The 144,179-nt window shown below is 36.5% G+C and overlaps 9 protein-coding genes across 13 annotated transcripts; 7 read left to right on the top strand and 2 right to left on the bottom strand.

Annotated features, from left to right (window-relative positions):
• The first annotated feature begins 36,491 nt into the window (after nt 1-36,491).
• Nucleotides 36,492-41,107, top strand: LOC128229143 (protein sll1483-like). Its single transcript, XM_052940858.1, has 7 exons — nt 36,492-36,649; nt 37,049-37,260; nt 37,524-37,605; nt 38,677-38,793; nt 39,881-39,985; nt 40,354-40,467; nt 40,883-41,107. The coding sequence occupies exons 1-7, from the start codon at nt 36,496-36,498 to the stop codon at nt 41,005-41,007; spliced, it is 909 nt and encodes a 302-aa protein (XP_052796818.1). The 5' UTR covers nt 36,492-36,495; the 3' UTR covers nt 41,008-41,107.
• An 11,653-nt stretch (nt 41,108-52,760) lies between these two features.
• On the bottom strand, nt 52,761-67,241 carry LOC128228240 (CCR4-NOT transcription complex subunit 7-like). Of its 2 annotated transcripts, none has more exons than XM_052939417.1 (7): nt 67,117-67,241; nt 65,503-65,678; nt 61,384-61,577; nt 58,797-58,958; nt 57,998-58,175; nt 57,352-57,429; nt 52,761-56,447 (listed from the first exon to the last, which is right to left on the bottom strand). In XM_052939417.1, the coding sequence occupies exons 2-7, from the start codon at nt 65,614-65,616 to the stop codon at nt 56,253-56,255; spliced, it is 921 nt and encodes a 306-aa protein (XP_052795377.1). In that variant the 5' UTR covers nt 65,617-65,678; nt 67,117-67,241; the 3' UTR covers nt 52,761-56,252. The 2 variants fall into 2 exon arrangements, with proteins under 2 accessions (XP_052795377.1, XP_052795376.1); XM_052939416.1 differs by having other exon boundaries at nt 67,048-67,202.
• Nucleotides 67,242-67,794: 553 nt separating this feature from the next.
• Nucleotides 67,795-68,948, bottom strand: LOC128228633 (uncharacterized). The gene is made up of 4 exons (XM_052940053.1): nt 68,805-68,948; nt 68,622-68,682; nt 68,164-68,508; nt 67,795-68,048 (listed from the first exon to the last, which is right to left on the bottom strand). Exons 1-4 carry the CDS (start codon nt 68,946-68,948, stop codon nt 67,795-67,797), a joined length of 804 nt encoding a protein of 267 aa, XP_052796013.1.
• A 2,777-nt stretch (nt 68,949-71,725) lies between these two features.
• On the top strand, nt 71,726-76,840 carry LOC128226852 (uncharacterized). Of its 2 annotated transcripts, none has more exons than XM_052936932.1 (9): nt 71,726-72,099; nt 72,332-72,367; nt 73,072-73,428; nt 73,651-73,756; nt 73,915-74,037; nt 74,386-74,712; nt 74,993-75,100; nt 75,364-75,672; nt 75,861-76,840. In XM_052936932.1, exons 1-9 carry the CDS (start codon nt 72,028-72,030, stop codon nt 76,436-76,438), a joined length of 2,016 nt encoding a protein of 671 aa, XP_052792892.1. In that variant the 5' UTR covers nt 71,726-72,027; the 3' UTR covers nt 76,439-76,840. The 2 variants fall into 2 exon arrangements, with proteins under 2 accessions (XP_052792892.1, XP_052792891.1); XM_052936931.1 differs by having other exon boundaries at nt 71,727-72,099; nt 74,386-74,715.
• A 2,161-nt stretch (nt 76,841-79,001) lies between these two features.
• LOC128228095 (uncharacterized) lies at nt 79,002-87,134 on the top strand. 2 transcript variants are annotated; one of them, XM_052939202.1, is made up of 11 exons: nt 79,002-79,119; nt 80,341-80,385; nt 80,643-80,714; nt 81,098-81,206; nt 81,604-81,726; nt 82,521-82,865; nt 83,041-83,118; nt 83,261-83,323; nt 83,522-83,629; nt 84,557-84,706; nt 85,343-87,134. In XM_052939202.1, exons 1-11 carry the CDS (start codon nt 79,093-79,095, stop codon nt 85,861-85,863), a joined length of 1,641 nt encoding a protein of 546 aa, XP_052795162.1. In that variant the 5' UTR covers nt 79,002-79,092; the 3' UTR covers nt 85,864-87,134. The 2 variants fall into 2 exon arrangements, with proteins under 2 accessions (XP_052795162.1, XP_052795161.1); XM_052939201.1 differs by having other exon boundaries at nt 80,643-80,750.
• Nucleotides 87,135-87,268: 134 nt separating this feature from the next.
• LOC128228096 (S-acyl fatty acid synthase thioesterase, medium chain-like) lies at nt 87,269-95,221 on the top strand. Of its 2 annotated transcripts, none has more exons than XM_052939203.1 (8): nt 87,269-88,026; nt 89,905-90,071; nt 90,459-90,597; nt 91,988-92,087; nt 93,942-94,020; nt 94,214-94,307; nt 94,518-94,603; nt 94,954-95,221. In XM_052939203.1, exons 2-8 carry the CDS (start codon nt 89,939-89,941, stop codon nt 95,082-95,084), a joined length of 762 nt encoding a protein of 253 aa, XP_052795163.1. In that variant the 5' UTR covers nt 87,269-88,026; nt 89,905-89,938; the 3' UTR covers nt 95,085-95,221. The 2 variants fall into 2 exon arrangements, with proteins under 2 accessions (XP_052795163.1, XP_052795164.1); XM_052939204.1 differs by lacking the exon at nt 87,269-88,026 and adding an exon at nt 88,039-88,108.
• A 2,185-nt stretch (nt 95,222-97,406) lies between these two features.
• LOC128229238 (nucleoside diphosphate-linked moiety X motif 6-like) lies at nt 97,407-116,369 on the top strand. The gene is made up of 7 exons (XM_052941005.1): nt 97,407-97,497; nt 99,566-99,794; nt 100,051-100,254; nt 102,322-102,380; nt 105,758-105,812; nt 110,047-110,094; nt 115,900-116,369. Exons 2-7 carry the CDS (start codon nt 99,611-99,613, stop codon nt 116,223-116,225), a joined length of 876 nt encoding a protein of 291 aa, XP_052796965.1. The 5' UTR covers nt 97,407-97,497; nt 99,566-99,610; the 3' UTR covers nt 116,226-116,369.
• A 15,998-nt stretch (nt 116,370-132,367) lies between these two features.
• Nucleotides 132,368-134,504, top strand: LOC128229176 (uncharacterized). The gene is made up of 2 exons (XM_052940902.1): nt 132,368-132,655; nt 132,964-134,504. Exons 1-2 carry the CDS (start codon nt 132,440-132,442, stop codon nt 134,149-134,151), a joined length of 1,404 nt encoding a protein of 467 aa, XP_052796862.1. The 5' UTR covers nt 132,368-132,439; the 3' UTR covers nt 134,152-134,504.
• An 842-nt stretch (nt 134,505-135,346) lies between these two features.
• Nucleotides 135,347-137,374, top strand: LOC128229290 (uncharacterized). The gene is made up of 2 exons (XM_052941124.1): nt 135,347-135,681; nt 135,942-137,374. The coding sequence occupies exons 1-2, from the start codon at nt 135,403-135,405 to the stop codon at nt 137,148-137,150; spliced, it is 1,488 nt and encodes a 495-aa protein (XP_052797084.1). The 5' UTR covers nt 135,347-135,402; the 3' UTR covers nt 137,151-137,374.
• The last annotated feature ends 6,805 nt before the right edge of the window (nt 137,375-144,179 follow it).

The raw sequence follows: 144,179 nt of genomic DNA, 5'->3' as shown, positions 1-144,179 counted from the left end.
ATATATCTATGTTGAATGTTGCTTGTCCTAGAGGTTATAGATTATTGATATTTTAAATACATTTTTAAAGAAAATATACAGGGGTTAAATATTATGTTTGTATCATCAATTCATTACTGAATTCAAAATAGTTTCATAATAGTTTCTTTGTTAAAAGCAAAAACCTATTGCTGCTATATACTACAATATGGTACAGTCCAACATCTGTTCAAATTATGCGGCCAGGGCCAATATTTCCCGTCACATTTCTCATTTGTCGGCATGTGTAAATTATTTGGGCATGCATTTCAAAATGGTCTTGCTTACAACCCCATGACAAAGCTCATTATTATAAGAGGTTTTGTGAACGCACCGTTTATCTGTTCATGTAAGCGCAACTACACGTATATCAAACAAGTTGCAGTAGATTTCTGAAAGTCTTCTGAAAACAAACACTTGCAGGCTCGCTGACTCGCCGAAAATTCTTTACCCATGATTACGTAAATGCCATATTAAACATGTACGATATACCGCTACCTGGATGGCGTATGGCACAAACGATAGTCCACACTTCAACGTACCCGTAAATGATAGTTCACTCAGTCTATTTTTCCACCAATGCTTACTTATTAATTTAGCGTCAATAGTAAAAGGTAGCACATGCTTGGTGTTAACATTCTTGATTCGGCCGATGACAATCGAGAGTTTTTCAAAATGTTCATTAATTTTATGTAGATTTATAATAACAAATACAGTAAAAATGCCAATTTTGACGATCTGTAGAAAATAGAGCGGACTACCTCGGCCTAGGGTCGAGATACCTAGGCTCGCAAATCGCCAAAATTGAGCTCTAACATACACCTGTGTTTTTTTTAGGCAAAAATAGTTTTCAAAAAATTCATAAAAAAATTGTTGTTTAAGGGATATTAATATTTTTTAAGTTTAGTTTATATAAAAAAAATCAAGCCGTAAATGTCTCACATGGCCAGACAAAATATTGATATAAAACACTCCGAGAGATTGTGAAATTGTGAATTCTAGAAAGACTATAGAAACAATCAAAAATTAAATATATATATTTATTACCAGGTCAAAAATGCTTATACATCAACGTTTTGGTCCTATTACATCGAGATATATTCTGTTTTTTAAATAAGAAAATTAATCGATTTTTCTTCATTCATTGCTCAAGACAAAACGGATCTATAACAACAATGAGTAAATTATATATAATATAAACGAAGTGTTAGTTAGTAGGTTAGATTATATAGATACGAAAGTTTATCCACATTTCCATTACAATAGTTCCTTACAGACTCACTTAACAGGGCACACAATGTAAGTAAGGCTAGGCCATACATTGTATGTTTTATTTCTCATGTTTAATAATAGGAATTTAAGGATGTAAATCGAAAAATAATTATTTTTATAAAAATAGAATATCACATTTGTGGTATTTTCGTGTTGATTTCTCTTTAAATAGCAACTGATCGCTAAACACGCGTAGTACAGTCTTTTTTCCCTACAGCTTCATGTTAGTAATTGACAATGGGCATTCAATGACTGTGAACCATTTTTACCATTAATACGGACAGACTGCAAAATATGACTGACGTTCAAGTTAGGGTCATAATTGCAATGAACGTCATATCATCAAATGGCCCCGTCAACAACGACAACTGTTCTTTATTTATATGAATGCCTCGGTTTATATCGTTACTTTATATTCCAGTAACGATGTCTTGTTTTGTTACATTGACATTCATCTTGGAAATGATTCATTAACTAGCCTGGGTGTTTTTGTTGAACCAATTTACATTTACCATTAGGTCATGATTCATTGTCAATATCCATGATTATAGTGTTTTTAGTTTTCATTACTTTCAAATTATGTATGACTTTCTTGAGATGCAGGTGCAATACGAGTATTATTTAATAAGTAATTAAGGACCGTTTAGCACCCATCTGGAAGATATTGACAATAATTCGTGTTTTCTGTTTATTTGTTTCATTAATTGGGGAGAGATTAATTCCGATCACAAGCAGTAATATGAATATGCAGTAATGAATGCTTTGGGGTTACTGGATAAAATAGTGTTATATTCAAATGGCGGTTTGATGTTCTATGATTTTTTAATGTGAACTTATTAGTGAAAATGCAAAAAAGCATACACTATAAAAAGTTTCGGTTATTCTTAAAACCATATTGGGGTCGAATTTACATAAAGATATGCAACGGTCACATGATGCTTCACGTAAGGCTGGGTGACCCCGTGATACAAAAGACCCTATATATGTGAAATAAAACTGATAAAGCGTTGTTTAGAAAGAGACACCGATTGTATGTGGAATAAGATTAACATTGTTTAAACAATAAACTAGAACATCCAGCTGTGACATACTATGTTAAGTTTTGAAGAACTGTAAACGCAAGAAACAGTCGAACTGAAGTTATGGGATGAACTAAAATACATGTTGTGTGTAGAAAGCGGGAGATAATAGTCGAACAGTGGGGATACTGATTAAATTCCTTCTGAACACGATAACTTTTCGGGAAGAGGACAAACTCAGCGTAATAACGTTGGCTCTTAATAATTTTCTAGATTTGTAAAACTGTTCGGCTCCAGTTTACATTGTTATTTTTACTAATCATTTAGAGCTAATTAAGTTTGCTGTTTAGTAAAATGTAGCGGAAAGATGGAAGTCAGCGTTTTAAATTTAAAGAAAGTGTAACCGGTCGTTAACCTATGAAGTGGTATTACATCATTATTGTCAGATACCGTAGTGTATAGAATGGAGGAATTCAGGACACAAGGTCATAAGGTCTTTAAAAAAGTTAATTGGGGGGTACATTGATTGGATTATCAGAAAATTGACAGTCTCGATGGACTCAAGAACTGTACCTGTCTGTAAACCAAGGGTCAACATTGGAACAAGCCTTGGAGAGAATCACTGGATAAAGTTAAGTACCAAATGTGTTTACCCTATCCATTGCAGTTCGTGAGCTGACGAGTTTCTAAGCTATTCCTATATATTTGTGTATGCAGGTGGCGCCAGTTTGGGTAAATTAGTATTATTCTGCGAGGGATACCATGGTTGTTGAGCGATGATAACATTCTGCTTACTGCTCATTACCAGTCTTCGAACCCTTGAAAAGATTTTTAGCAATGGTGTGTTAGTTTCTCCTATAAAAAAACCCTTTTCCATTAAATTTCTTGTTTCTAATATGCATTGCTTTACATTTTTCAAATGCAAAAATGGAGTAACAATTTCAGAGAATTTAATCTAATCTGAACTCTATTGGTCTGTAAAATGATGAACAATAAAGGCCCCAGTACGGAACCTTGGGGAAAGTCAGACGTTATACTTTGCGCACTTGATTCATCCCCCTTTACTTGTGTTAACTTCATGTGTTCTATTATAGAAAAAATATTCAATTCATTGCCACAGTTTGCATTTGATGTCATATGACTTCGACTTGAGTAGCAGCCTTCTATGTGTGATTTGATAAAAAGCTTTCTTTGTGTCGAGATATATAACATCCGCTTGTAGATTTTAATGGTTTTTGTTTAGCTTTTAAGAACATCCAGTAACTGTATGATACAGTGTCTTTTATTTCTAAATCCATATTGACAAGAATTGAGAATAGGGCATTAGTAATGGTTAAGTTAGTTCATGTGCTCATTCTTTAAGCAACTTGGGGTGTATATTTTCTCTTCCCATTACCATATAAACATTTAGATCCTTCAAATAGTGTTCAATTGAACTTAGATCTATTTACATTTGTGATAATGGAAGTCCTTGATATTTACCGTCAAAGATTAGTAATGGTCCAAGTGGTTCGTCCACAAAAAAATGATGAAAAAAGTGTTATTCAGTACATTTGCCTTCTCACCGTTCTTCGATACATTTTCCCATCAGACTTTTTCAAATCACTGCAATTCATGATTCACACAATTTCATTCTCGAAATGAATTTTGGCTTATAATATTTAAGAACATTTGTTTATAATAAATTTAAATGTTTTACAACTTTGTTTGTGTTTTAAAGTTTATATGATTTCCAAGCTCAGTGCTTTTTCTTGATCATAGATAAACAATTTCTATCAATCCACTTCTTTCTTATCTCAGGGTTCTAAGAGCTTTTCACATGAATTTGTTGTTTCTTGAATTTTGTAAATGTATCCATTCAGTTTTCTTTAGATCATCTTTAATCTGGTCAAAATAAGAAAATAAGGATTTTTTTCGTGCGAGCTTATGGTGTATTCACCTTGAGATACTTCAAGAGCTACATATAATGCACAATGGTCACTAGCTCCAAGGTTACTATTTAAGGGATTTTTTACAATATCTTGACTGTTTACAATAACCAAATCAAGAATATTTGCAGAGTGACTGTCTCTTTGTCTTGTAGATTAATCAACACTTTGGAAAAGTTATCCCTTTTACATTGCACGAATTAAAATCCATATGCTGAGTGCTGTGTGGGGTTGACCAGTCCTTCAAATTAATAGAAGGGAAATTAAACTATCCAATTAATATAGTGTGGTCAGCCATAGCCTTATTTATAGTTTCAACTAGTATTTTCGAGTTTGCGCTGGAACTAGATGGTCTGTGTTAAATCGCATCAATTAAATGTCTTCAGGATGAGTTAACATAAACAATGCATCAACATCGTTCTTTATTCTTCAATCATGTTCAATGAAGTTGTTACAAAACTGCACACGCAAACGAAATCTGTAATGTATGAAAACCCCATGACTTTAACTTTTGATATTCGAGTGGACACATTCAAAACCATCAACCTTAAAGGAGGCGAAGCCTATATCAAGAGAGCTCCCCATGCTTAAGAAAAATCTTAGTTACAACTGGAATATCAGAATTTCACCTTGACTGGTCAATATCTAAATAATTCAGTAACATATAAGCTTTAGTATAGTATATTTTGATATTGTTGTTTATAGAACCACTCTCATTGTTACTATAAGATGAAATATCTTCAATATTTTCACTATTTCCACTCACACTTGAAGCTACATTTTCACAGATTTACAGTTTTGACAACTTTAAAAAAAATATTGGCTTGGAATGAGCCAATTTCTGCGTAAATATCTGCAAACCAGTGATATAAGCCTGCTGACAAAAGATCAGATCGCAGATTTTTTCATATTTCCGTTAGAAAATTATTGCTTTATGGCTAAAGGCTTTACTTATGGTTCCAAAAAATGCATAAAACATCATTATTTTAACTTGAAAATCTGCGATATATCAATCGTTTTCTTGAACTTTCGCATAAATTGGCTCGTTCGAAGACAACAAATAAAACAGTTGTCTAAACGTTTAATCTGTGAGAGTGCACCTTTAAAGTGTCAGAACTACAATATTGTAATAGCCAAAGAGTGACATGTTGAATGTTACTTATTGTCCGATATACCACTTGTTGAATTATTATTGTCACATATAGTCCTAGTTTAAGACTGCTCAACTTGCAGTTAACTACATGCATTTTTGTTATTTACGATAATCCTATGGTATTAATAGGGATAATTCAGAAACTTTTTATCTGGCAACTTTAAACAGGAAACTGTTAACTTTTTTACAGGACAGCTTGTCAGGGGATTACTGGCGAAAAGTACCCCCTCCCCCATTAGTAGACTAAATGGCAAGGGGTTTATTTCCACGTATTGTAATGTTCTTAGCAGAGTTTTTTCGTACAACTTTCCGCAGATAGGGCCCCTTCCTTTGCTGTGGTGTTAAATCACTTCGTAGGAAGAAGTTCCTGCAGTTGCTAACGTACTGTTTCTGATGATGACTCTGGTTCTTTCAATAATGTTTTTCTTGATTTTAATTGACTCGACAGTATCCTCACAGGCCTTCGCCTACAAAATCAGAGTTGTATGCCCCCAGCCTTATAGTGCTTTCTAAATCCGTTATGTTAAGAATTTCTGTCACAATATTTTTCATTTTAGAGTTATCATCCACGGCTCTTTCATCTTGATAGTTTTTTCACTTTCTTTCAACCCAAATCTACTACATTCAATTTGCAAACTTCTCTTTCATGCTGCTCTGAAATGACGTCACTCACTTTGCTCGAAACGATAGATATAAAGACATCTTTCATAATACTTTTACCTGGAAAATGCGAGGTTATGTAAGCCATTTTTCGTGAAACCAACTTAAATTTTATACCAATGAATTTAAAGGAATGAATTGCGGGGTTGACCAACCCCAATTGCGTTCATATCCCCGATAATGAAATCAACCCCGCAATTCATTCCTTATATTTACACCAATAGTTCATTATTTCATTCAAGAATTGTTAAAAAAATACTTCATTTCATTTAAGAAAACCTTTCAGTAATCCGTTCTTACCCATTCTGTAAATAGAACGACCCGACTATAACCGGATACATTTTTTCAAATGACGTCACAATAACGCGGGAAAAGATCAACCACTTAAAATCACATTAAAACGTAAAATTGAAACACTTCTGGTACCAATATATTTAAAATATAATAAACTAACACTTTCAAAAATGTTGATCTATATTTTACGGGACCTGCAGATACAATACAACCAATAACAAGATCAATAGCTTTCATGTATATTGTTATGCAATGAATTACGATCCGAACATATCCGAAGATGTTGCGTTCATCGATTGATGAACGCAATTGCCGAAAGGCAGTTTATTTAAGGAATGGAAGTTGAGGTGTAAATATTTGACCATATGTCGGAACGCATTCACATAATATTCGTTACATTGATATGTAATTTCAAAGCAATTTCTTGTATCGTCACTATCAGGTCATCATGTTATTTGTCACGGCACGTTTCCGGGCATTGTGTAGTATGTCATTTCGGATATCATTTATACTAAGCAATAGAAATCGATACCCACAACCCTACTATGACCTTGTAAAGTGACGCAGGTATCAACAACATAATGACAAACAAACAAACACACAAACAAGTGCTGTAAACGGACTTGTGGTCAATTTGGTGACTTTTAAACCATGACCTGCAATTGAGCATATCAAAAACCGCCCTCGGAAAAAGTTTTAATTGTGCTAGTGTTACAACAACCATAGGAAAAACCCGATTTTATGTGTCTATGAATTCTTAATAATTGCTGTAGGCATTGTTCATGACGCATTTGGCTTCATCTTAAGAGTTAGTGCTAACATGGTTACCAGAGATGAAGCTTTTACCATAATTGTATTTGCAACAGACAACACGATCCAATATGATATGTATGCAGGCAAATTATAAAAAAAAAAAAAAAAAAAATAATCCAATAATTCATTATATTGACGTGACATTACAGTAATATATTCACATGTTTTAGTCACGAAGCAATCTGTAATGCAGCTGGTATAATTTCGCTTCTGCATGTACGCACGAACAATAAGTATCAACCCTTATATTTACATTTACCCATTTCATAACTATATTTTTTGTGATAAAAAGGATTTTGGGTTAATGATTTTTGCCAAAATTATCGAGTTCATGCAAAATGAACGATAGTTTTATCGTAAAGCAAATCAACTGCGAATGTAAATATTTAATTCTCCCCCCCCTCCTCCCACCTCTTGCTTTGCCTCTAAATATGTTATCTTTTATATTTTCGACTACTGGACGTATCCGTGTGGTTTTCATTGTATTATTGGTCAAAATATGCATGAACGCATTTCCTGAATGGCGTTACGTCATCAAGAATTAAGCTCGCTTTTTGTGAAACAACAGCAGAATTTGACGCTCACGTACAAAATATTATTTTATAAAATTCAATAAAAAAACATCAATCGAAGTTTGTTTAGAACTGAATGAATATGATAGAATTTAATTCTATTTTGCAAACAAGTATTCCCGAGAATATCTTCACAGCATATATTTTTGGACATTAACTATGAAACACATCGATAAGCAATAATGAATAATCTCATGGAGATGGTGGGGGATTTCTGGTTCAAGGCCAGGGTGTGGTAATATTGCAAAATATTAGGTGTAAGTATATTTTAAGCTGAAATGTCTATTAAATTCCTTTTACGAAGGGAGGAGCCCAAACTTTAAAAGTGGAATTGGCAAGAGAGTTCTTACAAAGTAATAATTTACATACCTTTACCTTGTTCTTATCGTACACACGTTTTCCAGCATGCGTATTAGCTGTGCATGCAGTTGGCTTATAAAACACTAATATGAATGACTTTGAAATGCAACCATGATATTTGAATTGCAATCATGACTAATCTTTCAAACTGACATGAATATGCACTATTGGTGCACTATCAGTACTTCGGTATGCCTAATGATCACGAAATACTTCTTCTTAGGAATAGATTACGCAATGAACTTAAATCAAATACAAAGTCCTTAAGTACGTACGTAATTGATTTCAGGGTAATAGACTGGTCTTTTTCCGGAGTATTAAGTACAATGCACGAGTAACTAAATGTAGGTTTTTTGAATGTAGGGAACTAGGGCACAGTAAGCTGCATTAATTGATGCACTTTGCATCTAAATGCAGATGTAATAAACATTATCCTTGCATAATCTATATATAATAAAATTCACTTTTGATATAAGATTAAAACACAAGAAATCGCAACTGTTTCAACAATCAATTTCCTGGACGTAGCTGTTATCTGTAATTGTTTCTTCTTAATTATTAGCGCCCAAAGTGTGACTAAATGGAGCCTTAATTATCTCTTTTACCAGGAAAAGACCTTCCAGCATTTACAGTGAAGTTCATTTAAACAAATACATAATTGCTGCCTTGTTTTGCCGGATATTTCATTCCACGTTTATAATCTAAATGTTACACCAGGGTAAAATTAATGGGAATTTTCTTCTCGCATACAAAATGGTGCAAAATGTTGTAATGTTGCGTTTTCTTTGGTCTTGTGTGGGGTATCCCTGCATGTTATGTGGGATATGTTCTGAGTATTTGGGGTAGCCTTAGCAAATATACCAGCCACCTACCTTCAAGGTCAATGTAACATTGAGGGACCAAAGATCGGATTAATACTTAATTCTTGTCCGCTCCGTAACTCCTCAACTAAACATATACTTAAAACGCATGGTAAGAAAGTTCACCAGATTGAGCCGACAAACAGAGCAAAGGTCCAGCCTCTTGTAGGTCAAGGTCAACTTCATGGGTCAAAGGTAAGACTGGGACCCGCTCCATGACTACTTAAAATTTCGTGTGAAATAATATCAAAATAACATAACACGAATGTATACCTCATCAAGCTCACGTGCTGGGTGTCCGAGTATATTTTAGACGTTTTGTTTATTAATATATGCATTCTTAAAATATTCGAGTTTAATGAATTGCTGGTGTCAAAGTATCATCTAAAGCGTATTATCTAATACGATAATATCAATGAAGGTCACTTCTGGGTTTAGTATATTTGCCCTGGTTCACCCTTAACCAATGGTGTCCATAAACAGGATATTGAGTCACTACTGATGTTCCCTATTTCCTTCCTTATTGCTTGCTTTAATTATTCAAGGGATTGTTGTGCAGATTTATAATTATTTGTTGAAATATCCCGAACGATAATAGCTCAATGGAGAATGAGGTGGCCATTCGTATTCCGTTATGTAGGAAATGATTTCCGAATGTTTGTTGTTGTAATCTTGCTATCACCTCCCTAGAAGTATGGGCATCTTATTAATACCCTAGAAGTATGGGCATCTTGTTAATACCATATATTATTAATGTGTTGGCATTTTCGCTAAACTGCTGACTTAAATTATTCTTCAAACTGTTCAATTACTGCTCGCTTTTGAAATTTATTTTGTCTAGTTTCGTCCTCAAACAAGAAAGGGCCTATTATTCCCAGCGACGTCACAGTTGCCAGTACCGTTAGTGGGAGTGAAGTGGGGAGTTTTCAATATTTACCATGTAACATCATCTTTGTCAGACGTTTCTTAGATATAGCGTGCATTCTTCTAAAGATATTTTAAAAGCCAGTTTTTTTTCCCGGACGTATAGACATAGGCTAAAAATTTAGTTCACTACGGTGAAACCGTTAGAGGCCCAAACATGCTTATTTTCGAAAGCTGTTCATGTGTTTGTTAAATGTTTAGGTAAAAGACCACTAATCCACGTTTCCATAACCTCCGATCTTACCTCAGAATCATGACAGGCAGTAAGTATATGTGTTATAAGGTAATAATGTTCATAAAAAGACTACAACCAACAATGTCAGAAAGAAATTATTTTACCGTGCGTATGCAAACCGGCTGATGTTCCATTTTTACAGTGTGTGGTGCAAAACCTTTCCCACACTTTTCTCAATATTTCACCGACTTATTCATCACATGACTTTGGTATGACATATATTTTTAACACATCTATTTTGCAGCAAAACAATATGTTTTATCAACAAAACAGAATGTAATTTTAAGTTAAATCATCCGGTCTGGATTTCTCTGCCCTTTTAGAAGCCCTATCAATTTATGGTTTGATGGAATTCGTTCTGTACATTTCCAAATCATTTCCAAATAAAACCCAGTTCGATTTATAGTTTTATGATCTTAATTGATGATTTTACAGCATTTTGAAAATCAGCCAAAATGACATTTTATGCAAAAAAGCGTATGAAAATGTAATAAAAATAAATAAGAACCTCTTCTTAATTCAGATAAGCGGTCAAGTAAAAATCTATTAGTATTGGTACAAAAAGATAATATTCTACATTGTGATGAACCAATGTGAATAGCTTTTACCGATGAATATAAATTTCTCTCATGTTTAAGGCCAAACGTTTAAAACGGTTAAGAATGCCATCATATAAGTCTCCATATAAAAGTATAAACGTGGCCACATATGACACAATTGATAATTTCTGGTAGTCCGCACAAACCGTTAAAGGCTTTAAGACCACTAATTCACGTTTCAATAGCCTCGAACACTAACCATAGAATGTTAACATGCTATTTCCAAGCTGACTAATTGCCAATAAAAATCATACCATGCTTTTACATCAAGCCTTTTTACAGCTGGCAAAACTATTTCTAGAAAAAGCATCGTATGTGATGTTAAAGAGTAATTTGTTTGTAACTTGCATGAACAGCCTGCAGCGTTGAATACTAAAAAAAAATAGCATATACATGCGCATGCAAACCGGCTGGTGTCCCCCGGACTTGCAATAGATAGCGCCGTGTAAAACATTCCAAAGCCTTTTCACAGTTCTCTCAATATTTCAGCTATTTATGCACCTCATGACATTTATATGACATCTGCCTTTGCAGCAAGACGTAGTGTTCAAAAATACAAAGTGTAACTTTGAATAATAGCATCCTACTTGGAGTACTCTGGTCTTATAACAAAAAATGCTTAAAGCCTCAGTGCCGCTCATGATTAACTAATGACAGAGAGAAAAAAATGTGAGTATATAACTATGATATAGTCTCAATTAATATCTGTTTACTTCCAAAGGTCCACAAAATGCTTTATTAAAAAGAAATGTATGGGAAAAAACAACGAAATTCCAAACTGGTCCACTCACTAAGTATATGATAATGAGGCGAATAAGTGGGCAGAGCATAGTATCAATGTTGTTTGGTGAAAAACGCAGATAGGTACTCGCTGATGTTTTAGTAAAATGCATTTGTGCGCATGCTAAAGAAAAGTGTGGTAAATCATAAGGTCTGTAAAAACTAATATACTAAAAGCTGGAACTTTTCAGCATTGGTTGATAACTGCTTGTTGATTTACATTATCACGTGATGTTATGACGGTATGCGCAAGATGTAAAAATAGCGCCAACATGTATATAAGTCCCCGCGCTCTAATTGATTAGGTGATTGAACAAGTGTTGTTGTTGTTGTTTTTGTACTTTACCGGCGTGGGTTCGCACCCTATTAAAACCAAAATAGTGTTTTTTACTATAACTGCATTTTTCTGCAAGTTCCATTTCATGGAGTAAAATAAGGAAACAATACGTGTTATTACGTTATATAACCGGGAAAACTCTTTCAACCAAACACTTCTAAATAACGCAGATCATTGGTATTTAAATGTACATAAAATTTGAGGTTGTCAGAAATTCACGTGATATGCAGTTTTGGTAATGACGTTGTGGGCGCAAAATCTAAATAATTATTGAGTTATACTTTCGGTTTTATTGATATCATTGTGGAGATTAAAATGTCAAAAAAGGGAAGAGAAGCCATTTGGATATACAAACATTAAATAGTTTACATCACTAAAACATAGTCGGACTTTTACATTCGAAATGTCGTAGTACTACGCTATACGTATACTGTATATATACTGGGAAAACGTAATGTCACCCTTCAAGAATTTCGAGCAGTGAACTTTACCGGTAATACTCATACGCGGTGGTTAGCAGCGTACATTACCAGCGATAAACTGTATAAATTACCGATAGTAAGAAGTGTACATTAACATTATTAGTTAGCTGTGCACAATACCGGTGGTTAGCACTGTACATACCCGTTGGTTAGCTGTGTACATTACCGGTGCTTGGCAGGGTAAATAACCGATTGTAGGCAGTGAACATTGCCGGTGGTAAGCTTTATTTAGGGTGGTAAGCAGTTAACATTACCGGTTGTCAGCAGTGAACATATCAGGTTGTTAGCTCTGTACATTACCGGTTGAACGTATTGTTCATTACTAGTGGTTAGCTGTGAACATTACCGGTGGTTAGCAGTGTACATTTTCGGTAGTATGCAGTGTAAATGACCGGTTAAAAGTGTAGATTAACAGGAGATAAGCAGTGTAGATTAACAGGAGATAAGCAGTGTAGATTACCGGTGGTTAGCTGTGTATATTACCGGTGGTTAGCTGTTTATATTACCGATGAAAAGAAGTGTATATTACCGGTGGTTAGCTGTGTATATTACCGGTGGTTAGCTGTGTGTATTACCGGTGGTTAGCTGTATATACTACCGTTGGTTAGCTGTGTATATTACCGGTGGTTAGCTGTGTATATTACCGGTGATAAGCAGTGTAGATTACCGGTGATAAGCTGTGTAGATTACCGGTGGTTAGCTGGGAAGATTTCCGGTGGTTAGCTGTGTATATTACCGGTTGTAAGCAGTGAACATATCAGGTTGTTAGCTCTGCAAACTACCGGTTGAAAGTATTGTTCATTACTAGTGGTTAGCTGTGAACATTACCGGTGGTTAGCAGTGTACATTTTCGGTAGTATGCAGGGTAAATGACCGGTTATGACGGTATGCGCAAGATGTAAAAATAGCGCCAACATGTATATAAGTCCCCGCGCTCTAATTGATTAGGTGATTGAACAAGTGTTGTTGTTGTTGTTGTTGTTGTTTTTGTACTTTACCGGCGTGGGTTCGCACCCTATTAAAACCAAAATAGTGTTTTTTACTATAACTGCATTTTTCTGCAAGATCCATTTCATGGAGTAAAATAAGGATACAATACGTGTTATTACGTTATATAACCGGGAAAACTCTTTCAACCAAACACTTCTAAATAACGCAGATCATTGGTATTTAAATGTACATAAAATTTGAGGTTGTCAGAAATTCACGTGATATGCAGTTTTGGTAATGACGTTGTGGGCGCAAAATCTAAATAATTATTGAGTTATACTTTCGGTTTTATTGATATCATTGTGGAGATTAAAATGTCAAAAAAGGGAAGAGAAGCCATTTGGATATACAAACATTAAATAGTTTACATCACTAAAACATAGTCGGACTTTTACATTCGAAATGTCGTAGTACTACGCTATACGTATACTGTATATATACTGGGAAAACGTAATGTCACCCTTCAAGAATTTCGAGCAGTGAACTTTACCGGTAATACTCATACGCGGTGGTTAGCAGCGTACATTACCAGCGATAAACTGTATAAATTACCGATAGTAAGAAGTGTACATTAACATTATTAGTTAGCTGTGCACAATACCGGTGGTTAGCACTGTACATACCCGTTGGTTAGCTGTGTACATTACCGGTGCTTGGCAGGGTAAATAACCGATTGTAGGCAGTGTACATTGCCGGTGGTAAGCTTTATTTAGGGTGGTAAGCAGTTAACATTACCGGTTGTCAGCAGTGAACATATCAGGTTGTTAGCTCTGTACATTACCGGTTGAACGTATTGTTCATTACTAGTGGTTAGCTGTGAACATTACCGGTGGTTAGCAGTGTAAATTTTCGGTAGTATGCAGTGTAAATGACCGGTTAAAAGTGTAGATTAACAGGAGATAAGCAGTGTAGATTAACAGGAGATAAGCAGTGTAGAATACCGGTGGTTAGCTGTGTATATTACCGGTGGTTAGCTGATTATATTACCGATGAAAAGAAGTGTATATTACCGGTGGTTAGCTGTGTATATTACCGGTGGTTAGCTGTGTGTATTACCGGTGGTTAGCTGTATATACTACCGTTGGTTAGCTGTGTATATTACCGGTGATTAGCTGTGTATATTACCGGTGATAAGCAGTGTAGATTACCGGTGATAAGCTGTGTAGATTACCGGTGGTTAGCTGGGAAGATTTCCGGTGGTTAGCTGTGTATATTACCGGTTGTAAGCAGTGAACATATCAGGTTGTTAGCTCTGCACACTACCGGTTGAAAGTATTGTTCATTACTAGTGGTAAGCTGTGAACATTACCGGTGGTTAGCAGTGTACATTTTCGGTAGTATGCAGGGTAAATGACCGGTTAAAAGTGTAGATTAACAGGGGATAACCAGTGTAAATTACCGGTGGTTAGCTGTGTATATTACCGGTGGTTAGCTGTGTATATTACCGGTAAAAAGAAGTGTAGATTAACGGTGGTTAGCTGTGTATATTATCGGTGGCTAGCTGTGTGTATTACCGGTGGTTAGCTGTGTATACTACCGTTGGTTAGCTGTGTATATTACCGGTGGTTAGCTGTGTAAATTTTTGGAGATAAGCAGTGTAGATTACCGGTGAACAAAAGTGTAGATTACCGGTGGTTAGCTGTGAAGATTTCCGGTGGTTAGCTGTGTATATTACCGGTTGAAAGCAGTGAACATATCAGGTTGTTAGCCCTGTACATTACCGGTTGAAAGTATTGTTCATTACTAGTGGTTAGCTGTGAACATTACCGGTGGTTAGCAGTGTACATTTTCGGTAGTATGCAGAGTAAATGACCGGTTAAAAGTGTAGATTAACAGGGGATAAGCAGTGTAGATTACCGGTGGTTAGCTGTGCAGATTACCGGTGGTTAGCTGTGTGTATTACTGGTGGATAGCTGTGTTTATTACCGGTGAAAAAAGTGTAGATTACCGGTGATAAGCTGTGTAGATTACCGGTGGTTAGCTGTGTGTATTACCGGTGGTTAGATGTGTATATTACCGGTGAAAAGAAGTGTAGATTACCGGTGGTTAGCTGTGTATATTACCGGTTGTTAGCTGTAATTATTACCGGTGGTTAGCTGTGTATATTTCCGGTGGTAAGCTGTGTGCATTACCGGTGATAAGCAGAGTAGATTACCGGTGATAAGCAGTGTCGATTACCGGTGGTTAGCTGTGTATATTACCGGTGGTAAGCAGTGAACAATACCGGTGGCTAGCAGTGTACATCACTACAATTCAAATGTGTACAAACTTTAAAGATATATTCACAAAAAATATGCATGTTAAGCTAAGTAAGCGTTATTTTTATACAGTCTATACATACTTAATATCAATAATAGCCATCTTAAAAGATGGTGAAAGATCACAAAGTTTTATCATTAATACCTTGGTAAGATAACGAGATATCGTTTGTTGTCAAGATGTGAAGAATATGTTTTATAAGATTCCCTTTACAGTTTTCCCAATATGCTTTTACGAGTGCATGCTTTTCATATCTTTTCTACAAAAGTACAAAAAAATCATACATGAAAAGCTTAACAAACTATTTTTGATCACTTTGATCTCCTCATTATTTCAAATAATTGCTTAAAAAACAATAAAGTGTACACTCACCTAACATAACATACCTATGCTAAACTACATCACGAAATATACGTTTGATTTTATAATGAAAGGCTTTATATCAATCTATTTTGGTTTACTTTGATATATGAATCATTGCAAATATAATTTGCTTTGAAAAATATCGCTTTTACACCCAAAGTACTGACTCAAAACGATTTTAAAATTGAACGCAACGCGATTCTTATATGTTCAAACATAGATAATGTAACAGTAAGTTATGGAATTAAGAAAAAAATACTATTGCCCTACAGACTGAAAATCAAATATAATAATATGCGTGTGTGTCTTCATTTCGAATCATTTTAGATAACTCAAATGGTTTCGTACTGTATCTTTTTTTACATATATAAGACGGGAGAGCGACAATAGGTTCCCGCTGAACCTTTTCTATCAAAAATTCAATTGGAATCTCAAGCTAAGTCCATGTTACAACAAAATATACGCCAATATATCAATATCAATATATATATATATAACAAAATAATAAAGTTCCATCCGACATGTCAATATATTTTTTTTTCGATGTGAGATCTTAATACATTTTAAATACAAGTTAGCAAATTAGCATCTGAAAATTACTTGTGCACATTTTTGGAAAAAAGAGGAGGGAGCGCAGATTTGTTTTTCAACCAAATATAAAAAAACTGTCATCTCCATAAGATTAAATGATAATAGCGTTTAAAATGGTAAAAAACACTAAATATCTCAGTTAAAATATCTGAACCGCTTGTCTTAGAACTAAATTGATCATCGTTGCAGGAAGATTTTTACAGTTGCTTACAAATGTACTTCAGAAAAAGGTTTTCGGCTAAAAGACAGTACAAATAAATGAAAATATATGAGAAGCGCTTAACTTCCATGACTCAAACCACTCGGTGGTGTCTTCGCATGCATCCATGATAGTGGCAATTCAACGAATTATGTATAAACCTATATGCACTGTACACTCTAAGGAATCTTTTTTGTATTTATTTAGGTAATCCATGATATTTGCATTTTGATTTTTATGAATAACCATTACTTTTACTAAATGTCAACGTGATTCAGCACTAAGTTACGTCGATGTTTCTCATTTAACTGTAGAACTAGATATGAAGGACATTAACTGTGTTCTTACATTCCTGCTAGCTTTTAGGTTTAGCTGAATGGCTCAATTATAAGTCCAAGTTTATAAAAGAAAACCTTGTTTGTTACAACATTATCTTAAAATCGTATCGTTTGCAAATCCAAAAGAGTAATTTTATGACAAAAGAAGTAACTATCGTTTGAGATAACACAGATATAGTTATTGGTATGTTTATTAGTTTGTTATATCATTCCAAATTATCGGTGAATATCGTTGGCACATATTTAATAAGGGCATTTTTACAAAGTCATTATTTGTCAGAATTTTCATACTTGCCTTTATAACAAGTAGATGTGCATTTTTATAAGGCTTTAATGTCTACCTTTTATAATATACTTTGTCACAGGATTTCATTAGCCCTATCCCAAGGTCTAGCACTTCTGATAAGAGGGATGCTCTACACTATCGTAGAATACGTTATTCTATCATGAATTAACCTTTTGCTGGTGTTTTGAACAATGGACTATCACGATGGCCAGATAGTGAATGGACAAAATGGGTTTCGTAAAATGGGCAGTACTTAAGATCACATTTCTACATTAACTTACATTAAAGATGTTTTTTCGTAAGAAATTACGAAAATCGACGATTTATTGATTTTGAATATGCGTACGATGGCATTGATAGGAGTTTACAATGGGACAGATTGAGAAGTCAAAACTGTTGGCTAAAATAAAATCGTCGTATGCCTCTGTTATATCATGCGTTCGTATAAATAGTCATTGTTCAGACTGGTTCTATGTAAGTTCTGGCTAACGCCAAAGTTGTACGCTTTCTTCTCTGTTGTTCAATATATTTCTGAACGACTTAGTTCTGCAAATTAAAGCTAAGTCCAAAACATGCAATTATGATAGATGTACTTATCCAGTGGTGTACCCTGTATAGTATGGTGGTAAATGTTAATAAATGTAGTGTTGTTCATATTAGACCTAACTCTGTGCATAAATCTGATAATATATCTGAGTGTGGAAAAACTTTTATCTTGAATTGTTACTCATCGAACATTGTAGATTTTAATATTTCTGTAAAGGCGGTCGTTAATAGAGTCTTTTGCTTGCTTATTGCTAGATATACGAGTATGGGGATATGGCCTTTTCTGTGTTTAGTATATGTTTAACTCCGAGGTGTGGCCAGTCATCTCGTATACATCAGCTATCTTTGAAAGCTCCTCTCAGTTTTAAGTCAATGTTTCTAGATGCCTTAACAAAAGCGTTATTGAATGTATAAGCTAAACGATTATTTGTTTACAAAATAAAAATATATAATTGCGTGACTTAAAACTGTGTTTTTAGTAAAAATATACCGTTCTTGTACCTAGTTTAGCTAAATACTGAGTTTTTGCATCTATTTCTATACGACGGCTTATGCACTTAATATGGGTACTTTATGGCCAGTTTTATGTTTAAACACATTTTATGTTTGCCTTGGAAGTTTTATGCAGTTTCTGTTTGATGCAGAATCAGAAAAAGTCTGGGTTAATATAAGTGAAATGAATCCATTAGCTGTAACACATGTAAATAAGTATAACAAAATGTTCACAACAAAATCCCAAAATAACTTTTTTGTTCAGGCCTCTATAAACATAGTTTAATAAATCGATAGGAGTATTCAATCCTGGCCGCCGAGGAGGCGTATTTAAATTGCAATTCAAATGGTATAAACTTACTTGCTCGGTCAAAATATCCTTTGAACACACCACATTACTCAAATAATCGGTCATTTTGTTCCGCATTGAACATGTCCCTCACTTTAACTTCCGCAAAAAATAATTTACGTTGGACCCCCTGTATCTGGGGCTTCATGTCTTATGCTTGTATAAATGCAGTAGAGAATAGAGCTCTTCGCTTCTTTCTGGGTGTTGGAAAATATACACCATTTGCCGCAGTAGCAGGTGCTACGTGTTGGCTACCACCTCATGTCAAAATCTATTAAACTGTTTGTTACAAGTGGTACAGATATGGTAAAATGAATCTGAACCGTAAAAAATGATATTCTTTCATTGAACTGTTGCTACTGCGGGTGTTATTGTAAAACGGTGTGTACACTGTCAAAGAAAAGTTTAAGAACTTCGAACTTGAAGAATTTTATAACTATCAAGCTAATATATCTAAGATTACGTTGTTTTATATGCTAACAGCGTTTTTCTAAGTAAATTTGTAAACGATTGGAAAGAAACTATGTCAAGACCGAATGCTGCAAGACATACTGGTAGTAACAAAGTAAGGTTGTCCGGTTAGCGCAGTGGTTAGCGCACTCGCTTCTCACCTAGGCGACCCGGGTTCGATTCCCGGCTTGGGCGCATGTGAGTTTGGTTTGTGGTCACCAAGCCGGACAAGTGGGTTTTCTCCGGGTTCTCCTGTTTCCCCCACAACACAAGACCACACTCTCGCGTAAAATCGTGCCAACGAGAGTGATTAATATAATGTTGTAATAACTTGTTTCACAATCGTTGTAAAATGAATATGTTTAATAAACAAAGTAAGAACCTAAGTAGTTAAACATGGTACTGTAATGGCATTTTAAGCTACCTTACTTTGAGGTTTTCGATTATTCTTCTAGTGTATTAATACAACCTCGATAAAAAGAGATTTGCTTTTAATGTTATTTTGGATGTTAAATTATAATAAGCCTTATATATTCCACTGGTGTACCCCTGTTTAAATCCTTTTTTATAAATTTAATCTGTAAATTATTAAAAATATTATTTATGCCTGTTCTTGAAATATCTCATATTTTAGCGATACATGAACTTTAATTGTAGTTCGTTTATAACTGATGTATAAATTTGTTTTTATATGATTTTCTTAAATATGTTTTTAAATGTATAAGGGGTTGACCTGGGCCGTCGTTTGATAGTACCAAGTAAGTTATGAGTTTATTGAAAGGCTTGTCCTTCGATAATTTTCATTCAAGTCGTTGGGGTTTCCTATACTCAGGTGATTGACTGTTCCATCTATTCTCAGTTTTTCCGATTGAAAACTGCCGATAACGGTAATGAAGCCATGGATGCTTCACGCTATGGCATTTTGACCATATAGTAACTAAATAGAAATGATCACCTTAAATGACGTAAATACATTAATTTTGGCGAGGGCCATTGTTCAACATGTATGTCATTTATCGCGCAAATGTTTTCTAATGAAACAAATCCCTAATGATTTCAATTCTGAGATACATTTCTGCGGAAACTGGCGGTGAAGCTTACGTTCTTATTTCCTCTTGCTCTCAGAGCCACCATCGGACATGTGTAGATGCTCGGGGCATGGTACGAATGATACGAGAGTCAATCAACCTTTTCTATAGTCTCCTATCATTTGCTTCCATCTCTCTCTCTCTCTCTCTCTCTCTCTCTCTCTCTCTCTCTCTCTCTCTCTCTCTCTCTCTCATAACGCTCAATCTTAACTCTTTTTTTAAATCCGTAGTATGATCTGTTTCTGATTTTGCATATTATTTTTTTTATTATTAAATAATTACAATAACAGTTTTGAACACTATGTGAACTTTTACTGTAGACATTTTTTTTACTTTTGAAATCGGTGACATTGAAGTATTTTTATTTTTATTTATTGAATAAAGTCTCCAGTAACTCCAATTTGAGTAGTGATGTACTCATTCTGTGTATTACTAATGTTAAATATGCACTCTTACTCCCAAATACGATTTACAACAATTAAAACAATTGTTTTAATTTATCAAAAAGGATGAATAAATGTCGAAAACAATGGTTCTTATGAAGGATACCGAGTTTTATTTCAAAGACAGGTGCAGAAAACATGGTATTTCTACCTTATGATATGATAGAAGATCACAGTAAATCTTTAAGCATTCACCAATCATTTAATATTTTTGCATTTTCAGCTATTAAATACAGTTACAATCTTGTTATCAGTACTTTACATTTTCCATAAATGCATTATTTAGTAAGTAGTTTAAGGTTTATCACTCAAATTTTATGTTTGTTATACATGTGTGTGTATTGATTTTGTGTCACTTTAAGTGTATGGTGGATTGAGACTGAAATGAACTATAAACTATCATCTCTTTTCTAGCAACACCCTCCACATCCAATGCTCTTAGCCCCAGTGTTCACTTCTCTACCATGCTCCCTTTCTAATTCCTCCAGTAAAAATACTCTCACTCACATTCATATTTCGCCATTCATTTTTTCGAAAACTAGTTATCCCAGTTGTTATCCCAACTCTCTGTATTGCATTAAAAAAATGTCTCTTCCTGATTAGATGTACTGCTGATCAACGAAAAGTGTCTATGATGCCCCGATATTTCCAAACCTTGGGTGTGATTGAGTAGATTTGTTGTCGACAATGTCATACAATTCCTAGAGCAATCGGAAACGTTTCCTGTGAAATGCGACACTCCTGAAGCGAGAGTACAATACTTTGTATGATGAAATGATAACTAGTGTTATAAGTCAATCAGCAATAATGATACGGTGCGTCACGAGAGTATGATTCGCGTTTGACATCTGCTTTGATACAAATGTCATTTGGATATAATTGACAGCACCAATTTTTGCTAATGATACATATCAATAATTTCTAAACGGCGTATGAGATGACTTTTCTCTGAAGTCTAATTAGGAAATGGATAAGCCTAGAAGCCAGAGAATGTCATTTCCAGTCTGGAAATGTTTAATACAATACATTAAATGGTTCCCAAAACCAGAAGCTAATGTTGTAATTAAAAAATAGAAAATGAAAAAACCGCATCACAATTTTCATAAAGATATTATATAACGTGCGACGTCATCAAGGCCAACAGATCCCTTCAGAGAAATTTAAGCATGCTCGACCCTGAAGGGGTCCGCTTGTCTTTATATACAGTAAATCTCAACACACACAGAGCCCGGGCCTTGCTAATTTGCATATTACCAACCAAGTAAACATACGTCCTATGAACGTACTTCCGTCTATAGAATGTTATACTATGAACGCACATCCACCTCCTACAGCGGACCGTTACATTTGCTTTGAAATATATTATATAATGATATTGAAGTTAAATATCATAATATCAACTTGCATTCGCTAAATTTAACACTTATTTTCTGAGTTTCATTTTAAGATCATCTTCAGTTAGTTTTATTTTATAGCGGAGGTCTTCTTTGTTTAAACTAATAATTAACTTTAATTTAAAGGATCCTAGGTGCAAACAATCTTGCCATTTCATCCAGCCATGGACAACATTGTTAATGTTTGATGACTGGCGACCTTATTTTTTTTTAGGACATTGACGGCTGGTTGCTGGCTTTAAAACAAAAAGAAGTATGTTTTAGACATAGTTATCACAATTTGTATTTTTGTCATTTATTTCAACTGAAATCGGACGAGTCAAGACTTCATTGCAATCGTTCACCGTCCAAAACATACTTGTTTGTAATATTGTTTACGGTATAATTTGACATGTTCCTATTTATGCGCATAAAACTTTCAAATGATACCAAAATAACATGGGCTCACAAGACATCCACAACTAAGTGCTCACTGGATACCTTCCACGGTTCACTGGATACCTTCCATTGATCACTGGATACCTTCCATTGTTCACTGGATACCTTCCATTGTTCACTGGATACCATTAATTGTTCACTGGATACCATTAATTGTTCACTACCTTCCATTGTCCACTGGATACCTTCCATTGTTCACTGGATACCTTCCATTGTTCACTGGATACCATTAATTGTTCACTGGATACCTTCCATTGTTCACTGGATACCTTCCATTGTTCACTGAATACCATTAATTGTTCACTGGATACCTTCCATTGAAAAATATAGCAGTTTTACTTTCTTAATAATTGTCACTTATGTCGCTTCAATCACCACCAGAGCTCCAAATGAAACTATCATATTATAATAAAATATTCAAAAGGCACTAACTAACCATTTCTGCATGTTCACATTAAATACAAAGTGTACAAATGTATGTGGTTGACATTGTAACATATAAAAACATTACTTATTCGAATACCAGTAAAAGCTAAACACATTGATCAGTGTCTACAATTATAGTTACCAAAGAGTGTATTTTACTGTTTGAAGCTTCAAACTTAAATCCATGTATCAAGTAACCTATTATGAAGTTATAAATTTATAAGTTTGTCCTAAAGTTGGTGCTCATCAAATTTTAAGTCAATATGTATCAAATGTGTTTAAGTGTCAAAGTTAAATAAGTTGCAAACATACGTTCACGTTTGTAAAATCTTTCTTTGTTGGTATTTTTTCAATGCAATATACTAAACTCAAATAATTATAGTTGTTTAAGCCAGGTTTTGACCAAAAATAAAACTGATGATTAGAATGATGAGCATTGTTGTTTTGGGAGGGTGGTGTTAATATCACCATCTATGGATACAGTTGACACATTATATCGAAACTTGGTGTGTAGTTGGGATTGTTTTGGTCTTCTGGATTCACTTGTATCTTTAGCCTGAATTTGAGACTCAGACCCAGAAAAGCAACATTTTAAATTGGTTGTAAAAATGCTGTTTAAGAAGCAAATACGGAGAAATCACCTTATCTGTTGTAATAAATAAATTGTATAGCAATCAGGCACAGATCGTTCATTTAGTTTAAAATGAATTGTATTAAAGGTATATGATTTTATAATGATAAGATTTAAAATTGAAACTTTCTGAGCCTCTTTCTCAAACTTATCACATTCACATTAGTATATATGGGCCACAGGATAAAGGTAACAGTTGATAAATAAGAAAAATATTAATGATAGTTGAACCAAACCCAGTTTCATTTTAACTTTATATATGCTAACACAATCTGAATAACCTGCGTCTAATCTTAAGGGGATCAATTTTTCGAAAAATAGCTTAATAGGCATACCTTCCTTTGTTAGAAAATTTTCTTAAATATACTGAATTCCATAAAATAAAATCAAGCTTATCGTTTTTATCAGACATATAAATACATACAAATAAAAATCATGAAAGGAAAAAGAATGTTTTGTAACACAATGGGTGTACTCACCAAGCTTTTTCTTATATCCCTATCAAACTATGTTCAAAGTGCGTTGACCATGCCTGCACTACATAAAGTCAAAGTTATATAAGCCAATGGTAATAATAATAATACAGGAAATGTTGGTGTCTTCATGAAAATTGTAGCGCCAACCTTATATATCATACAAATGATTAATCTCTGCCCATTAAGTATAACATGAGCAAACACAGACTGTCATATCCCCCGCCAAATTAAGAACAGTATCAAATTCGCCAAGACAAAGGATAACATTGAAAATTAACAAAGGGCAATTACTAAAAAAATGCAGGACCAAGAGTTATGGTTCTTGTGTTCTGCACTTCTCCTAAATAAGATATTTCTGGTGATGAAGTTTGAAGTATGACCGTAAATGACTTTGAGTTATACTCAGGACCAAAAAAAAGTATGATAAATTTAAATTAACTAAAAATATACTGCACTCATCGCTATGGTTCTTGTGCATTTGTATATGAAGTTTGAAGTCAATACCTCCAATGTTTTTAGGACGTGCTCAGGTTGTACATTGAAGTTGTGCTCCGGAAAGTATAAGTATGAGAGTGACGGTGTTTTTTAAATCGCTGCAATCAGTTGCATCTAGCTGATATTCAATTGTGAAGTACCAGTGATGAGTTGTAATGGTAATAAAAAACTTAGGAACTTGGTAGTAATGTGTATATTTCAACACTTCAAACTTTAAGCATATGTTCAATGTTATGGTTGGTTTGCCTGGGTCTTTTCATTATTAGTGGATTTAAGAAGAGCAAAATATATACAGTCAAACTTAATACCTAACTTTTCATATATTTCAATGTAAATTTTGAAAATGTTATAAGTCATTTAATGCACAAATTGATTCACCGAATTCAGGAAAAATGCTAGTAAGCGAGCCATTGGCGAGGTTACTAACATATTTGCTGGACCAGTTGACTAGTTAAGTGTATCAGATTCTTTTTATCGCATGCTTTTGTCAATTTAAAAATAACAAAAATTACCTACCTGGTTCACCTGCACCGATGATAGGCCAAATACCACAAACTTACAAACGATTGTCATTTCCCACAGAAATATAGTAACCGGAAGAATTTTAACCAAAATATAATAAACCTGTAAGGTAAATACTGAGATGATGTCAAGTAAAAAAATACAACAGAAATACTAAACTTTTCATGAATTTAGCTTTCTTTGGAAAATGTGACGTGACAACCGGTTGTATGACATAATAATTGTGTTATATGTTCATGACGTCATTTTCTGTTTAAATTAAGAAAGTGAAAAACGTTTTAAGAATATTTCTTTTATTAAGTCAAGAGTAAATATGACGTTTTTTTCTGATGATTTAGATTGAAAATGAACTACTTTATTCAAAAAGATAAATGTGTGGCTTGCCTCCGCATTTTGAGATTGAGGCAGATAATACTAAATGGTCGCATTTAGTCTTAAAATGTGGAATTGCACAGCTTGTTTAATGCTTACTATGATAACAAACTTCGATAATTGATTATATTTATTCAAGTTGTTGTGGTAACGAGAAGAATGTGCATGTACCATCCCTATCATTGAGTGATCACTACCCAATATGATTCACTCGACGCATACGCATATACAATTCCCTTTATGTATAGATGAAACAATGATAAGAAAGATTTATTTATTGAAGCATTGCTATGTGAAGAAACTGTTGAGGAATTAGATAGATTATGTAATAATATAAACATGTCAACTTGTCAGGCAGATTTAGATGATAATTTACAACAATTTTCAAATGTAGTGGATGGTGTTTGTAAACCATTGTTTAAAAAGAATATCCCAAACAGATACAATAAGCTGGATTTTAAAGATAATAAAGATAGTGAATATTTTGATGATGAATGTTATAGGTATAAACAACAGTATTAAAGATGTTTAAATGTATATAGAAACTATCCATGTGACCAAACAAGAATTGATATGGTACATGCTAGAAGGGATTATAAAAATACTATCAGGAAAAAGAAATTTTCATATGATAAAAATAAAACCAAAATGTTAGAAACAGCTAGACTCAAAAATGCAAAGATGTATTGGAGATTGCTTAAAGGCTCTGTGGTAAAGAAATCATGTTCATTGACATCAGATGAATTTTTAGATTACTTTAAGTCAATAAATGATCCAAATTCACAATATTTTCAACCAGATGAAGACCTTATATATTTCAATGAAAGGTACTTGAATGGTGAAATAGATGTTATGCTTAATGAATTGAATGTTCCAATACAAGTAGATGAAATAAAAAAGCATGTAGAAAACTAAATAATGGAAAGGCTGCTGGACCTGATTATCTTCTGAATGAATTTTTCAAATATGGTTCAATGAATGAACAATTTACAAATGTTATATGTAATTTATTCAATAAATTGTTTAATTTGAGTTATTTCCCAGAAAAGTGGTCTGAGGGATATATTATACCCCTTCATAAAAAGGGTGATGTCAACAATAATAGTAATTATAGAGGGATAACATTGTTAAGTACCTTTGGAAAATTGTTTACAAAAGTTTTAAATGAGAGATTAAATGAGTGGGCTGAAAAATACCATGTATACATAGAAGCACAAGCTGGATCTAGAAAGAATATGGGCACGGTTGATAATATGTTTGTCCTACACGGTATTATTTCACAATTGTTGAGCAATAACAAAAAATTATATACAGCGTTTATTGACTTTACTAAAGCATTTGATTATGTTGTGAGAGACATCATGTGGTTTAAACTTATAAAGCTTGGAATAAGAGGCAAAAAGTTAGATATAGTAAGATCTATGTATACAAGTGTTTAATCACGTGTTAAGTGTGATAACGTTATCAGTGAGGATTTTGATAATTTTCTTGGTGTACGTCAATGGGAATCGTTATCTCCTTTCTTATTTTCCATGTATTTAAATGATATTGAAGAATACTTGATTACAAATGATTTTAGTGGCGTTAATATGGGTGTTCTTGTTATTGTATGCTGATGATATTGTTATTTTTTCTGAGTCAGAGGTAGGACTACAGAAAGGGTTAGCATTATTAGAAGCTTATTGTGATAGATGGAAGTTAAGTGTAAATTCTGTGAAAACAAAAGTTTTAATTTTTAAAAAAGGAGGAAGACTGAGAAGAAATTTAAGATTTTTGTATAATGGACAGGAGTTGGAGATAGTGAATACTTATATTCACTTATTACACAGATTTACTTATCTGGGTATTGTTTTTACACCTGGAGGGTCATTTTCTACCACGTTTGAGATACTTTATCAGGACAGGCTCTTAAAGCGATTTTTAAAAAAGTAATAATTTTTAAACAATGCAACAAGTACTTATGGTATAAGGGTGACTTCAACCTCGAAATTATAACGTTCATTTAACACTATAAATGATGACCCTAAAAGATAATTGCTTCAGTGTTAAGATCGTTATTTTAAAAGAGCAACAGTGTTCCTTTCAAATAGGAAGTAAAAAAACCTTTGAATTACTTATATTATTATCGGGTGCATATCATTTCCAATATAATTCAATGGGAGCTTTCGAGACACCAATTTTCCGAAAAGGTGACGTTGACGGTGTCATTTGAAAATCGAGAAATATATTTTGTGTCTATGAAAGATTGCAAAACATAACCGTCTAATGAACACCGATAGTTTGAGACTATATTATACTAAATCAATACAATTTTCTGTGCTTTTATCCTCACTTTCGAAGAATTATCTTAACAAAAAGATTGGTTAAATGTTCATACCTCTAGGGGCCGTCCACCCAAACCTGTATCGATCAAGATGAACACCTAACTAGCACCTGCCAAAAAGGTTTCCCAAACAGTTCGCTTGGTTTTTGACGATGATGTGGTCGAGATTTTTTATTTATGTGAATATACCGGTAAGTTCGTGTTACGAAGTCCTACAGCCTGAGCATATATAAAAAAGAAGATGAAACATTGAATTGAAGTTCGAGTATTTGTTGAGTGGTTTGTTATAATTGTGTACTTGGTCCGATAGAGATCAAGTGTTCAAACACATTCAGCTTCGAAAAAAATAATTGAATAATGGGATAACCATTTCAATGATCAACGGTAAGTTTTGTGTATTTACAAAAACAATCGGATAAAAACATATTCAAACCTTTGGAATGCAATTGGTGTCTGCGAGCCGAGCAAAGGCCACGATCAACCAATGCTCCTAAACCTTTAAATCTTAGTTCATTTGCAAATAGCAACACTAGGTGTAAAAGACACGCAAACATATATGCCTAAACGTGTGTTTAAAAAGATTGCTATTTTTTATTTCATATTGTCAGATAAAGAAATAACTTTAACTGTACAGTTTTTTAAAGCTGCACTCTCACAGATTGAACGTTTTGACAACTTTTTATTTTATTTTTTGTCTTGGAACGAGCCATTTTCTCGTAAAAAATCATGGAGACCAGTTATATTAGATTGCTGACAAAAAATAGACCGCATTTATATTTAAGTTCAAAAATTAATGTTTTATGCATTTTTTTCTTAAACCGTTAATAACTGTTAAAGCCATAAAACATTTATTTTCGAACGGAAATATGAACATATGCGATCTTATTTTTGTCAGCCAACTTTTATCATTGGTTTGCAGATATTTATGCAAAAATTTGCTCTTTCCAAGAGAAAAATAAAAAAGTTGTTAAAACTTTCAAACTGTGAGAGTGCAGCTTTAAATGTCTGATGCACAAGAGGGGAGTAATTTGCAGACGACATGTTATATGAGTAGTTCGACTTCCTTAAGAGTTGTATTAACCTCTGAAATGTTATCTCCTCGTCTGTTGGATTGGGACATTATGAATATATTTATTGCCAATTCTCTTTTTGTTCTATACAGCTTCAGGAGGTAATTTCAGAAACATTTTCACATATAACAATTCCATAGATTACTTCCGGACAGATGGCAAATACTGATTTGTAAAGTCAATAATAACCAATTGCAATGTGTACGTCAAATGCCAAAGGGGATTTTTCACGAAGCAGTCGATTAATCCGGCAGTCATTTTCATTGTCGCTGCAAATTGGAATCGCTTTTGATTTATTGTTATGCATTTATCACATTTGAATGACAAACCATTCATTATCCTTCGGGAATATAATTAGTATTCGTGTTTCATTATATAATTTTTTTTATACATTTGAAATATATACATCGGTTTTTGTGAATTTTAGACAATGTGTGTCTCTTTAAAAACATCCCTACTGCCTTGAACTGTGTTTCCCTAAACAAGCGTCTCTACTGCCTTGAGTCCTGTGACCCTAAACAAGTGTCTATACTGCCTTGAGCCCTGTGACTCTAAACAAGCGTCTCTACTGCCCTGAGCCCGGTGACCCTAAACAAGTGTCTATACTGCCTTGAGCCATGTGACCCTAAACAAGTGTCTCTACTGCCTTGAGTCCTATGACCCTAAACAAGTGTCTATACTGCCTTGAGCCCTGTGACCCTAAACAAGCGTCTCTACTGCCCTGAGCCCGGTGACCCTAAACAAGTGTCTATATTGCCTTGAGTCCTGTATCCCTAAACAAGTGTCTCTACTGCCCTGAGCCCGGTGACCCTAAACAAGTGTCTATACTGCCTTGAGTCCTGTATCCCTAAACAAGTGTCTCTACTGCCCTGAGCCCGGTGACCCTAAACAAGTGTCTCTACTGCCTTGAGTCCTGTGACCCTAAACAAGTGTCTCTACTGCCTTGAGCCCGGTGACCCTAAACAAGTGTCTCTACTGCCTTGAGTCCTGTGACCCTAAACAAGTGTCTCTTCTGCCTTGAGTCCTGTGACCCTAAACAAGTGTCTCTACTGCCTTGAGTCCTGTGACCCTAAACAAGTGTCTCTACTGCCTTGAACTGTGTTCCCCTAAACAAGCGTCTCTACTGCCTTGAGTCCTGTGACCCTAAACAAGTGTCTCTACTGCCTTGAGTCCTGTGACCCTAAACAAGTGTCTCTACTGCCTTGAGCCCGGTGACCCTAAACAAGCGTCTCTACTGCCTTGAGTCCTGTGACCCTAAACAAGTGTCTCTACTGCCTTGAGTCCTGTGACCCTAAACAAGTGTCTCTACTGCCTTGAGTCCTGTGACCCTAAACAAGTGTCTCTACTGCCTTGAACTGTGTTCCCCTAAACAAGCGTCTCTACTGCCTTGAGTCCTGTGACCCTAAACAAGTGTCTCTACTGCCTTGAGCCCGGTGACCCTAAACAAGCGTCTCTACTGCCTTGAGTCCGGTGACCCTAAACAAGTGTCTCTACTGCCTTGAACTGTGTTCCCCTAAACAGGCGTCTCTACTGCCTTGAGCCCTGTGACCCTAAACAAGTGTCTCTACTTCCTTGAGTCCTGTGACCCTAAAAAAGCGTCTCTACTGCCTTGAGTCCGGTGACCCTAAACAAGTGTCTCTACTGCCTTGAACTGTGTTCCCCTAAACAAGCGTCTCTACTGCCTTGAGTCCTGTGACCCTAAACAAGTGTCTCTACTGCCTTGAACTGTGTTCCCCTAAACAAGCGTCTCTACTGCCTTGAGTCCTGTGACCCTAAACAAGTGTCTCTACTGCCTTGAGCCCGGTGACCCTAAACAAGCGTCTCTTCTGTATTGAGTCCTGTGACCCTAAACAAGCGTCTCTACTGCCTTGAACTGTGTTCCCCTAAACAAGCGTCTCTACTGCCTTGAGTCCTGTGACCCTAAACAAGTGTCTCTACTGCCTTGAGTCCTGTGACCCTAAACAAGTGTCTCTACTGCCTTGAGCCCGGTGACCCTAAACAAGCGTCTCTACTGCCTTGAGTCCGGTGACCCTAAACAAGTGTATCTACTGCCTTGAACTGTGTTCCCCTAAACAAGCGTCTCTACTGCCTTGAGCCCTGTGACCCTAAACAAGTGTCTCTACTGCCTTGAGTCCTGTGACCCTAAAAAAGCGTCTCTACTGCCTTGAGTCCTGTGACCCTAAACAAGTGTCTCTACTGCCTTGAACTGTGTTCCCCTAAACAAGCGTCTCTACTGCCTTGAGTCCTGTGACCCTAAACAAGTGTCTCTACTGCCTTGAACTGTGTTCCCCTAAACAAGCGTCTCTACTGCCTTGAGTCCTGTGACCCTAAACAAGTGTCTCTACTGCCTTGAGCCCGGTGACCCTAAACAAGCGTCTCTACTGCCTTGAGTCCTGTGACCCTAAACAAGTGTCTCTACTGCCTTGAACTGTGTTCCCCTAAACAAGCGTCTCTACTGCCTTGAGCCCTGTGACCCTAAACAAGTGTCTAGACTGCCTTGAGTCCTGTGACCCTAAACAAGTGTCTTTACTGCCTTGAGCCCTGTGACCCTAATCAAGTGTCTATACTGCCTTGGGCCCTGTGACCCTAAACAAGTGTCTCTACTGCCTTGAGCCCTATGACCTTAATCAAGTGTCTCTACTGCCATGAGCCCTGTGACCCTAAACAAGCGTATCTACTGCCTTGAACTTTGTTCCCCTAAACAAGTGTCTCTACTGCCTTGAACTGTGTTCCCCTAAACAAGCGTCTCTACTGCCTTGAGTCCTGTGACCCTAAACAAGTGTCTCTACTGCCTTGAGCCCGGTGACCCTAAACAAGCGTCTCTACTGCCTTGAGTCCGGTGACCCTAAACAAGTGTCTCTACTGCCTTGAACTGTGTTCCCCTAAACAAGCGTCTCTACTGCCTTGAGCCCTGTGACCCTAAACAAGTGTCTCTACTTCCTTGAGTCCTGTGACCCTAAAAAAGCGTCTCTACTGCCTTGAGTCCGGTGACCCTAAACAAGTGTCTCTACTGCCTTGAACTGTGTTCCCCTAAACAAGCGTCTCTACTGCCTTGAGTCCTGCGACCCTAAACAAGTGTCTCTACTGCCTTGAACTGTGTTCCCCTAAACAAGCGTCTCTACTGCCTTGAGTCCTGTGACCCTAAACAAGTGTCTCTACTGCCTTGAGCCCGGTGACCCTAAACAAGCGTCTCTTCTGCATTGAGTCCTGTGACCCTAAACAAGCGTCTCTACTGCCTTGAACTGTGTTCCCCTAAACAAGCCTCTCTACTGCCTTGAGTCCTGTGACCCTAAACAAGTGTCTCTACTGCCTTGAGTCCTGTGACCCTAAACAAGTGTCTCTACTGCCTTGAGCCCGGTGACCCTAAACAAGCGTCTCTACTGCCTTGAGTCCGGTGACCCTAAACAAGTGTATCTACTGCCTTGAACTGTGTTCCCCTAAACAAGCGTCTCTACTGCCTTGAGCCCTGTGACCCTAAACAAGTGTCTCTACTGCCTTGAGTCCTGTGACCCTAAAAAAGCGTCTCTACTGCCTTGAGTCCTGTGACCCTAAACAAGTGTCTCTACTGCCTTGAACTGTGTTCCCCTAAACAAGCGTCTCTACTGCCTTGAGTCCTGTGACCCTAAACAAGTGTCTCTACTGCCTTGAACTGTGTTCCCCTAAACAAGCGTCTCTACTGCCTTGAGTCCTGTGACCCTAAACAAGTGTCTCTACTGCCTTGAGCCCGGTGACCCTAAACAAGCGTCTCTACTGCATTGAGTCCTGTGACCCTAAACAAGTGTCTCTACTGCCTTGAACTGTGTTCCCCTAAACAAGCGTCTCTACTGCCTTGAGCCCTGTGACCCTAAACAAGTGTCTAGACTGCCTTGAGTCCTGTGACCCTAAACAAGTGTCTTTACTGCCTTGAGCCCTGTGACCCTAATCAAGTGTCTATACTGCCTTGGGCCCTGTGACCCTAAACAAGTGTCTCTACTGCCTTGAGCCCTATGACCTTAATCAAGTGTCTCTACTGCCATGAGCCCTGTGACCCTAAACAAGCGTATCTACTGCCTTGAACTTTGTTCCCCTAAACAAGCGCCTCTCGTGCCTTGAGTCCTGTTCCCTAAACAAGTGTCTCTACTGCCTTGAGCCCTGTGACCCTAAACAAGTGTCTCTACTGCCTTGAGCCCTGTGACCCTAAACAAGTGTCTCTACTGCCTTGAGCCCTGTGACCCTAAACAAGTGTCTCTACTGCATTGAGCCATGTGACCCTAAACAAGTGTCTTTACTGCCTTGAGCCCTGTGACCCTAAACAAGTGTCTCTACTGCCTTGAGCCATGTGACCCTAAACAAGTGTCTCTACTGCCTTGAGCCCTGTGACCCTAAACAAGTGTCTCTACTGCCTTGAGCCCTGTGACCCTAAACAAGTGTCTCTACTGCATTGAGCCATGTGACCCTAAACAAGTGTCTCTACTGCATTGAACCCTGTGACCCTGATCAAGCGTCTTTGAAGGGTTATTTTGTTTTGAAGATATTTTTTGTAAAGTTAATGTTTATGGAGCTTTTCTATTGAAACCTCATAATTATGGTTACATAAAGTGTATAATAAGAGAAAGAAAAAGTATTACGTTACAGCGCGTGACTCATCTGGCATGGGGGTGCCAGGTGAAATTTTCCAGCAGAGCTGAATTCACCGAAAATGCCTATCCGGTGTGCTAGATTAAGCTTGTCCGTCCGTTGTTAAACACAATAATGTGCATGCGTTTTCTTCATTCTCTTCACTTCAAGTGTTTGGTACCTAGTCGTGTTAAGCTTTTGCTCGAGTATTTTTAGAGAGTTATGGCCGTTTGTTTCCCCAGTACAGTGTACATAAAGATTATTGTGCGCGCTTCAGCTCCAAAACCCAGACCGGATCAGGCCCCGATTTCTCGAAACTTCGTAAGTAAGCCCTTATAACAGGATTAAAGTGACACTCTTATTCAAAATCAATTCATACACATGTATAACATAGATTTGGGGTGATGAACTTTTAATTAATTACTAAATAATGCATTTATGGAAAATATTAAATACTGAAAACAAGATTGTAACCGTGTATTTAATAGCTGAAAACGCAAAAATATTAAATGATTGGTGAATGCTAAAAGATTTACTGCGATCTTCTATAATCTCATATTGTAGAAGTAACATTTGTTTGCACATTTCTTTCAATTTTAACCTTGTATCCTTCGTAAGAGCCATTCCTTTTGACATTTATTCATAACATGAAAAAGTCAGCAGGAATGTTTATGTTGCGTTGATTATTTACCGCTTGTAACTTAACTTGCTGAAATAAACCCAAATCTTCACGAGGTTGGTTATTATTTTATACAAAAATACAATTCAAGAGGTAGTGTGTATGGTGATACCGGAAAGAGGTAAAAGATAAAACACATTGCCCGAACTTGTTATAATTAATGGCGTATCTAGGGTATATATTGTACATGATACATCCAGGTTTATGCCCAAATTCAATAAGGGAACGCTCAATACGTGGCAAAAGCTAAATATTTACTGCTGTAAATGTGAACGCAAAAACGAATATAGCTCGGTAAACTTTAATGCTTTACAGTTAAAATAACGAAATGGCAAACAATATTTCGTTTATTTTAGGATATGTTCTGGTACAATCCCAATTGTTATGTTCCCGTTATATGGTCCCTTTGATTGGCCCTTTCAAAAATAGCTTTCGTCTTTTTATTCACACCCAAACAAGAACATACAACAGGACGAACTGTACCTTTGACTTATGGGTGAAAGGTATTGATCATTCAGAACATCACAAATAAGGTCTATTGTCTTTATCGTGGAAGAGCCCAATGTATTGAAGGTTAATAGCTGATGATTGAATCACGGATAGTACGCACGTAACGTGGTGTAGAGGCGATCTACGAAGTAATGGTGAATGTAACAATAAGAATAACGTCCTGTTCCTATAACTATATACAGTATATAGTGATAGGTGGCTCGTGCAAAGTGTAACAAATTTAGTTAATTAAAAAATAATCACTCCATTATAGTTTGTGCTTATTCGCTTTTTGACTTTCATATTTGTATATTTATGTTTAAAAATAAGTATGCCTTTGTTTGCCCTCCACTTACCGATACAAAACTTTCCCATATAACATGTACTCAGTTTTTTATACATATTTTAATTTTCATACCGGGGTTTTGGGATTGACGTAAGTTGTTCAATCGCTATTGCCTGGTGCCAATGTTTGATTCCATTAATCATAGTAATATGAATATGATTGAAATTAAGTACGAATCCCGGACTGATCGTTTTGAATGACAACATAAAGTCCAATCTAATTACGTTATTTCTGAGAAAAATAGCCAAATATCGATTGGCTTCGACGTAGGCGTAATAAACCTGATGATTTTTGCAAACAAATATAGTTGATAGCAATTTAATCATTTTGTTTGTGTTCATGCTAATAACGTGAAATTGAAAGATCATCTCCGCACACAAAACCAATCATAATTTTAACTTCTTTATCTTCGTTTTCATGTTGCTATGTGTGTTATCAAAGAAGGAAATAATGTTTTGTTGGGAGCAATGAACCAAACGACAATAGCTCACGATAACCATGGTGAAAGTACACAACAATGACATCGTGTGTATACCACATGATAAATTAAGTCGTATATGCTACGTCGGATGGCAACATTTTGCTTAAAATGAAGAATTAAAACAAAGATAACTTTTCTTTACTAAACCATTTTAAATTAAACAAATGGCAGTCCATGCCGCTTAAAGAGCCCCGCTTTCGTGTTATTACCTGAGTTTAATAAGGCGGTTAATTTCATCAAACGCTTCGACAAACCTGTTTCCAAAAATATTGTTTTGAGAGTGCTCCGTCAGACGGCCACTTTGTGAAAAGGGTTGTCGAAGTGTTTCTAGAAACTAAACCCCCAATCAAACTCTTGTAAAAGACCGAAGGCGGGGCTCCGTCATCGGTATGTACTGTGCTATGTTTCATTTTAAATGGTGAAGAGATGGTGAAGTTATCTTTGTTTAATGTCTTCATTCGAACCAAAATGTTGCCTTCCGACGTAGCATTTATGACGCAGTTAACATTGTGGTATACACACACTGAATGATGTGTATACACTTATACACGTTTTATCTTCTGTGATACAGAAGTGAGTCTATTTTTTCGAAATTGACTGTGTATCGAACATTACATTAGAGAAAACTACACTCGCAGACTATATTTATTCTTAACATATTTACACAACTGTGGTTTGGACAAATATAATTAAACTTGTTGAGTGTCGAGTGACTTTTACAAAAATATTTTCATTAGTATATAACACAAAATAGCCAAAACAAATGTGTTAATAATATATGCGAACAAATAACGGCATAATATTAAAGTATAAAGTTCATCATGTCGTTACAAAAGAAAGATTTGCTCTCGAAGCTTGACCTTTCACATTTAATGTAAATGTTATATATGTCACATTTAATGTAAATGTTATATATGCGGCAAATACTAAAAGCCCATACTTGATTTCTTATCTTGAACCATGAAACATATGCCTATTCCCATCGAATGAGTTTATATAAACTAGATAATTTATATATCTATAACAAACACTCTTATTGTGAAGAATAACTTATAAGATGAAGACGTTTTTCTTAACTTTCACAACGCTATTGTTCGTTACCGTCTGTTATGGCGCGGATGACTTGTATTCGATGTTAACGTCGTTGAACGCGACGACGTTCAAAGGTTTAGTGGACCAGGCAGGACTGGCGAGCGTGCTGCAAGGCCCAGGTGCGTTTCATTGAATAATCAACCATCATACACATAATCCTCAAATATTTCAAATATGAATATATATACATGTAAATATCAAAACTTGCATTAAAAAGATAATTTATCACCGATACGTATAATATTATAGGAAGCAAAATATTTAATAAAATGTTCGCTATTCAAAAGATAATGACTCCAAACATCAGTTCGATACGTTAGTAGCGTTATTAAAGGCGCTGTTTCAATAATATAAAGCCACATATACGTTTAAAACTAGTGTTTGTTATTTCTAAACACATTGTTATAGTTTCAACTAGACTACAATTATGAATCAAAGATAAACAAGTAACATTACGTTTCCAGATTTATCTGTCTCAAGACAGTTACATCATGAAAATTCAACTGAATTTATTTCAGGCCCATTTACATTACTGGTGCCAACCAATGCAGCCATTGCTAAAATACCCAACGCCGACCTTGCCTCCGTGACAGCAAACGCGCATTACCTTAATGAGATTATCCGATACCACGTGATCAGTGACGTTCATGAGAGCCATTCCTTCCCCTTCGGCCGCCATCTCTTTCTGAACAGCACTAATGGACATGTGATAAGAGTCTACCGCAGTGCCGTAGGTTTTTATTTTAAATTGTTTCAGACACATCATTGAAGTATTGTTAGGTGCATGATGAAATTTTTCATATGCACGCTTGTTAAGGTAAATGGTGTCAATGCATAAACTTAAGACGTATTCTAAAAGCGTTTAAAAAAAACTATAAAACTTATTTATACCCTTTGAGTTATTCTAATCAAGGAAATATGTTGATATAGTTCTGCTAGTTATGTAAGCTGGTTCTTCATTGTTAATTACGTATACATGTGTCTTTGTTTTAGACAGGAACCCATTTTAATCAAGCCACAGCTGTGAAGACCGACATTAATGCAACCAATGGCATTATTTACCTGCTAAACTCTGGTATGTTATATATAAGTAGTTAACGAAAAAAGAAACGATATGATATAGTATTATATCTCAACTCGTACAGAAATGACGATACTCATCATATATAATCTATACACCTTACGCAATTTTCAGTACACCAGAAAATAGCCGGAATTCATTTTCCTTGCGAACTACATGGAAATATTGTTTTACCATCAAACAGATAGTATGTCTGTATTGCTTCTAAACATGGCACGCAATAACAACGAAAACATGAAATTTATATATATATATTTGATAGTTGATAGAGACTATAGCACACACAAAAACATAAAACTATACATTACTTATTTAACATCTAAAATCGATATATACAAAAGTAAGAAACTAGAAACCAATGCTAATCTTGTTTTAATACTTAGTTAAATCAAACAAAATAAAATACTGAAAACATGAACGCGCACAAGCGTGCATACTTACGAAATGGGTGTAAAAAGTCGAATATCACCCCGGTCAGACCGTAGATGAACTGATTAAGTAACATTTTCATGTTACTGGTTATTAATCAGTATTATCAACATTATAAACACCAAACATATTAATAAACATAAACACCGCCTTCTAAATAATAATCAGCATCATAAACACAGTGGCCCAGATGTTATTTTGAAAATAAATTCCTATCCTCCAATTTCTATGATCTTCGAAAAGCAACTGGTTAACAAGAGATATATGATTGTATAACACTGTTTCATTCGTGCTTCACTGACCGTTCCAAGGCGGTGTTCCAATGATCTATTGATGAAGCTATTGTGATGCTCGTGTTGTCTGTGTGTGGTATGTGTACGTTTTTGTCTCTGGTTCTGTGTCTTTTTGGCCCTTACATGTTATAGATTTAAATTGTTGATTATTGGACTTGTTCCTGTAGTTTTCACTGTAGGGTTTAAAACTAAGAAGAACTTCTTAAATATTATTTCCCTTAAATGGATTATTGAAGTTCCACATCATTCGTACGTGGTCTCACCCGAAATCATTTCAATATAAGTATACTGTGTAATCCTGTCGTATGATTATGCGTACCTAATGTACCCTTATCGTCCCCAGCGTTGAACGTACCAGAAGGCACGGTGATTGACATTCTTGGTAACCCTGACTACCAGACCTCCAAGTTTCTGGAGCTAGTTCGCCAGGCAAAACTTGACACCAACTATGCAAACCCAAGTATATTTTATTGAATTACCTCTTTTCCAATGTAACATAGACAAAAAACAGCCGCTTAGCTTTGATATTAACCAAACAGAAGTATCTCAAAGATAGTGATGTACGTAAACATTGTCTCCGCATATTGTGCATTCGTAGACAGAGTTACTTGCATGAGAAATATTGTTTATTCGAGTTGTATAAATTTCATACTGCTTTTATTGAAGTTACTGAAGCTTTTATAGCAGTACCGCCAGTTTTAAAAAAGTAGTTTTTAAACCTCAACTTCCATTTCTAAAACTAAAGGTCATACGGCAATATGAAAGTTTTCTGATGAACATAACATCTTCGGATATGTTCGAATGATCGCGATTAAGTATAAATTTATTAATTTATCTAAGTCTTGTGATTGTTTGTGTCATCAGGCCACGAAAAACTTTAATCAACATGTTGAAAAGTGTTAATTTATGATTTGTTAAATGTGTTGTTATCATTAGCGTTTCAAATTAACGTTAAAAAGAGTTTTGTAGTGAATATATTGTTCCCGCGTTTTTATGTGAACTCCACGCGTGCTTTTACCAGCCCAACTGCTAACATATTCCCGATCATGACATCATTCACGCAATTCATACTTATATTCACACCAATAGTTCATTAAATCATTCAAGAATTGTAAAAAAACTTAATTTCTTAAACAAAATATTTACAGTAGTTCTTTCTCGTCCATTCTGTAAATAGAACGACCCGATCCAAACCGGAAACAGTTTATCAAATTACGTCACAGTAACGCGGGAAAAAGTCAATCATTTCAAATACTTTTTAAACGTGAAATTGAAACACTAATGACAACAATACAGTTAAAATCTCATAAATTAACACTTTTTAACATGTTGATTTAGGATTTCTGGGTCTGCTGATACAATACAAACAATAACAAGATAAACAATTTTCAATTTACATGTATATAAGTATGCGATGATTTGCGATCCGAACATATCCGAAGATGTTGTTGTCATCGGAAAATTTTAGTAATTACCTAAAGTTAAGGTGTAAATATTTCTTAAACAAACGTTATCTTTACAACATCCAATTACTTTTGCTAATACAGCCGGACTGAACCGGTACACGGTGTTCGCTCCTTCCAATGCAGCCATTGACGCCCTGCCGGCTGGTACCTTAGACGCTTTAAGTAACGACACTACAAATTTGAGAAGTATGATTTCTGGTCACCATGACTATAAGTTGCTATATTTGTCCATAGAAGTATGAAATTTGTTATATATATATATATAGGCATGTTTCGTGATTTTACTGACAATATGGCATACTGTAATGGAATAATATGACAAATGATCGTTTTCATTACATAATTATCTCAAATTTGCGTATTTATGTGTAAAAATGACATATCCGCTTGACCCTTGAAAGTGAAAAATCTCAAATGAAAGCACGACTTTTTCAAAAATAATCCTTTGCCTAACACTTATTTCATTATTTATAGTGGAACCTACGAACTTGTAAATTCTCATTCGTATTTCCGTGATTCTTTTGATACCTGCTAGACAGAGATTTCTGTTTCAGTGTTAATAGAGTACCACGTGCATTCTGGGACTCTCCACTCGGCGTCCATAGTGAAACGCCACAGTATAACTACCACCCTTCCCGCCCACTCCATTGCAGTTACAACGAACGACGGTATGCATGCTCTTGTAATTTACCATCTCCACAACCATAGCTATTTAATGACTGATTGGTGCCTAAACAGATTTACAAGTTATGTTTATTAATAGAGAAACTATTCTCACATACTGAGGAACATAGATGATAGAAATTGTAAGACTTTGTGTTATGCAAACCGTGATGCATGGAGTAATTCTTAGGAATTTTGAAGCGTAATTGCCAAATAATTCAGAGAGATTATAAATTTCAAATAGGAACAGTAAACTGAAAATAGTAACATATATTGGCAGCGTTCTTAAATTACTGAGCATTGACATTCAACATAAATATACATGTTACTTAATATGTTATTCTCTCATAATATTGGACTGATTCGTATTCAAGGTAACCGCCTTCCATGTATCCATAAATGATTTGATTGTCATTGCAGCGGGCGATATAATACTTGACAATACCGCTCAAATAACCGATGACGACATCGAGGCTGAAAACGGGGTGGTTCACGTAATCACCAAGGTTCTTATGCCACACATTCTCTCACCGATAATTGGCTGAATGTATATTGCAATGGGATTTTTTTCTTTCCTTGTAGTCATGTTCAACTGACATAATGTATGATTGCAATAAATAAAAAAATGAAATAGTATAAATTCTACTAAGAAATGGCTCTTTTTCAACATCATATATGCTTTGCCCCCGCTTTATAATCACTGAAATATAAACGAGGCAGATCAAAGAAGTCCGAAACCTCTGGAGATATTTAATGAGTTATGAAGACCATCCTCGATTCACTTTGTTATGCGTTAAAGAGAAATATGCGTCATTGCATCAGCTTTTTGGCATTTAATTAATTTGATCTAGATACGTAGCTATACCCCAAATAATATGATGTGGTCAAGGATGCCCTCTCTCTATATATAAGATTGAGAATGCTACTTCTGATTGATATTGTGTTAGTGTCTAAGTGATGCACATACTTTATAGTGGTTATACTTTGAATTCAGCCCTATACCTGCACTCAGAGAGAAAAAATCATAAATATCTCAGAGATTAAGTAGTTGTTGTTTTTTTTGCTGAAAACTAGAATTAACTTGCTGTTTTCCGGCCTGATGCAACATGGATTCCTTGAACAAAACGGTGCTAAACTGAAAAGTTTTAGGAAGAACGCGACATACCTTTTTTAATGTTTAAATCAATTGGGTTTGAACTGAATTTTGAGGAAATGTATGTGTGTCATATACGGGAAACGTAAACGCCAATCTGAAATGTTGTATGTTTACATTGAAATGAAAGGGAAATTTATCAGTAGTTTGCAACCTTATGTAAATGTTACAGATATGTCATATGTTACAATATAATCATCGTTCTTGCTTATGAGTTGTTTTCTCACTGGTAAGCGAGAATTACGCCAGTACTAATTCGTATCAGAGGTAAAGACACGTACTGCAACAAACACGTTAACTATTTGATTGATACGCCTCTTCTCCTCTTGCTTCCTCTTGATTCCGGGAACTGGTTCGAAGACAAATTATTATTACTCAAAACACCATGTTATAAGGCCAGTGGGTTTGTGGGTTTGTTTTATGTTGCTGAATTTAGACTGAACTATTGGTGTAACATCAGGTCCTGTGGTGTTCGTTAAGCTAAGGCTCGTGTGATTATAAAAGATACTGGAATTTACTCCTTTATAAAAGATGAAGAGTACGTCCTCGTTTCAATTAACCTTTTGATTTCGCTCGTTATATCAATAAACAGGTAGAAGAGAAGATAAATATTGTTCATTGTCATAATGAACGCAGTTCACTGACTTTATCAAAGGCGGAAATCAAACCATTGGACCTCCCAAGAGAAGAGTTATTGTTTACACATATTAGAAAACGTACATCAATGGACATTTTTTTCAATGGAGAAAAAGAAATTATGTTTGGTATAATACTGATGCCTTGTTGTATAGATAGAGTACCGGGCTGAAATATTTCCAGAATGTCTCATTAAGAAACTTAAGTTCAAAATTATTTTTTGTGTTATTAATAATTTACCTTTAAGTGACAAAATGAGAGAAGACAAATTGTTTTATCAAATAACAATCCTTTTTAATTATTGTTTTTTCAATATCAAACACATGTTTTTAAGGTTTAGCAATGCGTCGAAACCTTCAATAAGAACTCATATAAGGATAACAGTCAAAGAGAGAATACAAGAAACTCCAGTATGTAAACAAAACTTCCAATCACAATTTCATCAAACTACGGCAATGTTTATAAAATCTAAAAACCTTTCACCCTATGTAATAGTCATCTATGCCACTCATTTAGGTTGCAAAACTGTCAACCAGACGAAGAATGTATTGCCAATGTGACAAGCGAATCTATGAGAGAGGGTGAAAGGGAGATGTGTGAATGGGAGGAATAAGCGCTATAGACGTTAAACGTTGGCTTAAAGGGAGGGATAGGGTTATACGTCAGTAGTAGAACGGAAAGGTAGGGCGTGTCGTCAGTGGAAGACCGGGAAGGGTAGGGCGTGTCGTCAGTGGAAGACCGGGAAGGGTTGGGCGTGTCGTCAGTGGAAGACCGGGAAGGGCGTGGCGTGTCGTCAGTGTTAGAACGGGAAGGGTACGGCGGGTCGTCAGTGGAAGACCTAGAAGGGTAGGGCGTGCCGTCAGTGAAAGACCGGGAAGGGTAGCGCGTGTCGTCAGTGGAAGACCGAGAAGGGTAGGGCGTGTCGTCAGTGAAAGACCGGGAAGGGTAGGGCGTGTCGTCAGTGGAAGACCGGGAAGGGTAGGGTGTGGCGTCAGTGTTAGAACGGGAAGGGTAGGGCGGGTCGTCAGTGGAAGACCTAGAAGGGTAGGGCGTGCCGTCAGTGGAAGACCGGGAAGGGTAGGGCGTGTCGTCAGTGGAAGACCGAGAAGGGTAGGGCGTGTCGTCAGTGAAAGACCGGGAAGGGTAGGGCGTGTCGTCAGTGGAAGACCGGGAAGGGTAGGGTGTGTCGTCAGTGTTAGAACGGACTGTGTAGGGCGTGTCGTCAGTGTTAGAACGGGAAGGGTAGGGTGTGTCGTCAGTGTTAGAACGGACTGTGTAGGATGCGTAGTCAGTGTTAGAACGGGAAGGGTAGGGCGTGTCGTCAGTGTTAGTGCGGGAAGGATAGGGTTAGGCGTCAGTGTAAGTGCGGGAAGGATAGGGTTAGGCGTCAGTCTTAGTACAGGAAGGATATGGTAAGGCGCCAGTGTTAGTACGGGAAGGATAGGGTTAGGCGTCAGTGTTAGTACGGGAAGGATAGGGTTAGGCGTCAGTGTTAGTACGGGAAGGATAGGGTTAGGCGCCAGTGTTAGTACGGGAAGGATAGGGTTAGGCGCCAGTGTTAGTACGGGAAGGATAGGGTTAGGCGTCAGTGTTAGTACGGGAAGGATAGGGTTAGGCGTCAGTGTTAGTACGGGAAGGATAGGGTTAGGCGCCAGTGTTAGTACGGGAAGGATAGGGTTAGGCGCCAGTGTTAGTACGGGAAGGATAGGGTTAGGCGCCAGTGTTAGTACGGGAAGGATAGGGTTAGGCGCCAGTGTTAGTACGGGAAGGATAGGGTTAGGCGCCAGTGTTAGTACGGGAAGGATAGGGTTAGGCGTCAGTGTTAGTACGGGAAGGATATGGTTAGGCGCCAGTGTTAGTACGGGAAGGATAGGGTTAGGCGCCAGTGTTAGTACGGGAAGGATAGGGTTAGGCGTCAGTGTTAGTACGGGAAGGATAGGGTTAGGCGTCAGTGTTAGTACGGGAAGGATAGGGTTAGGCGCCAGTGTTAGTACGGGAAGGATAGGGTTAGGCGTCAGTGTTAGTACGGGAAGGATAGGGTTAGGCGTCAGTGTTAGTACGGGAAGGATAGGGTTAGGCGTCAGTGTTAGTACGGGAAGGATAGGGTTAGGCGCCAGTGTTAGTACGGGAAGGATAGGGTTAGGCGCCAGTATTAGTACGGGAAGGATAGGGTTAGGCGCCAGTGTTAGTACGGGAAGGATAGGGTTAGGCGTCAGTGTTAGTACGGGAAGGATATGGTTAGGCGCCAGTGTTAGTACGGGAAGGATAGGGTTAGGCGCCAGTGTTAGTACGGGAAGGATAGGGTTAGACGTCAGTGTTGGTACGGGAAGGATAGGGTTAGGCGCCAGTCTTAGTACGGGAAGGATATGGTTAGGCGCAGTGTTAGTACGGGAAGGATAGGGTTAGGCGCCAGTGTTAGTACGGGAAGGATATGGTAAGGCGCAGTGTTAGTACGGGAAGGATAGGGTTAGGCGCCAGTGTTAGTACGGGAAGGATAGGGTTAGGCGTCAGTGTTAGTACGGGAAGGATAGGGTTAGGCGCCAGTGTTAGTACGGGATGGATAGGGTTAGGCGCCAGTGTTAGTACGGGAAGGATAGGGTTAGGCGTCAGTGTTAGTACGGGAAGGATAGGGTTAGGCGCCAGTGTTAGTACGGGAAGGATAGGGTTAGGCGTCAGTGTTGGTACGGGAAGGATAGGGTTAGGCGCCAGTCTTAGTACGGGGAGGATATGGTTAGGCGTCAGTCTTAGTACGGGAATGAAATGTATAGGCGTCAGTGTTAGCACGTAAAGGATAGCCTTAGGTAGTTAGTCTGAGTACGGGAAGGATATGGTATTTCGTCAGTGTTAGTACGGGAAAGATAAGGTATTTTGTCAGTGTTAGTACGGGAAGGATATGGTATTTCGTTAGTGCTAGTACGAGAAGGATAGTGTATATAGCCAGTGTTCGAACTCAAAGGATATGGTTAGGCGCCAGTGTGAGTTAGGGAAGGATAGGGTAAGGCGTCAGTGTTAATACGGGAAGGTTAGGGTAAGGCGTAAGTGTTCGTGCGGAAATGATAGCAATGAATGAGAGTATACAGGTAAAAGAGGACGATATTCGTATAGAGAAGGGTCGGGCGTCTTATTTCTAGGTTAAAATAGACTGAATTGAAACGTTAGGCTCAGGTCACATTAATGGCTGTGAATTATTTTTAAAAAATGAATATTTTTTACGAAACATAAAAAGGAATTTAAGAAGGTTAATAAATGAGGAGTTATAATTATATTTTTACTTGTGTTTCAATGAAACTAACTATTGGGCCAGCTCAATATGATTTTCTTCCGAATTTAAACAAAAATGGACTTTTACAAAAAGCTTTTACATGCTAACAGGATCCATTCATCGAGGAATTCCCCTACACAATCTTAAACATTTCTCAATACAAGAGTTAAAATTCGTTTGATATTTGAATCTAAGAAAAACAAATTAGCCCAAGGGCGAGACCTAAATCTAGGCCGGGGTTACAAGTTGAATAAACTTTGTTGAGGATCTTAAGTCAAGGGTGCATACGAAGTACTTTATATCTAGACATGTTTACCGAACGACGAGAAAAGGTGCTATGTGGCATTAAATAAGACAGCAGATATAACTCTTTCACTGCTATCTTTCGGGGAGAGCAGAAAATAACTGTGAAGGTTATTTCATTGACATTATGACCTTCTACTGGAACACGACATTCTGGGTGAAGTCACACACCCGTGACGATTTTCTTTTTTATTATATATTGGTTTTGTTGAGTGCCACATATTGCTATGATGGACTGAAATGGAGCGAATAAATTTAGGTTTCACAGTTCATAACATTATTATAAGTTCGTAAGCTCCTAGTTATCAAAATGAGACGAAATGGTCCGTTTTATAATATATGTATGTATAAAGTAAACACTAGATTTGTTGTGTAAATGTCGTTAAAAGCTATAGGGCCATTCAGAGTGGCCAACAACTTAACTCAGACCCTATTTAAAGGCATACATTTTTATTTGAAAAACTGCAGGAACAAGCTCAGTAGCCAAAAGTTTAAACATAAACCCCGTTTAATGACACAGGGTTAACGCAAAAGACATAGAACACCAAAAAAAACACAAACAGAAACATGGAACAACAGCACAACACTCCACAAACAACACTGTGCATATATACTATATAAAAAAACTAAGTATGTTTATCAAGGATTGTGAGTTACCTCCTTGGAACGGTCAGTAAAATGTAAATTTACTGGGGGTTTAAACCAATAAATGAGACGAAGCCCAAACAGACACTGAACGAGTGGCATACAACGTTGCAACACATCAAGGCGTATTACTTATAGAATAATACATGGTTGACCATGGCTTTTGCTTGAAAATTGCCCCAGTGGAAGGAATAATTGCCTATTTTCGACCACAACCTATTTTCGATCGCCCCCTGAAAATAGGTAAAACACTTCTTTTTTGCGTCACTTTCGGTAAAATAAGCTTCAATTTTTAACCTTAACGGTAGAACTGTCAGAAAACTTCATTTGAAAAAGAATGGGAATGCTAGTGTTAAAACACTTTTACTAGTTTTACTTGAAACAACACCAATAAGTCATTTTTAATTAATGCCGAATTAAACCCTTCATTAAGAATGATTTTACATGTAAAATACTTCTTTAAAATCATGTTGTTTTTGTTTACCAGATGTATCATTTCAGAGCCTAAAACCTATGCCCCATCGTTTTCTAACTTAAATGCACAACATTAAAAGCGCATCAAAATATGGTATATTGCTTATTCTAAAATTATTGAAATTTATCTACAGGTAACTATATTGAATTATAATTCCAGTTATCATAAAATTATACATATTGCAGCCTATGCAGGTCATATGAGGCTCATTCAGAGTTTGGCCATTGATACCAGGTCCATGATGGGTGAATGTATCATTTTGTACTCATGTGAAAGCCATTAGAAGAGATGATGCATTTCTTTGCCCCTCTTGTGGTGATAAGTGACTATCAAGTGACTGTATGGCAAATATGTACACATTTAATAATTTAAAAAAAAAATACTTAAAACAGTTAAAACAAGTTATACAAATTAAAAATGAAAAATATTGTGCACAGACTTTTGCTGTGAAGTACGGTTAAAGGTCATGGTCGAAAACAGGTTGTATTTCGGTCAAATACAACATGTGACAGCCACCATTTTGGATGCGTAATGTAAACAACAGACGATTGAAACAGATGTTTTTGTTTTTTCAAAGATGAATGATTGCTTTAAATGGCTAACACAAACATTTGTCTTTTATAATCACTTTTTTATGATTGAAATGTAAATAATCCTTAGGCGGTCGAAAACAGGTTGCTCCGGGATATTATTAGCATGTAGTATGAAAGTCTTAAAACTGAGATATATCAAAATGGTCTAGAATGGCATTAGCTGCAAACATAACGAGTGACTAGAAATCAAAAAGCAAACCTTTTTGTATGTGTTATTAAAATAAAGCAAACCTTTTTGTATGTGTTATCAAAATAAGCTTGCAATTTTTCATTTCTTCAAATATCTCCTGTTATACATCGACTGTTTTTGATTTTCATTTCAATAGGTGAGCACAGCTAGGGTCGATCAAGCCTAGGAGCAGTATCATAAGAAATTCGGCTTGAATGACCCTAGCCATTTCGCTGGAATAATTAACATTTCTCAGCGAATAAAGTAAATCAAAACGTTTCATCAAAACATTTCCTTGTCTCACTGCTTTATGACCTTTACCGAATGTAAACATCCGGTACGGTTTCGGGTAGTACTCGTTACTGAAACACGTAGGGTGTCATTATTGGTAAAACTAATTTCATTATCATTGCACCGACAGTTCCATTTTAATCCCTTTAAAGCTTTTTGATGTTTATATCTTTGCCTACCAAGTATACGACGGCCATTTTTTTTCGTGAAAATGACGTCAGTGTGCACTTTTTGTCTTCGTCGGGCAATTATGCCATAATCGCCCTGACGTGCCGTGGTAATCTCACGGGCGGAGATGATAATCATTATTGCGGGAACGAATTTCTATAGTAAAATGTTACTATTTATAATAACATGTGTATTATATAATTATACATTATACACTGACATAGCTTTATTGAATAATGTCTTGGTACCACCACCCCACCCCCCTTGGAGCGGGTCAGTGAACACAGGAGTTGGCTGTCAGTTAGCTAGTTTACGAGTACTCATTCAACTTTCAATTCAATTTTAATCGTGTAATTATTTACAGGGAGTTCATCTATTATTCCAATTACAGTGAGAAGAGACAACACACAGTTAGATGCACTAAATTGCACAATTCATTGAATGTACCTGCACTTAAATGATATAACGCCGTTGAAACCACGCAGACAAAACCACAAATACGTCAAAAGATCTTTACCAATAAATAATGGGGTCACCGCGTTTGAACGGTCAGTGCGGGGGTTAGGGGCTTAAACTTTTTTATTGATATCTAACATCACACTAATACACGTGAAATTTGGAATGAAACGGATTAATAATTGTATATACTAGGGTGTTTGCTAAAGATTCTTGGAAGGGTGTATAATATAATTACAAAATCGCGCCGAAAATAGCGGGAATGGACCTAACCTAGAATTTCCCCGGGGTGCGTGGGCATTTGGCGCGGATTTTACCAACAGTTTGTTCCCGCAGGAGGGATATTTTACCTGGGATTTGCTGAACCGAATGTCAAAGTCCCCGCTATTCCCCGGACCTGTGTGTGTGTGGGGGGGGGGGGATAAATTGACTGGTGCATTATAATATTTAAGATATCTTCATAGCCCGAGACAATGTGACTTTTTTGCCTTGCATTATGTCCTTCTTGTGAAGCACCCTGTCTGTCTTGCAATATGTGGTCCTGTATTGTAATGTTTAGCACTCTGGACTTTGAATCCAGCGATCCGAGTTCAAATCTCGGCAGGACCTTTATATGCATTTTTAGCTAATCGAGGCTATGTAATTGTCTGCATCTAAACGTGTTAACAAAGTATTTTAGATTCGTATGTATTTCAGTAATGCAATCCTTGGCCAAACTTTCAGCGTTGCAACGTTCTACAAAATTTCGTCAAGTTGAAATTTTAATAGACTAAGAAATGTATTTTTTGTATCTTTTCTGTCAAAAAAAGTTATCTAGAAATTAACGTCACTTACTTGTTTGTTTACATCGGTTGTGATCCGTGATGGCCCATGGCTGAACCCCTATGAAATCACGTGATTCCTCACCCTGTACTACTGACGTTTATAAGTTATTGATCAGGTGGTTGTAATCCAGCCAAAGCTAAAGCATATTTGTATTCGTATGTAAGTGGTATTGCAATGACGTCATAAAACAAAATAGGGCGTCATCAAAATGTTAATATTATGAAATCATTTGTATTTTATGTGATTTTACATATATAATAAATGGGTTTTAAGAACTGCGTTTGGATCCAGCATGTGGTATTTGACTCCCATGAATTTTTAAAGATTTTCGATACCAGCACCTCGTGAAATCCGAATCTGAAAAACCCACACTGGAGACGAATCCAACCTCCCGGGTAAAAATACAGTTTTAATAATAACCCCAGTATACCAAACGGTTTAGATGTGTCATTGCCAATGCCATTAATGTTTCTCACATTGGATGAACAAATAAAATACGTTTTTTTATTATTTTCTTTTTCATTTTTTTAAATACTTGCGCGGGGGAAAGTGAAACCATTGTTCCCATTGAATTAACATTTACAAGGATCGTAGTGAATCAACTATAATATATACATGTTGTTTGCATTGTTTTGAAATGTAGCCCGTTCTGCCATCTAAATCAAGCAATCGCGCGCATAGGACAGAGTCTGCTACGGATGAATGTGTGGACTTTAATTTACCTATGTCTTTATCAAAGGAATCTACCATTTGCTATAACAAATATTTCTTAAATATTGAAACATCAGCATAATCCACATGTTATTCGACAGAAGAAGGAAACGTTGATATATGCGACTAGGGTCAATATTACATTGATCGTATAAAGAGACATTGACGTCGGAACCACATTTTAAATAGATTGTTCACTTCTAGCATTAAAGATGCACTCTCAAGATGCACTCTCACTCCCAAAATCAACACAATTGTTTTAATTTACCGAAAAGGATGAATAAATATCGAAAACAGTTGTTCTTATATAGGGTGTCGTGTTTAATTTGAAAAAGGTGCAGAATGCATGGTCTACCTTATGAGACGATCGTTGATCACTGTAAATATTTTAGGACCCACACGTCGTTTTATATTTTTGTGTTTTCAGCTCTTTAATACACGGTTACAATCTTGTTATCAGTAATTAACATTTCCATAAATGCATTATTTAGTACGTTAGATAGGTTAATTACTCAAAATTGTTGTTTGTTATACCTTGTATGTATCTGTTGATACATAGACCATGTGGAGGTACATAGTCCACCTCAAAACAATGTCTTTGTTTGCATTTTATAATTGTTAACATTGAACCATTGAATGCATTCACTAAACTTTGTTGGTTTGTCTGATTTCTTAAAAGTCATTCAGTCAATAACCCTGATAATTTGTTAAAAGTAGACTGTATGACGAATTCTTGCAAAACTGGACTAGTACTGTTGATAGTTCTTCCAATCGTCTTGTATATAGAATGTTTAAGAATTATTATTTTGACGTGTTACCTAGTAACCTTAGTAAAATACTTTGAAATTTTAGGATCACAAACCATTCTTTGCCAACTGAACAAGAGCGGTCACAGACAGCTATATCCCCCGCCCCATGGGGGCATTTTTGTAACGAAAGCCAATCAATGGTAAGGGTAGTTTCTCAGGAACATAAGAAATGCGTAAAATTAAGAAAGGGCAATAACTCTTCCTATAAGAATCCCTTCATGAAAGCCCGTAGACAATTTTAAATGTAAAATAAACAAAGGGCAATAACTCTCAAAAAAGGTCAAATCGCAAAAGCCTGACAATATGAGCTGCGTCATTGCGAAGAAACCAATTTTAAATGTAAAGTAAACAAAAGGGCAATAACTCTTTCAAAAAAGGTCAAATCGCAAAAGCCTGACAATATGCGCTGCGTCATTGCGAAGAAACCAATTTTAAATTTAAAATAAACAAAGGGCAATAACTCTTTCAAAAAAGGCCAAATTGCAAAAGCCTGACAATATGCGCTGCGTCACTATATAGTCATCAATCTGTGAAAGTTTGGTAGAAATTGCATGAAAAACGTAAGAGGAGTTGCAAAGAAACCAATTTTAAATGTAAAAAAAGGACAATAACTCTTTCAAAATTGGTCGAATCGCGAAAGCCCGACAATATGCGCTGCTTCCCTTTATGATCATCATTCTATTAAAGTTTGGTAGAAAACGCATGAAAAGCGTAAGGAGTTGCGAAGAAACCAATTTTAAATGTAAAATAAGCAAAGGACAATAACTCTTTCAAAAATGGTCGAATCGGGAAAGCCCGACAATATGCGCTGCTTCACTTTATGATCATCAATCTGTGAAAGTTTGATAGAAATCGCATGAAATGTGAGGAGTTGCGAAGAAACCAATTTTAAATGTAAAATAAGCAAAGGTCAATAACTCTTTCAAAAATGTTCAAATCGGGAAAGCACGACAATATGCGCTGCTTCACTTTATGAGCATCAATCTGTGAAAGTTTGGTAGAAATCGCATGAAAAACGTAAGAGGAGTTGCGAAGAAACCATTTTTAAATGTAAAATAAGCAAAGGGCAATAACTCTTTCAAAAATGGTCGAATCGGGAAAGCCCGACAATATGCGCTGCTTCATTTCATGATCATCAATCTGTGAAAGTTTGGTAGAAATCGCATCAGAAATGTAAGAGGAGATGCAAAGAAATGAATGTGGAACGGATGGACGCACGCACAGAATCGCGCCTACCATTACTATATCCCATCGCCTTTTCAAGGCGGGGGATAAAAAAAGCCGACATTTGAGCATTGAGAGATACCAAAGAATATGTCAGTTTTGTTCTAATAATGTTATTGGTGATGAATTTCACTACGTACTTGAATGTAACCATTTTCCAACCGTACGTAAAAAAACTAATCGTCCCGTATTTCCTTCGACACCCAAACTCTTTAAAATTAGATGAATTTATAAATTTTAACAATAGATCTAAATTAATTAAGTTGGCATTGTTCTGTAAAACTATCTTACTGACATTCAGATGACTCATTCTCCATACTCCGATTAACTACATAACAAGAACGGTTGATAACTACATTACCATTCCGATGTGTGTTATTACTTCATATTTTCACAGATGTTGTTCAGAAAAGTGATTGTGTCTGATATGTTAGGTAACTGTTTTATTTGATGTTAATTAATATATATTTCATTGTTTTGTGTTATCACATGCATATTATATGCCATGATGAATATAAAACTTGAAACTTGTTTACTGTATTGGGAGGGAGGGGGTTAAGAAATGACATACAACAGTGTACTGAATTGCTAATTCCATTTATTTACAATCTTACATAAAATATACATATAAGCTACAAATTGACTACGTTGAAGAATGAAAAGATTATAACAAATCATTTCAAACAAGAAATATTTGTCCTCTTCTCAGTAAGTTTAATAAAAGTCATCTGTTACACAACTTGCTAAAAGTGGTGATAATGAAAGTTGGTCATACTTGATGTTGCTCTAGTTCAGAATGTATACGTGCAGCTGAGCAACCAAGATTTTTCTAACAGAGATTTGCCAACCTTTAGACACACCAAAACGTAAGTTAAATATCCTCTCAAAATGGAGAGTACATGATTTAAAACTTAGTAACTTAACTGGAGGAATACACTATCTTGGAGTTATATTTGCAAAACAAGCTGGTAATTCATTTTTGACACCAATTAAACAATTTCCCCCCAATACAAGGTGCAAATCCATGCTTTAATCAAATAAAAAAACTATACCAATGAAAACTGCATTTTAATTAAAAAGATACAATATGATATCAAGAAAAAGCTTAAAATAGTTGGATGAGTCTAGTTTTGTCTTAAGCTTGAAAAGTCATGCCTATATACATTCAAAGCACATTTTGAGCACTAAAATATGTTCAAGCATCAAAAATTAAGAAATCCAACCAAACATATTCTCATATTTGTCTCATGTCATAATAACTTTGTTATCACAATATCTATGTTTATAAAAAAAGCTTGCTAAAAGATACAAAAATATGCACAAGTATAAGGGCAAAATATGAAAGAAATAAAAAGTACATATTGCACATCTGATGATATTTTTGTCTGTTTTCCTATTTTTTTGTAAAAAAATCAATATAACCACGCCTTTAGGGGAACATTCTATGCCATTGTGCAGATACCTTCTGGATATCATGTAATTGTGAAAAACTGCAAGATATTCAATACCAATACACAAATCACTTTAAAATCAGCAAATGTTGGAAATAAGAACAAATACAGCTCTTTATTGTACCTTAACCCTAAACTGATAGAGGACTGTCATCCTTAGAGTTTAACTTCTATACATTTACCTTAAAAGAAATCGCAAATTCATAGCAAATTGGATGTGACCTATGCTTATACGAACTTATAATGGTCAATTAACAAAGGTTTAATACAGGTTTATAATCATAACAAACTAAACTTTAAATCAGATTCCAAGTGCTTACTACACCAAGTTATTAAGTCATAAGAAACAATTTTTATTTTTGTAATACAAATATAAGTTCGCATTTTTACATGGCGATATTAGTAAAATATAAAAGACAACTGAGGTTATTGCACATGCTAAAATCAGTTCCCCACAAAGGAGCAGACAAAATTTTATTTTGCTAATTCAATGCTATCACAATAGTTTACAAGCAAAGATTTATCACCAAAACCAATGTGCTAAACAGTAAAAGAGAACGATAAAAACGTTTAAGAATTTGGCAACAAGAAAAAGGGCTTAAAACAATATATCTCAACACTGTGATAAAATCATGTAAGCATTTTGAAGACAATCGAAAATTACCTTATTTCAAGTTTCTACCATTTATCAATACATGTATATTTATTTACAAGATAAAAATAAAACTAACACAAGAAAAAAAAATATTGTGATGTGTAAAAACTACCAGATATTCATTTCAAGGAAATATGGAAAACCTATAACAGCATGTGTTGTAAGTAGATGTCACAGAGTTTCAGAAAATTTAACACAGTTCACAATGCAATCTTTGAAATAATTGAAATAAAAAACACACATTCAAAACAGTTATCTGATATGCTTAATGTCACCCCTTTATTTGCAAAATGCTTCAATAAAAAATAGAACAAGATACATGAGCAATGAATAACTGGGGCAAAAGTCTTCAAAATGCAATAAAGGTTATGAAAAAAGAAGATTAAAATCCATTCTTGAAACTAGACTCATCACATCATACAGGGGCTCTAACAGCTTATAATTGTCAATCCTGGTAAAAGCTGGTTCTGTTAGAGTATGATGATTTGATGCCCAAAGCAGTGTAAAGGGCTTAGACCCCTTTTGAATTATCAAATCTTTTTTTCAGATCTATTTTTCAATGTACTTCCTACTGTTTTTGAAACAAATGTCCGAGCAAAAACAATCTTTACACTTGTCAAACACTGTCAATCCTGAACTGTAGAACCCCTGATTATAGAAAACACAAAATACAAGCTATTCACCATAGTCAACAAAATGCTTACAAACAACACTGATAATGGTGAAACAGCATCTAAAAATTGAACAGTGAGACTTACAACAGCATTCATTATAAAACCCATGTGTCTTACAGAATACACAAAATAGTTCCCCAAGAAATGAAAACCATGATGTAAATGTATTAAAATTTACTTGAATAAACTATCCCATTAATACCACTCGAGGCAGAAAATCTATTACTTCAAACAGGGCTTTACACTTCCAATTATCATACTTAAACTACATATAATACCAGGTATATATAAGTAACCACAAATGACTTATCAATTGTTTTGAGTTTGTTTTCTCTCAAAAAAAGGCATGTTTCTATTTCATTAACTGACAAATAACTATCACCTGCATTACGAATAACTCCTTAATGCAGAAACTCCCTTAACCTCATATAATGATGTTATGTCTAGTTGTTTCTAAATTAATGCCATTGCATCAGATTAATAATTCACTTTGTTGGCACAAAGCCTTAAGTCTCTTTGAGGCAAACATTAATAATAAACATAATTACAGTCATTTCCCTGTTAAAAATAGCACTTAATCTGCAACAACATTTCTAATCAAACTAGTTCAATCAACAATCATGTACAATAGTACACATTTACATGTAAGCATTACATTCAAAGTCACAAAGTCAATTTAAAAATCTGCTTCAACAGAATCGATGTATTTTATCACAGACGATTTTGCAGCCCCCATGAAGCTGCTTTGATGCCTCTGTAGCTTCAGATCTTGTCCTCAGAGCATTTCAAGCCATTTTTCCACGAAGCTACCACCATATTCACTACAGATTTGCAGGTTCTTAACTTGCTCTGAATCTTTCTTTCAAAACTATTGGAATCGTACCAAGTTCTCAATACCCATATCTGTATTAGTATGTTCTACACAGGCATTCCAATTTTCAAATAGATAATCACTTAAATTGCAGATACCTTTAGGTCCAAAATTTTATTCTCAAAACTTCTTCAACTTAAATCTTTACACCCAAATAAGGTTTGCAAATCAATAGCGAATATGGAGCCTTGGAATTTTCAATCATATGCCCTGTTAAATCATATATACTTCTGCACAGTTTTGCATCTATTTTCTTCCTGATTTCTCCATCTGAGATCTTCAAAGGATGACTTCTCTGATTTTCAATGGAATTTGGCATGATATTAAAAAGAATGACGCCACAAATATACCTGACTCCCATGAAATATTAAAAATGACACCTGAACAGATAATTCTCTTCACAAAACTATGAACATTTCTCACGATGATGGAACAGGTGTAGAGGAATTGTCATTAGAATTGGACACAGAGTTTCCCGATGTAAACGTGGGTGTAGATGAATTGGTTACATATGCGGTTGAATCATAACCTGTGCCATTTTGCACATATGAAGTACCTAGTCCATATAAATGTCCACTGTATTTACCATCATCTATGTTGTCTTCAAAGAACATCTGAAAGGGAAATTAGATAATTTAATATATTTTAATATTTGAAGGAATGACAGTTTTCAACATTCTTACATTTAGATGTACTCACACCTCTGATTTAGGTCTCAGTATTGGGTTTCCTCAATGTTCAACATTTCAAAGAAGATTCTACATGAACTTGGTCTTTGAGATTCACACTTCAGATTGAAATGTAAACCCTTGGGAGTATTTATGAACTGATATCAGAGTTGCTGAATGCCATGCATTTTAAATATTGCCCAATCGGATGGGGGAAGGTGGCCAACTCTGGAGAGTCAGATAAAAATCAAATTTTGTTATCTTAACCCCACCTGTGAACAGGGAAGTTTTGTCAAAATTCCATAGATCAGCGATTGTCCAGGCATCCAAATTCCTTTGAAACAGTTAAGTCTTACCAGGATTTTCAAAATCCTGCCAGTCAAAAATTTCCTACTGTATGAAGTCCCGTATAGGCCTGCCATCCCCATCAGAGAAACTTCATGTGCATGAACAGAAAGCTATTGTTCTATGTTAATGAAATATTAAGGAACAGTGCTGATCACAGTCTAAGGGAGATAAACAAAAAAACGTTTAAGAGACTTTTTATAGGAAACAGATTTGTTTGAGAAAGTATATCAGCAAAGAGATTTTAAAAAATCTTAAGCTTTAAAATTAAAGCTCACAGAAGCTTTTAAATTAAAGCTAACAGTACATCTGCGGATGTAACATCTTAATCTAAGGACAAACATCTGAGTTTATAGGACTCAATTGACCAATACACTGAATGGGATCACAAAGGTATAGCTAAGGATAAGTCACTGTTAATATATATATTATACTGCATCATAATATCATCCCTGTTTGACTTAATTCGCGGAAGATGTGAATTAATTTTATGTTTGAGACAAACCTCTCTCATTTTAAAGAATGCCGCTCCTGTCAATAAACTGTCACTGCCAGCCTGGTGCTGCGGTCCTATTCTTTCAATCTGAAAGTATCATTGCATATCAAAAGAAGAGAATTCAATTCCTGCGAATGTTATGCTGGTGGCGAAATGAAAGCAGACTGTTACTTGATTGTGAATATTTCATTTGTTTTTGCAACAAGAAGGTGGAGCTGAAGAGTTCAATAACTAGTGTGCAGATAAATTAAACGCTATTCATTTATACCACACGCTAGTCATTGAACATTGTCCTTGACAACATGGTACATGAATTGCCATAGAGCCTAACCGCCCATGCATGGAACAAATTAAACCAATGTATGTCAAACTGCACAGAAGGCAAAGTAAACATGTGTTTATTGATCTTGAAACATTTTTTTGTTCAGAAAACTTGGCTATGAAACAAATGCCGAGATATAATGTTTTCAGAGTAATTTCTATCGTGTCAAAACAATACTTTAAAATACAATTTCCATTGTCAAATACACTTATTGGTCAAACAATATTAACATTTGTAAGTATTGTCAGCCTGCAAGAAACATCAAAATATAAAGCACTTTGGTTCATTCATTCTAAACCCATAAATTACGATTTATCACAAACATTTGCCGACCTCTAGCTGTTCAGCGACCTCTTGGAGGCCACCTTTAAGGTTCTTGCAGCTCTTCATGAGGTACTTGACATCATAGATGTTGTGGAAATACAGCTTGATCATGGAGAAGAACTCCTCCTCTTCCTCTGGCAACTGGGAGTCTGTCAGCACTTTCAGTAGGTAACCAAAGTCATAGCCACTGCAGACAGGTTAAATGATATATATTAATAAGTCTGACCCAGAATAAGCTTGTGATCCGATTCTTATTAACCTTAATGGTAAATCTTGATGCCTGGTGACCCATGTTATTTTGGTATCATTAAAAAGGTGTTTGCTTACTCATACATCAAATATTTCAGTTTGTATACTTGCACTGATGGTAAAATACGGAACGGGTACAAAAAGTTCTGTGAGTAATTTCAAAATACAGCAATATCCTAGCTTATTAATGAGTAAATTAGGTTATGCAATAATCTAAACCAGGCCTTGACATAACTTATTGTACAATGGATTTAGGCAACCAAATTGCTGATCTGGGCAAGTGAAACCTCAATGTCGTTGTCCAATGGGGCAAGTGCACATTTGAAAATGGTATTATTGCAAAGATCAAAGTGAATCAGATATGTGGAAAATTTACAATGATCATAAAGCGATATACTCAGCCATTCAGAACTGCAAGCCATGTGCTAAACGTCTGTTTATTCAAATAAAGTATATAAATTCATGTCAATAGTACACCCGAAGTGACAATTCTCAAAGTGATAATCAAACACAAATATGTAAATTATTATTACATGTAGTAAAATACCATTAATCTTACCTATGGAATGATAGCCAATAGACCTGATCAGACAGCACTATTCCCGAGGTCATGAGCATCTCTGCAAATGTGAAAATGTCAATTCCTTCTTCTTCATGCTTCTTGAACTGAATTCCTGATTTCTGGAGAAGGTCGATTGATTCCTGGGCATACATATCCTCACTGAAATACATCAAACAATTGATTGTTTCCTTGGCATAGATATACTCACTGAAACACATAAATATGCACTCCCAACACTATAAAACAATATTTCAAATTTATTTTTCAGTCCCGATTTTATTCAATCTTTGTTTAATTAAATTTTTAATCAATGATCCAAAATCGCTATTTAAAATGAATCCATTTTTCCAAGTAAAAAGTATGGTTCCAATTTAGTATTTCACACCTATTTATCAATCCTTATTTCAAACTTGATCATCACAGTTTTTGCACCATACTGCCAGAGCACTCCGGTAATGGCTTGAGGTGATAATGAAGCACAAAAAGCACTTTTTAAAGAAAGACATTAAAATTTGCTTATGTTACAAACATGATGTCAGATGCTGAGCGATTTATTTGGGTGATGTATTGTGTATGTAATGGTATAAGTGCAGGCAGACATCACATCATTCCTTAAAAAATAAACCGATTGATACTAGTACTACTATGTGTATTTTAAGTGCTTTTTAAACATGCTTTGTATAAACTGTGCAATGTTGCGAATGCATACATGTGCTTTAATTTTGTTTTAAATGTAAACTGTTATTTTAATAAAAAGTATATTAACAAATTATTTGTCATTTATTAAAAATAATTCAACAAACATGTGTACTGACCGATCACTGATCACTCGAACCAAATGTAACATGCCAGTAATGTGTAACCAAAATTGCAATCTTCATGAGTTAATATTTTATGTCACCAATAATTTGCAAATGTGTCATTTTCTAAAAATTGTTAATCTGAAAAAAAATTATTTTCTATAAGGGTTCTGACGAATTCAGATTAACGGTGTTTAAATGTACCACAATTAATATAATCTTTTTAATTTAATGAAAGGATCTATAAATATCGAAAACAAGAGATGTTTGTCAAACATTATGCCCCGAAATTTTAACGATGAATATCAGCTATGACCATGACCTTTGACCTCAAAATCCATAGGAGTCATCAACTGGTCACCCAAACCCTAATTGTCAAGTTTGAGGGTCATGGGTGCAGGCATTGTCAAGTTATTACAGACAAGCTTTTTATGTTCAATGTCACTATGACCTTTGACCCCATGACCCCTAAAATCAAAAGGGGTCATGTACAGGTCTAACCTACCCCCAAGTTGATGAGGGCCATGTGAGCAGGCGTTGTCGAGTTATCACTCGAAGAACATTTTAGAATTCAAGGTCACTGTGACCTTGACCTTTAACCCAATGACTCCTTAAATCAATAGGGGTCATTTACTGGCCAGGCCCAGCCGCCATGATAAGTTTGATAATCATAGGTTCAGGCAGTGTTGAGATATTACTGGGAGAAGCTTTGTTAACTTTTGTCAACATGACCTTGAACTTTGGCCCTATGACCCCCAAAATCAAAAGGGGTCATCTACTAGTCAGGGCCAACCTTCATGTCAAGTCTGATGACCATAGGTCAATTAATTGCTAAGTTTGCCTTCAAGGTCACTGTGACCTTGACCTTTGACACAATGACCCATCAATGGGGATCATCTACTGGTCAGGCCCAACCTCCAAGACAAGTTTGAGGGCCATGGGGGCAGGCGTTGTCGAGTTATCACTAAGACAACCTTTTATCATTCAAGGTCACTGGGACCTTGACCTCTGACCCCTATAATCATTAGGGGTCATCTACTAGTCAGGCCCAGCCTCCATGTCAAGTTATCACTAGGACAACCTATTATCATTCAAGGTCACTGTGACCTTGACCTTTGGCCTGATGACTTCTAAATCAATAAGGGCCATCTACTGGTCATGCCCAACCTTCATGTCAAGTTTGGTGACCATACGTCCAGGAATTGTTAAGTTATCACTCGGACAAGCTTTGGTCTACCGATTGACTGACCGACCGACATGTGCAAAGCAATATACCCCTCTTCTTGGAAGGGGGGCATACCAATGGTTCTTATAAAGGATAATGTGTTGAATTTGAAAGAAAATTGCAGCAAACACGGTATTTCTACCTTATGAGACATGAGTTGATCACTGTAAATCTTTTAGGACCCATCGGTCAATTAATATTTGTGTTTTATTTGTGTTTTCAGCTATTAATTACAGTTACAATCTTGTAATCAGTAATTAACATTTTCCATAAATGCATTATTCATTAAGTAGTTAAATCAAAAGTTTATGTTGGTTAAACATTTATTTATTGATTTTAAATTTTCGCTTTCACCCCTCGCATTATAACCACATACTAGAAAACCTCATTTCTTCAAAAACATTTATCCTGTGTATACATGTATATATTTTACTTTTATCTGATTATATGTTTCATACATTCAATATTTAGTAACTAGTATAAGGTTAATCACCCAAAATTTATATTTGATGTACATGTGTAAAATAAGAGAGTCACTTGAAATAATCTGAAAACCCACTTAAGATCAAAGTTGAAGTTAAACTGCCACGTGGAGATTGGTTTGGGAGTGTTGCCATGCTCATCCATAAAGGTGAAGCCAATCTGGATTATCTTGAGGAGGTCCACATTACATCTCAACAGTTGGTACTGATAGTCTGCCGTGCTGCGGAACTCTCCAATAGGCCGTGCAACCACCCCCGGAAACTCTGTGTCCTGTCATTAGAAAGTAACATGTAAGTACTATGGTATTCACATTAGACAGTACCTCAACTCACTCTTCTGGTCCTGAACTAACAGATAACTTTGTTTAGTTTCTTTTAAAGTTTGAACAGATGTGTATAAAGCAAGTTGCTATTATAACCAGAGACACAGATTAGGGATAATCGGTGTAAATAAGCTGTTAAATATGCCAATTACATTATTAAATCAAAACATCAGTTTGTATCGGAAGTGACGTACAAGTACAACTTATTTTAGGGATGCACCGTTACTACTATTAATTTATGACAGTTTGGAGCGTTGTGTTTCTAATTATGCAAAGGATAGTTTGCGCTATCCGGAGTTTTTAATCGATTAAGTTCTGCTTTTAGGATCAAGCCAATCCTTTTTGTAAAATACATGCATGTTCGCACTTAAATGTGCCACTATTATCTAACAATCTCCATAACACTTCAATCACTGACCTGTGGGTGTAATTTTACAAAATTACGCAACAAAGTACCATACACTTAAGTCAAAAAGTTAACTGTAGCTCTGAGAAAAATAAAAGTACCATATAAAAAACACATCAAATCATTTGCCTGCCACTTGTCATGACTAGTATGCACGGTATTTTTAACCATTCCAAGGTTATTCTGTCCATTTAAAAAAAAAACAAAAAAAAACATACAACAAATTGGGAAAATTTGGGTCTTAAATTTAACCAATTTGGGAAGATTTTTCAGGCCATCTTTTTGTCAATTTTTGGATAAGGTATGTACAAATTTTTTAATTTTTGGAGTCATGTAGTATTTGGCGATATGGGAAATAAAAATCATCATTTTGGGAAACATTTCTCTGAAATTAGTGAAATCTTCTTGAAAACAGACTTGGATGGTGATTATAAATTGCCTTGAGTTTTTTGGAGTTTGGGCCTTAAAATATCAATTTTGTTGATGGAAGTGTATTGAAGTTGTACATTTTCTGAAACTTCATTATATTCTGAGAAGAATGCAAGATGTTTGGAGACAAATGGTTGAAAAATAAGTTCGATACGAGCTTTTCCAAAACACCATTGTCCATACGAGGGTCTTAACATGTCAACCTTTAATTAGGGTTGGGCTTTTTTCTTGGAATTTTTAGCTGATATTTAGGCTTTTGTGATAGATGATCATGTTTCAATTGAATTTTTTCTTGAAAAAAAATAATTGACTGATCTTTTTAAGGAGGGGTGTGTGGCCATAGGGTTGGTCATGTCAACGCAACTGCCGCCTATGGTGGCTATGCCACTCGTGAACAAGAGATGTTTGTCAAACATTATGCCCCCCCTGAGCGCCATGTTGTCAGGATTATATGGACAATTGAATAAAATATGCATGGACCGAAATGACACCTGATTTGTCACTGACATTGGATGCCGTTGAGGCAGTTTTAAGATTATGACCATTCAAAGTTTGAGGATAGAGTGTGTTATGACCATGACCTTTGACTATATGACCTCAAAATCCATAGGAGTCATCAGCTGGTCACCAAAAATCAAAAGGCAAGTTCGAGGGCCATGGGTGCAGGCATTGACAAGAAATCACACAGACAAGCTTTTTTCGTTCAAGGTCACTGTAACCTTGACCTTTGACCCGATGACTCATAAGGGGTCATCTACAGGTGACACAACATCAAGTCTAGTTTGAGGGCCATGGGTGCAGGCATTGTAAATTTATCATTTGAAACATTTTCGCATTCAAGGTCACTGTGAATTTGACCTTTGACCCAATGACTCCAAAAATCAATAAGTGTCATCTCCTGGTCAGGCCCAACTTCCATGTCAAGTTTGATGATCATAGGTTCAGGCATTGTTGAGATATCACTGGGAAAAGAATGGTTAACTTTTTTGTGTTAAAGGTTACTGTGACCTTGACCTTGGCCCAATGACCCCCAAAGTCATGAGGGGTCATCTACTGGTCAGGCCCTACCTTCATGTCAAGTTTGATGACAATAGGTCCAGGAATTGTCAAGTTTGCTTTCAAGGTCACTGTGACCTTGACCCCCTTAAATCAATAGGGGTCATCTATTGGTCAGGCCCAACCTCCAAGTCAAGTCTGATGGCCATGGGTGCAGGCATTGTTGAGTTATCACTCGGACAACCTTTTATCGTTCAAAGTCACTGTGACCTTGACCTTTGGCCCGATGACCCCCCAAAACAATAGGGGTCAGCTACTGGTCAGGCCCAACCTCCAAGTCAAGTTTGAGGGCCATGGTTGCAGGCATTGTCGAGTTATCACTCGAACAACCTTTTACCATTCAAGGTCACTGTGATCTTGACCTTTGGCCCAATGACCCCCAAAATCAATAGGGGTCATCTACTGGTCAGGCCCAACCTCCAAGTCAAGTTTGAGGGCCATGGGTGCAGGCATTGTTTAGTTATCACTCAAACAACCTTTAACCATTCAAGGTCACTGTGACCTTGACCATTGACCAGATGAGTCCAAAAAACAAAAGTGGTCAGCTACTGGTTACGACCAACCGCCAAGTCAGGTTTGAGGGCCATGGGTGCAGGCATTGTCGAGTTATCACATGGACAACTTTTTATCATTCAAGGTCATTGTGACCTAGACCATTGGCCCGATGACCCCCAAATACAATACGGGTCATCTACTGGTCAAGCCCAACCTCCAATTCAATTAAGAGGGCCATGGGTGCAGGCATTGTTGAGTTATCACTCGAACAACTTTTTACCATTCAAGGTCACTGTGACCTTGACCTTCGACCCGATGAGCCCCAAAAACAATAGGCGTCAGCTACTGGTCAGGCCCAACCTCCAATTCAATTATGAGGGCCATGGGTGCAGGCATTGTCGAGTTATCACTTGGACAACTTTTTACCATTCAAGGTCACTGTGACCTTGACCTTCGACCCGATGAGCCCCAAAAACAATAGGCGTCAGCTACTGGTCAGGCCCAACCTCGAAGTCAAGTTTGAGGGCCGTGGGTGCAGGCATTGATGAGTTATCACTTAGACAACCTTTTACCATTCAAGGTCACTGTGACCTTGAGCTTTGGCCTGATGACCCCCAAAAACAATAGGGGTCATCTACTGGTCAGGCCCAACCTTCATGTCAAGTTTGATGACCATACGTCCAGGAGTTGTTGAGTTATCACTCGGACAAGCTTTGGTCTACCGACGGACCGACCGACATGCCTGTGCAAAGCAATATACCCCTCTTCTTCGAAGGGGGCATAATTATAAATTCAGGTGCTCACTCAGTGAAATATATTACAATCTTTCACTGAAACAAACAATTATCCTTTGTGTATGCATAAGAAATGATAAAAGGTTCACCTAAGGAAAATTCCTGTAAAAATATTTTGAAATTGAGCAAATGGTTTCTGAAGAGTATGTTTTCAAAGTTTTCAATATAGACATAGTGAAAAGAAAAATTAATGCACGGTCACCATTGGATCATTTCTATGATTTTTATAAAAATAGGTCCAGAGGATTCTGAGGAGAAGTTTTCCCTTCGGTAAGAATCCTGCATGTTTTCCATAAAGACATATATTGTAAAGTAGCCCAGCCACAGGCGGCCATGTTTTTTTATGAATCAACAGATGGTGAAGAAATTTTGAATTAATGCAGGATTACCTATACAGGAGGAACATTTTGGTGAAATTATTTTAAAATAGGGCCAGCATAATCTCAGGAGGAGTTTTTTTCTTTGTTTAAAGGAAAACGTTGATGACGGAAAATCACCCTTTCACAATAACTCATGCTCCACATTGTGCTCAGGTGCGCAAAAACATTGCACCATATACAGTATAGGGCATTATTAACCCATCATCCCACAATCTACAAGTATGGTAAAACATATGTGTTGACGCATTCAGAAATCTGAAAATAATATGAATATGAAATGTTACAAAAACAGCACTTGAAATAACACAATTACCATAGCCACATATTTGTAGTGCTGTATGATTTGTCTAACTTTCCTGAACTCTTCATCAAGGTTGGTGACCCAGACATCCTTAATTCCACACTCGACCTGTGCTACAGAAGGCATCCTGCTAACATCACAGTCACTCCTCTTTCTTGCTCTTGTTTAAGTTTACTCGGTTGTTACTTCTGAAAGTAAAGAGAAAAGTTGATATTTCATTATTCCAAGGATAGGTATTTGTCACTCAAAAACATGATCAAGATGCTGAAGATGGCCTGCATTCTGACTCTTGAGACAGGATCAAGAAGCTGATGAAAAAGCAACAAACTGCACACTTTGGCACAATCAGAAGAGATGCATTATAATGATACATTTACAGATAGAATACAGAAAGAAACAATGTGTGCCTAAACCCGCTGAGCAGCTCAAAAAATAAATTGAATGTGTTAATAAGGGCTTTAAGAGGGTCTTAAACCCAAGAGTCAATGACTCTTGAGATCTGATTAACAAGAATCAAAATCAGAATGACCTTCAAGAGTCATTGTTCATTTTTCTTGGTCTTTCTTCATAAATAATAGTTCTCATCTGTCATAAAATGGTATTGCAAGGTGCATGAGTATCTATACTTTGTTCAATAGTTTCCATAACTTAAAAAAAAAAAAAAATGTTTGTTTTGTTTAATCTGTTGTAACTTATGCACCAGTGAATTGTAACCACGCCTGGGGAATAGCAGAGTGTTTTACTTCACAAGATGGTCCATAATTCACCTCGTAACCTAATCACTGATTGTTTCTTTTGGAATTTTAGGATGTAACAGTACTTCTCAATGGCCCTGTATAGCTGATATTTACCTTCATACAATAGCTGAATGTTGCGATCTATGTGCAGTGCTAAACCTGGTAGCCAAAATAGCTACAGACTTTGATGTTTCTGTATCCCAAGCCAGATTTCTATAGCCCACCAGTTAACATAAAAACACATGTTGAGTACCACATATGGTTTAAACATGGAATGATATTACAAATGTCTGGGAGTAGGATTTAAATTCACCCCAGCAATTGAACAATATCTTGATTTATTTTGTATGAATATGTATGGTAGTGGTGTGGTTGCCAGGGGGTGGGGAGACTGCGCACATTGCGTAAGACTGAGTGTTTGTTTTGTCAATGTTTCATCACAATACATCTATGCGGAGTGCGCCAAACCTAGCAGTTTGTAGAATCTTTGAAAAACAGGCTTAAAATGTTACTTCTTTGGTTCTAACCATTGCTCAATCAGGCAATCATTGCCAGATGGATCAATATTGCCCGATTGGTAAATTTGGTCAAGTTTCACCAATGACACCAGCCTGTAGAGGAGTTAAAACTTGAGTCTTGGTATGCATTCTACATCAATTCTGTCTTCTCCTATTCATCTGAAATTACAATCACTAAGTTTAAATTGAAGTGCGTTCTAAACTATATTTGACTCTTCTAGTCTGTAACATTTGGAAACAGATATTTAATGATAATTTCTTAAAAAAAAATGGAAAATAACACCAAATGGAATTGCACTGACTTTGATTTGATAACGCTGATAATCAAAATGAATTGCTGTTATCATAAAGTAGTGTAATGGTGGACGTACAACACTTAAGTACATTCAAACGTGATATCGCTAAGCACCAAAAGACAGCATTCTTTGTGCAGATTCGGCAAACTGTGCAATTGCTGTCTTGACAGGATATGACGTCAGAAAACGCGCGATAAAATACTTCACCCTACTGTAAAACCTAAGACTAAGATATCTAGTCAAAACGGAAATAATCGACTTGTGTAAACATAAGGCAACGGCTACTTCCCCCTCCAGTATCTTGCAACATAAATCAAATCACAATTCACTTATTATTTGAAACGCGACGTCAGTATTTAAAATCTAAATATATTAAGACAATACTTTCGGTTTGTTGTTCCAGGCGAATGCGGGTCAAAAAGGCCCACTTCCAGAAAGGCCCTGTACCAGAAAGGCCCAGCACCAGAAAGGCCCGGAACAGAAAGGCCCAGTTTGATGTTTTACCTTAGATAAATGTCGTTATCTTAGATATATAGAAGTAAATGTTTATTAAAAATGGCATAATGTCTTAAATAATCTTTTAAATCATTTCAGGAGTTCGGAATTGCACCATTTTCAGTGGGTACAGTAAAAATCAAACGGCGTGACATTAACATTTTTTATTGACAGGCATAATAATACATTTTTCTCAATGTTAATGTTAATGTGTTTAACAATATATCAGGATTGCTGACTGAGAGATGTGGCAGCAAATCACATACGCAGCCGATATACATCTCCAATCCTTCCAAGATATTCCGAAGTCCTCATGTCTCCATTCAAGTAGTCGTCTGCGAGCGTCCTGATGGTATTGTCTTGACGCAGACAACGGACGTTGCCTCTTCGCTCCAAGTTCTCCGACTCTACAGACATCTGCACGAGTTCGGCCTCTCGGCGAAGAACTGGCACGAGCCTGTAGAATCCTAGCCCACTCCCTCCAGCTTTCTGATTAAGACGGTTGTGCCACCCTGGAAATATAGAACATATACGTTGATTAAAATCACTATTAAATGAAATTTTGCTTTTGATTTAATACAATGTATTATTTAAATATTGTTTATTTTTTATTTTTGTCTTACATACCTTCGACATCGTTGTTGGTGCGAATGGTCTGTCTGAAGACAGACCAAACCTCCACCGCAAAGATGGGATTCATCATCCATTGCCTCTCGATGTAGGAAGTGAGCGCACGGGTGGCTTCAGTTGTCGCTGTCTCTGCCAGTTTATCAAAGGCACGGCGGATATGACTGGCAGGCAGGAACTGCAGGGCCAGCAGCATTCTTACGAAGTTGAATACGCCGACTCTACGACGATAGGTCTTAGCTAGGCCCACGCTCTGTACATGTCGCCAAACCGCTTGGGACAAATGAAAGGCGCACCCTTTCATCTCCTTTCCAGGAAATACCTCCCTGACCGCCAGCCAGACAACTGAAAACATTTGCACAATTGTAATATGTATTTAACAGAACATACATTTTTTCAGGCTTGTTCAATGTACAGCGTTTCATATTCATATGGAAGTTTATTTTTATACAACAAACCTTTCTCGAAGTCACAAACAAATCCCTCGGCGCAATGCTGGCCTAACTCTTCCACTAGCATCTGCAACGAAATATCTTTCTTTTTTTGATTTCTTGTGAGATTTCTAAATTATTCACCATTTATCCCTACATATAAAAATCTATGTATTTTATTTTGGTACTTTCGCTAAATATTGAACTAACCGTCCGTTCTAGCGTCGGCATGTCGGCATCTTCATCTTCAACTGTAGTGGATGGCTGCAGACACGGACGGCACACAAACGTCAACCCCGCCTCATTCTTTATTGCCTCCCGATACGTAGCAAGGGAAATTCCTGAATAAAACATTTTCGTGAATTGAAAACACGAGATTAAAATACATTATCAAAATTTCTATTTTCTAAAACATGTTGTTTCGTGTATTACTTACCACATATCTCCAAAATGACCATATACCATACAGTCAAATATTAACACTGACCTTTACTGAAATGTGTGAAATGCCTGTCAATGGACCCTATGTCCATACATGTCATAGGGACTTAAAATTAACACCCAATAAACAATACCAAATACAGGACTTCGTAATATTTCTCTACATTATACATACGTCTTTTCATGATATATCTACATTGAAGTGAATAGCGATTTTTTACATGGTTCAAAAATACATTGGGTAACGCAATATACCTGTTCAGTTATACATATATTGGCAATTTATAAACGACGTATACCGTTAAAGCTTTGTAAAGCCTTTTACTGCAATATTCTTACCTCCAATATATAAGTACTTAGCTTACTTAAAAAATAAAAATGAACGCAATATACCTTTTCAGCTATACATATATTGGCAATTTATAAACGACGTATACCGTTAAAGCCTTTATATTAAGCTTTTTCTGCAATATTCATACTTCCAATATACAATAACTCAGCTTACTTAACAAAAAAAAATCCTCATTAATTGTCCATCAGGTTTTACAATATGTATTATCTCAAAATCTTACCTGTTCCGCAAATGCGGTGTTGCCAGCGATGGCAGGAATCACATTCCACAGCATGCTGACGCGGCCTTACTTCCTTAGAACACAATATGCACGGAAAACTCATTACCAAAGACATATGTTGGACTAATAAAAACATCTGGAACATAGTTCTTTAATTTATACATTTGAACTTGATTTACTCTATTTTGAGTATATTATTAAAGATGTCACACATACATAGAATGAACATATCTTTTTCACCCTTCTTCTGCCTAACACTACTAGCCGTGAAATATTAAAGACACATCGCGAATGATAATGTGAAACAAGAATTATCACCTCATTAAAGACAGATATCAAAGTATACAACACCCTTAAACACAATACAGGTGTTTCCTTTGATTTAAAAGTAGGCCTTTCTGGTACTGGGCCTTTTTGACCCGACTCCTTCCAGGCCGACCAAATCGAATTGTTCTTCTCAGGGTTCGCATTTATGTGTCTGAATCGGCTGTTGATTTGATCATGTTCAATTTTTGATAACTAATCGGAATGCTAGCCATGATTATTTTACATGCACGTCTAACCCTTTGCATAATTCTGCGAGTCGTTACGGCTAATCATGTCGGCTTTCGGGATAATATTTCCAGAGACATAAAAATTCATAGTCATAATTTTGTAACTGATGTAGTATTCTTTATAGACGTTGGAATGCTGTGTAGACTGGTACCCTCTTTCTCTTTTTTCCATTTTTTGTAGAAAAAGTAACGTATGGTACCAGTCTAAAGCTGTGTGCATGCACTTATGTGAAATACTGACCAGTGGCTTTTGGTCACTCTGAACTGTCACGTGTCATCCCGGTAGGTCATTTGGTGAAACTTTTTCAAGGCAAATAATACAGCGTATGTAGAGTTATTTTGTGATCTGACTATAATTTCACTGTGCATTGGTCAGTGATTTCGAGGCGAAACTAATGGACTTGTCATTTTGTAACAGTACACAGCCAAGACCATTTTGGCTTGCGTCAACCAGTAGTGTTACATCTACAATCGTGTCTAAAAAGGCTAGCACTTTACCTGGCTTTTGTGTGATAACAGTCTTAATATTTTGCCAGATATTTCATGTTCCGCATCCCAGCGGAATAAAGGGTTTATCATTAGTAGATTTCTCAATGGACTTGTCATCTTTTCAATATTTGGTGCAAATAGTTGCAGATTGTTTATGATACCAAGCTGATGTGTTTGTCGGTGGTTGCATTTCATTGATTGCTTTGGTACGTCTTGTTTTGGTCAATTTAAAGTCCATGTTGCGCCAGTAGATGCTCAAAGAATTGAATTTCAGTCTTTCCATATTCCCTTTTTTCACCATTTAATTTGACTTTTCTCGACATCTTTGGATTAACTTGTCGGGGTTTGCGTCATGATCGGCTCTGTCTTCACCAAATCATCCACTGTCATCACCCCTTTAATGTTAATTTCTATTGTTGTTGTGAGTAGTTTAGATAATACAAAAAAAAATCAATCGATATTTTACCATGTAACCGGGGGTATAGTTTTAAAGAAAGCCACTATCCTGCAAATAAATAACAACGTGTCATATATCTTGCAGAATCCAATTATACATGATCACATACAATACAATAATACTTATTAAACAATGAATAATAGTAATAAAAATACACGAGTAGTAATATAAAAAAAACTATACCACCAGCTTAACATTCTGTTGCAAGAATAAATATATAATGCGTTGTTGACAATATTATATTCGTCCGTCTTATACGGTGATCATAACAGGAGTGAAATGCCGGGGAAAATATCACGGGTAAATTGATGTTTATTAAAAAGCGCCCTCAGTAAGGTTGGTTCAGTTCATTCGGAACTCCTCGGCCATTTTTTTCAAAAACAACCTCGGATGTATGCCGGTATATCTGTTGAAGTAGTCCGTATTTTTTTTAATAAAAGCATTAATTAAATGTAGTGTTTAAGAGTTGTATTCATTGCTCTCAGTTTAAATTGATTGCCAGTGAAGTGTATTATTGCAAACATAATTACGATTCCCAAGAGTTAAGTCATAAATTTTAACTACTAAATAAGATTACTACGCGATCTATTTGCAGCGGACTTAAACGTACCACTTTTTAAGTATGTAAACCGTCCATATACATCCGAGGTTGTTTTTGAAAAAATGGCCGAGGAGCTCCGAATGGGTTCAGTTAACAAAACAGAGGATACATCAACTACAGGGTGTTTTGATTTATTTTTAAGAACGCTCCTGACTAAAACGCTTTACATACCTATTTATAGTGTGTTTATTTATAGTGACCACAAAAATAAGTTCGCGTATGTGATAGGGAAATTACCGTATTTTTTTATAACAGTTTTGAAACAAAACAGCATCATAAATAACAATTAAGCGTACACATTGTTAGCAAGGAAAGAAGCATGGGAGGTTCACTTTCGAAAAGGATCAAAATTGGGAAAAGGAGGAAAACGAAAATTTTAAATGATATTCAGGTAGTTATTACTATTGCTTTTCCTATATTAGTTTAATGATATGACTTCAACATCCATAGAAAAACACTATAAATTTAAGAACGCTTATGTATACACTAGCAACAGTTTTATTCGTAGTGAAACATCCATATCTTTTAAACACGTAGAAAGAACACATCAAGGATTTGTATCATCGCAGGACGTATATTTGAATAAGAACGAAATGTGAAGTTTATTACATGTATATTTACAGGCAGACATAGAGGCAGTGTATGAATCTATAGATGGGGTGAGTTTGTTGCATGCGAATCCTCGATTCACTATTTCTAAACTTGTATTTCATACAATATCAAAAGAAACTAACTGTCACGAGATCCTTTTAAACTCTAAAGTGTTAAAGTTAACCTTAATATAATATAACTTTATCATATTAATAATTATGTTAACATTTAAATCAAAATCGTAGGTTTAAGTATTTGATCAATGTTATTGACCTCAATAAATCTATAAATAGCAACACAGGGTAAACTGTTTTAAACCTTTAATAGCTTCCTCAATTGAAACGGTGATTCATTGGAAGGGGAAACAATGAATTTGATGAAAGTGTCAGTTATTTGCGGGTATAAAATTAAGTATTTATGTAAAATAAAATGCTATCAACTCTTAAAAACTAATGATAAAAACTTTCGCGCCTGAACTTTTAAAATGATTTAATTCAAAAGTAATTTAATTTTATGTAAGATTTTTCTTTTTCAAATTTCATCACAATTTAAGTTACTGGTTAGTATTGGCATTCTGTATCATTTCTGCCAGTTTCAGAAGCAAGTTTACTACTCAACAACGCAAATACGGCTACGTTTTTAAATTTTACATTTTGCATATCGTTTGCGTTTGCAAAAGGTCTGTCATGTTGGAACATGCATTTCATGCATATTATAGCTTACTGATATATGCATGTCTCATCTATGTTTATTTTTTAAATTTAAACAAAAGGACTACCATACACTCGGCAGCAGTATTTATTCCCGTCCCTCAATCACTTCGAATGACTCAGCATTCAGCGAGAGGTCTTCCAGAACAAGTTTACCATCTTGTTCACACAAACGGAATACTGACTATAACCTTTATAAAACATACCCAAGACGTTGTTTGAATCATGCCGATGCTTGCATCGACGACAGTGGCAAATCATGTTATGGTGACTGCCAACGGAAACATTTTCGTCCCCATCGACACAGTATCGATCAAGCACAAGGAAGTGGCGACGATTATTACACTTACGACGAATGTCCAGTAACTCTGAATCGATCTGCCCTTACAGACATCAGCGGAACATCATTTCAGAAAGAGGTAAAAATTAAATTATGTATCCGTGGTAACGTTTTATTTGTATTAGACACATGTCATGATTAACTTCTTTCATAAAATCAATCGTTTTATTATAAGAAATAAGAACTATCAAAATGTTTAGTTAGTTAAAACCTAAATTATATAATTCCTGACTATAAAAGGTAGTTTACACAAACATGTAATATGTGGTAACTCGGTGAATTATTATATTTGTATTTCCAGTGTGTTGATGTCAACAGTCAAGTTCCATTCATGGTCGAGAGTTTTCAACCAGTACTTGAACAAATCATCACAGTTACGGAACTGCTGCCATTCATCGAATTTATCCGTAAGTATAAGCATATTTCCACTTTGTGTGTTTGTATTTGAGTCGCTTTCTCTATTAATTAGTCGGCTTATTACGTTTATTAAATCATTAATCTTCATAACAACAAAGAAACAACTACAACAACAACAACGACACTGACACGGGCATATATTTTGTAGAAAACAGCGACTTTCCTCCAAATGAAACGCAGAGTGAATCGTTCATTCGACTGATCACAATCATCCAAGAGAGTGAAGAAAAAGGAAAATGGCAAACATTTATTTCTGCATTAGAGCGCGCCGGTAAGTTCTAATCAACCATTGGCTACATTTGTCACAAATTGATCCACTTTTATCATACTCTTAAATCCAACCAAGTCTTCAATACTATAATAAAAAGGATACGTAACGAAAAATTGTGTGTACTATATATAACGAAGATAAAATTCTGTTAAGGTCTGAAAACCGTAAATTTCTATCCCTTTCAAACATTTGTTTTTCAATGATGCAAAAATGTTATCAATATCAATCATCTATTGACATTACTTTGGTGTGAGTTGCCCTACCTTAATATGGACATCAAAATGCGCCACTTTGCAAGTGTCCTCCTGGTTCTTCGCGAATGATCGCATTTTACTTTAAAAATTTCAGAGTATTCCTACATCGCAAGGCTTTTAAAGGGACACGACGTTGAAGACCATTACGAGAATAGACGATTGATACAAATATTCAAGCCAAACATCATGACAAGGATAGACACAAATGATGTTCTCGATCACCTTTTAGTACGCAACGTTTTGAACGATCGCGACCGGGAAGAAATTCAAAGTGAAAAAGACAGACGAGGTGAAATCGCCTCAGCTTTTATGCTTTTGGAAAAGATTCCAAGACGTAATGAGAACTGGTTTAAACTGTTTTTGGACGTATTGAAAGTTTGCCACATGGATGATGTTGTAGAGAGTCTAACAGTACCTAAATTTTGTAAGTATATGTATACTTTAAGGCAGAATGGCCTTTAATTGAATGATTATCTACGTTTTCAAATAACGAGTATTTGAATAGACAGTTGCGTATGATTTCATTATGGAATTCTATTTCTACACATTAAAAACAGTAAATATATACAGTAAACATCAACGGGTTTGATTCTGACCCAGATTATATCACTATACTTGATGTCATTGTGTTTAGGCCGATATCAGTCTTTCTTCAATACAAAGATATATGCCGTTATGATTGTATGTTGTTTGGTTTTAAGGTTCTCCAGAGAAAAAAAGACAGAATTTCACACTGAAACAGCCAGCACACAAAAGGAGAAGAAATAAGTTTAATTCATCTGCTAACACATACCTAACGCCCATCTCTGGTGAGTTGTTATAAGTAAATTTCTTAAAATTGTGTATACATTACATATAACATTTAAACGTCTTTTATACGTATATTTTCATGCAAACCTGCTGCTGATGATCGCGATGTTATTATTATTATTATTATTATTATTATTATTATTATTATTATTATTATTATTAATTACTATTATTATTATTATTATTATTATTGTTATTGTTATTATTTACTATTATTATTATTATTATTATTATTATTATTATTATTATTATTATTATTTAGATGATCCTCCACCTTTGCCGTATAGAGAAAATAACTATGCATTACGGGATCTCAAAGAGGAAGACGAACCAACTTTACCGGATATAATCTATAAGGATCCAGCTGAGAGAAGAACGACGCCCATTCTAACGATGGGCAGAAATAACACGAATAGTTCTAAAAACGCTAGTTCTTCAGAGAAAGAACAACTCGACGAATTGGAACAACAAAAAGCTGATTTGGAACGTAAACTTTACGAAAAACGAAAAAAAATGGAACTAAATGCTGCAATTGCTTCCTTGCAGAAACAGCTAATGGAACTTGAAATTGGTAAGTAGCATATACTATAAGTAAGTAAACAAGTCAACATTAAAAGCAAGTGTAGCGTTTTGTCTCTTGTTTTGGTGTTTGTTTTGTATTCCTTAGTACCTGAGTGCCTTTGAAGCAGGACCTTGGTTGGATTTTTGAAGCACTGGACTTTTGTTCACATCTTTGATAAATGCGTATACTTTTTTCAGATTCTGGAAACCCAACACACAATGAAGACGAAGGGCCCGAAAAGGATGGTTCAGATTTTCGAGTATCAAAAGAAAGTAAAAGTAATTGTTTCAAAGACCTGCACGGTGATTCAAAGGTTAAAGTAGAACTTGAGACAATTGTCGAAGAAGAAAAACAGATTTATGACTTTGAAAATGAAGATGAACATGGTCATATCTTACCAGAGTTTGAAGATAACTATGATGTGGCAGAATATGCCTACACAGGTGGTAAAAACCGTTTGATTGAAAACATATCACAACTGTTAAAATCCCTCAAGAAAAGTATTGACGAAAGCATGAACGTGAAAATAGAAGACGTAAAGGCGCATATTGCAAAAGAAATTAAGACCGTTCATGAACAAGTTTTAGGTTTGAATGATAAGTATGGACAGTCTGAAACACTCATTGATACTTACCTTCCTGTGCAACTATACTCTGTGACACCAACAGCGCATCTATTAGGTGGGTCAAAGAAAGGTACAAGAAGGCTTTACTCAATAGATTCTGCCATTTACAGTGACAATGGCATATACGATCCCATAGATAAGTATGTATGAGGTGAATCACGTTGTTATTCGCGAAAGTAATGAATGTAAAATGATAAAAGTCGATCACGAAACAACATATTCGTATTTCGATAGTTATGTTAAACACAAATGGCTGTTTAATGGATGTATATTATTTTACTTCTCATTTAAATGTACAGAAAGCGATATTAAGCTGAAATTCGATTTTAATGTTAACTGTTATCATGCAGCAGATAAGTTTGACTGCAAACGGATGAAGATCGTTTGAGATAATTCAAAATCTAAGCAAAACGGTTGAAATGGCAATGATTTCATTCATTATTGGCGGTATTTTTTTTGTTTTATTTAAAATGAATAAAAGTTCGTTTATTTGCTTAAACACATAGCAAATGTGTTCACTGTATATTATCAACACAATAAAATGGAAACGTACATTCTTGTTTTCTGTCATATAATGAGACGTTAGAGTCTTTATAAGCTATTCTGTCCTTTTAAAAAGATACGGTATATGATATATATATGAGTCTATGTAAAGCCACAAGGTATAGCTGACACTCTATGATATCGATATTAAGACAACAAACAAGTATAACAAAAACATAACAATATCGTTGTCAATAAATGTTGGGATAGTGATATAGGAACGTTCAATGAAAACCTGGGAACTGTCAGTAATACAATAATTATTTGGGAGGTAAAATCAGTTGATGTGTCCTCAAACTTGACTCAACATTTATCAGTACGAAAAACTAATAAAACGAATAAAACTACAGGGACAATCCAAATGGACTATTGTTTTCAGTTAAATGCATACTAATAACTACCAAACAAACCCTAAACGAGGGGCAAACAACGTCACAAGACACTATCACATAACTCAATATCCGAATGAACGCTTTGGCATAACCTTTGATATCGTAGTTGGGTTATGCTAGTTAAATTGAGCAAGCGTAAACATGACATATAAAGCAACTAATCCTAATGTACGTGAATTTAGCGGCCTAGTGGCCTAACGGCGTGAAGTTAGCGGCCTAGCGGCGTGAAGTTAGCGGCCTTGCTGCCTGGCGGACTAGCGGCGTGCAGTTGGCGTCCTAGCGGCCTATTTTTTTCTCTATTTCAAAGCAATTGCTTATGCGTTTTTTGGAAAACAATGATATATCAAAGTTTTCTCATTCATGCATTCACATAGCGGCCTCAAATTGTTTTCTATTCAGATCATTTTTCTAAACGTTTCTTCTAAAACAATGATAAATTAACTGTTTTAATGCACAGATTATCATTTTTTAGGCAGCTTGGTCGAGTTTTGGGGGAAATGCAGAAATTCGCTAAATGTTGTTGAGGTGTGAATAGAATCCATAACTTTATCACTGTTTTAGAGGCAAAGGACACCATATCGGGTGAGAGCGAAGCTCGAACCCAAAAATGGTTTCCTGCACCGCGTATATCCCATATCGGGTCACCTACTAACTCCGTAACGTATATATCACGTCGACAACCTGTTTACATGTTTAAATGTTTCATTTATTCATCGGAATATTTATCGGAATCGGGAAATAGACGCCATTTTGGTACGATATAAATTTAGTGACCCAATATGGAAAAATATGGGGTCACCGCGTGACCAGTCCTGGATCAATGACGTTGCGTCATTTATGTTGGAGGCGTGACATGCGCATATACAATATTCATCAAATGCATTGACGTTTTTTCCCGGAAATGTCTTAATACAAAATGAATATGTTAATGAGTCAAAATTTTCGGGACTATCCAATAAACAATGTCCAGAGGCTTTGTGGTGATTGCAGCTATTTTGAAAAAAATATATTTTCATTTTTGTAACCAGGAAATGAATTTCATTCACTATTTTCCAGTATTTTTTAAATTACTTTCTTATTTGAAAATATATCATTAAGAACTCTCAATACATTGTTAATTAGATTGTCTGGGGCATTTTTACCTAAAAACAAAGTTATAATGTCGACAGACTTTTTTGAAAGAATGTGAATGTTTTTTATCCAAAATCTGATAAAATCTTCTTTTGTAAAATTTGTTCAACTACTTACTACCCCGAAACATGTCACCTAGAATGTATGTTTTACTCCCAGAAAGACCGTCCCTCAAAACTAAATAAAACATGAACGTTTGAAACGTTTGAATTGTTGACCTTCCCCACCAACTTGTGGAAGGCCCTTCAACAGTTGTGTAGGTCAAATGATCAAGTAGTATTTATGAAATGCAGTAAATGCTTTGACGTTAGAAATTTGTTCTCTTATGTTTCAACATAAATCAAAATTTGCATGGGCACATTTTTATCGAGATTCAAGAAGATATATTTTGTGGACTGCAGTCCGTTGAAGTGCTGACATTAGTTTTAACTAATTTACTTTTTCTGAACATTGAAGACAAATATTTAAAGAATACCTTGAAAATATGAGATGAAATAAATAGTCAAATTATTCAATGAATGTTATTCAATGTAATGCGATATGTCATGAATTATTTTAAGCATTGATTTGAGTGATTTAACTTGGTTGTGTTAACATTTAATGCCTTACGTAAAGTCTGGATTCCCAACTATTAGTTGTTACGATCAGTTCTTCCTGGTCAAGAACGGGGAATTTATTACGAAGATTCTGGATTTCCGATTCTGAGTTGTTAGGGTTATTTGGACTACCTATTTAAGAATGGGCAATCAATTATCAAGACAACAGGTATTTGTTATTTTAATAAAAATATATAAACTTTAATAAATTGAAATGATAACGAAATATTATTTATTTGAATATTTATCATAAATGATGCGTACTTTACCAATTGAATTGAACAATTAAATTAAATAACATAAGAAATTTAATAAAAACATGGAAAAAATACTTTATAAATAACTGAAACATAAGTACGTATTATATAATTATAACTGCATAGGTACACGCGTACATCTTTCAATGAAATTATATCTAACGAAAATATTCACCAACGATTATCTAAATAAGAAGCTTTATGAATCGTAATAAGCGTACATGTATACCACAAATCGACTTCAAGGATTTACACAAATTTTCCATACGTATGCATTTTAAAGAACACAAACTCTACGGAATAATGAACAGTCAATTCACCGTTATGATTATATAAATGTTCAATTTGAAACACAGGTTTTTAAAGACAGTGCTATTTTGGTCAAGGTGACAGTACAATATGTATTAAAATTACCTCTTATTTTGAAACCATGTTGTTGAAGATTCTTTTATTATTTTTTATACTTTATTGTACACCAGATATATTTCTTCATTTCACCACTGTGTATTTCAAAAATTCATTAAGAATATCAAATTAATGTCAATCATTAAAACTTTTGGTTTTGTGGAAACTTTGCTGGTCATCTGTATCACGTCGAGTTCGGTAATAAGCACGTATGCTTCGAGACGAACGAAATATATTTAATTTTATATGCAGAACTGAGGGAAGTTCGTGCGTCGATCGCTATATCCATCTATTACGCGAATTTGCAATATTTTTTTAATTGGTGAGCTTCTCATGTTTATTATATTATTACTATTTATGATCTTCGAATTGGCAAATAACTAGTTATCTAGATAGATCGGAAGTGTTCTCTGCTTCGCGCTCAACCTTATGTTTCTTTAAATACTATTTTCTTGGGTGTTTTCATGCTATTTTGATCGCTGACTATACAGAGCATTTGTACGTGTAGTGTAAATAATTGTTTTTGTAAATGTACTGCGTGCATGTAATAAATATATCAAAGTCTTTACAATAGTAATGATTAAGTGGAGCGTATCAAGCAAAGCGAGCGAGCGCTTCCTAATATGTATTTTATGAGTTGTAAATTATTAAGCGTGGTAATACCGTGAAGTAATTTCATGAGATGTAATTATAGATTGTATTCTTAACCCTTCATGTTTTAACCACAGCATGGAAATTACGAAATACGCCATGAAGATGAAGAAGACATCAATGTAAGAATATTACGATTGCTTTAATATATTTAAAAGTACGAAAGTAACTATTCAATTGTTTGAATCAGTCGTCGTATTAAATATGTATTAAATGTATGACAATACCAAAAGAAAGACCATAGAGAGAAAAGAAAAAAAGCTGAACTATATAACTATGTTGCTTAACATGAATATAAAACTTTGTATGGTATGAACTTGTATTTATAAGTGGACTTATTCGCTGTTTTAGTCTATAATATTTCAATTTGTCAAAACAGACTGTGACTTCTGTACGGAGCAGCAGCTTGGAGTCAGGATACCATGATTCGTTGACATCGACACTGACATCTGTACAGTCCCGCTTAAGTCCCGCTTTCGGACAAATGGTGTTGTTGTTAAAAAATATTGATATAATTTTTTGAAAAACGTTACGGGTTTGACTTAACATTTTTTTTAACTTAAATTTAAAATTCTGCGATCTTATTTTTTGTCAGCAGTCTTATATAACTGGTTTCCATGGATGTTTGCAAAAATTAGCTCGATCCAAGACAACAAAAAAAGAAAAAAAAGTGTCAAAACATTCAATCTGTGGGAGTGCAGCTTTAAGACGTAAATGCAAATAAAACGACATGCAAATTTCTGACAGATTTCGAAAAAGAATCAAGTAGATAAACTAATATCAACAGCACCACAATATAGAATAAAAACAGCATTTCCTGATTTTACATTTCAGGAAAACCGTGATGGAGAGGCCGATATCAAGTACATGGTTGAAGCATTCCAACCAATATTGGAACGGACACTTATAATAGGCGAACTTTTGCCATATTTGTCGTTCTTGCGTAAGTAAAAATATTTAAATACAAAATAAACTGTTTGAGGCTTGTATCAATTGTCCCCGGCAGGTACATGTGAATTTAGTGAAATTGAGGGTTCTTACTTAGTTTCCACTGACTGTGTCGAGGCGGATACCCAGACAATCCAGACATTGCTTATAATGTGTTGACTTGAAGTAGCCTGTACGTCCTTCTTTATTATAAGAGGACCTTGATCATTATGTCTTAAAACAGGATTTGGGTTATAATATAGACAATTGTCCCAATAGTTTTCATTGTTATTAAGTGTTTATAACGTTTTCCCTAACACAATCTAAAACGAATAATATACAATTGAAGACAATTCTGACGTCCACTTTTACACCTAAAAGATAAATCTGTAATAAGCAGGCTTTTTATTCAGATGCGAGCGATAGCCTGAACTGTTTAACACAGAAAGAGTCTGTACAGAAGTTGATTAAACTCATAGAACACAGCAATGAAAAGGGGAAGTGGACAGCATTTCTGAACGCTCTCCATTGTGCAGGTACTGATAATGAAACATAACATCGACACTGACGTCATTGCCTATGTTCGAAATGTCCTTTATGTTTGATAATTAACAATTAAAAATGTGCGGTCTGCGTAATATGATAAAAAAAAAACATTTGTAACGATGGCAAATCGCAATCGTACATTCAATACAGAGAATGCTTCGTTTTGCGACAGGTGTTTTCAGTAATTCCAGAATTACATTATTTATATATAAATAACTCTTGTATTAAGATTCGATTCACAAAATTTTGTTCTAATGAGTATTTATCGGTTGCTATTCGGTTTTGATTCGAATAGGATAATTATGTGAGTTCAAAGCTATTTTGAATAACAATATAGTCCTTAAAATTAAATCTGCGAGAGAGTCACTGTTTATTTTGTGCGGAAATTGCTTTTATCCACCAAGTATGATAACGTTCGTGGAATATGTTTTAAACTTTTAATCAATCTGTTTAAATGTGCCATAAATAAAGTGGTATTGTTTTTTTATTGGACAGAAGCTGTTTCCAAGATAGAAATACACTATGTACAAGTAGTATGCCAATCTGGACTCTGTAACAAAATAGATATAAATGGGGATTGCTTATCCTGCTCGATTTCTTTTATCTGGTAATCGAAACTCAAAATATCTCGCCTTGACAAAAAACAATACATGTACATCTTCCCACGGCCCTGTTCTGCTATATTCTTACTTACCATCGTCATTAACAAACTCGAATACATGGCGGAAAAAAGTCCCCACACAGGCCATTGTCACAACTTTTCTTGGCTTCAATTCTTTTACAGATTACCAGCCAATGGTGAACATTTTACAAAGCTTTACTGAAAAAGATCTTTTGGAAGATAGAGCTATATTAAGGATTCTTAAACCAGCTTTCATTAAAGAGATACACCCAGTTGAGTGTGTCGATTGCTTAGTAGAAAGGAATGTTTTAAATGAGTCCGACATGGAAGCTGTTCAGGCGGAGAAGGACCGTCGAGGCGATATAGCAGCGACTTGCGTTTTACTAGATCGTCTTCCGAATAGAAACTCCGATTGGTTATTACATTTTATCAACTGCCTAAGCCACCTCGGTAGAGATGATCTTGCAGCCATTCTTGTTGTTCCTGAAGTGACAGTAATACAATCAGGTTTAGTCTTTACTGACCTTCGTTCCGGTACTATGTTCCTATCGTTTTCATGCCCTTACATTTTGTCTGCCAGTACAATTACGCTGATAATTTTCATGTTCAGAAAAATGAAATATGACTGAGAAAAGAATGTATACAAATGACTGATTGAAGTATCGTTTTCCTTTTTACGTAGAAAAGAATCAACACAAAGCGGACACTACCATCAGAAAGGAAGTGTTTTATAAAGAAGAACCGTATTCAACAAACAGAGGTATTTAACTTTTTACACGAAATCTATATTGACATATTAAGATCGTTTTATTCCATTTTAAGCACGCTCGTCCTAAATGAAAACTAAACAAGGGAAATATATATGTATACATATAATCAGAAGTTTTAAATTATGTTCACAGTTAGTCAGCAGCCTTCCGTGGAGATAGAAAACACTGAGAGGAAAGAAATAACAATCCGAGCAGGTAATGTTTTAAAAGTGAGACAAGGAGCTTTAAACTCGAACACACCTTTGATTTCTGTTTATTGCATTCATCTTTTGAATTATATAGTTAATTAACTAAAGACCAAACCAGAATCAAACGTAAGGTTTGATAACGATTCAAATGACAGGTTCGGCGGCCTTGACAAATGTAGTTACTAGTTACTCTTTTTGAATCAAGGTGATGAAACCCACGCAAGTCCTGTTTTCCAAGGCAGCAGAAATGCCACGTTAAGGAAACGGCTACAAGAGGAGCGGAATGATTCTGTATATGATTCCATTGACAATTGTACGTATTCTTTCAACAATATATATTCCTTTAGTGTTTGAACGGTCGCAAGTGGCACGTTTTTAGTCCAATTTCGCAGTGCATTGCCTTCTTTACAAAACCGACTCTTGTTTTGGGACAACGAGATCATTCGATAACATAGTAACGATACATGCGACACTGTACAGACAGAAACTCTTCAACAATTGAAGGATGCAATGACCGATAAATTTAAAATATGTCGACAAAGGCTAGACTTATACTTCAGTAACCATGTGTACCATTTACATACTAGGCTATTCATGACTTTTCACGACGAGTTTTCAGATAGTTCAACTTCGTTCAAAGTGTAACACTTCATTTCTGGTATTTCGGGTAGATTGACTATATCAATTAGAATTTATTCTAAACTTTGTTCATTAAATGGTAGTAATTTGACTCTTTTTCAAATAAAACACTACGAGGGTTGATCCAGAATTACGTGGACTTTTTTAATAATTCAAATATCGTTGCACATAGAAAGTACAGATCGTATTCTGACAGTTCTGATGTGTTTTGTTTAAATAATCACGAGCATCTAGCTGTAATGCTATTTAACTTGATACAAAGTATGCATCTTGCTCGTTTTGATGTAGCATACGCCCTTAAAAATAACACCTCAGAAATTATGTGATTTTAATAGCACCACTTAGAACAATAACAGACCACTTAGATGTTCCTAAGACGACATGTATGTTGTATTGAGTTTAAGTTCACGTGGACTGTTCCAGAATTACGTAGACGTTTTGCAAGAAAAATGTTTCCAAGTTATATGGCATCAATATTATACATGAGTGAATAATAAATAATATAAATGATATTTTCATATAACTACGACCCAAAATACAACCACTGTACTTTTCACTTAACGCATACATGTATATGATAATACATGATGTTTAAATTCAGATCATAGAAGTCCTTCTGCCTCACGCAAAACAGAAGAGCAGGATTTAGACTACTGGTATTGGAACAAACACAGGAACACAAACGTGCTGGAAAGGGAGACGATCAAAATCAACAGTCACAACTACACTGCCACTTCAAATGATATACCAGGTTATTAAATCCTCTTTTGTTATCAAATTATAATAGCATTTGCAAACAACACTTAATCCTATGCTATTGATGCATTGGTTTTAAATTACTGTTAAATGAGTGTTCGCATAACTTTGTGCGTAGATTCGTTTAGTCTTGTTTTCGAATTGTTTATGTAGAATTAGGGGTATAATGTCGTATAATGAGTTTTAGGAGAATACTATCGTATAAGGAGTTTTAGGATTAAAATACAGAGTATAAGCAGTATAATGTCGTATTCAAGTTGTTTCATGAGACTGTTAGAAGGCACTGATGTCATTAAACCAGACGAGGATATATTTGCTACTGTACTTTACACGACAGATTCTTCTAACCAATAACGATATTTATGTATATATATAATCTTCTGTTTTATCTTGTTCTGATGTTTCTCTGGTTAAGCATCAATTAGGCTTCGATCATTATAGATTTAACCAGGAGTTTTAGCCGGTTTGTTCTGCTAGAATTGTCAATGTAGTTACCCACTATATCACGAAATTGCACCAGGAGTTTAGCCGGTTTGTTCTGCTAGAATTGTCACTGTAGTTACCCACTTTATCACGAAATTGCAACGGCAGTTAATTGTGTTCAAAGGCATATTGTTCGTTAATGTTACAGATGTTTTACCTTCCGTTTCGAAAGTTACTACGGACAGGAACGACAACGATCAAAGGCAAAGTTCAAATGAGCACATACAATATTCCGGAGGAAAGGCCACCTACAAATACAACGGAAGACTTTACTATGAACGTTCTGAGGTGAGAGATGCCAATGTTGTCCCAACAGAAAGAAAATGTAATGAAGCTTTAATGGAACAGACAGAAGATGAAGACGATGGTGGGTATTCAACAACGGATAAATTACTCGCTGGAACAACGAATGATGATCATTTGACATTAAAAGAGTCAATAATTCGAGAACTTGAGCAATATATCGAACAGATAGTTAAGGAACGTGTTCGCGAAGAATTAGAAAAACAGTCATTTGGCGTACCAAGTGAAGTATGCGTTGGTGGTCGTATCTACTCATTACAGGACAGTGCTGACAACTGGACACTACAAAATACCGTTTACAACGCATCAAGACACACTTATGTGTCATTTTCTGATATATCTCAAAACGCGGAAGTGCTCTATTAATGATTAATAGATACACAGCTCAAAACACTTAACGATGGTAATCTGACAGAAAACAGAGAGATCAAACACGTACAAAAACAAAAATGTTGAAAGGTTTCGAATTAAGGTGTATACGTTGGCGCCTTTCTATAATTGATATAGGGACAGTTTTGATTCATTGAGTAAAACGTCCATTTGGACTGATACAAACTAACACGGAACCTTATATATGAGCCTTGCATTCGCTTGTTTTTGATATATGTTTGAAGACTGTAACCCCAACGTTTATTGATAAGCGTTACGAGTACTAGGTGTGTTATGTATATTTTTGAAAACAGTATTGTCTAGAGTGTCAAAATGTTCAGTGTCTGCACGACTTTTGGCGATTCTTGACCATGAAGTGAGCGCGTACTAGGGGTTTGGCCTTGTTTGGTATTCCATTTATATAAAATGTTACAATGATTACTCAGAGCTTCTAACGAATATTGGGCTCCGCCTACTATCTAATGCTATTCTTATTACTGCTGCAGGCTTTTGTACATAGCAGAGTTTACTAGCATGAGATGTATATCGTTATTAAAGTATAAAACATTGAATAGTGTTTATATACACTGACCATGCATTTTCATAACAGGTCTCATGAAATGAGCGCGTACTAGGGATTTGGTCTCATGAAATGAGCGCGTACTAGGAGCTTGGTCTCATGAAATGAGCACGTACAAGGGGCTTGGTCTCATGAAATGAGCGCGTACTGGGGGTTTGGTCTCATGGAATGAGCGCGTACTAGGGGTTTGGTCTCATAAAATGAGCGCGTACTAGGGGTTTGGTCTCATGAAATGAGCGCGTACTAGGAGCTTGGTCTCATGAAATGAGCGCGTACTAGGAGCTTGGTCTCATGAAATGAGCACGTACTAGGGGCTTGGTCTCATGAAATGAGCGCGTACTGGGGGTTTGGTCTCATGGAATGAGCGCGTACTAGGGGTTTGGTCTCATAAAATGAGCGCGTACTGGGGGTTTGGTCCCATGAAATGAGCGCATACTAGGTTTTGGTCTGCAGTGGTTGTCCCTGCAGTTCCCAATGTATGAGTTATTTCAATTTTGTTTTATTTAAAGTTGGTTGTGTATTGCTTATTTACAAGAACAAGTGTACGCCTTTCCATAGTGACTCAATTTGAAACATGAATAAGAATAAGGATGAATGAAAATTGCAATGCATGTTATTAACTGTATATCTTTTGCTGCATCTGATTTTATATAATTGAGTAAAATATTATTTAAAATTATGTATTTTATCTTGCCTGCTTTATAAGCGTACTCCCACTTCCCCGAAAGGGGTGGGGGGGGGGGGGGAGATCTTTCCCACGAAATGTTTTAGTTATTCAATCTACAACTGTGCATTTCGGTGTCATTTATTACTTCTTTCTCTATATCCCCCCTGGATCTGCTAGTTCGTTTTTATTTACATAGTGTTTGATACGTTTATCAATCTAGTGTGAGAATTGCTCCAACCTAAAATCTTTTATTAATGTATATAGAATGACATTCTGTAAAGGTAGGAAATATTTGAAAGAGATTCGAAAAATTGTTTGAAACCTACAATAAAACACAAACATATTGCGATATGTTCACTCAGGAGACATTGTTACTGAACGAAGTACAGAAAATACGCGTAGTTATTTTAATGTTATTTCAACGTTTATTTATGAATATTTCGTGACATTTATTTACGGCACGTAACCTTAAAGCTGCAGATTTACTGTTTAGGCATTTTTTTTTTTAAATTGACTTGGAATGAGCCAATTTTTGCATAAATATCTGCAAACTAGTGATATAAAACTGCTGATATTCCAAATAAAAAAATAATAAAAGTTGTCAAAACAGTAAATCTGTGAGAGTGCAGCTTTAATAAAGCAGGAAGTAGTCCAATCATTGAATAGGAACGTTGATGTATTTCAGTGTAAATACTGTATTCATATACCATATCCATATACACTGAACACTATGAACACGCGTGACAAATACCTTATCAATGGTATAATAACTGCATTCATCTTGTGGTGGATATGGGCAAAGCTATGTTCATAAACTGTCTATATCTATTTTTATCATATAAACAATACATGTATTTGCATTGAACTATGTGTTCTGTAAAACCATTTTGAGCTGTATCGAAAGCCTGTCATGGTAAGTAGTTTCGTTTCACATACATGACTTAAAGGTCAAGTGATCTGGTTAAATGGGACATTAAATATCGGAATAAACCCGCGTAAGTAATTTATGTTTCAATAAATAAACAAATTATCATATTTGTAGACTCGGTAGCAAGGTAATTGTTACAATTGCTTATGCTCAAAACATATCGTTATGTTTTGATATGTTCTAATGTTATATATAAATCAATAGGATACCTCGCCCATGCATGTTTTCTTTTGTAAAATGCACTTTTTGTATGACGAAATCAAGTGTGGCAAAACAAACCAGGAGTGGAGCAAATATATCGTCTCTGAAGACCACAATTTATCATTAGCACTAACCATGCTAATAATCACTTAATTATGGCTTTTTGCTGCGTGATTGGTTGATCACGTGATATTAAGTAAATCTATTGTGATGAAAAAGTTTACAGTACCCGGTGGCCTTGTGGTATAGTCATCAGAATGTGGCTTTTTCTTGACTTTACCGGCCTTGGTTCGTACCCCACTAAATCAAAAATATTTTTATGCTACAGCCTTTTTCCCCACTTTGCAGGAAATTGCTCAGAGCATCAATTCGGTTAAATTTGTAAGCACACCTATATTGTAGTGATTTCGAGATATAGTTGTACATTTGTGCCATATAATATTCATAGCGAGAGCTCAACCATTTACGAATCCATTCGGTCATTTACGAGACTACTTATAAACGAAACAAGGTGGCTCCAATGAAACCATTTCCACTAACGCTTAAAGAAGTAACTGACCATCATGTTAACGAAGAAATTGTTAACACTAGCTTTCTGTGCTTATTACGTTCATAGCATTTTATTTTTCATTTACGGCTTTATTTTAAATGAGGGTAAATGTTTCATCGGATTCAGTTGTTTACCTCTGATTTTTCTAATTATCAATATTAAACATGCATTCATGCAATGCTAGTATAACTCAAATAACATGAAAAATATCAGTTTGTGTCCCATTATTTACACATCGGAAATGATCCTGAGTTTAACAATACATTGTTTTCAAATTCGAGGAATAATGAATATTGTTGAGTCATGCATTAAATGGTTCACTGTATTGTGGAAACGTATAACCATGGTATGTGAGCATGATGACGTAAGTACTCGTAAATGACTCTTAAATTACTCTGAAGAAATCTGACTTCTTCGGTGTATATCAAAATTACATGTATATGCAATTAAAACTATGGAAACTCTGTTTCACTTAAACCTATCGACCATCTTAACACATTGTATGATATTTATGTACCAAAGGTTGAATAGTGATATTTACAAGGAATGCACAATTGGACTCATAAATAAAACACATTCTGATTACACAAACATATCATTGATTTTGAAAATCCATTTCAGTTTATTATAAACCCCTGATATTCTAAGCATCTAAATAGCCAAAACAGTCAAGCATTTTGGCAATAATTAGCCTTAATATAATTTCTACCTTTCAACAATGCCCAATTTTAGTTAAATGGTTTTGATGACCGGTGGTTCGTGGAATCGACCAGTCATGAACTTTAATAGTTTACTGCAAAAATGTTTGTGTTAGTTTTGAGTAACATGTCCATATAAGAAGAAGAAAAAAAGTTGTCAAAGCAGTTACTCTGATAAATGTCAGAGTCATCGTGCCCAAAACTGCAATGACACATTTGTCCCCATTATGTGAGAACACGATATATAGCATATATATATAAACATCCATTAATAGTTTATGTAAGTGAAGAATTGTCTCTTATGGGATTTGAAAATACCTACCAAATAGTGATTTTGTTTATTCAAGGACGAAACATTTCTGATTTTATTCAAGGATGAAACATTTATAATTACCCTCAAACTATTTTGTTCAGACAATATAGCAGAAATACCAAGTGGCACTCATAGATGTCCGACAAAGTACTCAATTGCCTGCTTCGTCGGCCCCAGGCCAAGTGGAAACTGTTTTGCTTCCCCTGGGCAGGGGGAGGGGCTGTGTTCTACGCCAACTGGGGAAGAAACATGTCAGAGGACGTCGAAGGTAGGTCGATTGTATCTTCCTTTGCTCATTTTTTTTACATTATACAAAGTAAGACTTACTTTTGGCTTAGCTTTGTATGTATTTTGTGCGTCTGTAGAAACTCCCTATCTGAATGTAATTAACTTTGTTGATCAAGATTCATATCATTTTCATTTTTATAAATGCTCATCTTGTTGCATATGTTCTCTTTAGACATCTCCTACCTTTCTTGTTCTAAAACTGTACCTAGACCAAATTGTTCGACTAGAACTTCTTTGTCGATGTGTTCTTTGTATGAATATCTGGGGGTGAACGCAAAAAAGGCTCTTAAATGACATCAAACATGAAAACCGACCCCCCCCCCCCCATATGGTCATAATAGTATCATTATGCTACCGTGTGTTTCAGTGCACGGTGTATGTTTGGCCGGTCGGGAGAGCAGATACAATGAGCCGGTGAGCTCGGACGTCGGCCACGTTATACAAGAGCTTGTTTCCGCCGTGAAGGGGGAACTAAATGGAAAACCTTTTGCATTCTGGGGTCATAGGTTTGTTTTCTTTCTCCATTATGTAAAGGGGAGGCATATTGTTTTTGCTCGAGTTGTCTTCCCGTACGTCCGTCCGTCCGTCTCAAATTGTGTCTGCTTCATATCTCTTCATATCTCTTTAACCGCTTGAAGCATTTTGGAATTTCTTGCCACAAATGCTTACCATACTGAGATGATGTGCAGAGCGCATGTTACAACCAGATCAGTTCATGGTCAAGGTCAAACTTAGAAGTCGAATGTCATATAACTATATTTTGTATCCGCTCCATATCTCTTGAACCGCTTTAAACGATTTTGAAATCACTCGCCACAAATGTTCACCATATTGAGACGATGTGCATAGCGCTTGAAACAAACAGCTCGGTTCAAGTTCAATGTCAAGGTAACACTTTCTAATGTCTAATGTTATATGACAACATTTCGTGTCCTCACCATATCGCTTGAACCACTAAATAGATTTTGAAATTACTACCCGCAAATTTTCACCATATTATTCGATTTGCTAAGGGCAAGTTACAACCAGTTCGATTCAAGGTCAAAGTTACACTTATCTCTTGAACTGCCTGAAGGATTTTGAAATAACTTGCCATAAATGTTCACCATGTTGAAACAATGTGCATAGTGCATGTATCAACCATCTTCGTTCAAGGTCAAGGTCAAACATAGAGATGAAATGTCTAATTCCTACATTTCGAGTCCCTTATATCTTTTGAACCGTTTGAAGGATTTTGAAATAACTCGCCACAAGCGTTCATATTTAGACAAAGTGTGTTACAACAAGCTCGTTTCAAGGTCACGTGTGCACTTAGAGGTCAAAGGAAATATGTGTACAGTATGGCTACATTTAATGTCCCCTCCATGTATCTTGAACCGCTTGTTGATTTTCGAACTACCTACAAATGTTATTCGTATCGCGACAAGGTGCAGAATACATGTTACAATCAGCTCGGTTTAACGTCAAGGTCACACTTAGGGGTTAAAATTCATATGAACCGCTCGAAGATTTTAAAATACCTACAAACAGATATTTTTCGTATAAAGGCAATGTGCAGAGCCTATTTTACAACCAGCTCGGCTAAAGGTCAAGGTCACACGTAAAGGTCAAAAGTCATATGACTACATTTCGTGCCCGCTCCATATGTTTTGAATCTCTTGAAGGTTCTAAAATAACTTTCTTCAAATGTTCACCACATTGAGACGATATGCAGAGGAAGGGCCATCATTTTTTTATTACGAAAACAAGCGTCTACTTTTAATTTGCTTAAACGGGGCTTAAACGGGGCTGGGCATGTTGTGTTTATGGCATGAAATATTTGGCTTGTCCCTGCAGTTCTACAGTAATATACGATGTACAACTTGTTTCCATTTTTACTTTTTCTTACACTTGCAGTATGGGCGCTTATCTAGCTTTTCTGACAGCAAACCATATGAAGAAAGAGCTCGGAGCCGAGCCAAATCATTTGTTTGTGTCAGGGACATCCGGTCCGTTTGTAAGTACATATACACACGTTGATAAAAAATTTCATTAAAAGAAAGAGTGATTGTATCATTGTGAGCGTACGATCATGTGTTTGGTATTTGGTTACAAGCCCGGAGCAGGTTCTTTGGTTCCCCACAAGACCACACTCTCGCATAAAATAGTTTGTTTGAGAGAGTGACTTAGAATAAGTTAATGTATAACTTTCTTCACAATGTTTGTTGATAGATAATGTTTAAACCAATAAAACTAAGAATCTTATCAACGTTTAAAATCTTGTGTTCTACACACTTCTATTAGGTATTGGAATTCTATAAATTCAAGGTACGCACTGGTCATAAATTATAACATTTTCCTTAATTCGTTTCAAATAGTTTGGCATTTTATACCTCGTTAACACCGCCCTTAAGGCCTTCCACCATTCTAATAGATGGGTGGGAAACGCCAAAAAAAAAGGGTCTCAATTGTTTCTGTTCTCTGTATTTTGGCTATCCAATCAACATTTGTATGTATTGTTTCTTCTTGGCAATATCGGTTTTTGTAAATAAGATATATGTTTTGATAAAAAATAAATAAAAGTGACTTAAAAATAAAAGTGCACGTGTGCAAAATAAACCACATGGGCAAATGTTTGGCATATAAACGCATTATATGACTTATTTATTTATATGTCAGCATTTTACTTGTACATTTGTATTAGTTTAGTTTAGTTGTTTTAGTTTTTCGGCTAAGATATCAGAAACGATTATCAATACAGTAAATAAGAACATTTCAAATAACTCTTGCACATTGCTCTCAACCTGTAGAACAAATACTGTTTAAACTATTTGCTAGGATATTTTGACGATATAAATCATAATGTTAAAGGGACTAGACACCAGGCCTCAATTTCTCGAAACTTCTTAAGTCCCTTATAACAGGATTAAGCTAAACTCACTATTTTTGGTTTTCAATAATTTGGATAATATTTACTTCTTTAAGAGTTTTTATACTTTAGAAAGGAATTATCTATATGTTAGTTAAATTAAACCATTTTTCATTTATCAAAATTCCATTCAAGTATGTATTTTGAGTAATTGAAATAAGCTACTTAAGCCTGTTAAGCTTAAGAAGTTTCGAGAAATTGGGGCCAGGTGATCCTCAACTCGGCAAATATAGTATTTCAATTGTCAATGCGAGCTAGTGGGAGGCTGATTATACATCATTTTACATGATTTAAAGAATAAACGCAACAATCATGTTGCTGCCACATATGGGATTTACGTGGTAGACAAACCCAGTAATTATCAAAATGGGTCGATTTATTTGTAATTGTATTATCTGGTGTCTAGTCCCTTGAAGCCCAAGACTACACTGTTATGTATAAATGCGAGCTTTCTGAAAAGAGTGTGCTTAGGTGACACACATGACGCTTTATTTCATTCAGTGTTGTATTGTAATACTGATATAAAACGACAAGATGGATTAAACAAAGATAACAAAGTTGTTTATTAGAAATCCTTTTTCGTTTTCGACAATATTTGACGCATACCACGGTATTATTCCAACATTCTTCTGAATGTTCATTCATACTTATAAAATAATGAATTTAAGGACGAAAGTGGTATTTGAATCATACATTTTATACATATTCAATATTTTTTATTGTTCTAAAATCATATAATTATGATGCTTATTAATTATATGTATGTTTTGTCTAGAATTTACCTTTCTTTCATAACATATGGTCACTTTTTATTATATCGGATTGAATTAGGTACTGTATTATTTAGAAATGTTTTGTAAAGGAATTAAAGCTGATATATACATATGCAGATATACGTATGTGTATAGATTTGTAACACGACCATGATTGTCCATTTTACAGTCCGAAAGTCGACGACATCGCACTGAGGATGTGACTAATTACAGTGAAGACGAATTCATTCAGTTTCTCAGAAGAATAGGTACTGAAATAAATAAGGTTCACTTTAAATAGTGTATATGACGCTTATATAATATTTAGATATACAGTTCATGTTATATACATATATATTATGTATCAGGATATTTAAAAATGTTCAGACGATCCGAAGTTTCAATTAACTTAAGTATATAAACAAATGTATAACAGTTATCAAGTTTTTGCTCACATTTCAGGTGGAACTCCGTCAGAAATTCTAGATAACAAGGAGTACATCTCAATTTTCCTACCTGCTTTGAAAGCTGATTTTGAACTGCTTTATAATATCAGGTAACCGAGCCGTTTACTTTCAAATTAATTAAGAAAAAGTTAAGTTTTATTTGCTTACAAGTATTGCAAAGACGAGCATAAACTGAAAGTTGAATTGGTCGGAACACTATCAGGTAAATGGAGATAAACTATGTTGTTGATTTTAGTTAAGTATCTCACGGATTATAAATGTTAAATTGTTTTTACCAGATTTCATATTATGTATTTCAGCGCGGAGAACAGCGACCCTATGCCTGTACTAAGCTCGTCCATCCATGTGTTTGATGGAAGTGACGATGCTCCTCATGATTTGCAAGGTGAGCACACAATTTATCGGAACGTAGATTGAATAATATGGGATAATTGTTTCTGAAACAATACGTTTCGTTGACTTTAGTTAGGACTAAATTAACTAGTGTCTGGGCTTGCCCTTGTAGTTTTCACTGTATGTTTAACATGTTTTATTTAAAATATTAGTTCTTTGCAGGAAAATTATATATATTTTTATTACTTTCGAGCCAATACAAAGGCCAATTGATATGATATCATCTAGTTATTCAAATGTTACTATAACGATGTATTAGGATTTATTTTGACTTTCCTGTTGTGTCTAAATGAGTTTTATCATAGAAATAGTTCACGGATGTAATGGTTCAATTACTTTCAGCATGGCGATCTGTGTCAAGTGGAGAGTTTGACCTGACCATTTTGAAGGGTGGACATTTCTATTTGAAGGATACGGAGTGCTCAATAAAGCTTCAACAATGTATATTACAGAAGTTGTCATTAACATCATAAAAACTGTGTTATGCATCGAAATTTAACCAAGCATATGTATTTATTCATCTCATTTGGTAAACGGGAACTAAATCGTCTGTACCCATGTTATTTATTTTACAATAAATTATAAGAGTTGACTCTTAATTAAGATGGTATACATCTGTCAGGTTTATCTGTATGGTAGTTTGACCTCTGGTAATGTTAGATATGTAAAAGGAGTACAATGGTACAATAAAGTATACACACACGCGGGCATACGCACGCGTACACACACACACACACACACACACACACACACACACACACAGCAAAGGGGCGGGTCCCGGATTTGACATTAATGCCCCGCAAGTTCGGGTGCGCCATCTTCCCTCAACCACCACAACCGAACGATATAGGCTTTAATCCTTACATGGGGCTTGCGACCTTTACCGAGGAATATTTAGCTAGGCAGGTAAAATATATTTACAATCTCACAAGACTTGGAAGAAATGCCCCCAATCGAGCATTGTTCTATGGTGTTGTGAAATACAAAGCAGAAAGCTACACAAATTCATATATTGTAAAGCATTGTAAATAATTTGATTTTATTAAACTATCAATGTATAATAAACATTGAGGTTTTCATAGATATTTCCCTTCGGCTCACGTAAGTTAGTCTAATGGGATACCCGGTAACCATTTACCCATCTATCCCGTGATGTTCCGACCCGGACGAGAGATATGAGATATAGCAGGGCCTGGTCCGTTTCAGGTAGTCTGATTGTTGTATAGAAGGTTACCAGTGATGTCTAGAAACGCGGTCTCTGCAGGTATTGCGGTAAAGGAACGAAACTGGTGTCGACTTTTTACTGTGCCCGTCGTTGGACGCTATGATTAATAAAAACACGCCTTGACCTTGCTTACAACTTGAGGAGCACCTGCGGAGTGTCTATTGAGTGGTGTTACTGCAGCCCGGACCGCAACATACATACTGTCAAGGGGGTTTGTATTTTAAGGCATGAATGTGTGTGTTTACTTAAAGGCCGCGGAGAAAAAGCTCAGCTATGATAGGGTCAGGGGAGGAGAAAGTCAACAAGTAAACACGCCACTTCAGACAGTGCATATTTCCGAAACAAAGCGCCGTGGATATTTTAGGACTGTTGAAGTGAGGATTATGACTCATTTATGTTGTTTTTACGTGGTTCCCAATCATTATGGTTATATATAAATTGAAGTCGCTCATTTTATAATCATTTGTCCAAATGTTCTCGAAGTTGTCGAAAGGAAAATTTTCATATATCATTTATTTATTAAATTTATTTATTATTTGACCGCTTGGTGAAATAACCACACGTTCCACTATGAAGGGGTTTAATTCTGGGCAGTTTGATTAAAATCACCCATAGACAATTAATATGGCCTTCAAATTTTAGCCTTGGAGAAGAGATACTCTTATATGAGATTCTATCAGGCTTTATTGACCACTAGGACTAGATTTAGTGGGAGAATGCATGTTAAACACGTTTAACACATCTTCCAATAGACAATTAAAATACTGTAAAGTGCAATTGAAATTCAATTATTATAGTGATACTAAAAGTCAAGGCTTTTCACAACTCAAAACATTGCAAAACATCGAAATTCCTATATCATATGGCGTCACAGAGCTTCAAGCGTAACATTGACATTGAATCCCACTACGACCTTGAACTTGGAGCGGAGAGACGATTGTTGTGTTTTACAATTCGGCGAAGTTGAATTGATATCTCGTTTATAGAAAACAAATTATTTTTAAACATTTTTATTAAAAACATTGTGAATCAAGTGAATACAACACTATTGGTAACTCTCGTTGGCACGATATGATACCCGATCAGGCATTTTATGATGTTGTGGTAATCAGGAGTACCTGTAGAAAACCCATTTGTCCGGCCAACCTCTCATCCACTTCTAGACCTGATATAAATATGGCTTAGACCACAAACCACTGCGCTAACATGAACAGCGAAACAAGGGTTCAACTAAAAACAGTCACAGGATATTGTTTTTAAATAATGACAAACATTGATGACGGGCGAGAGTTTGAACATTGCTATTTTCTGGAAGGAATAAAGCAATTTTATTCGTGCAAATTGGTATGTGGTCAATTATTGAGGAAAAAATCTTAACGGCGTTCAAATAAATGTCATAATACATGTTTGCATACGTGTAAAATTAGATATTACCTGGAATCAATAACAAATCCTACTCCCAGATAATACAAAATCATGAAATATTGTGTTATATAAGGGCAATAACCGCTGCATGTAGTAAACAATAAATCTAAAATGTTGTGTGCTACTTTTGCCTTTTGCGGTTGTCCTTTCTTTGAAGAGTATTTATGTTTTGTGGGTTTTGTTTTCTCTCTTAACGTTCAAACAGATATAATTTCATCAAACAGCTATCTGAAAAGGTGCGAAAAAGCAACAAGTTTCTATTATTTATGACTAGGAGTTTACCCATATGTTATTTCTATGAGTTAAATTTGAGTAATAGAACTACTGTAAAGAAGATAATATTCAGTATCATCAGTGTTCATTCACAGGCATCTGAATCATTGTTTGTCATTAAAATATTGTTTTAAACCATTCTGGGTACATACAATGAGATAAACAACACATCTGAAGATATTTAATGTCTGTGATATACAAAAAAGAAACAAGGTATGTAACTCAAACTTACCCGATTTCACGGTAGAGTCCAGTTTTATGTAAATTTCTCAACCAACATATCAACAATCCATTTTTAAATAAGTGACATGGAAAGAAGAGTCAATTACCTTTAAAATGGTGTATGATATGTTGGTATAACTATATTGTCTTTAGACAAACAAGCATAATTCAATGTCAAATTCTCAAGTTTTTCTTTAGTCGGAAAGAGAACAGCAAATTAAAATCTTCAATTTTCCCCGTGTAAACAGTACTGAACACAGACCTATTAAAGTTATTTTATGCTTCAGTGTACAGATTATTTATGTACATTTATCTTTTTTGTATATCAAAGACACTAAATATCTTCAGATGTGTTGTTTATCTCATTGTATGAACCCAAAATGATTTTAAACAATATTTTAGTGACAAACAATGATTCAGATGCCTGTGGATTCAATGAGCCAATTTTTAACACGTCTGTTGTTTTAGACTACACAACGCCCAGATGAGCAGGCAATACGGCCTAGATATAAAGACAATGTGGCCCTGATTGGCATATCATAAAGCCCAGATCAAGGGACCAGTAACAACACAGATTGATGGGCTATGTGACTCTGATCAGTGGATTTATCAATATCTAGGCTAGCCTATACTGGTTGAGAAGCAGTTTCTGACGGAGAGCAGTTTTTGACAAATAGCTTTTATGCATCCTTTTTTTAAGATCTTCATAATGAAGGTACTGCAGTTCAATTATATATGGTTACTAGGCAATCAAAAGCTGAGACAAGCAAGTAATTATTATTATTATGTTATGTCTCATTTTATTTTTTATTTTGTACACACACTCGCATGTGGGGGTCGTAACTGCTTCACAACCAGAATAGTCTTTAAATCTGGACTATATTGTCTTTCAAACTGGTCCTCTATTATGGTTGCCAATCTGAGCCTTATCTTTATGATTAATTAAAGTGTAATGGTCCGCTGTAGGCGGCGAATAAGCATATCTGTAACGTGCGACTTCAACAAACAGTCAAACACCAACAGATCCCTTCCTTCGTCTTTGTTGACGTCGCACATTACAAAAGAATGAAATCATGTTTTCTTTTGTATTCTTTTTTATGATATCATATAGTTAGTATCACAGAAAAAAAAAAACATGCCTGGTGCGCCTGATTATATGTTGCCTGTTAGAGCTGTGGAGCTGGCCATGTTTGACACCTGTCCTTCTGACATTCTTTCTTAAAGTTCAAAGGTTACAGTATTAAGTAGTAAAAATCTTCTTGCTTTGTTGTTCTTTTTACATGTACCTATACCAAATATTTAGAGACCTACATGTACATACATAATATTTATAAATGATGGTCCTTGAATGGTATAAAATACCTGTGTGTACAACTTATTTTAAAATAAATTTTGTTTCTACATGTACTTTTTAAAAACTGTAATCCTATCAATTTCTTACCCGTACCCTTGAGAAGTGTGTATGATCATATTAATGTACAACATTCATGCATCAAGTTATAATCATGATAGCCTTTTGACTTATATACATGTAATATATAAATCCATTAAGTATATATGATTAGTGATCAAGACATCAAGCAACTTAATAAGCATCTATTCATTTCCTACAAACAAACAAATGAAACTCCCGTAGGCCTACAATGCCCCTAGAGAAACACAAATCAATATTATCATTATATAAGGGAATTACTATTCTAATCATATAACAGAATCATGAAACTGCTACATTTCTTTGTAACCCACACAAGGTCCTGTGTAGTATCCATCATTTAATGGGCATATTGATGATTGTTCTTATACATGTAGGTACCATCCTTTAATGAAGACTTTAAAGGACATTTAAAAAAAAAAATGCGGTTACCTTGTTGGACACTGTGGAAGCATCTGAATAGAACTAGAGTTGAAAGTGTGATCAAAGTAAGGAAATTGACAACTTTGGAAGGCACTGTGGATAGATACAGTGGAGTCACAGTGGATGTTCAGGTCCAGATTTCCTCTGATACTTCTCAGGACAAGTTTGGAGACATATTGAAAGGTGGGGAGTTTTTAACCATAATATAAAACATCAAGCCTGAACCACTAACATTGTCACATTAAACATAATTACCAGCATAGATTCATTTGGAAAATTATTTTGGGAGAGGGGATTGATTATCACAGCTACATGTATGTAGGTAATTTATATACCTTGGGTTAAAATTACAATAAAAGAATTCAATAAGAAAAATTGCATATCAAATGCAATTCATTGCATTTTTTTGTACAAAGTTGGATAAATCTTTGAATTGTAGCTTCCGTGAAGAAATGGCGCACAGAGGGCACTGCAGTAGCGTGGCTGAAAGTGCCGATTCACTGCAGTCGGTTTATAGAGGCTGCTGCAAAGGAAGGTTTCTGTTTCCACCATGCAGAGGGTGACTTCTGTCTACTGAAACTTTGGATGACGGGTGGGGTAGATGCCACGCCTAGGTTTGCTACACACCAACTTGGAGTTTGTGGTAGGTCCGACAGGATAATGGAGTCAATAATATGACATTTTTGTAATTTTTTGATTTCAAGGGAAAGTCAAACTGAAAATTCATATAGTATAATTTATTATATGCTTTCTAGTGGTTTATGGAGATTTATCAGTGAAATAAAATTGATATTTCACTGTTTCAAACATTAAAAATATCAATTCGGGACACATTTTCAACGACATCATTTCCAAAATTACTTTAAATTCCAAGTTTAGGCATACAATAAAAGAAAAAATTGTTTGTTTCATTGTAAGATAGCAATATATTTCACCTCATAAAAAGCATAAGTGAATATTACACTTTTGGCTACGCCACTGGTGAAATATAAATTTTGGTGCTTCCTCGGTAAAATATATTACGATCTTACACTGAAACAAACAATTATCCTCTATATATAGTACATTTTTTTCCATATGCTTTCCTGTAGTCAGTAGATACATGTCAGTGTCTTGAAATGCAGAAACATTTTTTCCCAATTCCTCCAAATTAAAACACACATATATACGAGGACCTTTCACAAAATACATACACACTGTAAATTAAACATTAAATAGAGGTAATAATTATAGAATCTATTCAGCAAGTGTGCCAAATTTCAATTATGATGTATGTTAATTGTGATTGATATAGATGTTTTTGCAAACAGGTGAGGTAAAGCAAGCCTGTGCAGCCCAATGACGCTAATAGACGTTGTTTGTTTTTTTCCAAAAATACCATTATTCACCCTCAAAACTGATATATTTTTATTCTTTATTTTCGAATAAGATTTTGACTACAGACTTTAAGATTTCTAAATAATACGATCAAACTTGTTGGCTTGAGCTCCCAAGAAAGGTGAAAACACCTCTAGCCTTGGGGAGTTTGAGCCTAGCGGGAATGCTAACATAGAAAGGTGAAAACATCTCCAGCCTCGGGGAGTTTTAGCCTAGCGGGAATGCTAACATAGAAAGGTGAAAACACCTCCAGCCTCGGGGAGTTTGAGCCTAGCGGGAATGCTAACATAGAAAGGTGAAAACACCTCCAGCCTCGGGGAGTTTTAGCCTAGCGGGAATGCTAACATAGAAAGGTGAAAACACCTCCAGCCTCGGGGAGTTTGAGCCTAGCGGGAATGCTAACATAGAAAGGTGAAAACACCTCCAGCCTCGGGGAGTTTTAGCCTAGCAGGAATGCTAACATAGAAAGGTGAAAACACCTCCAGCCTCGGGGAGTTTTAGCTTAGCGGGAATGCTAACATAGAAAGGTGAAAACACCTCCAGCCTCGGGGAGTTTTAGCCTAGCGGGAATGCTAACATTCAATATAAAGAAATGGATCCTTTACATTCAGTTTGATCCAACAAGGAAATGGAGCCAAGCGAGTTCAAGCCAACGAGGTTTATGTGTATAACTATTGCAAAGTTACATTAATCATGCCTTTCCTTTTTGTAAATATAGTATTTTTGCATATTAAGCAAAGAACGCTGATTAAAAGTTATATATTTCATGTTTTTATCAGGTTGCTCTTGGGGGTTGTGATTTTGTTGATTTTAAAACAACAGGAAATTTCTATGATAACTTCAAACTCAACATTCATAGAATATATTATTATTATTATTGGTATAGCTGCACCAACATATAGGTTAGGAGCACTTTTAAACAGAAAACTTTACAGAAATGAGAATTAGAATAGTAAATATTGCATTCACTTCAGGAATAAAAGCTTGATTCTCAGAAAGATTGGTTCATATTAGTTGACCATTATAAATATCTTGTGTTTAAATAATCATCAAAATGTCAATGAATTTTGATTTTTTTTCTGGCAGTATTTTTATAAGAATGCCTTAGAACTCTAAATTTAAATCACCAAATATTTTAATACAACATTTAAAACTTAGTAACTTATTTAGAAAGTCTTTTTGGTTTATGGCCCTCGTATATTACATATAACAATTGTGAATTGTGAATTAATGAAAAACCGAATATGGATATGTCAACAAATGAAATACATGGTACCGGTAGTTAAGTTTTATTTATAGCACTTGTGTATCAATTGTAAATGTACATTTTCAGGAGTGGTTCTAAGAGAGGACACACAAGAGTTGCTTGTCATCCAGGAGAGAAAAACACAGGTATGTTAATTCTTAAAACCTGGCATTTATTAGCATGCCTTTTTACGGAGGAATAAAAGTACATGTAGAAGTATTCAGGGGTTCTTTAGGTCAGGGCTACTCCTGAAATCAGGATCGAGAGCCTTTGATTTAAGACTAGTGTATAATTGTATTGATTGTAGGAATACAGTAGGAATACATTGAAAGTTATATAAATGAATTTTGAAAAGCCCCTTAACTCTACTTTTGGTATGAATCTCTCATGCTCAAGACCACTGTCTATTTGTCAGGATTGAAAATGATATGCAGTTAAAACACCTGGGTATTGTGAAAGCCTTGATGTAGGTTTCGTCCTAGTAATGCTTAAACGTTGGCCATAAATCATTCATGATATTCAAATGAAACTTAGTACTCATGTTGGCCAAGATAAAAGACACATGTAAAGCAAGACACATAACTCTGGCTTTCATAATTTCTAGCTATGCCACTTTGTTTGAGACAAATTAAACAATAGACCAGCTGTTACATTAGTTTGTTTATTTGAGTATTATACCAGGGCTTTTTCACCAAAATTGTGAAGAGGCCTAGCCTTTTCATTTTGAGAAATTTAAACGCGTGAAATTCTGTAAATTGGGAAATTTAAATGAGTAAAAGTCTCAAAATGGGAAATTCCACATATGAGGATTGAAGACACCTTTTAAACACGGGTCAAGGTATCCATATGAAACTTGGATCTCATGTTGCAAAAAAGAGGCTCATATCATACATGTGAGTCTACTTTTAGCTGATTTTTTTCATAAAATTTATGACCTTTTTTAATATGAAATGTGTACAAACACTCCACAGAGTCAAGTTTAAAAAGGTCTAAACTGTATGGACTTCCAATTGATACGCATGTAGATCTTATTGGGGAAAAATCATGTCTTTGACTTCACTTTTTTAACATGACGCAATGACAAGAGAGGGAGAGAGATTAGTTGTAATCTTCACAGAGTTGATTCTAAATCGAGTTAAAGAATTGATAACAATATATGGACTAATTGGTCCTCAAATAACGTTTAAATTATACAGCATTCTTCTTTAATATGTTAAATAAAAAAGATAAAAAGAATAATTTGCTCAAACAGAATAAATTATTATTGTAAATTTTTGAAGTAAGATCTTCCTTTTTGGGAAAAATATCTGGGAATTGTGAAAAAAATATCTGGAAATTGGGAAAATATGCCATTTTTCCGAATTGTGAAGTAGCCTAATTTCTGCCCCTAGCAAAGAAGGTGAAAAAGCCCTGGTATTCAAGATCTGCAGGTGCCTATTGGCTGCATAATGGCTTGGCCCCACCGTGACGACATCACAACCTTGATCACGCCCCCTTTGAAGAAGAGGGGGTATATTGCTATGCACATGTTGGTCGGTCGGGCAGTCCAAAGCTTGTTCGAGTGATAACTTGACAAGCCTGGACCTATTGTCACCAAACTTGACATGCTGGTTGGGCCTGACCAGTAAATGATTTAAGGGGTCAAAGGTCAAGGTCACAGTGACCTTTGATGGGAAAAGGCTGTCAAAGTTTGTATGGATGATTACTCAATAATGCCTGGAGGTATGGTCACCAAACTGGACATCTAGGCTAAGCCTGACCAGTAGATGACCCCTATTAATTTAAGGTGTCAAAGGTCAAGGTCACAGTGACCTTGAATATGGAAAGGTTGTCTGAGCGGTAACCTGACAATGCCAAGACCCATGACCCTCAAACTTGACTTGGAGGCTGGGCTGGACCAATAGATGACCCCTATTAATTTTAGGGTCATCAGGTCAAAGGTCACACTCTCCTGGACCTTTGGTCTTCAAACCCGACCTGAAGGTTGGGCCTGACTAGTAAATGACCCCTATTGATTGTAGGGGGTCATTGGTTCAAAGGTCAAGTTCACAATGACCTTTAACATGGAAAGGTTGACAAACCTTCTTCGAGTGATAACTCAACAATGCCTGGACATATGGCCATCAAGCTTTACATGGAAGCTGGGCCTGACCAAAAAATGACCCCTATTGATTTTAGGGGTCATCAGGTCAAAGGTCAAGGTAACAGTGACCTTGAATGTAAAAAGGTTGCTCGAGTGATAACTCTACAATGTCTGCACCAATTGCCCTCATACTTGACTTGGAGGTTAGACTTGACCAGTAGATGACCCCTATTGGTTTTAGGGGTCAAATTCATGGTCACAGTGACATTGAGCACAAAAAGCTTGTCTATGTGGTAACTCGACAATGCCAGCAGCATGGCCCTCAAACTTGACATATATATACCTATAGGTTTAGGGTGACCAGAAGATGACCCTGTCAAGGTCACAACTCATATAAGTCATTGAAATTCTAGTCATATTTACTTATTCCCTGCTGCGAAGAGGATAAATGTTTATCTGCAAATACCAGTCATCATCTGAACTGAAAAATCTGTACCTATTATCTTCAAACTTTGAATGGTCATAATCTTAAAACTGCCTCAAAGGCATTCAATGTCATTACCAAGTCAGCTGTCATTTCGGTTAATGCATATTTCATTCAATTGTTCAAATATTCCTGATGACATGGCGCTCAGGGGGTCGGGGGGATGATGTTTAACAAACATCTCTTGTTGTGTTTGAATGCCATAAGTGACATGAGATAGAAGTAACTGCAATTCTGAGTTAAACGACATGAAGAAACAGTGAGATACAAGAGATCCGGCTGCAATACCTTAGCCCTTTGGAAAGAGACCTCTTGGTTCTTAAGAGTGTCGGTGTAAAGCACCGATACAAAGGATATAATTTTTTCTGGGTTTTTAATACAACCCTTTCAATGCCGAGCACTAGGCAAGAGAGCTACTGTGAGGTATCATATTTTAACGTCTTTCGGTTCATCCGAGGCGATCGCTCTTCCACTGAGCATTCAGGGTGGTGGGTTGGCATTTGCTCCGTGGCTGTATGTTAACTGTACATTGGTACATGAGTTAAACAACGGAGAAACTGGATATAAAAACACACACAAATATTCATAATATATTTCATAGTTACAATATGTTTCAGTTTGCTAAGTCAGTTGGCACTTTTAAAGAACATTCCAAAGGGCACTTTGATCATGGGATCCTTCTAGTTACTTTACCTACATGGATGATGATCCATTTCCATTCAAGTCCACATTTAGCTAAGGTCATAGACCTATACGTCCGTGCTACGGTGTAAGAGATTCACTGTAAAAATGTTTACAACGTCCGTGTGTTATGACTGAAATTTGCTCAGCATATAGTGAAGACACAACGCTGCCATTTTAAGTGCTTATTGGAAATGTCTTATTCTTCCCTCGGGTGCTATTATACTGTAACATTGATATTCAATGGGTAATACTCAATATGATACATATTTCAGTTTTCCCAGATGTGGAAGTTTCCTGGCGGACTAGCAGACCTTGGTGAAAATATTGGTAAGTGAAGACAAGGGTGACTCATGTGTTCATGTAGTATTATAAGAGGTGGTAGGAAGGGGAACTCTTGCGACTTGTGTAGTATGATATTCACTAGCGTATTCTCCCTTACATTGAAACTCTGAGCTTGACAGAATGAACACTTGCCAATACAAAATCAAAATCAAAGTCACAATGGTATATGTGCCAAAGGTGTGCTTGTCTTGTTTTGGTGGAATAGAACCAAAAAGTATAATAATTATTTGTGTACTGTTTTTGTTAAGCATCTCTGATGACCTTTACTATTACCATAAATGATAATAGTTTGTTTAAGGGACATGTAAATTTCCCATTGTATTAATAGCCTATGGACATATCTAAGCCTTAATCATTTGAACTTTCAAATAATCTGTCTTTGAATAATTGTCCCGTCTATGCAAATAAATTATCATACAAGACAGTTTTATCACATGGAAGGGTTATGTATGTATCACCTGGTGTGTCTACAAGGATTTGAAAGGCACTGGCTTACATTTAGGGAGGATTAGTTTTCACTATAAAGCCTATCTATACCACTTTCCTTACCGTTAGTAACGCTATGTATGTAACTTTTGAATTGATCCAGACCATATCATTGTGGATCAGGATGGTGCGTATATTTATTATATAAATGTTCTCAGATCCGAAGAAGAGAAAAAACGCTGACCCCAGAATTTTTTGTAATAACAAAAAGTTTCCCTTCAATTTAAGCATATATGTGCTTCATGACTGCAATAACACGTGCATATTTTTGTTGGCATCATAAGCAAACATTTGTGTGTGTGTTTGGTGCTTGTTATGTACGTCGAAGAAGGACCCATTTATACCTCCACACACGAAGGGGGTATCTTAGTTCACCGGTCGGGCGGTCAGGCAGAGAACTTTTCGCTCAGTTTTAGAGGTATCACTCTGATACTTGGTACATATTTAATACAACCAGGACCTGGAGTATTTTTGCCACCTATAGATTTTGAGGTTTCGTTCAGATACAACCCTGCAAGGTTAATGTAAGCTGAGTTACGAAACCTTATACTTAGTACCTTACTTTGCTACACTTTTTTGCTATGCTACTTTAGAAAAGTAATGTGTCAGGGATACATTTACATATAAAGTATAGCTTACTCCACTTATAAGTCTTCTAGAATGTTTTTTAAATAAGCTTAGTCACCTTAAATTTAACAGAACATGCACGATTGATTCGTTTCACCGAAACTACTTTGTTAGTTATAGTAAATATGTTGGTCATTTGTCTATTCGTTGTAGGTATTAATAAACGTAAAATTTACACTTAAAACAGAAAATGTTAAAGAAAATCGTGTTACATAATCATAGTTTTGATACAAAATCAATGAATATGTACATCTATTTCAAGTTATAAATAATCATACAAAACCAGTACTTGATACATACACGTGTAGCCTGATGATGTAGGCATTTATTGTTTATGTGCCACTCGTAAAGAAAACAATCGGTACTTGTTCGTGTACGTGTGTGAACTCCATTTTAATGGTACTTCATCCAAAATGAGATTTCGCCAACGACATTTTTAAGTCCCAGTGTCACTTAGGATAAAATAATAAAGAGTTAAAAATTCAGTATATAATTATGATAGAGTCTCATAGTTATAATGTCTGATAAATTCCCAAAGTCCACACGATGCTTTAAAAAAATTAAATGTATGGAAAACGAAATTCCTAACTGGTCCACTGACTCACTATATGCTAATGAGGTATATAAATGGGCGGAGCATAGCGCTTTGCAAACAGTACCCTAAGCAGTTGCCGGATTACACTGAAGAAATAACAAGAGCAATACTGAACATCTTCAAATGAAATTTCACATAAAGAAAATTAAACTCCTGTTTCTATTTAATAAATGTGATGCAAGTATTTTCACTTTTTTCTTGACCTTAACGGCATGGGTTAGCACCTACTAACACCTTAATCTTTTTTTAAACTACATGTATAACTGGTTTTTTGTCAACACTTTGATATCACAGACTAAAATAATCATAAACTAAGTGTTTCCAGATGCATTACCGGGAAAACTATTTTAACTAAAAACTTTTTTAGTAACAAAATGCAAATCATTAGTAATTAAAGCAACATAGAATTTAAGGTATCCAAAATGTCACGTGATATGCAAATTTCGTAATGACGTTGTGCGTTAAATTAAGATTATACTTTCGGTTTTGTTGCATTTTGTTATTGCGATAAATGCATTTTTTATTATTGTGGTTAAAAATGTCAAAACGGCAATTGGATATACATATAAAAATCAGTTTACTTTACATCACTAAATCATAATGGGACTTTAAGGCCAACTGCAATTCTACGTGTTATCTCTCTCATGATAGTGTGTCACAAATGCACAAAAATATTAATCACACCAACCGTAGGTTAATTTATATACCCGTCTATGGTCGTCCCACTGACAGCTTTGGCCTTTGATCTGCGCCGATACTGAAGAATGTGTTAAGTTTTGCTGGGTGGGGAACTCGAGTGCGTGAAGAGTATAAAGTAATTAACAAACCAACGGCCGGTAATATGCTGGTACATAACGAGGTGGTCCACCTAGGATCACTGTATATTTTTGAGAGCTAAACAAACAAAATTGGGGTTAAATGGATTAAATTGAAATTATTATATACAAATTTGAAAATTGGATTTGTGTATATTTAATCACAAGATTTGAATTGTAGAATTATTTGTTGACGTAATGTGGTAGGTGTTCTATTGATGGTAGCTGATTGACTTTTTCCTGATTGAGAAACGTACCAGACAGTGTTTGGTAAAATGGCGGCACAATTAGGTGAAAATGATGGCCCATGTTCTTGAATCGTTTGCCATTGTTCACTGCTGTGGGTGGCCCTCCCCAAATGTGCCAAACCTTACAGGTCACAGAAATCTTTTTTGTTGGATATATAACATATAACGGGTGATAACAATAGTAGTTTCACTTCTTATATTGACATATGAACATTTTATTATGTGTACGCAGCGCTTCATGGTCTCATCTTTGGATTCAAACATGAGGACTTTATCTATATACCCTGATTAATGTGCGAATAATACGGCGTTTGACCCTCAATTCTCCACCGTTGTCCAGCCAGGACTACCTTGACCAAGTAAAGCCAGCCAGGTTTATTGCAGTATAATGTACCCTGCTCCAATTTAATAATAACCTCTCATCATGTGAGTCGGGGACAGCTAAATGATCGGTATATATATTGGATCTGTTAACCCTCTAGTGTAGGTACAGTCGCATTCATTTCCGACAAAATTACAGGCTGTTAAATGATACATAAAGTTCAACTTTGTTCTCCTCAGTTTCATTCTCGTTGTATATTGCTACGGCTTGTAGTTTATCTCAATTAAAGGACACGAGGGTGACGATGTTTACACTCTGTCTGGCACTTACGACCTACTTGGGTACTCTTAATGACCCGAGTAATTCTAAGCTTCAGTGTTTAGTATACTTTCTTACCTCGCACAGTTGGACTACTTTTCAGTCTGTATAAAGAGACGAACAAACAAAATTGCCAATCCAAAATCATAGGATGCATAATGAGTACATATTGAGTGTGAAGGTAACTTATAGATATTGTGGTCGTTCCTTGTACATTGCGCTACTCTACATACACCTCAAGAGCGATGTTTGCATTAAACAACTTTGTCTTCAGATTACATTAAATTGTATTAAGCCAATTAAGGTATTCGATGTTCAAAAATGATTTTTGTTTCATGCCATTCACTGAAATTTTGTTTCCCATATAACTTCAGTTCTACTGTGTAGTAGTATGTAAGGGATATGACCGAAAATACACAACAGATCAACTAATGGCAGTTGGTATTTTTGTTCTTTCAACTGAAATCGGTGATTTTATTTTTTCATCTTTCGAGGTCAAAACAGCCTGTTTTCAATATTTGCATCAATGTGATATTTACATATTCCTCATCTACACATTAACCCCTTTCAAATGATACCAAAATAATAAATTATAGGGGTCACCAGGGATCAACATCGCACATTAATGTTCATCGGATACCTTCATAAGGCTTATCATGGTGTTCTATAACTCGGCACATCTTCACTTATACAAGTACATACCTACGAGTCCTGCTTATTTTAGAGAGAACAAAATTGCCTCGTTGTACTTGTCATAACCACATTATGATTCTGTTAATATTATAACTTTTTATTGTGTACATTTAAGGTGATGCTGCGGTAAGGGAGACACTAGAAGAGACAGGAGTCAAAACTGGTATGGTCCTTTAGAAGTATGCGTCTAGATATGTTAAAAGGTAAACGTAGGCTATATATATGCCAGCAAAAAGATGGACACCGAGGCTCCATTATGATCAAGTCTGTATTATTTCAGTAAAATTCAAATGGTGTGAAATCCTTTCTAAGTATAAGAATATTTTCTGTAAATCATTTTAGTTGTACCAAACATCATCTGTGTGCGGTTACTTCACAGGCATTTAAAATATCTTTAGAGAAAAATGTTTAATCAATGTTAGGGTTGCACAGTCAGTTAATGTTGTAATAACTGCCATTATTCCGCTGGACTGCACCACTTTAATCTTAAATGAATGCATCATCTGTGCTTTTAAGTGCAGTTACAAACGTGTAAGTGCACGTAAGTCTTAATTGTAGACAAATAGATGGTTTTTGTCTACTTTGTTGCACATTTTATGGGTTAACAATGATGGGCAACATGCATAAAAGTAATCAAATTTCGCGATCATGTGAAAGCCCGCTTTGGGTGGCTGGGTCATTACATTCCTATAATTCGTCTTTTTTGGCTATACGTGCATTTTGGTCTGATATAAGTAACATACTGTCAACAGTTGTAAACTTATATTGTGCAAGAGGTTTTTTTCAACCCTAAGGTATTGATGCAATTGAAAAGCGTATGTGTGAGAAAAGTGTGTTGCTGTAAATTGATTCTTTCGGTGTATATTTAAATAGATCTGTATAAGTTAGGCCAGTGATGAATGAATAATTGTTTAAATTGCATTTGTCGAAACAATAATTCGAAGAAGAGTCGTGCGGCAAATTCGGATAGTAAGTGTTTTTCAGCTTTTGACCGATTTTACCGTTTCAGCGCCGTTGATTTTCATAGAGTCTTTGATGTACATGAAAATTGGAGTCTCGAAAAGCGGCCATATTATAGCTCCGATCATGCCGTCATGCTGAACCCTTAAATTTAGGTGTGAAAATGTTCAACTGTATCTATCATTGATTTGCTAGGTTCTTGAATGACATTATTCATCCACATGTAACCAGTTCAAAAGAATTCCCATAGTGATTTTGAACACTTCGACCATTAACGTTATCAGCCATTCAGCTTCATTAGTCTAATTAGTAACATTTTATGCTTCGTCGTTGTTCAGTGTAACCTCTGCTAAAAGGTTGCACCGAGAAGGTTGATTGAGCTATTTTTTCAAAAAAAACTTCAGTAATTAAATAGGGAGCACTGTATTAATTGTGTTAGTGGGTTAGTAGGGAATGCTTTTTTTTCAAAATATGATGATTTATGTGAATACAGGTCATTAAGCTATTTGTAAAGTTTATACAAAGTTTTTAAAACTCTTTCAGTCAGAGTATTCTAAATTAGTTTTACCAGTATAACCGCTATCATGTTTGTCAATTCAATCATGTTTTTAATAAGGAGGTATGTCTCTTCATTTTTTAATAAGGAGGTATGCCTCTTCCTTTCACAATTATGTTTGCTATTGCTTTTCTGAAGCGTTTAATAACGTTAACTTGCATTTGTACTCATTTTCTTTGACAACAATAATTCAAGGGCTGGCTGTTAGAGTATACTAACTACCTTAATCTATAGAATGACTTAATGCAGTCATGCAGGCACCCTTAGAATGATACAATAACGATTACTTAACTGCACTAAGTTACATGATTTCTTCTCGGAGGAGTCATTCTATCCTGTAGGTATTGCTGCTTGGGAGATTTGAACCACGGAAAGTGATATAGGTATTATTATTCCACCTCATGTCATATGTTATTTTTCAAACTGACAGTCCATGCCTGGGAAATGTTCCGATATTAAATAATTACACCTTTTTACCTTGGTTCAAACAATGCAAAGAACATATGAACACTTTCTTATCTTTGATTGTTTCTTTATCGTATAAAACTCATCTAGAAATTCGAAACCCCAAAGTCAAAGAAGCAAAGGGCTAATTGAAACAGATCGTAAAGATTTTGTGACAATCACTGAAATTAAATATATACTTACAGTATAAATACGGCAAGGAAATGATTGCTTAAGATTGCTTGCGATTTGAACTCTGAAAAGAAGATAATCTATTGATGTCTGTCAGATAGCCACAGATATCATTTTTCTTTTCGATTTTGTATCTTATTATGCGATGTTTTGTTTGGGTTTTTAAAATAAGCTCAAAGCCTAGTCAAAGATGGAGGCCGATATTCCATGTTATATGTCCGTCGTCCGCAGCCCAAGATGAAGGCCGGTATTCCATGTAATATCTCCATCGTCCGCAGCCCAAAGATGAAGGCCGGTATTCCATGTAAAACGCCCGTCGTCCGCAGCCCGAAGATGGAGGCCGGTATTCCATGTAATATGGCCGAAAGGTGGAGACGGGTATTCCATGTAATATGTCCGTCGTCCGCAGCCCAAAGGTGGAGGCGAGTATTCCATGTAATATGTCCGTCGTCCGCAGCCCAAAGGTGTAGTCCTGTATTCCATGTAATATGTCCGTCGTCCGCAGCCCAAAGGTGGAGGCCGGTTTTCCATGTAATATGGCCGTCGTCCGCAGCCCAAAGATGTAGGCCGGTATTCCATGTAATAAGTCCACCGTCCGCAGCCCAAGGATGAAGGCGGGTATTCCATGTAATATGTCCGTCGCCCGCAGCGGACGCGGACACGTGAACATACTCGACATTATTTAATAAGCTAGGGTCTAACTACTCGGAGACGGATAGCTGACCCGGGAAGCATGCACATATAATACCGGCCTTATTTCGCATTGAATTAGCTTATGGACAAGGACAAACAATTGACAGACAGAAACCTTTCTCCTGATCTATTCAGTTGTTGTTTTGAACTAAATTCTCTGTAAAATAAAATAAAATGTGTCGTCGGATTAGTTTTTTTTCCGTTTCAAGTGTGTACATTCTGACACACATCTTTTTGAAGCTTATAGATACAGCTGCGGACAAAATTCTGCAAACAAATCCTAAAACATCGCTGCACCATCTGTTTGCATTGATAAATGTCTCAATCGGAATTGCTAAACATCATGGGGTTGGTGGTTCATTCGATTTCACTAAAATCTTTTCGAGCTTTTGAAATCGAACCTAGTTTTATTACTATTAGTAATTAGAATACGGCTACATCAACCTGTAGTCAATGTTCACGTTAAGGACATAAACGGATCATGTAATGTGGCATCTACAGAACTACCACTGGTGATGTCGTTAAAATGATAGCTGCTACTGAGTTGTTTTTACAAATAATGATCTTGATTTTGTGTTCATGAATGAAAGATCTCTATATTTTTAATTGGTAAAAACTGACTGTTAACGACTGTCTGCTAATTGGATGACCTTCTTAGCAAGGAGGTGTGATAAATGTGTAGTTCCAAGAAATGTCCATAGGTTTTTGTCTACTGCTGTGAACCAGATATAGCTGAGTAGATGCGTCGTTTTAGGTCATGTTTCATTCACCAGTCCCGTGCCTTACAATAACAATCATCATTAAAAGGTTATGTTTTATCACACTGTGTGAACTTTTTCAGTACCAACTTAATTGTTACATTGTATCAAGTTTTAAATGTTTGTTTTTCAACTCCATTCTTATCAAGTCAATGGAACAACGGTTTGGTTATTCAGGTTTTTTCTGACTCAAATTTCAGACTTTGCATCCATTCTTAAGCTAGTGTGGGAAGGATTTTGTATGATCAAAGAAGCATTATAATAGTCAATAACATCGAGATAGAGTATCGCGTTATTTGCCACTGGTTAATAAAAGTTCCGTCATTGTTACCCACTTTGAAAATTCCATTATACCATTTATTTAATAAGATCTACATCGAAATGTTTGGTTTTTCACTTGAAGTTGTTCAAGAAGACATGTCTTATGTTTACATTGTATAAGTTATGGAATTTTAAAGTCATAGGTCGCCCGCAATGTCATTGAAATGAAGCAATTAAATGTATCATAAGACGGTCTGCTTTTCAATACCTTCGCTCATCCCCCAGTTATTAGTTTTTGTACTGCTGATGTTTGCAGAAAAACTAGACGTGTTTCCTTCCTTTGTGATAAATTTTTCTCTGCTATTTTCTTATTAAGAAATATTCTTTGTAAAATGCCTCTAGCGGGGCAATGGGTTCAACAAGTAACATGATTTGAGAATTTCGTTAATTCTTTTGAAAATTCAGTCAAGCTTGTTTCTGGTTAAATTAATAACTTAACAGTCACTAAATAAGTATCAATTGAGAAGTCAATATTGAAAACCAAAAGTTCAAGGACGAAAGCTTTTATCTACTATTTGAGTGCTATACATGAACAACAAGTTTACCACATCTTCATAGTTTGTGTCCCAGATTCATTGCACTTGCTTATGATGAATTGTATTAAACTCCATTGCTAATTTACCAGCGATTGTTGGTTACTATGCGTATAAAAATATGATTGAATAAATATTGATGAATCGGCAACATTTTGGCAAACTTAATCCAAAATTAACATATGTATTAACCGGTTTCATATAATGGCTGCTGTTCTTAATGGTTAGCCAATAAGCGGTCAAGATAATCACATGGACTGTGTATACACAAGTCACCAGGGACAATTCGCTCATATTCAGCATGGTATATGACTTCATTGCCATATCAACTTTTAAATTTTGCCTTTCAAATTATGAAAATCCCAAAATCGAAATTCTAAATCTTAAAATTGTACCTTTCACAACAAGAGTCTAAGAAGATCACATTCAACCTTGTTCACATGTTACCTGGGACAATATGGACATGTTAGTAAGGCCCATAACTGTGGATCTAACAATGGTAGTGTGCCTTGTGTAAAAACACAGACGCTTCTTGATAGTTTACACTTAGATTCGCCTATCTTTCATTTCATTAACAGTAGTAATTGTTGTTCACATCTCTCGACGTGATGAATTATTTGACGGAAGCAATTTATCTGAATGCCAACTCTGTTAAATGTATAGATATAAATTATTTTGAATCCCAAGTTTCCGGAAATGTTGTACGTCAACCACAACTTTGTACGCTATTAAGGAGATACTTTAAGAGTACAATGACTTTGTGCATTATTTAAATTTAATTTATATTTAGGCCGAGTAGTAAAATGTCACATAAAACAAAACTTTGTTACATTTTAGTACAGTTTTAATTTTATAACCTGTCAGTGAGAAAGTGAACCAGGTCATCTTTTTTGACGTGCTGATAAGAATTTCTGTATTGTATTTAGTTTATAGATTGAACAATTACCCCACCCACGACCCGAGTAAATGGAGTTTTTATCCCGAGGGTAGTGAGTGAAGTAACTGTTTTGAACTTAGTTGTCAAATACTTTTTTATTATTTTATTATGTACTAGCGTATGGTTTAAGTGGAAACCGTTTATGTATCCACACGCCAGTTATTGCACTGTTAAGTTCCACCTTTTTGTTAATGTTCCGATATGGGAGTTACTGTATATATTGAAAGAGAGGAAACATCCTTAAAACATAGTACGTAAAACTGCTGTTACATTTGCCATTTTGATACTGACGCAAATGCATGCATGTTAGCAGCGAAGTGAGTTGTTAAGTGATGTCTTATTCTGACGCAGTCTGTGAACAATATGTCACAGGAGAAAATTACGTAATGTGATAAATCACTTTTTTCAACACGCTGATTTTTTAACGTGACAGTGGTTTAAATTAACTGTTTATTAACAATAATACAGTAAAAATGAAACCAACGCCGCAATTAAAACTCAGCGTGTTGAAAAGAAAAACGTGATTTCTCGAGACCAAATATCCTCTTCTTACTGATTTTTATTCTATTTTCAGAATTTAAATCTGTGATAGCTTTTCGACAACAGCACGAACATTCGAGCGCGTTCGGTCGGTCGGACATGTACGTTGTTTGCCGACTGCTTCCGGTATCTTACGACATAGTCCCATGTGACCGCGAAGTTCTCCGATGTCGCTGGATGCCGATTACGGAACTTCGCGATCATATTAAAACGGCTTCGATGACTCATCGAATGACCACCTTAATATTGCACGGACTTAAACATGGATTTGATGAACTGGATATTGTAGATGAACGCATGAAGTCGGTGAACAAAGGCCAGCATTTTACGCTCTTCCATAGAAAACTACAGATTTTATGATGATAAATAACTTATACTTAATTTTTTTTAAGACTTAAGTTTCAATTGTGGTTATGTTTTGCCTTGGTATTCTTATACACTCAGGAATGTTGTATTACATTTAATTGGAACTGCGTTGTTCCTTAAATAAAGATACATCTTTTCTGCACACTTTCATTTCACTGCAACCCAAGTGGCATTTACAGCATGACATGATCCTCCCCATTATGTTTGTCCATAACTTTGTTACGATATGCTGATGAAGTTAATAATACCTTTATAAACAGACCGGGGTTATCGTCGGGCCATCGCGAATTGGTACTTTCTTGATTTATAAGACTCTTGCTTTGTATTTGCTTAAATTCCAAATTACAATATATCAATAGAACCCTTTGGACTCAATTTATTAAGTTTAAATAATTGTAAGTTTTGAACGTTTTAATGGTGATTGAATTATGTATATATGAGATTGAGAAATGACGCGCTTGGCAATTAGTTCTCTCGCTGCACCTAGCTATGTCACATCAGGGCTGTTAATAATGTCAATTAAATCTTATTATATTATTATGAAGATGGAATTCTTTTGACATAAGAATGCGGCGGACTTCAACGGAAAATTGCTAGCTATTATCATAACATGGCCACGCGAGCCCTATCGGATTCCTCATACAATCAACTGATTTATTGGTTTCAAACTTTCGTTATTTAAAACGATTGTAAGATACGGTTTCATCGAAATGTTATTATAGCGTGGTAATTCGAAATATTATCTGTCTTGGGATTTTAATTTGATATTACATACATTTTAATTGAACGTTTCGAAATATGCCAGGAAAGAATGCTTGTTCATCGTTCATTGATACAATTAGTCATTTTTGCCACACTTTTGATTGATCCCCATATCTCCTTCAAATCTTTATATTTCACGAAATGTTTTACTAATTTCAATCTAAAATGCATTTTGGTATACTTTGTGAAGCATTTTTCTATCATGTTGACATAGCATGTACACTTAGACTGTTTATATTTATTTTCGGAGGTGGGAGTGATGGAGGTGCGTGGCGCCGATTGTGCCCCTCTGGATCCGCTTGGGTGCCCATCTCATTTTTTTTCCAGTTTTTAGCCTTCCCTTAAACGGACTCGCTCATCTTTTTGGCCCAAAAATAGTTTTCCCGGTGATGCATCTGAAATCACTATTTCATCAGTATTTTACTCTATGATATCGAAATTGCAGAAAATATACAACTAAAGTTAGAAAAAAACCCACAATATTTCGGTTTTAGTGGGTCGCGAACCCACACCGTCAAGTCAAGAAAAACGTTGAAAACCGACGCCCTTATCACTAGGCAACAAGGACAATTGCAACCGAATTGTATATACGTATAGACTAATTTACTAAGCATAGTAGCACATAATATATACTTTACACTTGTAACTTTCACAGTTTACAGTATCATTATCATAATTTAGTATTATATTCATTTAACATATTTGATTATATGTACATATGTGTTTGTCTTTGCCATAAAATGCTTGTGTTGTAAATGGCCAAAGGCAAATTATGTCTATTGCCAATAAACTTTGAGATTTATTATAACAATACATTGATAACATCACGTGATAATGTCAATCAACCAGTCACACAACGAAATCGCTGATACCAGAAGTAAATTTTATTGAAAATTGTGGTCCTCAAAGACGATATTTGAACAAATATCAACACTTTGATTGTTCCAGCTGTCAGTATCTTTGTTTTAACAGTTTTAATGATTTGCCACAATTTATTCGTTATAAAGAAAATGCATTTTACAACCATGAGCGATCCCTTTAAGCCTTGTGTTGTGTTTTGTTTGCCTTGAGGAATATGTAATTTACTATCAAATGACTAAAAATTACATGGCGATTTTTAGGAAACACGACACCTCCTCGATGAAGTACGCAAAGGTCATACAAGTAGTACTGTCTGTTGTTGGCAGTGTGATCTCCGTTTTCTAGGACTATTGTCCCTTGCTTTTGCAGCAATGTTGTTCTGTTGCTGCTGTTGTCATTTGCATACGAACACGATTTGACTACACAGTTTCCATTCGCTGTTGCTGTCCTCGGTCCCGTTTTTGACCCAATAGCTGATGATTCAACGATGTTATTCTTTAAACCAGATATTCTCAACCAACTCATTGCGCTGTTCGGAGTCACAACCTTCGGTATTGCTCATCGTTGACAGATAACGTCCGTTGTTGATTACATCGGGTAATTAGGCAGCGCGATTTGACGACCGATTGTATTATCATGTATGACAATTGATGACTACCGAATTCTCGAAGAGAAGTGAACCCTTAAAACAGCGAGCCTGTTAACAGTTATGAATGAAATGTTTGCCGTTGATTCATGCTTTTATGCTTTTGACTCTGTACTTCGTCATTTGTAAATAACACTGAATACTAAAACCTTAAATGATCGTTTCCTAATTAGTTCAGATACTCACTAATTGCTATGCTCTTAGTCATACTAAAGCGTAGATATTCGATAAAAAACATTGTGTGATGAATGTTTCTAGTTATTCCGTTTTGTAAGTGCAAGTATATTTCACTTACCTATTACCCAGACATAGTGTATGATTTTCCAACCTGGGGCTACACGGCGGTACAAACTGTTCTACAGAAAGGACTTGAAAGGTTCTTTAATATGTTAATTGATCCGTATTAATTACCCCCAGCACGAGCACACCATGTCCGGGCGTAACTAGAACCGTTATACAGGTGATAAATTCTGGATATTGGAGTAATTGCAGCTCCCGCCTTTCTCCTGTAGGGCACGTGTTGCTACGCCCGATTCTGGTTGGGTTTACACGCTGGGAATGATAATGCTTTGGAATCAAAACGTATGAATAAAAATAATGTTAATTAATGTTTCCTCGGACGAATTTTATAACACGCATCACGTTTACTAATATGAGAACTTTTGTTTTATATTCTCTGATGTTTATAACTTTAGGTTATGTCTTAGCTTGGATGGCATCATTGGTAGTACAGCTGCGCCATTAAAATCGCCCATTATTAAAAACAAAAACGTTTAAGGTATTCTCACGAACATTGTAAAGTAAGTAACGCGTATTGTTGAGTAGTGCCCACTTACCATCATATCGTTGGCTTAAGCTTCGACACGCTTGCTGGTAATGTTGGGAATCGGTTCCAATATAGGTTTCACTCAAGTTACCGATTTTCGATAGTACAGTCGCTTTTTTAGAATACCGGATACAACCTGAATTGTATTTTTATCCATGCACAGTATTCAACTCTTAATCATTATATGTATATACGTTATCTCTATGTTTGAAGTTATGTAGTGCTGTTGTACAAAAATGGTTCATTTTCTTGCTCATTGTGGCTTTCATCAGCCATTATGTTAAAGATAACATCTGAACACTTACTTATATTTTCCTTTTTTCGATAATCGATTAAAACCAAATACAATCGATTGCTGCCAATTTCAGGCCTGACCAATCGATTTTCGATTATAATCGATCATCGGAACGTCACTACTTGCTGGTATAAGTAATACAACCATATTAGTCGAGTAATATTGACCGTTACGTTTAGCTTGCATGCCTTTCAAAGTTTATTGTACACTCTGCACATGTAATGTGTTACGAGGTTTACAACCGAGTGAAATGAACATCTAAAAATAATGTTCAAGTTGTGTAAGTACTAGGAAAAAAACTACCATCTATCTTCTTGAGTAAACTAAGACTAATACTGTAATTATATTTATACAAATTTGTAACGATTTATAGTAAAATTGAGGTAGGTGCTTATTAGCCTGTTGCATTTCTGTAATAATCCAGTAGGATCTTTAAAAAACTTTGCTGAAATTAATAATTTATTTTTATTCATCTATTTTCGAATTGGAAAAATGCGCAAACAATGCGAAGTATGAAAGTGTCGTAAGCGTGATGTGATACATCAGTAAGTAAGATTTATTGCGTTGTACACAACGATGCCAATTTTATATATTTTTTAAAATTTTGAAAAAATGGAAAAAAAGCACTTGAACATGTATATACCGGTATATATCAGTGAGAGACAAATAAAGAGTTTGCGATCAATATATATTACTAAAATATTTTTAGCAATCTATTGAATGCATTCCACACACTTGAATTGCTATCACCTTCTTTATCATTAAAAATTCTAAAGATATGATTGGATATGAGGGTGTTGCGATCCATCTTCATTTCCAAAATAATGTTCAGTACAACTTGCAGTTTTAGGTTTTTTTCGTAAACGTTTATGAATGTTACATGATCAGCGTTGGGCGTAGGAAGGTTAAAAATTGCTCACATCGTTGTTAAATCAAAGCGCTTAAAGCGTGGAACGGCTTTCGGCCTGAAAGTTAATTAAATCAAAACCATGGAGTATCTGCCTTGAAATACTCATTTAAAAAGGGACGGAGTAATACGCCATTGCAATTGCATATGAAACCTTATCTGATACTTTGGTTTCACAAACCATGCACTGCCACGGATAAAGCATTTAAGCATTTTTTTAGTAAAATCTACTCTACACTTCAAATATGACCGAGTCGTATTTAGTTTACAGCCAGGGTATGACCACTATATCTAATGCATTGGACGTGCTAATATGTTAAAAGTCTCTTTTTACGATGAAAGGATCCTCCCTCAAAATTCCTCTGGATCTAATCACCCACATACTATCTTGCCTGTATGTATTGATGTATCTTAATATTCCCCTCACCTATTTCACTCTTGGACAAAATTAACAGATTTATACCAGTGTTATATAAATTGAAACATGCTCAAGACTCTGGGCTGATATTACCGAGACAAACTGAGAAATCTTACGTACGTTCCGTTCTATTCGGCATTACATTATCACAAATTGTAGCAGGCCGAAAGCATGTCGACGCTTTAAGCGCTTTGATTTTAATTATTAAGTGTATGATATGCATTCAGTAATGGTTCAAGGTTGTAGGTAGGTACTTACACACATAAATGGTTTGGTAGGACATTGTCGCATAACCATTTAATTTGTGTCAGTACATACTAACAATCTTAATACAAATTGTCGAGTCAGAGCTGATTTAAGGCTATATTAAACATAGAAACTATATTGATATATGAATAACAATCATTAAAAGACTGATTATCGGACGAAATATTATTTTTTCATCAAAAACAATTAAAATATCGGCCGCGGCCAAAATGTAAAAACAGATATACACATGTATTTATTATTATTCAGTACGTGTTCATTTTGAAACTATTTGCATATTTTGCTTTTTATATTGCATGTTCTATCTCGTCGATATTAATATAATTCCGTTTTCTATGATTTTAATAGCGTAATTATGCTAAGATGCAGCTTATTCGCACTATATTAACCACACAACATATTATGAATATTCATGACAGCGCTACTTTTAGCAAGCTACCAAGCTATGGTAGATTTCGGTTTACGGTTATAAAACTCTGCAGGCCTAGCGTTCTCAAATGTTTAGTTTTCTTTTGCTCGTATGGTAAGTTTTAAGATTTGCGTTCGTAACTCATATGCCGGTCATACTTATGTGACAAGTACGCATGATTCTGAATTATCGGTAGTTAGGCCATTATGCACTATTGAATACTACGGTTCTTGATTTGCTTTAAAAAAAATCGGTGCGCTCTGAAAAAAATATTTCATCTTTTCTTTTTGGCAAACCTATGTTCATTTTTTGTCTTTTGAACATCTCAAAACTTGAAATTGAGGATCCGACGACCAATACATCAATTTGGTGTGACCTTACCGCATGTTATCAAAGTCAATGCAAACTATCATGTATTAAGAATGTTATCTTCGAAACCAATTTTGAATCAAACTTCGCTTTGAAGTCATTCCAAGAACATTCATGCCGATCCAGATTAAACAAGAGGTGAATAAGTCCACAATGCAACAAGGAAGCCAGTTTAATATCCTGACACAAAGACCGATTGTTGCGTAAAATATGCTCAACAGCTGAATTTCATAGCCGTTTTACGTTTGTTACTTGCCCTTAACAGTTACACTGAACTAATAATTGGCAAGTGGTTGCTTCTTGAAAAGTAAATATGGGTCACAATATTAAATGCACTAAGGCATCATAGAATGGTTGCACGGCTTAAACTTTGGCGAGTTCTTGTGTTCATATTTAGGAATACTAAATGAAATACAGGTTGAATCATGTCGCTTGAAAGCTCCGCATAACTCATTGACTAATAGGACAAATACTGACAAAAAGATAACGTTCTATTGAAGCACCTTCCAATAACCCACAACAGTTTTCAAAACATTAACAATTAACATTAAATGGTGACAACTTTCGTATCAAAGTTGGCCTTTTTTAAATTGTGTTGACAAAATTGCGTGAAGCATCTTAGAGTTACAGTGTACCATGGAATAATGAACATGATCTCCGCATGAAGCCTCTAAGAGTTACAGTGTACCGTGGTGTAATGCACATGGTCCCCGCATGAAGCCTCTCAGAGTTACAGTGTACCGCGGTGTAATGCACATGGTCCCCGCATGAAGCCTCTCAGAGTTACAGTGTACCGTGGAGGAATGCACATGTCCCCGCATGCAGCCTCTCAGAGTTACAGTGTACCGTGGTGTAATGCACATGGTCCCCGCATGAAGCCTATAAGAGTTACAGTGTACCGTGGAGGAATGCACATGGTCCCCGCATGCAGCCTCCCAGAGTTACAGTGTACCGTGGTGTTATGCACATGATTCTCGCGTGAAGTCTCTCAGAGTTAGAGTATAACGTGGTGTAATGCACCCAGTGCCCGCGTGAAGTCTCTCAGAGCTACAATGTACCGTGGTTTAATGCACATGGTCCCCGAATGAAGCCTGTCAGAGTTACAGTGAACCGTGATGCAATGCACCTGGTCCCCGCATGGAGCCTCTCAGAGTAACAGTGTACCGTGGTACAATGCACATGGTTCCCGCGTGAAGCCTATCAGAGTTACAGTGTACCGTGGTGTAATGCACATGGTCTCCGCATGAAGCCTCTCAGAGTTGCAGTGTGCAGTGGTGTAATGCACATGGTCCCCACATGAAGCCTCTTAGAGTTAGAGTGTACCGTGGTGTTATGCCGTTCAGAGTTACGGTGTACCGTGGCGTTATGTCTCTCAGAGTTACGGTGTACCGTGGCACATGGTCTCCGCATGAAGCCTGTCAGAGTTACAGTGTACCGTGGTGTCAGCACATGGTCCCCGAATGAAGCCTCTCAGAGTTACAGTGTACCGTGGTGTAATGCACATGTTCCCCGCATGAAGCCTCTCAGAGTTACAGTGTACCGTGATGTAATGCACATGGTCCCCGCATGAAGCCTCTCAGAGTGACAGTGTACCGTGGTGTTATGCACATGGTCCCCGCATGCAGCCTCTCAGAGTTACAGTGTACCGTAGTGTTATGCCTTTCAGAGTTACGGTGTACCGTGGTGTTATGCACATGGTCCCCGCATGAAGCTTCTCAGAGTTACAGTGTACCGTGGTACAATGCACATGGTTCCCGCATGAAGCTTCTCAGAGTTACAGTGTAACGTGGTGTAATGTACATGGTACCCGGATGAAGCCTCTCAGAGTTAGTGTACCGTGGTGTCATGCCTTTCAGAGTTACGGTGTACCGTGGTGTTATGCACATGGTCCCCGCATTAAGCCTGTCAGAGTAAGTATACCGTGGTGTAATGCCTCTCAGAGTTACGGTGTACCGTGGTGTTATGCATATGGTTCCCGCATGAAGCCTCTCAGAGTTAGTGTACCGTGGTGTTATGCACATGGTCCCCGCATGCAACCTGTTAGAGTTACAGTGTACCGTGGTGTTATGCACATGGTCCCCGCATGAAGCCTGTCAGAGTTGGTGTACCGTGGTGTTAGCACATGGTTCCCGCATGAAGTCTCTCAGAGTTACAGTGTATCGTGGTGTTATGCACATGGTTGTTCCTGCATGAAGCCTCCCAGAGTTAAAGTGTACCGTGGTGTAATGCACATGGTTCCCGCATGAAGCCTCTCAGAGTAACAGTGTACCGTGGAAGAATGCACATGGTCCCCGCATGAAGCCTCTCAGAGTTACGGTGTACCGTGGTGTTATGCCTTTCAGAGTTACGGTGTACAGTGGTGTTTTGCACATGGTCCCCGCATGAAGCCTGTCAGAGTTAGTTTACCGTGGTGTTATGCACATGGTCCCCGCATGAAGCCTCTCAGAGTTACAGTGTACCGTGGTGTTATGCACATGGTCCCCGCATGAAGACTCTCAGAGTTACAGTGTACCGTGGTGTTATGCACATGATTCTCGCGTGAAGTCTCTCAGAGTTAGAGTATAACGTGGTGTAATGCACCCAGTGCCCGCGTGAAGTCTCTCAGAGCTACAGTGTACCGTGGTACAATGCACATGGTTTGCCCATAAAGCCTCTCAAGAGTTACTGTGTACCGTGGTGTAATGCACATGGTCCCCGCATGAAGCCTCTCAGAGTTACGGTGTACCGTGGTGTTATGCACATGGTCCCCGCATGAAGCCTCTCAGAGTTACAGTGTACCGTGGTGTTATGCCTTTCAGAGTTACGGTGTACCGTGGTGTTTTGCACATGGTCCCCGCATGAAGCCTCTCAGAGTTACAGTGTACCGTGGTACAATGCAAATGGTTTGCCCATGAAGCCTCTCAGAGTTACAGTGTACCGTGGTGTAATTCACATGGTCCCCGCATGAAGCCTCTCAGAGTTACAGTGTACCGTGGTGTTATGCACATGGTCCCCGCATGAAGCCTCTCAATGTTATTGTACCGTGGTGTAATGCACATGGTCCCCGCATGAAGCCTCTCAGAGTTACAGTGTACTGTGATGTTATGCACATGGTCCCCGCATGAAGCCTGTCAGAGTTACAGTGTACCGTGGTGTTATGCCTTTCAGAGTTACGGTGTACCGTGGTGTTATGCACATGGTCCCCGCATGAAGCCTGTCAGAGTTAGTGTACCGTGGTGTTATGCCTTTCAGAGTTACGGTGTACCGTGGCGTTATGCACATGGTTCCCGCATGAAGCCTCTCAGAGTTACGGTGTACCGTGGCGTTATGCACATGGTTCCCGCATGAAGCCTCTCAATGTTATTGTACCGTGGTGTAATGCACATGGTCCCCGCATGAAGCCTCTCAGAGTTACAGTGTACTGTGATGTTATGCACATGGTCCCCGCATGAAGCCTGTCAGAGTTAGTGTACCGTGGTGTTATGCCTTTCAGAGTTACGGTGTACCGTGGCGTTATGCACATGGTTCCCGCATGAAGCCTCTCAGAGTTACGGTGTACCGTGGCGTTATGCACATGGTTCCCGCATGAAGCCTCTCAGAGTTACGGTGTACCGTGGCGTTATGCACATGGTTCCCGCATGAAGCCTCTCAGAGTTACGGTGTACCGTGGCGTTATGCACATGGTTCCCGCATGAAGCCTCTCAGAGTTACGGTGTACCGTGGTGTTATGCACATGATTCTCGCGTGAAGTCTCTCAGAGTTAGAGTATAACGTGGTGTAATGCACCCAGTGCCCGCGTGAAGTCTCTCAGAGCTACAGTGTACCGTGGTACAATGCACATGGTTTGCCCATAAAGCCTCTCAAGAGTTACTGTGTACCGTGGTGTAATGCACATGGTCCCCGCATGAAGCCTCTCAGAGTTACGGTGTACCGTGGTGTTATGCACATGGTCCCCGCATGAAGCCTCTCAGAGTTACAGTGTACCGTGGTGTTATGCCTTTCAGAGTTACGGTGTACCGTGGTGTTATGCACATGGTCCCCGCATGAAGCCTGTCAGAGTTAGTGTACCGTGGTGTTATGCCTTTCAGAGTTACGGTGTACCGTGGCGTTATGCACATGGTCCCCGCATGAAGCCTCTCAGAGTTACAGTGTACCGTGGTGTTATGCACATGGTCCCCGCATGAAGCCTCTCAATGTTATTGTACCGTGGTGTAATGCACATGGTCCCCGCATGAAGCCTCTCAGAGTTACAGTGTACTGTGATGTTATGCACATGGTCCCCGCATGAAGCCTGTCAGAGTTAGTGTACCGTGGTGTTATGCCTTTCAGAGTTACGGTGTACCGTGGCGTTATGCACATGGTTCCCGCATGAAGCCTCTCAGAGTTACGGTGTACCGTGGCGTTATGCACATGGTTCCCGCATGAAGCCTCTCAGAGTTACGGTGTACCGTGGTGTTATGCACATGGTTCCCGCATGAAGCCTCTCAGAGTTACGGTGTACCGTGGAGGAATGCACATGGTTCCCGCATGAAGCCTCTCAGAGTTACGGTGTACCGTGGTGTTATGCACATGGTTCCCGCATGAAGCCTGTCAGAGTTACAGTGTACCGTGGTGTTATGCCTTTCAGAGTTACAGTGTACCGTGGTGTTATGCACATGGTTCCCGCATGAAGCCTGTCAGAGTTAGTGTACCGTGGTGTTATGCACATGGTTCCCGCATGAAGCCTCTCAGAGTTACAGTGTACCGTGATGTTATGCACATGGTTCCCGCATGAAGCCTCTCAGAGTTACAGTGTACCGTGGTGTTATGCCTTTCAGAGTTACGGTGTACCGTGGTGTTATGCACATGGTCCCCGCATGAAGCCTCTCAGAGTTACAGTGTACCGTGATGTTATGCACATGGTTCCCGCATGAAGCCTGTCAGAGTTACAGTGTACCGTGATGTTATGCACATGGTCCCCGCATGAAGCCTCTCAGAGTTACAGTGTACCGTGGAGGAATGCACATGGTCTCTGCATAAAACCTCTCAGAGTTACGGTGTACCGTGGTGTTATGCACATGGTCCCCGCATGAAGCCTGTCAGAGTTAGTGTACCGTGGTGTTATGCACATGGTCCCCTGCATGAAGCCTCTTAGAGTTACAGTGTACCGTGGTGTTATGCACATGGTCCCTGCATGAAGTCTGTCAGAGTTAGTGTACCGTGGTGTTATGCCTTTTAGAGTTAAGGTGTACCGTGGTGTTATGCCTTTCAGAGTTACGGTGTACCGTGGCGTTATGCCTCTCAGAGTTACGGTGTACCGTGGTGTAATGCACATGGTTCCCGCGAGTGAAGCCCCACAGTAGTTCAAATTCTTCTGCCGACAAATTTCCCTTTTTATATACACAGCCATTTGGGCATTTCAAAACAAATAATTTATGAACATATATTGTTACGAATTTCTTTCCTTTCGTAGATGGGGATTACAGAAGCGAAACAAATTGTATTAAGAATGGTACTTTCAGCCTGTGTTGTTTTGTATAGTCTGTGTCTCGTTAAAGTGTTTGTTACGTTTTATACTGGGCCTTCGTATTTGTTTGGCTCTAGCACCGATAGTTGACATTGTATTATAGGCTGGTGATACACAAATACACCGATAGTTGACATTGTATTATAGGCTGGAGATACACAAATACACCGATAGTTGACATTGTATTATAGGCTGGAGATACACAAATACACCGATAGTTGACATTGTATTATAGGCTGGAGATACACAAATACACCGATAGTTGACATTGTATTATAGGCTGGAGATACACAAATACACCGATAGTTGACATTGTATTATAGGCTGGAGATACACAAATACACCGATAGTTGACATTGTATTATAGGCTGGAGATGCACAAATAAAAGCGTTCAATGCAAGTCACTTTTTAGCAAGAAAATGTATAAGTGATACTGTGCTTTTTACTGAACAAGGGGTGATACTTTTGAGCAGACTAGCAAAATGGATGACAGTAACCACTCATTCGCAATGTATGTCTTTGTAAATATTCACAGGTAACGCAAATAAATTGTTAGAAGCAATACGAAAAATATCAAGTGCAGTGGAATAATGTAGTTTTGCATGAAAATGTGTTCGGTCTTTATCTACCGATTATCGAAGAATAAAAGGTTTGGTAATGTTTTTGCGAAGCTGCATTGATATCTGAACCCACTCTGACCGATATATAGACCACATACGTAATGAAACCTGTTGCTATCGCCATCTGAAGACATTATAGACACGATGTGGTTCTTGTCTTTACGACTTTCCTGCGGGATTTCAGACTTTACCACAAACTCCGATAAAAAACTAACACACAACGTCTTGTTCGGAGAGATCACGGAAAATGCCAGTCGCCCGTAAATCAAACATAAATGTGTTAAGTAGCTACGGAATAAAACAATTCATGTTAAGCAGGCTTCACGCGTTGCTTATTTGTTTTATGTTCGGCTAGAAAAATAAAATGGTGTCGATGAACCAGAGAAGTAATTGACTGGCTGTTGTTTCGGCTCTTAGTACCTTTTTTCACAGTAGGAACTCTTATTTACGGACGACGTTTGACATTTCTTACAAATGCAAGCTGATACAACCATGCTGCCTGATGACTTTCCTTCTGTATTGCTGTGTGCGTTTCTTTTCTTAATGGGAAAGGAAGTAACGTTGTTGGCGATTAAGAATGGTCTTTATCCACGAAAATTAATGTCTTTCATTAACTGTTAAATTTTCTCATATTGCTTATTTACTGGTAAGGCCAAATTATGTGTCAGTCTTAGCAATGCGGACCATCCTACAAATGTCTTTCAAGATATACGGGGGGCATGTTCAACGTAAATTCCATTTTGGACTAAGTAGACTTCAAGTCGTGTTTTCATTAACGGCATCCACAAACGTGTAACATATTACCAAAATTCCGGGAAAATACTTACTAGTATTTGCTTACAGCTAAATTGGAGTAGATTGCCCGTTTGCACGTGTAGCAAATGTCATCTTGCAAATTGAAATGTTTTTTGTTCAAATGTTGTAAGGTCAAGCCACATGCTTCAGTTTTGGCAAAGACTGATTTTACTGTTTACGTTGTTTCTCCCTTGTTTTGACTTTTTCCGTTAAGCGCACGCGCAATTGTCAAAACAACTGACTGAAAAGAAAAATACCAAACAACGCCAATAGTCATAACAGGAAGGGCATAGCGACTTCTGTAAGTCCAGGTTGAAAGTAGAACAAAAGTTATGACAAACGGTAATTGACAGTAATGTTACTAACAATCCTACAATATGAACATGATTATAAACATTGAATCATTTTGTCACACTTGAACTCAAATATTTTTAATCATCGAACGGTATAGCGAGTACAAACCAGCCTCGTCGTTGCAATTTAATTTCAAGGAAGTGTGTTTCAAAAGGTGTCCATATAGTCGTTCGGAGCCATTAAGTGTTCTCACGTACGCTAGTTCAAGCACTTGTATCACCAGGGAGAAATATTTGCGGATTTTTTTTTTCAAAAAAGCCCACATATTTAACACCAAACCTGTGATGTTGATCCACTCATTGTCCATGTTGGTGACTCAAAACCTGACCAAGTCATACTGACACAGTGGTGATGAAGTGACGAGAGTGGAGAGGTTTTTGAATCATGCAGGGCTAGCCTTTAATCCGAAGTCATTAGCATGCTTTCTCAGTGCGCAGTTACGCAATTGATGATTTTAGTTTCGGATTTATCCCATTAGTTTCGAATTCGGATCAAAGTGAGCGTACGAAATTGTATAAAAGAAAATGAACACCTACAACTACGTTTTAATTTAATGAATAGGAGACTGTCTGGTTTATAAATGTCTGAAAGGTGAACTCGCCAGGTGAACGTCACAATGTCCAAGCTGAATGACCGTCGCAGGTTGAGTGGGCTGGCGGTGGTCATTAGTGATTGCCATTAAAAATGCATCAACTGACCACCAACGCATTGGACAGCATATATGCAGCAGATAACCATGCACAAAACATCTTATCAACAACGCCTCTTAGTCCTGTCATGTACTTGCATTATTTTGTCTGTGTAGGTATCTGTTCTGGCCTTAACTCCAACAATACATCACAAAACGTCCAAAATCCAAGTATGTTTCTACGCTGTTTGTGTTTAATTCAGGACTGCAGGCATAATGGTTTCTGGAAGAAAATTGTATGTAAATTTGTCTAATGTCTAGACGTCTTTTTTTTACTTACCATTTCAACGACTGAAAGGCAGCCACTTTACCATTTTTGTTTGCAAACTGTATCGTATATTCTTCTGAAAGACAAATACGTGTATCTTTATTTCAACACCAGTCTTATGAGTCCAAAGATTATTATTTTTACTTTATTTACTGTTTTGTGAACTGACGAAGGTCTATGTGACCTTAAAGGTATCGCCTTACAGATTTTATGTTTGCAACGATTTTAAAGTTTGCTGAAATTGAGTTGTTTTATTTACAAATATTTTTTCGAAGAAACACCGAATTATCGGATGGTACATTCTCATTTAAAAATATTTGGGTGGTTCATGCATGGTGTAAAATATGAGTTTTACAACAATACGCATTTTGCGTTTTAAATGCAGTATAATCTAGGAAGAATAACAGTATGGCAAATATCCGCGTGATACCAGATACCATGATCGCACTATGGCAAATATCCGCGTGATACCATGATCGCATTATGGCAAATATCCGCGTGAAACCATGATCGCACTATGGCAAATATCCGCGTTATACCATGATCGCATAATGGCAAATATCCGCGTGATACCATGATCGCGTTATGGCAAATATCCGCGTGATACCATGACCGCAGTATGGCATAAATCCGCATGACACCATGGCCGCAGTATGGCAAATATCCGCGTGATACCATTACCGCAGTATGGCATAAATCCGCATGATACCATGGCCGCAGTATGGCAAATATCCGCGTGATACCATGACCGCACTATGGCAAATATCCGCATGATACCATGATCGCATTATGGCAAATATCCGCGTGAAACATGATCGCATTATGGCAAATATCCGCGTGATACCATGATCGCATTATGGCAAATATCTGCGTGATACCATGACCGTAGTATGGCATAAATCCGCATGACACCATTACCGCAGATGGCATAAATCCGCATGATACCATGGCCGCAGTATGGCATAAATCCGCATGATACCATGACCCCAGTGTGGTAAATATCCGGGTGATACCATGACTGCAGTATGGTATAAATTCGCATGATACAGTGACCGCAGTATGGTATAAATCCGCGTGATACCATGACCGCAGTACGGTATAAATCCGCGTTATACCATTACCGCAGTATGGTATAAATCCGCATGATACCATGGCCGCAGTATGGCATAAATCCGCATAATACCATGACCGCAGTATGGCAAATATCCGCGTGGTACCATGACCGCAGTATGGCAAATATCCGCGTGATACCATAACCGCAGTGTGGCATAAATCTGCATGATACCATGACCGAAGTATGGCAAATATCCGCATGATACCATGACCGCAGTATGGCATAAATCCGTATTGTATCATGACCGCAGTATGGCAATTATCCGCGTGGTACCATGACCGCAGTATGGCAAATATATGCGTGATACCATGACCGCAGTATGACAAAAATCCGCATTATATCATGACCGCATGACCGCAGTATGGAAAATATCCGCGTGATACCATGACCGCAGTATGGCAAATATCCGCGTGATACCATGACCGCAGTATGACAAATATCCGCGTGATACCATGGACGCAGTATGGCAAATATCCGCATAATACCATGACCGCAGTATGGCAAATATCCGCATAATACCATGACCGCAGTATGGCAAATGACCGCAGTATGGAAAATATCCGCGTGATACCATGACCGCAGTATGGCAAATATCCGCGTGATACCATGGACGCAGTATGGCAAATATCCGCATGATACCATGACCGCAGTATGGCAAATATCCGCGTGAAGCGCTTACGTTTCAATTTAAATGTAAACGGCTAAACTGGCGATTCAGCCAAGTAAAGCATGTAAAACGTCGATCGATATGGAATGAAAAAGTCAATTAGTTTTAACAAATACTTCGATCACATTGGTTCAAAAACTAATTTCCACCATTTTACCACATTAAAACAAAAACAATGACACACAAACTGAACTTTTCGGTCGATTTTGAAAATTGAAATTTAAAGTTTATTGAGATAATTCCAATCTCTTATAGATAGTGTCGACCCCTCGACCGATACATCTTGATGATAACAATTGGAAAATAATTTAAGATGTATCTGGACATAACAATCTAATATATAGCCAATCTTCACTAATTATAATTTAATAAATAAATATAAAAAACAACAACATTGATTTAATATTCATTGTAGCAATTAATTGTAACACGGGATATATTAACACTGTGTGCAAAATGTTGTGTTTACGAATTGTCCTGACCTCACTGTGCTGGACCGCGGCTGTTTGGGCGCTTTTGCTATCGGTATGGACAGACGCGGATACGGACACGTCAGTGTGTTCACCGGAAATGTACGGGAACGACACAGCTGCGTACTGGGCTTGCCGCATACAGTTTGCACATCAGGCCAACTGGTTCCCGTCCCCTATAGCCGGGCTTTTCAGTTACGAGGTATGCAATTAAAGCAACATTATGTCTTTATTTAGATCTTCAAAGGTCTGTATTTTATTTGCAATAACCGCGAATGCAAGTCATAGCGTTACGTTTTTGCACGTGAAGGAGTTCGAGGACGTTACACCTCTGAACCTTCAGAACGAGATGCAAACATCTATACGCACATGTTCATGCAAACAAACCTTGACTCAGTTAAAAAACATATTTTGGATCTTTGTTAATGCCTTTTTAAAGCTATAGTAAAATTGTAACACTTACTCTAACTATGTTTGAATATCAAAATAAAATTGTGACTTGTTCTGTAGATCTGGAACGGCTACGACGGTTTCTGGCAGAACGGCGCTGTCCTGGAAACATTCGTCAACTTCCTGGCAAATACAAACGCTACCCACACTCGCTACACGAGCGTGATCAAAGGTGGGGAGCGGAACCTTTACAGCCTGTTAGAGGCCTACGGGCCCTACCCCTCCTTTGACGACATGGGGTGGTACGGACTCGCCTTCGCGCGGATACATGAGGTTCTCGGGGATCCACAGTTTCTCCAAGATGCCGAGGACATATTTGATTGGTGTTGGCGCACGGGCTGGGACACGAGCGGTAATTGCAGTGGTGGATTCTGGTTTGATAACAGGTTCGATTCCAAGCAGACCATCACCAATGCACAATTGCTACAACTTAGTGCAAAGCTATACAGGATGACAAATAACACTGACTATGGGAAGAAGATGCACCAGATTTATGAGTTTATTGTTTATAACGACCTTATTAACAATTCATCTTATTTAGTATCTGATGGAGCGACAGCGAACTGCACTGCTGCAGATGTCTACGGACCTACTTACAACTCTGGCGTTATGATCGGCGCAATGGCGGCCATGTACAAGGCGACTGGATTTACTTCTTACAATGACCTTGGATATAAAATTGCGATTGGAATTCTCGAACACTATTGCAATGAAAATGGCATCTTGGTGGAATACTGTAACCCGAATTGCAACGACGACGCTTTAATGTACAAAGGAATCTTTGCACGAAATGTAAGATACCTCATCGATGTTCTTGATGATCCTATTAGAGAAGACTACTTGCTAAACTGGCTCGACCTTCAGGTCAAATCCAATATTGAACACAATATATGCGACCTCAATCCTTTAACAAAATGCAACATTAGTTACAAAGACGGGCCAGCTTATTATAACAAATCCGGGCCCGTGTTTTCACCAGATTGGCGAGGCCCGTTCACCTACGGGGCCCCAATGCAACAAACCTCCGTCCTTGACCTCATGATAGCCGCCATCCGTCCGGGCACCAATTGCACTGGTAAATACTGCAACTATGACCCGTACTACCCGGCACCCCAACCCCTCACGTGTGGGAGTAGGCCCTGTCCTGAGGGGGAGGATTGTTGCGAGTACAGCCCCTACACGTCATACACGTGCTGCTATACCAACCAGCACTGCAATCAGACTGCTGGAATTTGTGTTGGCAACTAGTGATGTTGTGTTTGGCACTATTGAGTAGTGTGGTTTTATATGTGATAACAACTAGTCACGCTGTGTTTGGCACTATTGAGTAGTGTTGTTTTATATGTGATAACAACTAGTGATGCTGTAGTGTTAGTCACTATTGGGAAGTGTTGGTGTATAAGTGAAAACAACTGGTGACATTGAGCTGGACACTATTTGGTAGTATTGTTGCATTTATAATTACAACTACTGCTGCTGTGCTTAGCATTATTGGGTAGTGTTGTTTCATACATTGTTTGTTTTGTAAGAGTTGTAAGATTGGACTTAATTGGTTTTATAGATATGTGGATTTATCAGTTTTCAGAACCTTTAAAGTAATATAGTTAGCCATGTTATCTTACTCAGTTTTCTACATGAAGCTCATGACGAGACACCCGACACATACGTCTTTGCAATTGATAAAAACATCTGACCACAAATCTTGCTAAGAACCGTTAACGTTTCTGATGAACTAATTGTACATGACAGTTGTCCAGAAAACTCGTGCATGTTCAAGTCAGAGGCCAAAGAGCAAATATCCCCAGGTGTTCCCGGAGCTTAATTGAGTTAGATGATAATGTACGTGTAACTTGCCATTTTACTGCACGGGGAACATGCGAACCGCCATAACTGACAAGGTAAATACAGGAACCAATTTGACTAGCGGCGTGTTTACGTGATAGGTATGTGAGTAAGGACTTGTGTTACAAGTGGTTGAACCGAGGAACATAGCCAGTAGGTCTTTTATGTCTCACACCTCGGGTATGGGTGGAATTCCTGATATGTAAAGTAGTTTTTTTTTTCTCTACTTTTTATATCATTGAGGTTCAGCGACAAAGGCATAATTGTGTATGCGTATGAAAGCTTTTGTCAAATTCAAGTTTTACTTTCTGTATAGTTAATTCTACCTGAATATATTGAGACACGGTTTGGAGGTTGCAATCTTTACGTAGTGTTATGAGTATACTATGTATTTGTTTTATTATGATAACATTTATCAAGGTGAACCACCCCATGTGACCCGACCGATATGGTGTATATCACTTTACGGACAGACGGACAAATCACGTATAATTGGAACACTATGAGATAACATTTTATCTTATACACAATGAAATCAATTCGATACGTATTCCGATATGCCTGTATATTGTTCGAGATTGTTACCCATTTTTCAAATCATGTGTTGAGGAAAATGTAAATAGCCGTTCGTTGATACATGTGTTAAATACATGAAACATGGCGTACTTAAAAACTATCAACGTGCATTTTAGAAGTTCCAAGCATTTCATCACTCTTTCACTCGCGGTCTGTATTTACGCGTTGTTGAACGGACTTCCAAGCGCAGGAAGAGACCACACCGCAATAACCGGGCCAGTTCCCAACGAAACCGTAGGCATGGTGTGTTCACCGGAAATGTACGGGAATGACACAGCCGCGTTTTGGGCGTGCCGCACACAGTTTGCGCATCAAGCCAACTGGTGGCCTTCACCGATAGCCGGTCTCTTCAGTTATCAAGTATTTTCCTATATATTCTTTGTTTTCTTTCTAAAATCATAAATAATATTGATATTGCAGCCTTTATGATAAAATTTAAAAAAGTACTCAAATTCTTCAAATTAAGCCATAATTGTATACAGGATAGAAGATGGTCTCTCATTGGAAAACGGCGACGGTTATTCTTCTTCTGTTTTCAAATATGCATGGACCTTTTATTAAAAGGGTTTGACAACTATGTTGCATGTACATATCTATTTACTTTGTACATATTATGGCAGGTTTGGAATGGCTATGACGGCTTTTGGCAGGACGGCGCTGTCTTGGAAACGTTCACTAATTTCATCAAGTACACTGGAGGCACCCACAAACGTTACGTCAATGTGATCAAAGGCAGCGAACGTGACCTCTACAGCCTTCTAGAAGCGTACGGCCCTTACCCCTCGTTTGACGATATGGGATGGTATGGGTTGTCCTATACAAAGATTCATGAAGTGTTCGGTGACCAAATATTTCTTAGTAATGCTGTGGAGATTTATAACTGGATCTGGTCGATGGGCTGGGACAAGAGCGGAACATGTGATGGGGGGTTCTGGTTTGATACAACCATGGTCTCCAAGCAGACCATCACAAATGCTCAAATGCTGCAGCTGTCTGCGAGATTGTTTAAAATCACCAATGACACCAAGTATGAAAAGAATATGAACCAGCTGTTTAACTATATTATGCACAATGGTCTGATTAATACGACAACTTACCTCGTTAGTGACGGCGCGACATTTAACTGTACGGCAGCGGATCTATACGGACCTACTTACAACTCTGGTGTTATGATTGGTGCCCTCACTGAAATGTACATGGTTACAAATAAAACTCAATTGCTGGATTTAGCTTTTAAAGTTGCAATAGCAATCTTTGAACACCGCTGTAATGAAAACGGCATTCTTGTTGAATATTGCCATCCAGATTGCGATGAAGACGCCTTAATGTATAAAGGGTTGTTCGCGAGAAATCTACGCTACTTTATTGACGTGTTGGACGATCCAATAAAAAAAGAGTATCTCGTGACTTGGCTAAATTTACAAATCGAATCCAATATTAAATACAACCTCTGTGATGTCGAACATTTCTCTAAGTGCAATGTAACGTTTAAGGATGGGCCTCCCTTCTATAACACATCAGGCCCCGTTTTCTCCCCTGACTGGCGCGGCCCCTTTACCTATGGCTCCCCGATCCCTCAGACGTCCGTTCTTGACCTCTTGGTGGCGGCGATCCGGCCAGGCACCCGGTGTGAGGGGAAGTACTGCAGCTATGACCCCTACTTCCCACCACCGACGTCTCTGACTTGTCAAGACCAGCCCTGCCCCGAGGACGAGGATTGTTGCGAGTACAGTCCCTACAGTTCATACACGTGCTGTTACACCAACCAACATTGCAACCAGACTACGGGAATCTGCGATGATAACAACACCATGTACTATGTTCCATAGGCAATGATACGGTTTAAAGATGTCACAAAGTTTATACTTCAATTAGAATCATGTTGACCAGTAAACCAAGTTCGGTTGATTTGACATAATTCAGAGGCATTTCAATGGAAATTTGCATTAAAATAGAGGTAAAAAAAAGACTTAAAGTGATAATGGCTTGCCCTTGTTTGAAGTTTCTTGATTGGTGCGTTTTCATAATTCATCCTAATATGCATATTAAATAAATGTCAGAAACTAAATAAGCTTGAAATATTGCTATGTTGTTGAAACAACTTTATGCATGTAACTTTATTCCGTTTTTTTGTTGTTGTTTTTTAAAGTAAAATCACCCACAAATTTATTTTCATCATCTCAGTACTACAAACTAATTTTAAAAATTTCCTTGTGCGCCGTACGTTGTATCTGGATGTTTAATTGTATTCTATTTTTCACTGGACAAGGTAATACGGTACACGCCATTGACCGCAGTATGTGATTTGTGTGCAGGCGATGATTTTTTAACAGCCTTGACTTCATGAAACGTCATTGTTCTTATGAAGTTGTCAACAAATCAACACGTTTATCTGAAGTTCTCATAAGTTCCTGTACAACATGAACATTGTATACTCTTAGTTGTTATCATCAGTTGTTTGCCTCAAGTATTTGGGATATTTATCAAATTAAAATTATAGGCATGTTAGGCATGCTAAATGTGTTGCAAAATATTGCTGTTTTAAATGAGCGCCAAAAAAGAAACGTACACTTTATTTCCTACGAAGAAGCTTTGCCAATGCATCAATGCAAATCCAGTCCCATACTACAGAAGTTGTACAAACACAGATGAACAAAATGTTGGAATTCCCAATTCGGTCTCATGACGATCATTCCTTAAGCGAAATGCTTCGGTGCTTTCGGACCATTATATCATTCACTTCCTGGAAAGGGTTCAGAGGTAGCCAAGAAAATCGAACTTGTTTACTGTCAATGTTAGATATGTGTTCATGCCGGGGCAAAATTTAACCAGTCAGGAAACAATTAAAATTTCAAGTACGTGTAAAAATTTAGATACTGAATGTTTGAACTTATGTTATAATTATTCACCAGTCAATTGTAACCACGCCCCCTGGCCCGGGGGATAGCGGGGAAAATGGGCCGTTTTTTACCGCAGTGCCGAGTGAATGCGGTGGTTTTGATTTTGCGCCGAAAAAAAACGGGAAATGGGCAGTGCAGTGCAGATCAATAAATATTCCCCATCTTTCATATTATTTTTCAAGTTGAAAAATAATCATCTGTTTAAAAGGCTTTATCAGCTGTTATCTTAAATAACCATCACTATGAAGAAACAGAAAACGTATGCTTTAAATATATACATTGTAATAGACCTTACCTAGGATGTCCCCGGGGTGCGGGGGAATTTGGCTGTGTGTTTTTTACCAGCAGTTTGTCCTCGCAGGGCGGGGATTTTACCTGGATTGGCTGGACCGAAAGTCAAAGTCCCCGCTATTCCCCGGACCTGGGAGCCGTGGTTACAATTTACTGGTGCATATTATCTCATAGTTCTACAAATTGGTACTATACCCAGATGAAAATGGTAATTAAATGAACTATTGCGTCTAAGACTTGATTTGAACTTCTTCAGACAGCTGGTCCGGGGTTACGTTTAAGCACGAGCTGTGTACTAAAAAGCCAGAGCCTCTGTTGCAAGCTGCCTATTTGTTGTTCAATTTCACTGGCACATCTCTTGGATGTATTTACGTTTTCCCAGTAAATGTTTATTGTACGAGCTAGAAGCGTAAACTGTACCTTTAGTTCCTAATAAAATTTGATAAACACTGACTGGAATAACGGCAAATAAAAATTACCCATGCACTATCTGAGAAAATATGAGTTTTCTATTAGCTGTAATAGACAAAGGGAAACGTTGCCAACTCCTCTATAAATTGGCCTTGAACTCATATAACCGTTTGAGCTCAGGCTAAACTCCTTGTGGTGGTCATTTCTCGTGCACTCTCTGTCTGGACTCAGATCAGAACGATACGGACATGTTTATTTACACGTTATTAACCTAATTGAGTTGTTCGTATGAGAAAATACAGCCTTCTTTTTAAACAGAAGAGGGAAGTTATCATTTTAGTTACAGTTGATCCTTCCTATTAACTAATGGGTATTTTCAATTTCGGTATTTTGCTTAATTTCTGAAGGATTAAGGAAGTATCTCATACAATTGAGAGCCAATGAAAAGTTGACAGAGTTCGTAACATTCACGGCCACACATGTACTGAACGTATCTTAACATTCACGGCCACACATGTACTGAACGTCTCCTAACATTCACGACCACACATGTACTGAACGTGTCCTAACATTGACGGCCACACATGTACTGAACGTGTCCTAACATTGACGGCCACACATGTACTGAACGTGTCCTAACATTGACGGCCACACATGTACTGAACGTGTCCTAACATTGACGGCCACACATGTACTGAACGTGTCCTAACATTCACGGCCACACATGTACTGAACGTGTCCTAACATTCACGGCCACACATGTACTGAACGTATCCTAACATTCACGGCCACACATGTACTGAACGTATCCTAACATTCACGGCCACACATATACTGAACGTATCCTAACATTGACGGCCACACATGTACTGAACGTATCCTAACATTGACGGCCACACATGTACTGAACGTATCCTAACATTGACGGTCACACATGTACTGAACGTATCCTAACATTGACGGCCACACATGTACTGAACGCATCCTAACATTGACGGCCACATATGTACTGAACGTATCCTAACATTGACGGCCACACATGTACTGAACGTTCAATATAACATTTCAAGCAAAGGGCAATTATCAAAACATACAGAGATTATACCCTGTTGATTCTCGTGAATTTGGCAACCGGAAAACTTGGCTGCCACATGCACGGTCATGTCGAATTATTATTTAACATCTCGTTTATTTACTCATGAACAATTATCATACTTATCTTTTTATTAATGGAATCAGGATACTCGTGGATCTAATATTAGATACTGATTGGTTAGTTTGAAGTATATGTTTCTCATCGACGATTTTAAATATAAAGAGTAATTCGTCCTGTATTTCTCTATCAATACAGCATTAATTCAAGACAAGATTATGCATTCCACTATAAGGCGTCAGTGATGAATCACACACAGCCAATAACGTATCTCACCTGCTTTCGGACACAAGACCCTTCTGGGACGACTAAAATGTTCTTGGCAATTGATTCGCTCCAAAGGCAGACGGACGCCTATTGTGTTCTTTATTTACCAGGCAATATTTCTCCGACTCATCCGTCCGCCAGACGTCAATAAGCCTTTTATTCTTTGGACTAGAAAAGCGTTAGATGTAACAAGATGACCATTAAAGAGAAGAACGTATTTGCATAATTCTGGTCTCAGACAATATGTAAATTCGATATGACTCAACTCTTTAAACGTGCGTGTCTGCTATAGGAATGTCTGTGACCTTCTATCAGCGTAATCTTTCAGCCGGGCCTTATACGTTTGAGGCTGGCCACTTGATATACCTAAGTTTTAGACAATGTCCAAGATCTGGATTTGGAATTTCAAACAATATTCTAGAGGCTAACCTTAAAGACCAACCAGTGCAAAGTATATCCCGAACTACTAGTTTAGTAAGTAATTTTAACAAAATGCCTCTGGATAATATGGGTCTAACTTTTAGAGCGTCCGTGGCACTGGCAAAGGTTTGCAATCATCGTATGAAAAGCGTGATTGTATTTATGGAAAGGATGTGGTTTGGCAATACAAGAACATCGTTCAAAAAGAGGTATATACAGGGATTTTAAATCAAACTTAGTGCACGTTAAAGGCGAAAAACATCAAAGGGATACAAGAAGGTTATTTTAGTGTCTACATATTGTATATTTGAATCATATCTATATCATAATACAAATAGCTGATCACAGATGTCGTAAGTTATTTTAAATAGCAGGGGATCAAATAGTCGATTAGATACGGATATTTAAACTGCAAAACCCGCCGGCATAAAATTATTCCCCGCACGAGCTTCAGTTCAATAATCGACATATCTGGATATAAAAACATCTTAAGTCAGATTAATTCGTAATTTACTTTGCTTTTTAAGGTTAATTCTTTGCGGTTCTCTGCTTGGAGGCAGTGTTGCTGCGTTGAAACATCTTCATTCATGAATGCTTAAAAAGTATACAAGATCTTCATTGAAGAAGGTAGTTGAGCTAACATAAGTCCCGCACGTGGCTGTAATAATATGTAAATTACCGGCGACGACGGCATTCTGTGCCTTATAACGCCTAATTAACTGCTCAGTGTATTTGGTACACAACTTTAAAGTACGAAATAATTTATAGATCCATACGTTTAAATACACCCGTTTCGTAACATAAGTTAACAGCTTAACAAAGAGTTTATCTATATCAAGTTATGCTTTAAAATAAATCATCATCGTCGCAACCGCCACCGCCGCCGCCGCCACGATCACCACCCCCTCCACCATTAACAACATCACCAACAACACCACCAACACCAACACCAGCAACAACAACACCGCCACCAACAACATCGCCAACAGCAACACAACCAACAACACCACCAACAACAATAGCAACATCACCACCACCAACAACAACATCTCCACCACCAACAACACCAACAACAACACCATAACCAACCCCACCACAAATAACAACAACATCATCACCAACAACAACAACATCACCACCACCAGATTATTGCATCTCCTTGCAGCTCTAATTCAATCGGCATTCTTATGGTTCAGCGCCAAGGATCTAAATTTGCTGACTGTAATCGAACAACTGACTTTAGGATTAGTGCAAAAAGCCAATCCAATTACAACTACAAGATAGATATCTTTGATAAGACTAAGTAAGTAGAATCCATGCCGGTATCATTTGATTTATTTCAGTCATACTCAAATTCGTGATTAAGCAAAAATCGTGTTATGATTCACATTTTTTCAAGTACTTTCGTTCCAAGTTTAGTTTGCAATATGATTGATCGATAATTATAAGTGATAGTAAAAAGTTTATATCCTTTCAATATCAATATCTCATATCACTAGTATGATGAAATTCATTGATCTCATGCAAGACACGAACTATAAGTTTTATTACATTAAGTGTTATATGTTACATTTATGTTAAAATCTTTAACATTAAGAACGTGCGGAATAAGCGTAGCGAACGAGCACTTCTTAAAAAATAATATTTTAATTCAGGTTATCTAACTGACTTAAAGTGACACTGTTATTCAAAGACAATACATACACAATACATTTATTGAAAATATTTTATTACTGATAAAAAGATTGTAACCTTGTTCTTAATACCTTAAACCCCAAAAATATTAAATGATTGGTGAATGCTAAAAGACTCACTGTGATCTACTATAGTTTCATAAGGTAGAAATATCATGTTTTCTGCACCTTTCTTTTAAATTAAACTCTGTTTCCTTCATAAGAACCATTGTTTTCGACATTTATTTATTATTTTTGGTATATCAAAAAAATTGTATAAGTTGTGGTAAATCTTAGTTGGGAGTAAGAGTGCATCTTTAAGATACAACATCATTGACTTATCAAAGCAAAATCGGACGCACGGAGAGTGTATCGGACGAGTGGCAGTAGGCGGACCTTTAAACACCCGCGAAAGTTGAAATTCTTAATGATTAAACCTAGTACTCAACTCAACTCAATATTCTTTTATTATATCACAGTTTACATTTAAGTAAAAGCATGTGAAAACGCAATATATATATATGTTAACACAGGTATAAATATGTGGGTTAATGGCTGCTTCACAACAGGTTTAGAGTTTATCATTATACAAAACAAATATAATTAGTAAGTAAGGGGAATGTGGTTAGTTTAAATAGTATTTTTTTATAACAAAACAAATTCATTTATTTGAATTAGGATACAATATAATCGATATAGTTATGAGATATCAAATTTAAAACTATAAAATACATGATCAGATTCGTTTAAAGTGATTAACTAAGATTTTAACAAAAAATGCTGTTTTCCTTAAGGTATCCGGGTTCTTATTTATTGTTAATCTCCATTTTCATTGGCTATAAATGTAGGTTGTATTATAAATGTAGTATTTATATACATGACATGGTGTTTCATGGTCTTACATGGTTTGTCTGGCTCGGTCCATCCTCATTGTTTCTGTAAGAATCAGTGTTTTTATTGATACTATTTCTTTCTACTTTCTATTTCACAACTATCATATGATCGTTTTATATATGTTTATATTGTATACCAATTTATACCATATAATGAGGAGGACGTATGTGTACAGATGTCTGAATACATGAGTTGAACCTTGAACCTTTAACGATACAAGTTGTTGAAATTTCACATAATTCCACGTAAATAAAAAGGCAGTCACTATCTCTCGGTATGCTAAAATATAAACATAGATTTACACAATCATAAATTCATTTGTAAAAAAATCAGCACAATAATAAAGGAAGGATGTGATAAATTATTAACAGGGATTTCATTTCAAATGATTTCTTAATTATCATTAATTTATTTAACAAGAAAATCAACGATGTTTACCGTATAAACATATGATAAAAATATATGGGATATATTATACTGCGTAGAATCTTCATGTTTGAGAAAGGCGAAGCGAGCGAAGCTGCCGTGACCTTCTTTGTCACTAACATTGTACGTATTATGCTCTAACCAAATTAGAATATAACGTGTTTAAAAAAAGACGGATACACAGATCATGACGCCATGCCTGTTAAGTTGCAATTAAGCAGGGTACTTATCGAAGGCCGATTGTGAATTTCATTGGCTGGAAATAAAGGTTATTCTATAAATAAATAAAGAACGAACAACATCTGTTTCCATGCGTTCATAACTAAATTTATAGTTGAATTTCTTTTCTAAGCAACGCAATTCCACCGTTAATCACAAGTTTCCACTTATGTTCACCTTATATAAATACGATCTTGTTTGTTC

The sequence above is a fragment of the Mya arenaria genome, chromosome 3 (assembly GCF_026914265.1).
Source record: "Mya arenaria isolate MELC-2E11 chromosome 3, ASM2691426v1".
Lineage (NCBI taxonomy): Eukaryota > Metazoa > Mollusca > Bivalvia > Myida > Myidae > Mya > Mya arenaria.
This window is presented reverse-complemented; position numbering and strand designations above follow the sequence as displayed.

Coding starts and splice junctions, on each gene's coding strand:
- LOC128229143 (XM_052940858.1), top strand. CDS start 36,496: ATGAAGACGTTTTTCTTAACTTTCACAACGCTATTGTTCGTTACCGTC. Junction 38,794..39,880: donor CACCAACTATGCAAACCCAA/GTATATTTTATT, acceptor TTGCTAATACAG/CCGGACTGAACCGGTACACG. Junction 39,986..40,353: donor CGACACTACAAATTTGAGAA/GTATGATTTCTG, acceptor TTTCTGTTTCAG/TGTTAATAGAGTACCACGTG.
- LOC128228240 (XM_052939417.1), bottom strand. CDS start 65,616: ATGCCTTCTGTAGCACAGGTCGAGTGTGGAATTAAGGATGTCTGGGTC. Junction 58,959..61,383: donor AACTTCAACTTTGATCTTAA/GTGGGTTTTCAG, acceptor GATGTATTTCAG/TGAGGATATGTATGCCCAGG. Junction 58,176..58,796: donor TATTGGCTATCATTCCATAG/GTAAGATTAATG, acceptor ACCTGTCTGCAG/TGGCTATGACTTTGGTTACC.
- LOC128228633 (XM_052940053.1), bottom strand. CDS start 68,948: ATGTTTTATTCAGGAATTTCCCTTGCTACGTATCGGGAGGCAATAAAG. Junction 68,683..68,804: donor TGCCGACGCTAGAACGGACG/GTTAGTTCAATA, acceptor ATTTCGTTGCAG/ATGCTAGTGGAAGAGTTAGG. Junction 68,509..68,621: donor TGTTTGTGACTTCGAGAAAG/GTTTGTTGTATA, acceptor AAATGTTTTCAG/TTGTCTGGCTGGCGGTCAGG.
- LOC128226852 (XM_052936931.1), top strand. CDS start 72,028: ATGGGAGGTTCACTTTCGAAAAGGATCAAAATTGGGAAAAGGAGGAAA. Junction 72,368..73,071: donor TGTATGAATCTATAGATGGG/GTGAGTTTGTTG, acceptor TTTAAACAAAAG/GACTACCATACACTCGGCAG. Junction 73,429..73,650: donor GAACATCATTTCAGAAAGAG/GTAAAAATTAAA, acceptor TTGTATTTCCAG/TGTGTTGATGTCAACAGTCA.
- LOC128228095 (XM_052939201.1), top strand. CDS start 79,093: ATGGGCAATCAATTATCAAGACAACAG. Junction 79,120..80,340: donor ATCAATTATCAAGACAACAG/GTATTTGTTATT, acceptor TTTTAACCACAG/CATGGAAATTACGAAATACG. Junction 83,630..84,556: donor ATATGATTCCATTGACAATT/GTACGTATTCTT, acceptor GTTTAAATTCAG/ATCATAGAAGTCCTTCTGCC.
- LOC128228096 (XM_052939203.1), top strand. CDS start 89,939: ATGTCCGACAAAGTACTCAATTGCCTGCTTCGTCGGCCCCAGGCCAAG. Junction 94,308..94,517: donor GAACTGCTTTATAATATCAG/GTAACCGAGCCG, acceptor TATGTATTTCAG/CGCGGAGAACAGCGACCCTA. Junction 94,604..94,953: donor TGCTCCTCATGATTTGCAAG/GTGAGCACACAA, acceptor AATTACTTTCAG/CATGGCGATCTGTGTCAAGT.
- LOC128229238 (XM_052941005.1), top strand. CDS start 99,611: ATGCGGTTACCTTGTTGGACACTGTGGAAGCATCTGAATAGAACTAGA. Junction 102,381..105,757: donor TCCAGGAGAGAAAAACACAG/GTATGTTAATTC, acceptor TACATATTTCAG/TTTTCCCAGATGTGGAAGTT. Junction 105,813..110,046: donor AGACCTTGGTGAAAATATTG/GTAAGTGAAGAC, acceptor TGTACATTTAAG/GTGATGCTGCGGTAAGGGAG.
- LOC128229176 (XM_052940902.1), top strand. CDS start 132,440: ATGTTGTGTTTACGAATTGTCCTGACCTCACTGTGCTGGACCGCGGCT. Junction 132,656..132,963: donor CCGGGCTTTTCAGTTACGAG/GTATGCAATTAA, acceptor CTTGTTCTGTAG/ATCTGGAACGGCTACGACGG.
- LOC128229290 (XM_052941124.1), top strand. CDS start 135,403: ATGGCGTACTTAAAAACTATCAACGTGCATTTTAGAAGTTCCAAGCAT. Junction 135,682..135,941: donor CCGGTCTCTTCAGTTATCAA/GTATTTTCCTAT, acceptor ATATTATGGCAG/GTTTGGAATGGCTATGACGG.